This window comes from Gymnoscopelus braueri (genome assembly GCF_963280865.1).
Source record: "Gymnoscopelus braueri genome assembly, chromosome: 3".
NCBI classification, from domain to species: domain Eukaryota; kingdom Metazoa; phylum Chordata; class Actinopteri; order Myctophiformes; family Myctophidae; genus Gymnoscopelus; species Gymnoscopelus braueri.
This window is the reverse complement of record NC_137612.1, coordinates 57,479,873-57,624,051: the sequence shown is the minus strand read 5'-3', so window position 1 is coordinate 57,624,051 and position 144,179 is coordinate 57,479,873. Positions and strand designations below refer to the sequence as shown.

General features: G+C 42.0%; 2 protein-coding genes across 4 annotated transcripts in view; both read right to left on the bottom strand.

Moving 5' to 3' along the window:
* Window positions 1-16,872, bottom strand: part of LOC308082872 (fibulin-2-like) — a 110,600-nt gene extending 93,728 nt beyond the window's left edge. Inside the window, exons 1-6 of one of the 2 annotated variants that reach the window (XM_080424937.1) lie at window positions 16,644-16,872; window positions 15,063-15,264; window positions 13,962-14,084; window positions 11,759-12,243; window positions 10,984-11,296; window positions 9,073-10,234 (exon numbers count right to left, since the gene is read on the bottom strand). In XM_080424937.1, the coding sequence (XP_080281063.1) occupies window positions 9,073-10,234; window positions 10,984-11,296; window positions 11,759-12,243; window positions 13,962-14,084; window positions 15,063-15,264; window positions 16,644-16,684 (2,326 nt within the window). In that variant the 5' untranslated portion in view covers window positions 16,685-16,872. The remainder of the gene's footprint in view (window positions 1-9,072; window positions 10,235-10,983; window positions 11,297-11,758; window positions 12,244-13,961; window positions 14,085-15,062; window positions 15,265-16,643) is intronic. The other variant, XM_080424936.1, reaches the window with a different exon arrangement.
* Window positions 16,873-55,567: 38,695 nt separating this feature from the next.
* Window positions 55,568-97,617, bottom strand: hdac11 (histone deacetylase 11). Of its 2 annotated transcripts, none has more exons than XM_080424939.1 (11): window positions 97,423-97,617; window positions 94,209-94,293; window positions 91,617-91,756; window positions 89,638-89,738; window positions 80,214-80,330; window positions 73,849-73,891; window positions 72,434-72,510; window positions 71,562-71,624; window positions 61,509-61,605; window positions 57,782-57,960; window positions 55,568-56,762 (listed from the first exon to the last, which is right to left on the bottom strand). In XM_080424939.1, the coding sequence occupies exons 2-11, from the start codon at window positions 94,241-94,243 to the stop codon at window positions 56,520-56,522; spliced, it is 1,095 nt and encodes a 364-aa protein (XP_080281065.1). In that variant the 5' UTR covers window positions 94,244-94,293; window positions 97,423-97,617; the 3' UTR covers window positions 55,568-56,519. The 2 variants fall into 2 exon arrangements, with proteins under 2 accessions (XP_080281065.1, XP_080281066.1); XM_080424940.1 differs by having other exon boundaries at window positions 91,617-91,753.
* Between the last annotated feature and the right edge of the window lie 46,562 nt (window positions 97,618-144,179).

Sequence of the window (144,179 nt, the reverse complement as noted above, 5' to 3'; positions counted from 1 at the left end):
ATACTGTTCCTTTTTGATATATTTTTTGTTTTTTAGATTTGTGAAAATAGCCGATCTGCAAAAAAAATTATAACAATGATTACTAAGGTAATAAAATCAAGTGTAACGTCGAAATAGCGACATCTTCAAGGCCATTAATGAGAACAGCGGCGTTTGCATTACGTCCACATACTGGCTTCATGTTCACGATGGAAAGCTTGCCGCCCCATGGCCAAACAGCTGAAAGCAGAGACTCTGGTACCAGACGAGACTCTCAGCCTGCAGCTGTTCACCATGTCATCGTCATGTGTTCTTCATCATTGCCATCAGGACTGACTCACCTCTGTCTAAACGAAGGCACCATCACTGTTTTTAGGGCTGCGTTTCTGTTGATCACAGGGTAAAGTCCAGAGCAGTGATTTAACTACCCAGTGTAAGTTTAAAGACACATTTTACAGCATTTAGCAGACACTCTTAAACCAGAGCGGCTTACAATAAGCGAAAGCAATCAAAAGCAGAGAGACAAAGTAGTGCTTCGGTGAACTATAGGATCACAGGTAAACCAAGAACCTAGCATCAGTCTTAACAGTATAATATGCACAGAATAGTTGACGGGTAGCCGGTAATTATTGATAAATAAATCCCGACAAGTGATCCTAATCACCCTGAAGGGATTTATTTATCAATAATGATCGGCTACCCATCAATTATCCCGCTTATTACACAGCTACTTATTAAATTAATTATTAAATTGACCCAAAAGTAACAACAAAACAAAGTATTTCCTTGCTTACGGCAATGAAAGTATTCCATAAGTGGTGCGCTGGGCGGACACGGTCGCCTCGGAAAACAAGGAAGTGTTGATCAAATAGAATACATTTTTGGTTACCACATCGTCTATTTCTCGCTTCAAATGTTTTCAAAAACATTCTTGAGAGCAATGTTTAGTTGTAAATGACATGGTGTGTTTGTTTACATGGCTGTCATGTTGGATAAGGCACACAATCAAGCAGTATAGATTGATATGAACCAGGTGCTCTGAGTCTTTGATTAGACAGCAGTCTATTATAGAGCCCATCGGTCAGTATCAAGAAATAACACACAGCTCAATTCAGCGATTGACCAATCAGAATCAAGCATTCAGCCAAGCTGTGTAATAAAACATTTAATAAATAGATAATCTGTACATTGAAACTATAGGATGCCAGGTAAACAACTACCTGGCATCTGTCTAAATAACATTACAGTTTAAATGACGCATAGACCATGTCTTTTTCCAACAGCGGCTGAAACTAACAGCGTGCATCTGACAGCTGGTGTCTGGGGGAGGGGGTTTGATCTGGGGATAAGCGTCGCTTAAAAAAAAAAAAAAAGTGGGGGAGCCATGGCATCGATCGCTCCTTTGATCAGGCGCCAGTGGCCAAGGTTTGATAGTGTTTCCCAAACAGTGTTTTGAAGTACACTGGTGTGCTGCGACCAGTGGTGTAAAGTAAGTCCATTTACTCAAGTACTGTACTTAAGTACAATTCCGTGGTACTTTTACTTTATTGGAGTATTTCCAAATTTCTGTACTTTGACTTCTACTCCACTACATCTCAGAGGCAAATATTGTACTTTTTACTCCACTACAAGTATTTGAAAACTTTAGTTACTATTGTAGATTATTGCAAAACATACATTTACCCACTTCAACCCTATACATTTCGGCCATTTGAAAGTAGCCGATCTACAAGTTCACAATGCGTCGCATCGCGACGCATTGTGAGCTTGTAGATCTGCTATTTTCATACATTTTATACATTTGAAAACTTGTGAAATGGGGCATTCCGCATAATGAGTACTTTCTACTTTTGGTACTTTAAGTACATTTTGATATCAGTACTTTGTACTTTTACTCAAGTGAATTTTGAATTCCGGACTTTTACTTGTAACAGAGTATGTCTACATTGCAGTATTGATACTTTTACTTAAGTAAATAATGTGAGTACTTTTTTCCGCCACTGGCTGTGACATTTGCACTTTGCCCCGTTGGTTTTGATTGATTGCATACAGTACTTTATCAACATGCTTATTAACAGTACAGCTAAGGTGAGCCTCGGGCACAAAACGTTTAAAAAATCACTGGGGTCATGGCGCAGAGCACACGGGCGCAATGCCCTGATTCATTAACTCCCCGGTTCGATTCCCACGACCAGCCGGACGGACCTCCCAATTTCTTTTTCCACTATCACTGTCAAATAAAGGTTTAACCCATTAAGACCTGAGGCCAATTCTACCAATGCCTTCTAAATCAGTAGTTCTCACACTTTCAAGATTTAAAAAAGAAATGAGAGAAATAGCAGCGTGGCACGAAGTGAAGCGCTGTATATCTGCTATTTTTGAATAGCCAACGCAATCATCTAAAATGACACAGATGCTTTCCGGTTTTAATGGGTTAAGAAATAGATTCAATAGCAGCCACATATATTGCGCTGTTTGACTAACTATATTCACTCAAACGTCGTTTTAAAACGGAGCATGCTAATGATGCTAATGTGATCCGCTGCTTAAGTCCATTATGAGCTGAGTCATGATCAGTTTAATCCTTCATGTGGTGAAGGTCATTAGCTGGCAGCTGTGTTGTGAGGCACCTGTGTTTGATTGATCTCTCCTCTGTCCATGTCGCCATTGACTGAGGCAACAAGGAACAGTCTCTACTATGCAGGCAGGAGCAGTGGTGTAAAGTAACAAAGTACATTTACTCAAGTACTGTACTTAAGTACAATTTTTAGGTACTTTTACTTTACTGCATGGAGTATTTCCAATTGTCTATAATTTTACTTCTACTCCACTACATCTTGGAGGTAAATATTATTTGAAAACTTTAGTTACTAGTTACTTTGCAGATATAAATTGTGACATTATTAAACATTCATAAATTAACGCCCTACTTGATCATACTACAGCGTCACACAAAAACAACAAAAGTAGCAGATCTACAAGCTCAAAACGCAGAATGGCTTTGCACTGTGCAGTGGTGGAAAGTATGTAAGCGCATTTACTCACTGTACTGTACTTAAGTGCAACTTTTAAATACTGTTACCGTACTTGAGTACTTCCATTTTGTATAGGCCTACTTTATATTTATAATCCAGTACATCTCGCGCAAATATTATTAGTATTATATACTTTTTAATCCCCTACAATGAATTGACACAAGCTTACTGGTTACTCATTATTATTAACACAAGTCATTCACTAATTGATACATGATGATGTATTACACATTAGGCTAATCTACCCAGCAACATATAAAGTCATTAAAGTGCATCATTAAAGTGATGAACACATTAATGCATTACTGGGGCCATTCTACATTTCGTATTTCGATGCAAATACTTTTCTACTTTTACTCGAGCAAAGTTTTGAATGCAGGACACGTACTTGTATCAGAGTATTTCTTACATTTTCCTCAAGTACAGAATCTCAGTACTTCCTCCACCACAGGCCCTTTGTAAAGCCTGATTCATCATACTGCATGAAAATAGCCGACCAACAAGCTCACAACGCGTCACGATGCTGCGCGTAGTGACCTGGTAGATCTGCTATTTTCGACTCGCAGACACAGCATGCAACCAAGTATTAACCACTTAACCCTGTGTTGTGTCGCGTTGTGAGCTTGTCGATCTTTTTTTTTTGCGAAAGCTTTCCCCACAATATGGATGCTGGGGTTTAAGTGGTTAAATGAATGGTACTGTAACGTGTGCTAGTTATCTAGCAGCAGAGCTTCTTAGAGCAGACAGAGAGAAGAAGGTAGACCTTAGTCATATAGTCTTCTAGTGTGTGTCGTGTGTGTGTGTGTGTGTGTGTGTGTGTGTGTGTGTGTGTGTGTGTGTGTGTGTGTGTGTGTGTGTGTGTGTGTGTGTGTGTGTGTGTGTGTGTGTGTGTGTGTGTGTGTGTGTGTGTGTGGTGTGTAGTTTAAGGCCAGATGGAAGCTGTCCTCTCCACAGATAGCAGAGAGAACGGTGTTATCAACTCAGCAGAACGCCATGATGACGCGTAATGTTACAGTTCATGCATAGGAAACCAGTACATGTGGGAAAAGCGGAACAAGGAGCGCTCGTTCTTTTTCCTGGGAGACCGGGGCCGGGCCGTGGCCGGGTCTCTTTGAGACTAAATTGAGTCTATATACTGTAGGAAGTGACAGTTCATATGAATGGCTTCACCCCTGCTGGTGTCAGAAAGAATTTCTCTCCATTCAAGTGGGTGGGTTTTTGCCGAACTTCAGACTTTTTTCGATTTTATTACCTTAATAAACGTTGTCATAGTTACTATACTAATACTACGACTACTAAAGTCGTCAGCAAAAAAACAACAACAACAAATAGTCCAAAAATTTACTTAAGTACTACAGTACTCAAGCAAATGTACTTAGTGACTGTCCACCTCAGGTTACGTGTGGGAGTTCGCTATGATCCACAATGCAACACGTTTAAAATGTTGGACCACCTCCAAACAGAACCAGGTTTTCTCACGGTGCCTCAGACCCCCAGGTTGTGAAACACCGGCCTAAACCTGTCAACACCACCCGTCCCCCCCCGAGGCTTCGACGGTGCGCTGCGGCCTCTCGCTATAGCTGCAGGAAGACAGCGTCAGGCCAGGGGAGTCAGGGTGCGATCGTAAATTGTGCCTGACGTCCGGTTCCCTCAAGGTTGTTTTTGAGAGGTACAGTACGGGGTTTTCAGGGCAGTGGTTCCCAAACCTTTTAGCTCAAGACCCAAAAGAGAAATTAGACGTTTGTCCGGAAAATAGCAGATCACTTGTGAGCTTGTAGATCTGCTATTTGAACGTTGGAATTGTTTTTTAATTGATAAAATGAATGATTTGAATGTAGAAAAACAAAAATGGGGATTTTTTTTACTCTTGACCCATAAAGATTGGTCCGCAACCCAAAAATGGGTCGCAACCCAGTGTTTTAGGGAGAGAGGAGAAGGTCTGAGCGGTGGAATTTACGTGGGCTCTAGGCATGGGGAGAAACCTGAGTTATTGGATACGCCGCGGGTGCATGCGCATTCTCCCTTTGCAGCCAGCGTGCAGTCAGTCAGCCAGTCAGCCAGCCAGCCAGCCAGCCAGTCAGTCAGTCAGTCAGTCAGTCAGTCAGTCAGTCAGTCAGTCAATAAGCAGCTGCTAGACTTGTAGTGTCCACATCCAGATGTCTGTGCATGGGGGCGGAACAATTCACCAAGTTCATATGGTGCCTAGAGCTGGGGGAGACAACTTTTAGGTCAGAGGTCAAGGCCCCCCGAAATGACACATATTAGCCCACGGACCCCCATTTGAAAAGATATACCAGGGACCCCCATAAAAGAAGATCATTTACAGTTATAGCAGTGTCATTCTCAAACATTTTAATTCCAAGGACCCCCAGTTTGATACGCTTTAGGCTACGGATCCCCATTTGATACCATTTTGATCCCTGGGACCCCCAATCTACAGTGTAGTATCATCTGAGTTACTTTAACTCTGAGAGTGTACAAATGGAACCAAATGGACCCAACAGGTCCATTTGGTTCCAGTTGTACGCTTTCAGAGTTACAGACCCATAAGGGTCCATTTGGTTCCTAACTATCAATCATTTGGCTGGGGACCCCCTGGAACCCCTTCAAGGTTCCCTGGAAGGGGAGAGAGAGAGAGAGCACTTTGATCGCCCTCTGGTCCAGCGGTTCTCAACCTGTGGCCTGGCGAGGGTATTGCAAGATAATTGGCAAAACACTACGATTTGATTGAAAATATAACATTAATGTTACAAAGAATCATGTTTAAAAAACGACATGGTTCTTTAAAAAAATTTTCATCGATCCAAGCCGGGAAAACAGTCGATGATCGATTGATCATTAAAAATAAACCTGCTCTGAAAATCAGTGGTGTAAAGTAACTAAGTACATTTACTCAAGTACTGTCATTAAAGGGATACTTCACTTTAGGGCCGGGGACACATTTAAAAAAAATATTAAAAATAAATGAAAAAAGTTATGGAAAATTCATGGCCCCCTCACGCATTAGAGTGTCCTACTAATGCGTGAGGGGGCCATGAATTTTCCATAACTTTTTTCATTTATTTTTAATATTTTTTTTAAATGTGTCCCCGGCCCGAGAGTGAAGTATCCCTTTAACTCTTTGACTGCCAGAGTATTTTCATAAAGTACTCCCCCAGTGCCAGCAATTTTCGTGTTTTTTTATTTTTATATTTTGAATTTTTCTCATGAAAATAATTTAAGGACACATAATGTAAAGACCCAGCACAAATCCGCCACTAGAGCGCAGCACATGACAGCTTTGATCATGTCGTTGGGTCTCTCTCACCCTTCTTCATAGATTAGACAAGGAAAAACATGAAAACGGATGTGACGTCCCCCCCATTGTTTTGATCGGCGAAAATTACGTTGTGATATACGACGGCGATGACTGATCGTCACCCAGACCATAGATTATAGAAGAGAAACTGTCCGTTTGTCCGTCATACCGTGTGAAAGACCGTTTATTTACCTATTTTGGACGAAAATGACTGGGGAAAAGAATCAAAAACCGGAAACGGAATCCAGGTCATGAAACCGGATGCAGATGTCCGTGAAGTAAGTGGAACTCGAGAATAACATTGAATATTAAGCAGCATAGCGCAATCAGAGATTAAACAATGAACGCGCGTCCAGCGCGTCGAGCGCGTCGACGGCCAACTGGACAAAGTAGCACTTGACGCGTTATCGCGTCGTCCGCAGTCAAAGAGTTAAGTACAATTTTGAGGTACTTTTACTTTACTGGAGTATTTCCAATTGTCTATAGTTTTACTTCTACTCCACTCAGAGGCAAATATTGTACTTTTACTCCACTACAATTATTTGAAAACTTTAGTTACTAGTTACTTTGCAGAGATAAATTATTGCATTATAAAACATACATTAACCACTTTAGCCCTATTTAATACCTAGGCTATTTGAAAAAAGCCGATCTACAAGCTTGTAGATCTGCTATTTTCAAACACTTTTGGTACTTTAAGTACATTTGGATACCAATACTTTTGTACTTTCAAGTCAATTTTGAATTCCGGACTCATACTCGTAACAGACCTACTTCTACATTGCAGTATTGATACTTTTACTTAAGTAAAACATTTGTGTACTTTTTCCACCACTGCTGAAAATGCACGCAGGCCCACCCATCTGACCACTTAACACTTTTTTTTCTTCTGAAGTGGTCAGGTGGGTGGTGCCGCCAATGCTTTGGAGAGGGCCCTGATCCAGAAAAGGTTGACAACCCCCCCTGTGATCCATATTTATGCCCCAGCTCAGGTACACCGATCCGGGGGAACGGGCCGGGAGTCTGGGCTCCCCCCCCTCCTGGCGCGCTGCTCCAGTAAATTATGACCGCGGCCGGTTCCCTCTCCTGCTATTTATAACCCAGCCAGGGAAGTGGAACGTTGTCCTGTCAGAACAATGCTGTGGAGCGGAGGGCTGAGAGACACAGAGAGAGAGAGAGAGAGAGAGAGAGAGAGAGAGAGAGAGAGAGAGAGAGAGAGAGAGAGAGAGAGAGAGAGAGAGAGAGAACAGTGCCTTTTTTTTGTGATTTACAGGATTTTACAGAGCCGATGGAAGCTTCATGGAACACACACTGAGACTGGACCAGCTAGAGCAAAGGTTCCCAAACCTTTTAGCTGGAGACCCAAAAGAAAAAATGTGTTGTCTTGTGAGCTTGTAGATCTTGTAGATTTGCACTACTTATTATTTAATATTTATTTTTATGTAAGGAATTTCTTTGATTTTTTATTTATGTATGAAATTATTTTGAAAAATGTTATTAATTTAAAGAAAATGTTTTTTGGGGGGGATTTTTTTTAAATCTTTTGAAATAATAATAATAATAATAAAAAAAAAGAAATGTAGGAAACAAGCAATGAAGGGATAATTACTTGCGACTCATAGACTCATTGGTCCGTATTGGTCCGTGACGTCCTTAACAGTGGTGGAAGTTTCTTTACTTACGTTTAAGTAGCAAAGTAAAAGCACTGTATTCATTGGATTTGAGTAAAAGTACAAAAGTGTTGGTACCAAGTGAAAGTACCAAAAAAAAAGGTGAAAGTTACTTTACATCCCAGTGAATAAGAATGTTCTCTCGTAGCAGTGGAGGAGTCATCATGAGTGATGGCTTCACTCATGCTCCTCAGTAACATCTCCACTATATGCAGGGCAGTTACCTCATCCACTCGCTCACAGGAGAATTATGGGTGAATAAATCTTTAACAATGAACTGTGTAGGTGTTTGTGAAGAATGTTTTTTCTTTACATTTGAGATATCTCTTACATACTGTATGTAAGAGATATAGAGATGTACATTATATTACAATTTCACTGTATGTTGTGTAAGTAAAATCACAGTGCAAATGTAAACAATTTAAACATTGTACCCTCTCATATTTAAATGAACATACTGATGATTTCACAGTGTATGGTCTACAGCTGCTCCCCTGGCTCCCTGTCTTATCAAACACAGCCTCCACATATCCGGCGAGTAGCATTTGCTCAAAGGATGCTTCAAAAAGGTCAAAGATTCTCCCCATCTACTGTACGAATCCATGTAGATACTGTACCTACAACCCCATCTACAAATCCATATCTTCAACCCACCCATAAGACTCGACTTCCATAAGACTTGGAAGAACACCCCACCAGCTGACTTCACCATCCAGTCAGCTTGGGTAAAGGAGGTCCCAAACAAACGCCTTGTGTCAGACCCCACCCGACAGGTCCCTGGCACCCACCCCCCAAGGAGACAGTGGTCAACCCTCAACAGATTCAGGAGCGGACATGGCCTCTGCTTGGCCAGCCTTCACAAATGGGGCAGCAGCCCTATAGCCCACTGTGTGCTTGTGGAGAGCAGCGAACAACGGAGCACATCATTGAAGCTTGTCCTCTACAAAGACTGAAAGGAGGACTAGTCGCACTCCAACACAGCAGACCAGGAGGCAACTGCTTGGCTCAAGGACTTCGCATTCGCTATAAATGAAAATAAGTTGTATGGTAAAAATGGGGCGGTCGGTGTGGAGAACATGTTCTCACTCACCTCTGTCGGGCTTGAGCAGGAAGACGGAGCTGTCTCTCTTCTCCTCTTCCGCGGCCTTCTCAGAGATTCCGCCGTTTAGGTTGAGCTGTATCTGGGGCTTCTCTTCACCCTGGAGGTCTACCTTTACCCTGGGCGGCGGTCGGACGGTGCCGGTGGTGGTGGTCGGCTTGGCGGTCGTGGTGGTCGTCTTGGCGGTCGTGGTGGATTTGGTAGTGGTTGTCGGTTTTGCGGTTGTGGTCGGTTTGGTGGTTGTGGTCGGTTTGGTGGTTGTGGTCGGTTTGGTCGTCGTGGTCGGTTTGGTGGTTGTGGTAGGTTTGGTGGTCGTGGTCGGTTTGGTGGTTGTGGTAGGTTTGGTGGTTGTGGTTGGTTTGGTTGTTGTGGTAGGTTTGGTGGTTGTGGTCGGTTTGGTGGTCGTGGTCGGTTTGGTGGTTGTGGTCGGTTTGGTGGTTGTGGTCGGTTTGGTGGTTGTGTTTGGTTTGGTCGTGCTGGTGGGTTTGGCGGTGCTGGCGGGTTTGGCGGTGCTGGTCGGTACGACGTTGGCCGTGGTGGTGGGCATCATCTCCGTCCTCCCGGAGCTTTGCTCCAGCAGCACCGCGGCGGTTTCCCGGTGGTCACCCAAAGGGTCTATAACGTAGGGCACGTCCCTGCCTCCGGCCGTTTCTCCGTTTTTCAGCATGACCACGCTTTCTTCTTCCTCTTCTTCTTCTTCTTCCATCATGTCTTCCTCGCCCATGTCTTCCTCGCTGGTATACTGTACATCCAGCGCCTCATCCGTCCCGTGGGAGTACAGCGGACCAGCGGCCTGTGGGCGGGTCAAAAGGTAGAGTGGAGGTATCGCCCGGTCGCCGCCCCCTCTCGCCGGGTGCACACTGGCGTAGATGTTACTCTCTGCGGCGCTCGGTGGGTGTTTGGGGCGTATTATACCGTCCGATGCTTTCTGTGCGGGCGTTTTACTCACAGGGGGTCTTTGGGGAGGAGGCACTGCAGTCTCTGAACTTCTGTGCGGGGGGTGACTCGCCGTGCCTCGGTTTATGGGGAAACCCGCGCTGTGGCCCCCTCCTCTCTGACTAACCGTCTGTGGTTTGATTTCGCTCTCCGCCATTCGCAGAGGGTGCAGGGGGCGAGCAAGGCTCTCTGACGCTCTTGCGTTGTGCGGTAGGCTCTGCGTGTAGAGATAGGACAATTAAAATTAACACAATCAATTAATTGTAGGGGCTCTGCATAATCCAGACACAAAACATAATTCTCTACATAAGTGCCAAAATAAATGTAGAGCTGAAGATACTACTGTGTAATACAGTTGAAGAGCCTTGCGGTCAGAGATCCTGAAGCCTGTATAGATGTTTAAACATTAAACATGAATTTACTTCCAAAGTAGCCTGCACCAGCGCGTCTGATATCTGGTCTAGAGGGGCGGATTCAAAATCTCAGGAGAAAACATCCCATTGGTTCACCGATCAATGCGCCCGCCCCCGCCCCGCTCCGCGCCTCTCCCCCTCCCCCAATGTGCAGCATTGAGAGCCCTGACGTCACAACATTTGGAGCGACGCCCACTGCACTCTGGTTGGTTGGGGAAATGAAAGGTTGACTCCCACTTCCTATGCCAGAAATGTCAACAGCTTGGTCCAGGCTTTCTTTTTGAGCAAAACGAGAAGGAAAATAAAAGCCTGGATATCGAAGCTACTTCCAAAGAGATAATACTTTTTATTTATGTCAGTATTATTTGATACTATATTATATGGCTACTGTATTATTTGTGTTTTTTAAAAGGCAGCAACTGTGCCGACTTTATACATCCATTTTGCAGAATGAATTCACACACGATGACCGTGATAATGGTGAAACCGTGACTATTTCTCTCACTATAATTGTACCATCAAAGTCCATAATGGTCCCCCCCCCACCCCCTACCTGCGTGTTTCTCTGCCCAGTGACAGAGGTACCGACGCTGTTGTTCTGGCGCATGGAACTCCCTCCGGGCGCCTTTCTCTGGTGGTCCGGTGGCGAAGCGGGGCCGCCCGTCACCTCCTCCGCTCCGCCCGTGGACAACACGTGCTCGTGAAATCCATGTCGTTCTCGCAACTCCAGCTTGGCTCCTCCTCCGCCTCCTCCTCGGCCCAAGCCCTGGAAAAGACCGGTCATATCCTGGAATGGACCGGTTATGTCCTGGAGCGGAGCGCTCAGGTCCGTTCCCGTGGAGCCGTGACGTGTGGCGAAGACGACCCTATTGGCAGTGGCAGAAAGTAACTTAAGTGCATTTTACAAAAAACTGTACTTTTTGAGGTCTACATTACAGGAGTATTTCCAATGTTGTTATACTTCTACTCCACTACATCTCAAAGGCAAATATTGTGCTTTTTATTCAACTATGATTATTTGGGGAAAAAAATGTATGTCACGATTATTGCGGCCAAAATAATTTGTTATTATCAATATTATCACGATAATAAAAAAAAACGCTTATAACTCCGCGTTGCGATCCTTTGTAAGCTTGTAGATCTGCGTGGATGGGAGAGATTTGATGTAGATGGGAAAATAGCGGTCCAAGTGCAGAGCCAACTCACGTTCAGTGTATGTATGACGATGGACAATTTCTTGATAAATCAAAATCTCCACGATATGGTGAGCTTATTTTTTTTACCGCGATAAGCGATACTAACGATTATAGTCCGGTCCCGACTCTTACCTGTTGTCGGCGGAGGGCGACTGGCTGGGGTAGAAGAACGGCGGCTCGGGGTGGTACAGATCCGGAAGCTCCGTAATCGGACCGTAATCGTAGTCCTCCATCTCCTCGGTATCCATGGCGGACGCCGACTTGAAGAGCGGCAGGTTGCCGCCACTCGGAACCGGAACCGGAGCCGGTGCCGGTGGTGCCGCCGGTCGTAGCGGTTTGGAGTGGCCTCCTCGGTCGAAGCCGAACGGGGGGCCGGCGTGCGCGGTGGCCGCCGCGTTCCCCTCCGTGGTCGAGGCGGGCTTCGTGTGGACGCCGGGCTTGTGCTGCGACGGGTCGCAGTCGGGGACCGGGTAGCACATGAGCTTGCCGCCGTCGGTCGGGCAGTGGCACACCCGACACGGGTCCATGGTGAAGGAGTGGCCCGCCTCGTACTTCTGTCCGCCGTGCACGCAGCCGATGCGCTCGCACTGCATGCAGCCGTCTGCTGGCTCCAACACCTGGGAGGGAATATGTTTCATTCTAATATTATATCTCTGCTGTCCGGTAGGAATCAGCTAACTCCAAAACGCTAATTTTTCAGGAAATGAAAAAACAAAATATAAGTTTTTCAGGAAATGAAGAAAACCTTTTATTTTTAAAACAAAGCAATACTGCCTCATCAAAGTTGGTATAGTGACTTTATATATTGTCAGATACTTGCATGTATCATTATATTATCACCACTTTACCCAAATCCAGCTCAAGTGGAGTTAGGAGTTTTGTCCGAACACGAACAGCTGACAATAGCTCCAATCGCTGCGGAGGGAGAGGTTTCAAATGGGGGCTGGGGCTATGCTGACAATGGATCTCCAAACTCACAATGCATCACAACGTGTGAGTTAATACCCTGATGCTTCATGACACTTATTATATAGGCCTACAATAATAAACAGGACTTTAAATATTACAATAACTTCTGCAAAGAGGGTTTCACAGAGTTGGAGTTTCAGTAGAACAAGCGAGAGAAATGCTATGAACTCCTTTCTTGTCACATTGCTCTCCTCAGAAAACACTTCATAGATTTTAGAAATAGAATTACTTGTTTTCATAACATTAGCGTCAGTGATAAGCTTGATAAACAGGTAGGCTACACTGCATAGTTTTAACAGACTACGGGGGAAAAAACCCTGCCTCGTTAGAATTTGTTTATCTTCCGCACGTAGCAGAGCTCCTCACTGTGAGTGTCAGTGTGTGCACTCACTCTGGCACACAGCACGGCAGCAGTGGAGAGGGGGTGGGGAGTTGGTTGGTTTGACGGACAGTTTGAGGATCCAATGGAGTTGGCAGGTTTTGTCAGAAGCACTTTTTAATACTTTTCATTGGTTACATTTGATTTTACACAGAAGTAAAGGGTGTTCAATAGCGTTGATTTATGAAAAAATAGTTTGCTGTTTCCCGCCGGACAGCGACGATATATAAGACAATATATCTCTGCTGTCCGAAACCAGAAACCAGCTAACTCCAAAATGTTAATTTTTCAGGAAATGACAAAAACTAGACAAAAAGTGGAGTTAGGAGGTTTGATAAGAACAGCTGAATGGACCTCCAAGCTCACAATGAGGCTGGGGGTCAAAAGGGGGTGGAGCCTGGAGTCAGCAAAACCAGCTAACTCCACCCCCCTTTGGTGGATTTAGCTGGTTTAGCAGAAAGTTTGAGGATCCAATGGAGTTAGCTGGTTTTGTCAGAAGCACTTTTTAATACTTTTCATTGGTTCAATATTTTTTTAATCAACACACAGATGTAAACGGTGTTCAATAGCACTGATTTATGGGAAAAAAAGGCAAAAGCGAAAAAATGTAGTAAGCTGGTTTCTGCCGGACAGCAGAAACCTCTTATCTCCATATTTTAACTTTTTGTGTTTTTTTCCTAAATTAATGCCCTGCTTGATCATACTACAGCGTCACACAAAAGTACCAAAAGTAGCGGATCCACAATCTTGAAGCGCATCACAAAGCGACGTGTTTTGAGCTTGTCAATCTGCGATTTTTGCTATCTTTGAAAGTTTCCACCCGACGAAGACGATATTCTTTTTTTTAACTTTTCAAACTACTTCTCTGGAGTGAGTGATGCCCATAGGCATAACACCAGAGGGAGCTCACCTGACCTTGTTTTATACTATACTTATTATTTATATTAAATTTATATTTTCATAATAATAATAATAATAATAAAGCACCTCGATGCAGTTGGCTGGAATGTCGGGGCAGCTGATGAAGTGACAGCCGATCCGACCCCCGCCCTCTGGACAGGAGCACTCCGTGCTGCCGTAGTCTACGAAGTAGGAGTCTCCCTCCGGAACCTGAAGGGGTTAAAGGTTTTTATGGGAAAGGTTAGCGCACATATTGGCACATTCTTTTTTCAGCTTTAGTATATAAAAAACTGTTATTGCAAAACTGGAAAAATAAAGAAGCACCTTTTCCCTTCAAAATTGGAAATCACAAATGAAATGTTATTTGAGTATTGAGAGAACAATGGCGGAGGACAGTAATAAAGAGAAACAATTTAATGAAGTGTGGAGTTCGTGCGTGCGGTGCGTGCGTGCGTGCGTGCGAGCGTGCGGGTGCGTCTGCGTGTGTGTGAGTGAGGGAGAGTCTGTGCACCAATGCGTATTCATGTATGAGGATGGTGTTGTGACAAATGCACATTATTATATTATTCCACTTGACAGAGCCTTTCAGGGTGGAGCTCCCCGACTCTGGAACGCCCTTCTGCAGGTGCTGCAGCGTCTGTGGGCATTTTTAAGAACCACTTGAAAACACTTCTGTTTGGACAGGCATTCGCGGAATATCCTAGATTGTTTTTGTTCTATTGTACAGTCTGTGCTGCTGTTATTCTTTTTAATTGTTGTATTTTTATTGTATGTAAAGCACTTTGTGAGTTTTCTCTGTGAGAAGTGCTATATAAATAAAAATGTACTTACTTACTTACTTACTTGCTTGACCTATGCATGTTATTACATTGATAGAAGGTATTTATTGATTTAGAAGGCATTTGTCTTAAAGGAGTAGTTCACGCCCCAAAAATGCTTATTTTCTATCAATTACACACCCCATGAAGCCTTGAATTCATGAGGATTGTTTTTTTTTTTTTTTTTGTTTCTGTCGCATTCCTAAGCCAATGATTTGATGACCAGCGGAGTCTCCTATACTCCGCCAATTTCAAATGATTGGCTTGGGAATACCATTTTTGGGTGAACTACTCCTTTAATGGGTTAATAAAGTATGCAACCAATCAAAATCAATCAATCAATCAGTAAATCAATCAATCAATCAATCACCTTGCCGTTCTTGAAGCCGGCGTTGACACAGTCGTAGTACTGGTAGCCCTCACACGTGCACCCCGTGTGGACGCAGGAGGCGCAGCACTCTCCGCTCACCAGCACCTCCTCGATGCAGTTGTCCAACACGGGACAGTCTGCTCCGGTGCAGTCCCTCTGGCACACACACACACCCAGGCACAGCACCAGAGGCACACAGCACCTTTTGGGGGGGTTTGGACAGAAAATATTAGACACATACATATTACAAAATATCAGTAGTGGAAAAAAGTACTTGCATGTTTTACTCAAGTAAAAGTATCAATACTGCAATGTAGAAATACTCTGTGAAGTCCATAATTCCAAATTTACTTGAGTAAAAGTACAAAAGTATCAAAATGTACTTAAAGTACCAAAAGTAAAAGCACTCTTTATGCAGAATGTCCCGTTTCACAAGGTAATATGTATCAAATGTGTTCATTTTTGGGGATTAGCCGATCTACAAGCTCACAATGCGTCGCGATGCTACACATTGTGAGCTTGTAGATTGGCTATTTTCAAATAGCCAAAGTTCAAATAGGGCTGAAGTGGTTACTGTATGTTTTGTAATAATAATTCAGAACTACAAAGTAACTAGTATCTAAAGTTTTCAAATAATTGTAGTGGAGTAAAAGTACAATATTTGTCTCTGAGATGTAGTGGAGTAGGAGTAAATGTACTGAAAATTCGGAATTCCCATAGACGTGTTTAATATCGTGTCAAATAAGAACTGTGTTCCAAAAATAAACAAATGACCCCGGCGGTTTTACTCTTATGGATATGAACCATCAACTGACGGTGAGAAAACGCTAATGTTACTTCCGACGAATTAGTAAAATCTTCGCCAGAAACAGACTGTTTCAAATATGACTGACTGACTATCATAAACGATACAGAGCCTCCTCACTGACAATATCGCCGAGACCGTTTGTTTATTTTTGGACCACAATTCTTATATGAGACGATTCTATGATGACCCAATGTTATTCTCCATAGAGAAATTACTTTACGAACCAGGGGATGGACGAGTGACGTCAGGACTTCTGTACTCTATTATGTTTTAAGTTATTTGTCGTATCGGTCCTGTGCAGATTGTTGTGAAAGCCACGAAAAAGAAAAAAAATACACACACAATTACATTTTTAACCCATTAAGACCTTTGTCATTTTAAGATTTCTTTGGCTATTCAAAAAATTGCAGATCTCTGCCGCGCTATGAGCTTGTAGATCTGCTTTTTTTTTTCGCGAAAGTTAGACAAATCTTTGAGTTTGAATACGTTTTTTTTTAAAGCGAACATTTGTAAAATATGTTGTTCCAGGGACCTCCCAGAAGCAAAAATTTTAGTTAAAAATGTTCGCTTTATTCAAAGATTTGCAGAAATGTTCACGATTTTTCAAAAATAGCAGATCTACAAGCTCGTAGATCTGCTATTTTTGAATAGCCAAAGAAATCTAAAAATGACACAGATGCGTTCCCGGTCTTAACGGGTTACTCGCAAGTATTTGCATGACAATTAATCGCCGGGTAAAAATGTCATGATGACAACACAGCCCATATATATACCTCAAAAACCACGTCACTTCAGCTCTCAGGAGACGAGGCATGATGGCGCCCGCCCAGGGACGCGTGGAGCGAATCAGAGGAGAAGATCAGACGCCGTTCCGTTTGGCCAGGTTTTGTTTTTTTTGTCCTCAAGGATTTCCTCCAGTAGTCTCTGTCTTCATCAATCACCTCCCCACACACACACACACTCACACACACTCACACACACACACACACACACATACACACACACACACACACACACACAACCTGGAACATGGAGAGAGGGGATGTCAGGAGGGAGAAGGGGGAGACACAGAGAGAGAGAGAGAGAGAGAGAGAGAGAGAGAGAGAGAGAGAGAGAGAGAGAGAGAGAGAGAGAGAGAGAGAGAGAGGCCTACATATCGTTGCTGTGGGGTGGAAACCGTATATGTAAAAAAAAAAAAAACTTTTCAGGAATTGTGTGTGTGTGGGGGGACGGGGGGGCTTGCAGTGTTCCAATGGTTCTAGTGTAGTCACTATCAGTGGTGGAAAAAGTACTCAATACTGCAATGTAGAAAGGCTCTGTTACAAGTAAAAGTCCTGAATTCAACATTTTATTGAGCAAAAGTATTGGTATCAAAATGTACTTAAAGGCATACTAGGTAACGTTTTCAACAAAACTAAAGTTAAATTGTATATCTTTTGTGAGTGGCAAAAGTTTCACTACACCCACTCCATGAATTTCACCCCCGGAAGCCTTTTATTTATATATTTTCTATTGAACGTGGACTGGGGGGACTTTCCCGGGAAAATGACGTTCCTGGCCAACGTCATGACGTCGTGGCCGACGTCCTGGCCGACGTCATGACGTCGGCCAGGAAATACCGCAACGGTTTCCTGTTTGGCCAGGAACTACCGCGCTAATAACAAAAAGGAACCTCACGCTGATTTCAAGAGAATGTAGGATTGGAAGATCGAAAAAGAAAGCACAGCTCATGGTAACTAATGCTCCACTGGCTAAGAGAAACGATCCGTAGATAGTATAAAACAATTAAAAGATCGCTTTTTGAAACGCTTCCGGCTTCCGGTGAAAACGAATGGAATTCTGGGTAATCGAGGACTACGGAAATTGTATGCAGTGACGGTAGTGACCAGCAGAGGTTGCTAAAAATCGTTATTTGTGATTCTGCATTGTACAACTTTAAAGTGCCAAAAGTAGAAAGTACTCATTGTGCAGAATGTCCCATTTCAAGTTTTCAAATGGGTTAGGGCTAACCCGAAAATTGCAGATCTACAAGCTCACAATGAGTCGCATTGCGATGCGTTGTGAGCTTGTAGATCCAAAATGTATGGCCGAAATGTATACAGGGCTGAAGTGGGTGATGTATGTTTTGTAATAATAATAAAAATCTACAAAGTAGCTAGTAACTAAAACAAATGTAATAATTGTAGTAATAATTGAGTAAAAGTACAATGATTGGGATGTAGTTGAGTAGAAGTAAAAGTACTGAAAATTGGAAGTACTCCTGTAAACTAAAAGTACCTCAAAATTGTACTTAAGTACTTGAGTAAATGTACTTAGTTACTTTACACCACTGGTTACTATTTAGTCAAAAGCTCTTGTTTTTTTTTTTTTTTTTTTTTTTTTTTTTTTTATCCCGCGATTTTTGTAACCCATTTTTTTCACCCGGTGCCAATTTCCTAAGTGATCCTGGGCGCTACACCAGCCCTACACCAGTATTACACCTGTCCCCCACAGTAGGGAGGCCAGGGCCGAGCTCATGCTTCCTTCAGGCATGAGAGCCAACTGGCCTTCTTGTCACCTGACAGGGGGGAGTTTCCCTGGTTGGACGTAGCGCGTGGAAGGAACACGTTATTCCAACCAGTTCCCTTCCCCTCCATCAGGCGCCCCGGCTGTCATGGGGGAGGCGGTATAGTGACCAGGATTACTACATGTTTTTGTGAGGGTATTAACTACCCTAGGAGACACGGGGAGAACATGCAAACTCCACACAGAGTAGGCCCTTTCGCCAACCCCACCTAGGGTATGGGCGCTGATGACGCGGAGGAGAAGACACGCCCCCAGCACCCACAGCGTCCCCCGGCGGGAATCGAACCCAGGACCTTCTAGCTGTGAGGCGACAGCGCTACCGACTGCGCCACCGTGCCTCTAGTCAAAAGCTCTTGTTAATACTTGTCATTGGTTCAATGTTCATATAAACCCCCCCCCTTGGTTCAATGTTCATATAAACCCCCCCCCCCCACACACGCGCGCACGCACGCACGCACACGCACACACACACACACACACACACACACACACACACACACACACACACAAACACGTACTAAACTCTACTGGTACACAACTTTCTTCACTTCATTTATAGAAGAACAAATTGAAGGATGTTCTGATTGACCAGGTCACATACTGTGACATTCATTGTCACACATTGTCACACAAACCTTTTTGTTTGCTTGTATTTTTGCCTATTCCCTGTTTGCACTATGGATTTGACACCCTGTAAAATCAGATATGTCAACTATGTTGGCTAATTATTATCATCAGTAATCTTGTCATTGGTGATGAGGTATAAGCATGTATTTCAATTAAAGGAGTAGTTCACCCAAAAATATACTTATTTTCTATCAATTACAGACCCCATGAAGCATTGAATTCATGGAGAGGTTTTTGTTTTTGTTGCATTCCTGTGTCAAAAATGTGATGACCGATTGAAAGATGCTAATGTATCAGGAGGAGACACAAAGTTGACTCTTTGTGTCTCCTAACGGAAATACACCGGGTCATCAAATTATTGCCTTAGGAATGCGTAAAAAAAAAACAAAAAAAGGGTGAACTATTCCTTAAAGTTGTAATTTTTTATGTTTATACAATTATACTGCAATCATGTCATGTGTAATTCTATTTAATCATGCGTGCCAACATCGTTGGCTAATTTGTTGTTTGCAAATCATGTTCTATTAATGTTTTTTTATTGTGTTATACATGGTAGAGGCCTCGTATAAGCTCTCTGGGCTTCTTGCCGCCTCCTGGCATTTTTCCTTTTTATATGTTGTGTACTGTATTTTGTATTGTTTTTACAATATGTGCTAAATAAATCAATAAAATAAATCATTCAAACCACTTGAATTTTCACTTTCAAAACGTTTTCTTTTTTTTCAAAACTAGGTAAACAATAAGCCAACAACAAAGTATGTTGGTGTTCCAACAAACAATAATGTCAAACTGAAGAGGTCCTTTGTCCATCAGACGACATTGAGGCTTAATCAGGAGTTTTAGGCCATTGCTCTCATCTTTATGAATGTATTTTTGTTTTTTGTGTCATGTCAAATGTGTGTACTGTTTATGTGTCACATACATGGCTGCTGGGTCGCAAGACAAATTTCAGTGTGAACTGACAATAAAGTATTATCGTATCGTATAGTGTCGTAACACGCTCACAATGCGACGTGGCGCGTTTTGAGCGTGTTGATCGGCTATGTTAGCGTCTTTTAGCGCCACGCTCTTGTACGACGAATTAGGGTATTCATTTACAAAAAGACAAAGAAAAAATAAACCCATTCAATTCGGGAACGCATCTGTGTCATTTTACATTTCTTTGGGCTATTTTTGAAAAATCGTGAAAATGTGTGCAAATATTTTTTTAAGCGAACACTCGTAACTCAAATCTTTGCTTCTGTGGGTCCCTGGAACCAAATACTTTGAGGTGGGGGTCCACGGCCAAATACATATCATTTTGGTGGTCCTTGACATGAAAAAGATTTTTTTTTTTACTGCTAGGATTTAGAAGACAATTGTAGAATCCCCCAGAAGCAAAGATTTGAGTTACAAATCTGTTCTTTAAGAAATATATATATTCAAACATTTGCACACATTCCACGATTTTACAAAATAAATAGCAGATCTACAAGCCCACAGGCTTGTAGATCTGCTCATTTTAGCTCAAAGTTTAAAATAATGGCTAAAAATCTAAAATGACACAGTATGCGTTCCCGGGATTGAATGGGTTAAACGTTAAAAAAAGCTGAGATATGGACATACAAGGTTTCCCCCTGACAGCATGGAAGTGAGAGGCCTGTCATATCCTGAACACATAGCTGCTGCATGGGTCCCTGCTACACATCTGGTATCACAGTTGAGCTCAGACTCTCTCCTCCTGCGAGTCCTAGTTTTTCTTTTTAAACCGCCATGGGGAACCGTACAGAAATCTAACATCGTCCATCTCATTAACCCACTGAAACCGGGAACGCATCTGTGTAAGCACAAAAATAGCAGATCTACAAGCTCATAGCTATGAGCTTGTAGATCTGCTATTTTTGAAAGAATCGTGAAAATGTGTGCAAATCTTTGAATATATATATTTTTTTAAAGTGAACATTTTTAACTCCAATCTTTGCTTCTGGGGGGGGTCCTTGGAACAACATATTTTGAGATGGGGGTCTGCGGCCAAATACATATAATTTTGGGGGTCCTTGACATGAAACTGTTTGAGAACTGATTATAGCAACTTTCGTTTGAAAAAGAAATTATAGGATTTAGAAGACATTTGTAGAATCCCCCAGAAGCAAAGATTTGAGTTACAAATGTTCGCTTTGAAAAATAATAAATTCAAAGAGTTGCACAAAAATGTTCAAGATTTTTCAAAAATAGCAGATCTAAGAGTGCTTTGAGCTTGTAGATCTGCTTGATTTTTGAATAGCCAAAAGTAAAAGTGGTTAACGTCTAAAGTGACAGATGCTTTCCCGGTCTCAATGGGTTAAACATCAAACACCCAAATGCTTTTTTCTAAACTCCTTTCACGGCTCGTCGGTCCAAAAAAAAAAGTGTCCAGATGGAAAGCGTCCAAGACTTCAATTATATTCCTGCCATGTTCCATGATTGTCAGTAAGATCTAAAACAATATATATATAATAATTGTGCCACGATGACAATCTTACAGTTACGATCTGCCCTGAGCGGCGCTCATTAGAAGGGGCTTTGCTTTGCTGAAAATAATTGCGGCAGATTATTTATTTATTTTGGCACACGTGTGGGGCTGGTTGATTATGGAGATGACATAATCTGGTGGAGCGGACTGGAGATGTCTCAAAAATGCTTTTCAGCAAGATGTTTTAATAAAACATGCACTCAATAGTCAAAGAGACTGGAATTGCATGGCAACACTCCATTCTGTCATTTCCTTTTCACTTTCACCTTTTTTCAATGTTCATATAAACCCCCCCCCCTGGGGGGGGTTTATATGAGGGTTTATATATTTCTCTCTCTCTCTCTCTCTCTCTCTCTCTCTCTCTCTCTCTCTCTCTCTCTCTCTCTCTCTCGTTTCCGTGGGCCAGCTGACAATTTCTCACATCCTTATCTCTAAGACACTCCACCCCACATTTCTTCCAAATCTGCCTCATTTTGGCATCATAGCTGTTGAACCCATAGGTCATACAATAACAATTTATTTTCAACTGATTCCCTGATGCAATATCGGCCACACACATTTCCACTTGACTGGATTTCCGCCCCATTTTGGCATTGTCTTCGACGCAAAATGTCAATGGCATCACAGATGCTAAAACAATGTCACTGTTGCAGAAACATGATGTATTTTTACACCAAATTTGATACAATCTCAGGAGTCGAGTGTCAAACAGGTTTTTGATATTCCATCCTGTTTGGCCTAGTTCTTAAAGAATATGCCATAATTATATCATGACGGCACCAGCATCTGATCAATCACAAATTGCTCCATGGACCGCACCTCAAAACGTGCTTTCAACTGCAGGGGGCGCCACACATGCGAAAAGCCGAACCGGATGTCATAGAAACACTATTTCCTCCATCGCGTTGCATCTGGCTTTGTCGAGCGTCTATGAACACAATATTGACCCGTGTTCAGTATAGGCCCTGCGTCCTCCCAGTCGGGGCTCCTCACTGGCAGGTGAGCCAGTAGGATACAACAGCAGTGACAACACACAGAAATGTGTGTGGGGAGGAATGAACTTGAATAATGAGGGAGGAAATAAAATAGAAAGTCGATTTCCCACACAGCTTCCTCAGGTCCTGATGGCTGGCAACTTACACAGACCTGAGTAGGCAACCCAGCCTGGTGAAGATCTGTGCTCAGTGGAGCGCCCCTTTCTAGTGCTCATATAGATAAGGCTGAGAGTCACTGACAGTCTATATGGTTTATATCAGTGGGTCCCAACCTTTGTTCCTTGGAGACCGAACCCCCCCCCCCCTTCTTACATCTGAGACAAGCTGAGACCCATTTCACACACACACACACACACACACACACACACACACGCACGCACGCACGCACGCACGCACGCACACACGCACACACACACAAAATCAATCAATCAATCAACAGGCAAATTCTTAATCATTCCCGAAACAGTGTTTTGAAAACAGTCTACATTCCTCTACAGATGTGACAACTTCCTTCTTTTGAAGTGATCGCCAACAACCCAGCATCCTATTCTGGTTCTCAAAGTGGGGTCTGGGGACACCCAGGGGTCCTTGAGGGGATTCCAGGTGGTCCCAAGCTAAATTAGTTTATAGCATCAAAATCACTTTAACCCCTATATTGGCTATTTGAAAATCGACGATCTACAAGCTCACACCTCCTATTTTCAAAAATATTTTTTGAAACATTTTGACAACACAAATCTTCTATGGGGGTGTCTGCAGTGGTGGAAAAAGTACTCAAATGTTTTACTTGGTAAAAGTATCAATACTGCAATGTAGAAGTAGCCTACTCTGTTATAAGTAAAAGTCAGGAATTCAAAATTTACTTGAGTAAAAGTACAAAAGTATTGTATCAAAATGTACCTAAAGTACCAAAAGTAAAAGTACTAAAACGTTTGAAAATAGCAGATCTACAAGGCTCAGATCTACAAGCTGACAACACGTTGTGAGCTTGTAGAAAATAGGGCTAAATTTAAGTGGTTAATGTGTGTTTCATAATGTAATAATGTATATCTGCAAAGTAACTAATAACTAAAGTTTTCAAATAATTGTAGTGGAGTAAAAGTAGGCCTACAATATTTCCCTGAGATGGAGTAGAAGTAAAAGTATTGGAAACTAAAAACTCCAGTAAAGTAAAAAATACTACCTCATCATTGTACTTAAGTACAGTACTTGAGTAAACGTACTTAGTTACTTTACAACACTGTCAAAATATAAACAGTCGGCCTGCTGACAGCCATTATTACAACACGCAGTGAAAGTTAGTGCGCAGTTATTGCGAAATAGTTCACATGCTAAGCTTACGTGCGCTGTTACACTGGCATTGGTTAGCCTGTCGAAATTTGTGACTCCAGAGGTCGCTGTGGAATAAAAAGCGAGTTTTCTCTTTAGTTTGCATTCTGAGAGAAATAGCTGCATGACTCGGGCGCGTTCGAAAATGACGCACCGGAGCACACTCGCCTATTAGTTTGTATTGGCCAGTGCGCTCAGTGCTGTATTTTCGAACGCACCCTTAATCTGTGAGGAAAACTAATCCAGTCATACATGCCTGCTCAGGGACTACCAGTGGTGTAAAGTAACTAAGTACATTTACTCAAGTACTGTACATAAGTACAATTTTGAGGTATTTTTACTTTACTGGAGTATTTCCAATTTTCAGTACTTCTACTCGACTAACATCTCAGAGGTAAATATTGTACTTTTACTCCACTACAATTATTTGAAAACTTTAGTTACTAGTTACTTTGCAGATATAAATTATTATTATTATCGTTATAAAACATTACCCAATTTAGCCCTATTTTATACCTAGGCTATTTGAAAATATCAGATCTACAAGCTCACAACGCGTCGCGATGCGACACGTTGTGAGCTTGTAGATCGGATATTTTCAAACATTTTAGTACTTTTACTTTCGGTACTTTAAGTACATTTTGATACCAACACTTTTGTACTTTTACTCAAGTAAATTTTGAATTCTGGACTTTAACTTGTAACAGAGTATTTCTATATTGCAGTATTGATACTTTTACTTAAGTAAAATATCTGAGTACTTTTTCCACGACTGATATACACTGTCCCTGATAATTAAATGAATTAAATTGAATAGAATACAAATGTTTAAATCAATCTCAGGTAAACTGGCACAGCTATTATTATTATTATTATTATTATTATTATTATTGTTATTATTATTAGTTATTTTGTTAGTTTTTTATTCAAAAGACAAACAACACAGTCATACATAATACGTAACCTGACCTAACCGGAGATCATGCCACCATTTCCATAAATAAATTGCCGAAAATAGCAGATCTACAACAACAGCCTCCAGGTCAAGTTTTACTAAGTATTGAGTGTTTAATTGGTTAAATAGGCCTATCTGAAAATACACATTGATTACATATTTTTTTTAAAACATGAATTTACACAACACTGATGATAGTGCTGCTATGAAACCTATGAAAAAAAGTTAAATCTGCAACACAATTTTATACAATATGTAGTGGGGGTCCCTGCTTCATCTCTCTCTCAGCTAAGGGGTCCTTGGCCTGAAAAACGTTGAAGACTCCTGCGATAAACAAAACTCAAACAGGCAGAAATCAAAGTTGAATAGAGGCATATAATATAGGCAGTGGTGGAACACTTTACTTAAGTAAAAGTATCACTACCGGAATTCAAAATCGACTTGAGTAAAAGTACAAAAGTATTAAAATGCACCTAAAGTACCAAAAGTAAAAAGTACTCATTATGCAGAATGTTTTCAAATGTATAAAATGCATAACGATCTGTACCGAGCTGAAGTGGTTAATGTATGTTTTGTAATAATAATCCAAATCTAAAAGAAAAATGGTAACTGTCAAATAATTGCAGTGGAGTAAAAGTACAGAACATTGCCTCTCAGATGTAGTGGAGTAGAAGTAGAAGTGGATATACTCCAGTAAAGTAAAAGTACCTCAGAATTGTACTTAAGTAGTACTTGAGTAAGTGTACTTGCTTTACACCACTGAAAATAGGCATACATATAGACCCTCTGGAGTCACGGAATTCGACATGTCACCAGTTTCGTTGTAACCCCAGAATCCCTCCTCCATCCATTGATTGTCACTCATATAATAACAATATACTTGCTTTGTGTTTGTTTTCCTACAACAAACTTCCATATGACAGTTTAATGTCTTTGTGTCACTCCTGCATTAGGCTATTATCATGGTCTTTAGTTGTTTGAACCCAGAAACGACTTTTATAATCCAAAAAATATTAAACAAAAATACTCCTGTACCTAAATATACAGTGTTCACTATGATTAAAGTGGTGTTGCTACCACAAACCTATGTATTTACAACATTTATACTTTCTAATTGATATATTGAGGTTATAGCCGCAAAGACTTGCAGACTGATGCAAAAATAAATATTTGCTGCAAGTTTGAGGGATTTGTACTTTACTGGAGTTTTTCAATTTTCAGTACTTTTATTTCTACTCCACATCTGATCTCAGATGCAAATATTGTAATTGTACTCCACTACAATTATTTGAAAACTTTAGTTACTAGTTACTTTGCAGATATACATTTTATTATACAACCACTTCATCCCTATTTAAATGTTGGTTATTTGAAAATAGACAATCTAAGCTCACAATGCGTCGCATATACACACCATTGTGAGCTTGTAGATCTGCTATTTTCAAACATTGTAGTAGGCTACTTTTACTTTAGGTACTTTAAGTATATTTTGATGCCAATACTTTTGTACTTTTACTCAAATAACATTTTTAACACCGGACATTCACTTGTAACAAATACTCCGTTACAAGTTGTAACGGAGTATTTCTACATTATGGCATTGCTACTATAGCCTACATTGATCATATATAACATAACACAAGTTTAGTAGAAGTTAAAACTGGGCATAACAGCCTGACAACAGTAGCCTAATACATCGAGATTAAAAGTGGGCATAAAACGCACAAACAAACGGATACAGCAACTAAAGTGTGCAAAGAGTTGATCGATCATTGTCATTGATCAGGGAAACATCTGCCTGTAACAGCGTGTCCGGGGCAGATGTTTCACTGATCACAATGATCGATCAACTCGACAATCCCACAACAATGTCAGTTAACATGTGTGTGTCTGTTTGTTTGTTTGTTTGTTTGTTTTGCATGAGTTAGTTTTTTTACCTTGAGTTCCCACGGTGTTGCGGTGATACGGTGTGTTGGAGCAAAGATCAGCAGGTCCCAAGTGGAGATGTGTGAACTTTTTGCCCGGCCAGACAGACGCATCTAGTGGGACCTGCAGCAGCAGCAGCAGCAGCAGAGTGTAGGATTCTTCTTTTAGGGGGAGGAGGGGGAGGTAACAAAAGAGTCAGCGGTGGGAAAAAGTACTCAAAGGTTTTTACTTAAGTAAAAGTATAAATAGTACTGCAAAGTAGAAACACTCTGTTACAAGTTCATTCAAAAGTTACTTGAGTAAAATAAAAGCACAAAATGTATCAAAATGTACTTAAAAGTACCTAAAGTAAAAGTACTCATTATGCATTGTGTGTCCCGTTTCACAAGTTTTCAAATGTATAACATTTTAAGATATTTTGAAAATAGATCTACAAGCTCACAATGCTATACATCGGAAATGTTTATAGGGCTGAAGTGGGTAATGTATGTTTTGTAATAATAATTGATTCAAAATCTACAAAGTAACTAGTAACTAAAGTTTTCAAATAATTGTAGTGGAGTAAAAGTATAATATTTGCCCATGAGATGTAGTGGAGTAGAAGTAAAAGTACAGAACATTGGAAATACTTCAGTAAAGTGAAAAAAAAAAAACTCAAAATTGTACAGTACAGTACTTGAGTAAATGTACTTAGTTACTCTACACCACTGAGGAGGAGGTAACAAAGAGTTCCCCCTCTAGTCTGCTCTGCTCTGCTCAAGGCATGCATGCATGCAGGGATTATCCCATGATGGGCCGGGCCGTCCCATGGTGAGAGACATGGTGGTTTGTTTGGCCTAGCAACCATGAGGAAAGAACAAAGAAAAAGAAAAGAGAGAGTGACTTGTCACTCAACATTGTAGCTAATTAGGAGGATGGAGGTTTTTTTATGAACCACTTGAACCACTCAAACTGGGGTCTGGGGACCCTCAGGGGCCCTCGAGGGGATTCAATAGAATTCCTGTAGAATCAACTTGTCAGGCTTGTAAACGTGTGTCAGTGGTATGTTGTTAAGACTCATGTAAACGTGTGTCAGTGTGTCAGTGGTGTGTTGTTAAGACACTTGAAAACGTGTGTCAGTGTGTCAGTGGTGTGTTGTTAAGACTCATGTAAACGTGTGTCAGTGTGTCAGTGGTGTGTTGTTAAGACTCATGTAAACGTGTGTCAGTGTGTCAGTGGTGTGTTGTTAAGACTCTTGTAAACGTGTGTCAGTGTGTCAGTGGTGTGTTGTTAAGACTCTTGAAAATGTGTGTCAGTGGTGTGTTGTTAAGACTCATGTAAACGTGTGTCAGTGTGTCAGTGGTGTGTTGTTAAGACTCTTGTAAACGTGTGTCAGTGTGTCAGTGGTGTGTTGTCAAGGCTGTCGCATGCAGCTCATAAACGTTAAGGTCATGACATGGACAAACACAAGCCCTGGTGTGTGTCTAGAAGCATTACTCACCCTGCTGGCTGCCTACTTAAACACTTAAACCCTATGTATACACTTCACTGAGCGGAGTGACCACAGGGCTCTGTACCGGTGCTTCCCAAACTTTTCATCTCGAGACCCCAACACATTAATTTGGTGTCTCTCCCAGACTTACGGGATCACCACACTTACAAAAAAGTACATGAATGAACCACTTAAGCCATATTTAATAGTGAAAACAGCTACGATAGGCCTACATATAGTAACAGCTATGTACAGTATACAAGGATGTTGTGTGAGCTTGTAGATCAGTTGTTTTCAGGGAGGGGGGATGTAGACATCCAACCAACATAAAAAAACTTTATTGTCTATCACATTATGCTATAAATTTGTCTTAGGTTAGGGGCTCCCCAACAACATGCACACATGCACACACGCACGCACACACGCACAGCACAGCACACACACCTATGTGACCCGAACACAATGTACATTAAAACAAAACAATAAATGTAATCGGAGTGCGTGTGCAAAGCTGCATTGAAAAGCAAGTGAGTCTGCTTGGCTTGGTTCAAAATAATGAAAATAAGAGTGAATGAAATAATTACACGCGCACGCACGCACGTGTGCAAACGAGCGCACAAGTCAATCTTTACACTTTCCTTATGTCAGGGTGTCACTCAGTGTCCTGATCAACATTCTAATCAGATCACACGAGTTTGTGTGTGTGTGTGTGTGTGTGTGTGTGTGTGTGTGTGTGTGTGTGTGTGTGTGTGTGTGTGTGTGTGTGTGTGTGTGTGTGTGTGTGTGTGTGTGTGTGTGTGTGTGTGTGTGTGTGTGTGTGTGCGTGCGTGCGTGCGTGCGTGCGTGCATGTGTGTGTGTGTGTGTGTGATCATTATCATATAGATAAGACACCGGGCAGAGGAACAAAGGGAAGATTAGATCACTCTCATCTACTATTAGATAACAGCCTATATAAGATGCATCTGTACTCAATTTTCTTCATCTTTTGTTGCAGCATCTATTCTAGTTAAAACCAACCCTGTTATACTTGGGTCCCCCAGCGCTCAATGCTAGAGGTCTGCTCTACACTGCTCACGTTATTTCCCTCTACACCAAATCTCTTTGCCGAAAATAGCCAATCTACAATTTTTTTTTGCACTTTTACTTTGGTACTGTAAGTATATCGTCTCTGTCGGGTGGAAACCTCATTATGTCCAAAACTGTTACTTTTCAGGATTAAAATTCAACAATAGCAAAAGTAGCAGATCTGCAAGCTCGAAACACGTCGCTTCGCGCCGCGTTTTGAGCTTGTAGATCTGCTACTTTTGATGCCTTTGTGTGACGCTGTAGTATGATCAAGTAGGGCGTTAATTTATGAAAAAACACAAAAAGTTAGAATATGGAGATAAGAGGTTTCTGTCTGACAGAAACGATATATTTTTTGACACTAAACGCAGGACTTTAGTATTTCTGCATTGTAGTATTTCTACATTTACCAGATGGGTGCAGACATACAGTGGTATACAGTAACTAAGTACATGTACTCAAGTACTGTACTTGAGTACAATTTGCAGGTACCTTTACTTTACTGGAGTATTTCCAATTATCAATACTTTTACTTCTACTCCACTACATCTCAGATGCAAATATTGTACTTTTACTCCACTACAATTGTTAGAACATTTGTGTTACCAGTTACATTTCGGCTACATTTTACATCAGTTACATTTCGGCTACAAGCTCACAATGCGTCGCTTCGCGACACATTGTGAGCTTGTAGATCTGCTATTTTCAAAAGATTTGCATACATTTTAAAAGTTGCGAAATGGGACATTCTGCATAATGAGTACTTCCTACTTGTGGTACTTTAAGTACATTTTGATACCTATACTTTTGTACTTTTACTCAAGCACATTTTGAATTCCGGACTTTTACTTAACAGAGTATTTCTACATTGCAGTATTGATACGTTTACTCAAGTAAAACATTTGAGTACTTTTCCCACCACTGCATACGGTACATGTTGCGTCTGCTGCAAGCGACAGCGCGGGGCTTTCAGAGCAGCTATAAAAGCCTGTCCTCTCAACGCATGGGTGAGATTTATAGAGTCTCAGTGTGATGTGTGTGGGGGCAGGGGGGCCCACCAGGTACACACACACACACAGGCCTTTGAAACGGGCCCCCCGGGAGCCCCAGGGAGCACAGATACAGCTGTGGAGCAGGGTGGGGGCCCCACGGATGAGATAAGATAAGATATGACCCTTATTGATCCCGCTGGGGGGGTAATCAGGCGCCAAAGACAGTACAGCAGTTAAAAAAACGGCTACAGGGCAAGGAGAGAAAGGATGGAAAGACATCATCACAGTCAAGGCAACGCCATCAGTATGGTGGCAAGAAGAAAAGACAGAATATATACTGTATATAAATAAGATGTGCAACATATACAATATCCAACACTGTACCAGTGTTTCTCGAACTTTTTTTGTTCAGGGCACCCCTGTAAATAACTTTTTCATCCATGGCCTTGAATTACATTGTTACTTTATGGCACCTACATTTATGTCGGTATATGCATACTATTACAGTACGTAAATATGTAAATCGTTGCCCCCAAGATACAGTATGTCACGAGGAAAGATTGAGACATTAGGACAGATTGAAAATGACGTTATACATGACGTTTTACCACTTGAACTCCAGCGTCCCTATTCTGGGGGGGAACACTCACCAAATATAGCTCACAATAGCTTGTGAGCTCACAGAGCTTGTAGATCTGCTATTTTTGGTGTAGATGGAAAAAGAACGTATCAAGTACAGTGCAACTCAGGTCCATTTGACTAAGTATAGAGGGTCTACGTAGTTAAACTGAAGTGACAAATATCATCACATAAGTATTCTGCACCCCTGGACTTGCGTCCCGGCATAGCCTGGTTCCAGACCATAGACCCCGCCGGAAGCTCCATGCAGCTTCAGTATGATAATCAGGCTAGTCCCGGCACCCACTTTGATCTCTCTCTCTCTCTCGCTCTCTTCCCCCTTGCCCACTTTCTTCTTCTTCCCTTTCTCTTATGGAAATAACCAAAACGTGCATTTCACCCACTGTTTTACACCTGCATGTAGACCTGTGATGTGACCATAAAGTTGATTCTGATTCAGATTCTGAGCACAGATACAGCTGTGGAGCGGGGTGGGGACCCTCAGGGACCCTCGGGGACCCTGAGGGACCCTGAATGCTCTGCTTTACACCTGCCCTTGTAAAGAGTGTGCTGAGCTCAAACGTGCATAGTGGTACAGAGGGTTGGCAGCCAGCCAGCCAGACAGACAGACAGACAGACAGACAGACAGACAGACTGGGCCCTGTTGATTCATCAACTATTTGGACAGTCCTTATGTGTCTATCATGTCACATGACTCAGTGTGCCGCTGTGTGTGCGTGCGTGCGTGCATGTCAGCGGTGACAGACAATTCCCCTGAATGATGATTCTATCCTCTATGGACTCATATGAAATGAACAGCTTATTGTCCAGCAGATACCCAGATCCATAAATGAACGCTCCTAGAGCTATTTTCACTATTTTTAATAGATTTTAAAATAATAATAACAAAAACAATGGTTTCCACCCGACAGCAACTGTATGCTATAATACTGTGGTCTTCAACAGGGAGTCAGGGGGGACCCCTATAGGGGGTCCTCAGAGTTACTGCAGGGTGGACACCAAATCTTTCTGTAACCGTAAGGATAAGGATAATTCCTTTTAACAGGACGTTCATGAAAGTCCTTGCGGGCTTGTTTCCAATGAGGGCCTAAGAGTCTTGCTCAGGGACAAATTTCATTGCATCAACACATATGCTGGCGTGGCCTGGAATCGTACCTGGGGCAACCAGGGCCTCTGGCTCCCTATAGGCGGGCTCACTAACCACTCAGCTATGGCCGCCCCTATAACTTTTTTTACATGAACCACTTGAACCTTAGCATCCCTATTCACAAAATAGCTGATCTAGGCTATTTTCGGCAACGAAAAAGAGCAGACCAAGTGCAGAGCCAAAGGTCCACGTATTGAGGGTTTAAGAGGTTAAATGACTGGAAATATGAATCCAACATATTAATAGAATAGATGATGTGTAAACAAGCAAGCAAACAAGAAACATTGTTTTTCGCAACACTGATAATAGTGCTGTCAAACAATAGGCTCTATGCACAGCAGCCATGTTGTGAAGAAATGCACAGGTGTTGCCAATGATACAAATGAAGGCTCTGTTCCATTCTGGTCAAACAGAGTCAGGGTGCTGGTATTGTGCATATTGACTCACTGGAAACACTCTGCTACACCAGGAGTCTCAAAGTGTGGTCCAGGGACCCTCATGGTTCCTTGAGGGGGTTCCAAATGGACCCTTACGGGTGTGTAACTCTCAGAGTTATGGGGGTAGTGGAAATTAAAACGTCTGAGAACTACTGTGCTACACTAAATGGAACAGAGCCTTCATTAGTATCATTGGTAACACCTGTGAAGGAAGTGATAATATGGCTGCTGTGCATAGAGCCTATTATGGGGTCCCCTGCTTCATCTCTCTCTCAGCTAAGGGGTCCTTGGCCTGAAAAACATTGAAACATTGACTACCATTTCCATTATGGTCTTTTTTTTCTCCTTTCTTTCCTTTGTTAAATTAATGTCCTGCTTCAAGCTCACAAATGAAAAAATAAATAACACTTTTAAAAAGTGTTTGAAAATGCTATGTACAAACATTATGTGACGTGACATGTAATGTCAACCTGTCTGTCCACCAGAGGAGGCTGAAAACACCAATTCAAACTTGGGGCTGAAACATAGCAGAGTGGACGACAGGTCTTCAAGCTTCTTAGCTTGAATCGGCTAGCATGAATCGGCTAGTGTGACATACATTAGGCTTCCTATTATAATATATATGATAATATTGTACCTGCAGAATTGTCAAAATGCCTAGACTGTCAACATAATGTGACTGTAACTGGTTGGATTAATGAAACTGGTTGGATGTGGTTGGATTAATGATGGTGTGCGGCTTGCTATATATATATATATATAGGGAGAGAGAGAGAGAGAGAGAGAGAGAGAGAGAGAGAGAGAGAGATGGGGTCGGAGGCCAAATACAATATTAATATATTATATTATTTTCATATTAGAAAATAGTAGTTCAGAGTGCTTTGGACCATAAAAAAGTCAAACAAATGCATCACATTGCAACAATTCTATTTAACTACACAATAGTCTTTTGTTTGCAGCGTGGCCAAATGTGTAAGCCACTCATCTGTGCTGTGAACAAAAACATTCAGCTTCTTTCTTTTTTTCTCATCCTTTTTTTTCGAATATATTATATATATAAATATATCCGAATATATTTAGTCCAATACATTGTCTTTTGTTCAAATGGCAGTGTAGCCAAATGTAACTAGGTGTGGAAAGGGAGAGAGGTCTCTAAGAAATGTAAAAATACAAACAAAAAAAACAAACAAACGAAAATGGCATTGCTTTCAGCTCTTGAGAATGAGACAACACAAGGAACAAGCAGTTATGAATCCTTACATTTCTACTGAGAAACACCTGCTTAAATGACCCCAAACATTTGAAAGTGAAATATCCTTTGAACAAGGAAGTCTAGCTGCACATAAACAGCTCCAGATGCGATGCTCTGACTTTTACCTTGGGACTAAAAGGAAGATAAGTCTGGGAGAATATCAGTGCTGTTGGACAAGCTCTTTAAATGACAGTATTCTGGTCGCCTGGAGAATCCCTCCATCTGGCATTCAAACACCTACCGTTTTACTGTTTACTGGCTGTATTGTGTTGAAATAAACAAATAAGAACCATTTCATGAATCCACTAGCAAAAGTTTGTGTGAGACTGTTAGCATCATGTCTTTGTACTGTCAAAAGATAGACATAAAACCAAGTTAATTTTTCGGTCAAAAACCTTATCATTTTAGTTCTATCGTTTTGCTTTCCCTCATTTTCAAGTGAAAGCATACTTTTATTCGGTGAAAATGTCAGTCCACCTATATCTCAGAGGCAAATATTGCACTTTTACTCCACTACAATTATTTGAAAACTTTAGTTACTAGTTACTTTGCGGATAACATTTGAGTACTTTTTCCACCACTGGGAATGATAGATTCATCTTCACCAAGGGCCAAGGAGACAACCAAAAGACTGAGACAGTCCTTTGTGCCGATAGCTATGAAGATGTATAACGAGGCACACGATGGTCGCTCATCTCGCTCAGCGGACTAACTGCTCGGAAACAAAAATCTCAGTGCCGTACGCTTCTGTGTGTTGTCTTGTACCGTTACTTGTCTTGCACTAGCACTTATGAGGGTGTAATAGTGCAGGGTTTCTCAAAGTGGGTGCCGGGACGCAAGTCCAGGGGTGCAGAATGTCTAAGGCACTGGTTATGTTTGAGCTTTGCACCACTAGCATCGTATATTAAAATTGGGTAGCCTACCGGCCGGCTATTGCTGTTTTTTGAAGAATTGGAATCCTGAAAAATAACAGTTTTGGACATATGAGGTTTCCAGCCGACGGAGAAAATGTATGTAGTTTGGGTCCAAATATTCCATTTTTTGTTCAATCGCCCACGGCCCCCCTCACATTTGAAGCCCTATATGTGCCTCAGAGAACTAGCAGGTATTTATTTAGCATGTGAGTGCATGTCTCATCTTTCAGGAAATGTGCGCGCAGTTCAATTCAGTGGAGCGAGTCTGTCTGGACACTTAAGGGTCCAGCAGTCAGGTTCATTGAGGCTTTTCTTCCCTGGCTGAAAATGAGTGTTCATTTTGTCGACTAAAACTATGACGAAAAACTTGGGCGACTATAACTTTTTTCACTGACGAAAACTAAATAAAAACTTAAATAAAAAAGTTGACTTAAATATATTGTCAATTTCATCAACACATTAAAAACTAGAATAAAACGTTGGGGAGGGACTAGTGGAGGAGAGATCCAGTAGAACTAAAATAAGTCGTTCTTGTGGATGCGTGCGGGTGTCACGCTCCGGAAATAGCGGATCTACAAGGATGGAGATTTTCAGCACACAGCTAAGCATAAATCAGCCATTACGACATTTTTGTCGACTAAATCAACTGTAGATTTAGTTGACTAAATGATATTTTTTCATCTAGACTGATCTGACTAGTCTAGTTTTTTCAAACTAGACTAGTTTCAGTCTAGTTTTAGCGGTCACTAAAACTAGACTGAAACTAAAATCTTTCAGATCACTAAGCTCGACTAAAACTAAATTGAATTTGATTCAAAGACTGGCTAAAAGTAAATCAAAATTTGCTTTAAAAATTAACACTACTAAAAAAGGCATGGCGCTCAACTAAAATGCCATGGCCAGTGCAGACGTAATGCAAGGGCTTTAGGTGCTGCATTACTGGGCACCAACTTTGGGGCACCTTAATGGAAGGGCATGAGTGAAAGACTGTACTAGACCGGCAAGACCGGCAAAATATTGAAGCAATGGCTGCTGAAGGAATGCTAAAACGGTGAAACGCATCGACAGCACCCACTGGTGAAGCAAATATTCTCCGCAAAAGTCATAAGTATACAAAAAAGTACTTAAGTAAAGTACAGATACTGAAGTTTTTTTTTTTTTTTTTTTTACTTAAAGGACGACTTCACCCATTTTCAACCTATCTTCAAATAATTGGTTCTCACTATACGAACGCTCATTATAATATGGTACCATTTCTGTCTACCCGGTCTGTGTCTCAGAGGAGGGCTGTGGACCGTTCAGAAACCCACCTGTCTACCAGTGTCATCATCTATGGGAAATCAAAGCTAATTGAAACTGCAGGCTTTCTATTCCTGGAATGTTAGCTTGCTATAATGGAAGCCTTTGTTCTCGCGTTAATAACAATAAAAAACAGCAACATTGAAATCTTGTTTTGAGAAAAGAAAACGGCCTAATGATGATGTACTGGCAGACGGGTTTCTGAAGTGTCTACAGCCCTCCTATGAGACACAGACCGAGTAGATTTTTTTACCATTAAAAAATCACTAATGCTCATGATAAAATTTTTATCATGAGCATTAGTGAGGACCAATTATATTATATGAAGACAGGGTGAAGTCGTCTTTTAAGTACAGTACTCAAGTAAATATACTTGGTTACTGTCCACCACTGCAGACAGAACTCACATGCAAGCTCACAGTCTTGGCTGGGACTCCACAGGCACCAATAGGGTTTAACCAGTGAAAACATACACATCACTAATGTTGTCTTGTGTGAAGACTTGCCCGGTTGACATTCAATAAGGGAATTTTCCCATTTGAACCCGTAATCGGTTCAAATGGGTTCCAATCGGTTCAATGTGTTCACTCTCAGAGTTATACAGACCTATAAGGGTCCATTTGGTTTCATTTCAGAGAGAGAGAGAGACGTAGAGAGACGTGGAGACCTGTGTTACTGAACAAACACTCTATAGCAATGATTGATTACTATCACAATGTAGAGCTATTTAACACTGTCACTGAACAAACACTCTATTGCAATGATTACTATCACAATGTAGAGCTATTTAACACTGTTACTGAACACACACTCTATAGCAATGATTACTATCACAATATAGAGCTATTTAACACTGTTACTGAACAAACACTATTGTAATGATTACTGTCACACTATAGAGATATTTAACACTGTTACTGAGCAAACACTCTATAGCAATGATCACTATCACAATATAGAGCTTAACACTATTACTGAACAAACACTCTATAATAGCAGTGGTTCTCAAAGTGTTCTTTGAGGGGGTTCTAAATTGACCCCCTACAAGTCTGTAACTCAGACAATGTACAAATGGAACACTCATTGACTGCCAATGACGAGATTTCTCGTAATCTTTCTCCAAGGCTCAGACCACCAATGACGAGATTCTCGTCATGTGTGTATCCCTTGCATAAAATCAAATTTTCTCTGCTTTCTGTTGTTTTTCGCTGTGAAAAATAATATTCTATGATTTAGTTAAAAAAAAAGTTAGTAAAACGCTCAAAATCTCTGGCAAGGGCAGCTATAGAGCACCGAAGTCTGACATAATTTACACATCCTAGGTTTGTCTACCCGGTTCGCGGTTTTCCACCCCCATTCTGAATCGTATTTAATATCGCGTCAAATAAGAACTGTGTTCCAAAAATAAACAAATGACCCCGGCGGTTTTACTCTTATGGATATGAAGCATCAACTGACGGTGAGAAAACGCTAATGTTACTTCCGCCGAATTAGTAAAATTTTCGCCAGAAACAGACTGTATCAAATATAAGTGACTGACTATCATAAACGATACAGAACCTCCTCCCTGACAATATCACAGAGACAGTTTGTTTATTTTTGGACCACAATTCTTATATGAGACGATTCTATGATGACCCAATGTTATTCTCCATAGCGAAATTACTTTACGAACCTGGGGATGAACGAGTGATGTCAGGACTTCTGTACTATAGACGATGTTTTAACTCTGGCAATTAAAGAGTTAAGGGGAAACTTTAAACAGACAGAAAACTTTTTTATCAGAAAAATCACTTGGGGGTTCTCTCCTGATGTCTCACTCAAAGCGCTCTCCCAAGGTCATTCTACAGTGTATCCATTGTGGGCTGTTTGTGTGAAGCCTGGCTGTGGCAGCATGCAGTGGGGGAGGGGGAGGTGGGGGAGGTGGGGGGAGGTGGGCAGCATTGTGGATGTTACTGGAAGCAACCACAGGTGTCTCCTCACCTTCCTGCAGACTAACTGCAGCAACCATCTGTACAGTACAGCCAATTACTGTATGTTCTCACACACACACACTGTGTGCACTGACTGTGTCCCGAAAAGCTGGCTAGAAATGAAACTTTCTTATGCAAACCGTAGAAGAAGAAGGCTTCAGTAGTTATTATCCGGAACGGCCGAATGCGAGGGATGTTTTCGTTCCTGTGAGTCCGTCCGTCCGGCTGTGAACTGTGAGCTAATTTCAGGCACAGCTGGACCGATGGGTGTGATACTTTTTGCCCGCACACTCCCAGTAGGCAAAGGAAGAACGTCGGCCACATTTCCAAATAAGCCTCATGGTGGCGCTATAACAGGCCAATTCACATTTTGGCCTTTAACTCTTGAACCGAAGGACATACAGTCAAAATAATTCTCCTCCTGAATTATTTGTATCTGACTCTACTCCCCCAACCCGATCTCATACGACACGGTGAAATAGCACGGATTGAGATTCCGTACATAGACGACTAGAACACACGAAAAGCCGCGCATAGGAGCCGCAAATCCCCTCCACTTTGTTATGTTTTGGACCATGTCGGAGGCGCGCAGTCTCAAGAGAACTGGAGCCACGAGAGGGACCACCGAGCGAGCTAAAGCGAGCGAGTTGCCGTCCCGAATGTTGCGACGTTCGCTTGAGCCTACTCAGAATCGTAGGCACATAATCATAAATCATGTTGTGGGGACTGCTCTGCTTCCGGGTTGCAACCCATGTTATTTCACCGTGGGATTTGCGGCTCCTATGCACAGCTTTTCTGGTTTTCTAGTCGTCTACGGAATTGTCAATCCGTGCTATTTCACCGTATTCTGTGAGATCAGGCTGACTCCCCATAATTTCTGTTTTTGCCAAACAAACTTTTTGCTTTTTACTACTCATATTGCACAAACCCACGTAAATCGGTACACATCTCTGTGATCATGTGATCACAATGCCAGCTTTTCATAGGCGGCGGGTGAGCTTGACAATTGGGAAGGCTGGGGTTCGGCCGCGCGCTTCGCGGCGCCGAAATCCGTGCACGCGCGCTAAGAGCCATGTCGGAAGCGCGCGTGCGCAAAACAATTGTTTTGGTTACTTTATCTCGGGTTTAGGGTTAGGGTTAGGTTATTTAATTCTTATTTTTGCCTGATTTTTACTGATTTATTATAAAAAAGAATAACAAAATAATGCTGCGCACATATATTATATATAATTTGCACAATTCCTAGAATTTCCCAGCATAACATTTGGGAAGGCTTAGCCTACCCTAGCCTTCATTACCCGCCGCCTATGCAGCTTTTACAGATTCCCTTTTGATCGGCTATACGATTGGCTTTCAAAGTTTGCAGAAGCGGCCCGTTTTGCACAAAATGCCAACAAATCATGAACGCAGCGTCCGATTGCCATGCCACTTGGCGCACACAGACACACTGACAGAAGGCCAAGGAAGAACCTCCACCCCAAACGGCCTCATGGTGGCGCTATTAGAACACGTTTTTATCCTATTTTGGGCATGCCATTACAGACGAAAATGCGTTGCATTGCGTTGTGAGCTTGTAGATTGGCTATTTGTGCTAAATGGCTTCAGTGGTTAGTTAATGGATGCTGAATAGCATAAATTTATTGGGGGGGAGGGGACATGAATGAAATATGGAGATGGAGGGTTTTCATTTCCTCTGAATAAAGACTTTTGATCATGCTACAGGTGTTCAGACATCCCAGTTAACTTTGATAATTGTCGCACAAAAAACAAAAGAAACGCCTGAATGTCCCTTTATACCGTTGGCCATTAAAAATGAGATGTTTTCCCGTCCGAGACGGAACGGCAGGAGGCTCACAGAGGCGGCAGCTAAATCAGGAATTCTCCCATTGTGTGTGCGGGTGCGTGTGCGTGTGCGTGTGCGTGTGCGTGTGTGTGTGTGTGTGTGTGTGTGTGTGTGTGAGAGCGCGCGCGTCAGTGGTGGAAAGTAACTAAGTACATTTACTTAAGTACAATTTTGAGGTATTTGTACTTTACTTGAGTATTTCCAATTTCCAATACTTTTACTTCTACTCCACTACATCTCAGAGGCAAATGTTGTACTTTTACTCCACTACAATTATTTGAAAACTTTAGTTGCAGTAATAGTTACTTTTCAGATATACATTTTTATATTATAAAACACACATTAACCACTTTAGCCTTATTTAATACATAGGCTATTTGAAAATAGCCGATCTACAAGCTCACATCGTGACGCGTTGTGAGCTTGTAGATCTGCTATTTTCTAATATTTTAGTACTTTTACTTTTGGTACTCTAAGTACATTTTGATGCCAATACTTTTGCACTTTTACTCAAGTAAATTTTTAATTTCTGACTTTTACTAGTAGCAGAGTACTTCTACATTGCTGTATAGGTTATTTTACTTAAGTAAAGCAATTGAGTACTTTTTCTTTCTTTTTCCACCACTGGTGTGTGTGTGTGTGTGTGTGTGTGTGTGTGTGTGTGTGTGTGTGTGTGTGTGTGTGTGTGTGTGTGTGTGTGTGTGTGTTTGATCGTGGCTTCATCCTTGCGCTACAGGAGCTACAGAAAGGAAAAGATTTCTGAAAGACGACAGTGATCTGAAAGATATGTTTCAGTCGCTGAAGGATTTAGCAGCATATGTCGGATTGTCTCATCATCATTAATGAGCATGGTGAAAACCAGACATGACAGATTGAAATGCTAGCAAAGTACCTGCCACCTACGCACACCAAATGCCAGCGCAGTGCAGGAGTCCTGCTGAGCTGCCTGACGTGGCTTCTGTCGGTTCTGTTTTAAGTTATTTTCGGGTGTAAGCTGAAGGGAAACACTTTGTTTAAACTGCATCAAAAGCCATGCAGCCTGAAGGGAGATAATGATGAGCAAATAGAAGAACACTCAGTCACCCCGGGTCAAATCAGTATTCCTAAACGTAATTTCAGTAAAACTATGCCTAAACCTAACCTTATTCCTAAACGTAACCTCAGTATAACTATCCCTAAACCTAACCTTATTCCTAAACGTAACTTCAGTAAAACTATGCCTAAACCTAACCTTATTCCTAAACTTAACCTCTGTAAAACTATGCCTAAACCTAACCTTATTCCTAAACGTAACCTCAGTAAAACTATGTCTAAACCTAACCTTATTCCTAAACGTAACCTCAGAAAAACTATGCCTAAACCTAACCTTATTCCTAAACGTAACCTCAGTAAAACTATGCCTATACACCTAACCTTATTCCTAAACGTAACCTCAGTAAAACTATGCCTAAACCTAACCTTATTCCTAAACGTAACCTCAGTAAAACTATGCCTAAACCTAACCTTATTCCTAAACGTAACCTCAGTAAAACTATGTCTAAACCTAACCTTATTCCTAAACGTAACCTCAGTAAAACTATGCCTAAACCTAACCTTATTCCTAAACGTAACCTCAGTAAAACTATGCCTATACACCTAACCTTATTCCTAAACGTAACCTCAGTAAAACTATGCCTAAACCTAACCTTATTCTTAAACTTAACCTCAGTAGGCTATGCCTAAACCTAACCTTATTCCTAAACGTAACCTCAATAAAATTATGCCTAAACTAAACCTAACCGTATTCCTAACCTTAACCTCACTAAAATGAATACAAGCACATAAGAACCGCTGGGGGCGAGCGGTCTGCGGAGTGTGTTCTGGGCCGAGTGTTCCGGTTACAAATAGAAGCAGTGGCACTGGTTCTCAGGGGTCCTTGGGGGTGTTCCAGGGGGTCCCCAGCTAGAATTGTTGATAATTAGGAACCAAATGTACCCTTACAGATCTGTAACGGTCCTAATGCACACAAAACTGGGGGGTCCTTGAAATTGAAAAGTTTGAGAACCCCCTGGTCAAAGAGGTACGCATATTTTTTCTCGACACTAAATTCTCGACACTAAATTCTCAACGCATCGCAACGCGAATGCGTTGTGATCTTAGAGATCTGCTATTTTCTGCTAAAGGTTTTCCGCAGAATGCAGATGCTGGGGTGTAAGTGGTTAAGTTAAAGTAGCAATACCACAACTTAGAAATACTTGAGGCAACCAGGTGCTTATCGGAGATGTAATAGTCAAAAAAGTTAAAATAGTAAACGATGCTCCTGGATAAACATGGGAGATCCGGGCACTCAGAGTTAAAAGAGGGAACAGCCTTTATTTAATACAACACCAACATGTTTCGACCTGAAGCAGTCTTCATCAGGGCTATTAGAAATACTGTGTTACAAGTAAAAGTCCTGTTTAAAAGAGTTAAATTACAAAAATATTGGCTTCAAAATATATTTAAAAGTATCAAAAGTGAAATGTAGCCTACTCATTAAAGAGTGTCCCTGTGTCATTGCTGTTTTTCTTTTATTTAATTTATCTTTTTAGTTAAAAAAAACAACACATGGATTATCCAACCAGACTAGACCTCAGTCACCTTTGACCTTGCGAACCGTCTCTGATCTCTGACCTCTCCTCTGTCACATGAGGTGGCTGTAGAATCCAGTGTTTCCCTTTGTAGTGGAGTAATTTTTTACCTGGAGTATACACTGTATACTCTGACTTGAGTACTTTGTCCACCGCTGTTTTCCTACACACACACACACACACACACACACATGTAGAATCCAGTGTGCGTAAACATGCACACATGCACATCATGTGTCGTGTCGTGTTCAACAGTTCACACTGCTACACTAATATGCAGTGGTGGAAAAAGTACTCAAATGTTTTACTTAAATAAAAGTATCAATTATGCAGAATGTCGCAGTTTCACAAGTTTTCAAAATGCATTAAAATCTTTTGAAAATAGCCGATCTACAAGCAATGCGACGCGTTGTGAGCTTGTAGATCTGCTATTTTCAAATGGTCGAAGTATACAGTATACAATGTATGTTTTGTAATAATAATCCAAATCTATAATTAACTAGTAACCAAACATTTTCAAATAATTGTAGTGGAGAAAAACATATTTGCCTCTGAGATGTAATGGAGTAGAAGAAAAAGCAATGAAAATTGGAAATACTTCAGTAAAGTAAAAAATTGTACTTAAGTACAGTACTTGAGTACATGTACTTAGTTACTTTTTGCACCCCTGCATGGAGCTTGCTTGGCATACACAACTTTAAAAAAAAGATCTTCAAAGTTGCGGAAACTCAATCCCGGTAATAATTTGCTGGCTGCTGTTCTGAAGGCCCCGTTGTGTTGGGAAGGCTGCCAGGACTAATGGACTGTGGCACGCTGGCCGTGGATGCTGTCTGCTTCAGTTGTGTGTGTGTGGTGATTTCAGAGGAGTGGGTTCACCAGTGGTGGAAAAATGTACTCAAATGTTTTACTTAAGTAAAAGTATCAATCCTGCAATGTAGAAGTACTCTGTTACAAGTGAAAGTCCGGAATTCCAAATTTACTTGAGTAAAAGTACAAAGGTATTGGTATCAAAAGGTACTTAAAGTACCAAAAGTAAAAGTACTAAAATGTTTGAAAATAGCAGATCTACAAGCTCACAACGCGTTGTGAGCTTGTAGACCGGCTATTTTCAAATAGCCTAGGTATAAAATAGGGCTAAAGTGGTTAATGTATGCTTTATAATGTAATAATTTATATCTGCAAAGTAACTAGTAACTAAAGATTTCAAATAATCGTAGTGGAGTAAAAGTACAATAATTGCCTCTGAGATGTAATGGAGTATGTTAAAGGTAAAAGTACTGAAAATTGGAAATACTCCAGTTAAGTAAAAGCACCTCAAAATTGTCCTTAAGTACAGTACTTAAGTAAATGTACTCAGTTACTTTCCACCACTGGTGGGTTCACTGACGGTCTGGGTGCGGGACGGGTCAGTAGGAATGTCTGGCTCCCGTCCACACGGCCCAGAACAGCAGAACTCCATCAAACCGAGGCCAGAACATGACTGCTTTGTTGTCTACGCCAGTTGCCTCTCAAACTGATTCATGTCAAGGATCCCCAAAAAATATGTAATTGGCCGCAGACGCCCCATCTGAAAATATGCATTGTGCCAGGGACCCCCATACTAGCCTGGTAAACCCTCCCTCCGGAAATCTCATTTCCATTTGATTTCAGAAATCAAATGGAAATGAGATTTCCGGAGGGAGGGTTTACCAGGCTACCCCCAAGATGTGTTTAAGAAATATTCAAAATTTGTTTTTAAAGCAGGTCTAAAAACCTTCGACGTGCTAGTAGGTCAGCTATTTTCAAACAGCCGACGTGTAACGGCCACAGTGGCGTATGTCCCGGCATGCACAAGACAACATGGTTGAATGATTAGCGTGGGTTAGGGTCCAGGAGAGGGGGCACTGGCTATGATGTGGATGCTCCTGGGGGGAACGAGATTAAACGAACCCCCCCTGGTTGAGTGCCTGTGAACATCCCTCACTCTGGACAGGTAATTAAAGGGATATTTCACTTAAAACAATATGTTGGGTCATTTTTTATCGTCAGGCTCTCAGGCTTTTAGGATCACCCCAGACAGTTCTTAAGTTGCTTGATTCAGTATTTAGATATCGGATATTAATTGTATCAGACACGCCCCCTTCCTATACAAACCCATAACTTCAAACTCCATTTTTAACATGTTAGATTCATCAAAAACACCCGTCCTTGGTTCTGGTGACTTATCCTGCCCTCCTAATACCTGAAGGGGCCGTGTTTTTTTGATTAATTTTTTCATTTGTTTATTTTTTAATTTTATTGTATAACATTTTTTTCATTTAAATTTAAAAATAAACGAAAATAGTAATTGAAAAAACACGGTCTCCTCACATTTAGTCTGGTTCACTATGTAATTTTGTTGGATTTTTTTGAAGATTTGCAAAACTATAAATTTTTGGAAAGGTTATTGTCTAAGGAATCAGAAAATCAATGTTGCCATTTGCCCAGATGTGTATACGGCGACCATATTGGCAATTACAAAATGGCCACCCTAAAATGTACGTTTTTTAATATCTCGGCCTCTAAATAAGCTGGAACATTGATTTTAACTGCTAAACCTACATTTTCAGGGTCAAGGAATCCAATGGTGCAAGTTATTATTTCATTTTTTTTATCATCCCATTGACATAATCCACCATATGGGTAAAAAACAGCACAGCCCAGGCAGTCAGTCAGATACTAACTGTTCTTTTTATTTATTTTAACTGTGAACTTTGGATGTTTGTGTAACCATATTAAACATCATGACATGTGTAATCATAGACAGTCTCTATGCATCATCATAATCATCATCATCATCATCACTTTCGTGCATCACAGCTTGGGAATCGTCATCGTTCTGGCACTGGCTGCTGCACTGACACATTTCAGTACAGGCTAAGTCCTTAGCTTTGCAGGAACATCTGCCAGAAGAACAGTCAGATTTACACTTGCATTGAACCATCTCAAGGATGGCCTTTGGAGCTGGGAGGACCTCTGTGGTCGTTGGTTTCAGCATGCCATCCAAGTGTTTGAAGTACCCATTTTGCAGGGGATCCAGCTGTGGATCCTGCAGAGCAATGGCTGCTTGTGCCCATGCCCTTGTTTGGACATGGACTCTCAAGATGTGCTGCTTCAGAGCTCCAGGTGTTGGAGGGAGCTTGTCACTTTCTGCCCTGTGTTTGCAGAACAGATGCCATCGCAGTTCAGGGATTGTCTTGATGTTGATACCCTTGTGTTGACAGCTCCAGTGTTGACAGCATTCCTTCTGTCACTTCTGCTTCATCCAAAAGCACTCCAGACCCAACTTTTCCCAGCCCGGATATATGGAACAGGCGTGCGGACGCCGAGGACGGGCCGACGGCAGGCGAGAGAGAGGCCTCCGGTTGGACGCGGCCGGGCGGCCTGGCACCCTGGAGGTCCTCGGCGAGCCCAGGACGATCTGGGCTCGGCAGTGGCCCCCTCCTTTGAAATTCTCTCCCGGGACTATCGGCAACCTTTCCCAGCCCGGATATATGGACCAGCATGCGGACGCTGGGGACGAAACGCAGGCAGGCCGCCCCAGATTGCGGGCCTGCCGGCGGCCGCTAGTCGCTGCACTGTGACCCGGGAACCAGGCCGCCCGAAGGCCGTGGAACCCACTACGTTCTGACCGATTGGCACTCGTAGCCCGCCTCTTGCAAGGGCCCCGCCGGCACCTTGTGTGCTTCGGCGGACGCTGCTTGCAGCCTGCGGGCCCAACCAGGCACGGAGGGACCACGTGCGGAGAGGCCCCGGCCTGTCCTCCGCACTCCTCCGCGGCCGACACCGGCCTAACGAGACAGAGACGCCCCGTCTGCCCTAGTTGCCCTGCCACGGACCGTCCGAGGGCCCCCGCGGTCGGCCTCGCCTCGAGCCCCATCACGGGGCTCGGCAAGGAGATCCGTTTGCCACGGGGGCGCGCTCCGGAGACTCGTTTCTCAAACCCTGCGTGTGTCGCGTACTCCGGCGACCGACCAAACAGCTGCGAAACGGGCCATGGGCGCCGATCCCCCGTAACATCCTGTCGACCTGGGTAGAGGGCAAAGGAGGATGTGGCGACCGTCGCAGTGCGCGCCACCGGGAGCTCCCGCCGCCCCTCTCACGGGGGGCCTTGGCGGTCTCCGCGGACCGGCAACCCCACGGTGCGCGCCTCAGCTGGGCGCGCTCTCCGCGGCGGAACAGGAGGCCTACCTGGTTGATCCTGCCAGTAGCATATGCTTGTCTCAAAGATTAAGCCATGCATGTCTAAGTACAAACGGCTTGTACAGTGAAACTGCGAAAGGCTCATTAAATCAGTTATGGTTCCTTTGATCGCTCCTCAGTTACTTGGATAACTGTGGTAATTCTAGACCTAATACATGCAAACGGGCGCTGACCTTCGGGGATGCGTGCATTAATCAGATCCTAAACCCTCGCGGCGCGGCGCTCTCGGGCGCCGCGTCGTCCGCTTTGGTGACTCGGGCAAACTCGGGCGGCGATGTGTCATTCGAGTGTCTGCCCTATCAACTTTCGATGGTACGCTACGTGCTTACCATGGTGACCACGGATAACGGGGAATCAGGGTTCGATTCCGGAGAGGGAGCCTGAGAAACGGCTACCACATCCAAGGAAGGCAGCAGGCGCGCAAATTACCCACTCCCGGCACGGTGAGGTAGTGACGAAAAATAGCAATCCAGGACTCTTTGGAGGCCCTGTAATTGGAATGAGTGGACTTTAAATCCTTTGACGAGGAGCCATTGGAGGGCAAGTCTGGTGCCAGCAGCCGCGATAATTCCAGCTCCAATAGCTTTAATATCTTAAAGTTGCTGCAGTTAAAAAGCTCCTAGTTGGATCTCGGGATCGAGCTGACGGTCCGACGCCAGTCGAGTCACCGTCCGTCCCTGTCCCTGCCTTCCGGCGCCCCCCCCGATGCTCTGAGTGTCCTGCTTGGGGTCCGGAGCGTTTACTTTGAAAAAAATAGTGTTCTAAGCAGGCCCGAGTCGCCTGAATACCGCAGCTAGGAATAATGGAATAGGACCCTGGTTAATTTTTTTACTTCCTTGTTAACTTATAACTTAAAAATTCTGTATCTAGGCTCCTGAGTACTTTTTTTTTCTCAATGAAAAATCTGAAATAACTCTGGCATTCAATGTGTTAACTACTTTCGCGGCCCCGTGTGGTTGGCGACTAACTTCTTAGAGGGACAAGTGGCGTTCAGCCACACGAGAAGGAGCAATAACTGGTCTGTGATGCCCTTAGATGTCCGGGGCCGAAATGATTCCCCATGAACGAGGAATTCCCAGTAAGCGCAAGTCACCAGCTCGCGTTGATTAAGTCCCTGCCCTTTGTACACACCGCCCGTCGCTACTACCGATCGGATGGCTTAGTGAGGTCCTCGGACGGGCCCCGCCGGAGTCGGTCACGGCCCCGGCGGAGCGCTCGGAAGACGCCCGAACATGACTATCTAGAGGAAGTAAAAGTCGTAACAAGGTTTCCGTAGGTGAACCTGCGGAAGGATCATTACCGTTCTGTCCAGCACCCTCGCGCGGGGGTCTGGAATGCCTGAACATGCCACGACATAAAATAATTAACAAATACAGTCTGAGGGCAATGATTACTGGCCTTTTGTACAGTCACTGCAAATAAAATGCTTGCAACGGGAACTACTTGGTGTGTGGATCTACTCTCAAGTATAGTGTAAGCTACACTTTTTGATTCAGCACCCATCCTAGTAGTATTGGGATGTGCATGTCTTTGTAATAATTTCCGCAATTAATATCAGCCACAGTTTGATCATTTTGGACACACTTATGGAAGCTTAGAGTAGCAATAATACAAAAACAAAAATGTCTTTAAAAGTATCAGTGGTAAGTTAACATTTTATTTAATTTGAATGAGCAAGTGAAACATGTTTTTAGGAACAGCTGGAATATGAATTGATAAATGATTTTCTTATTTCAAAGATATTGCAAGAAAACAACCATATCTGGTCATTTTGGAGTCAGTCATGCATCTAAGGGTTAATGTTGTAAAGTTTTGTAGCTTTATAATTACCACCATTGGATTCCTCGACACTGAAAATGTAGGTTTAGGAGTTAAAATCAATGTTCCAGCTTATTTAGAGGCCGAGATATTAAAAAACATACATTTTATGGTGGCCATTTTGTAATTGCCAATATGGCCGCCATATACACATCTGGCCAAATGGCAACATTGATTTTCTGATTCCTTAGACAATAACCTTTCCAAAAATGTATAGTTTTGCAAATCTTCAAAAAAATCCAACAACATTTTAAATCAAAGCATAAGGAACCAGACTAATTAGAAAGAAATGTCAGTCAACCGAACCAAGGTTGGGTGTTTCTGAATCTAACATGGTTAAAAAGAGTGTGGTTAAAGTTTGAAGTTACAATGGGTTTGTATAGGAAGGGGGCGTGTCTGATAAAATGAATATCAAATATCTAAATACTGAATCAAGCAACTTATAAACTGTCCGGGGTGCTCCCAAAAGCCTGAGTAGACAATAAAATGACCCACTTTTTTTTTGTTTTTTTGTGTGAAATATCCCTTAAAGCAGGTATTTGGGAACGGGACCATTTAGGATCCTGAAGACCAAACACAGTGAGAGATGAGATACTCTCTCCTCCACTCTTAGCCATCCCAGGCTACTGAACTGGGCGGGAGGTTAGATGAGACCTAGGGTTCATTTCTAGCTTATTTTGTCTTCAGTGACTTGGAGGTGCCATTTTACTATGCATAGTTAAAGTGACACTGAATAGAGCACCGAAGTCTGACGTAATGCTACGCATCCTACCTGGGTAACTTTTTTTCCCGCCATTCTGAATTCCCATAGACGTGTTTAATATCGCGTCAAATAAGAACTGTTCCAAAAATAAACAAATGATCCTGGCGGTTTGACTCTTATGGATATGAAGCATCAACTGACGGTGAGAAACGCTAATGTTACTTCCGCCGAATTAGTTACATTTTCACCAGAAACAGACTGTATCAAATAGGAGTGACTGACTATCATAAACGATACAGAGCCACCTCCCTGACAACATTGCAGACAGTTTGTTTATTTTTGGACCACAATTCTTATATGAGACGATTCTAAGATGACCCAAATGTTATTCTCCATAGCGAAATTACTTCCGTGACCCAGGGGATGAACGAGTGACGTCAGGACTTCTGTACTCTATGAGAGCACCGGCTAAGGTCCTCATTGCACTACTGTTGACATACGGAGATATCGTGCCCAAGAATCTTGTTCAAAGCCATTTCTTCACCTGTGAGTTTGTTACCCAACATACAACCTAAATAACTGACCTCCTCCTTACTTGTGACTACATCGTCATCGACTATAACCGTGAAGCCCGGGGACTTACTGAGGTTGATACTTGACCCAAACAGAATGGATATGTTGTGCCACACATTCCTGGTCCCTCCCCTGCACGACATATAGACCCCTTAACAGACGACGTCACACTGGTTGCAAGCGTCATACTGCACAAGCGTCAAACCCATTCTGTCAGGTCTCGCTAGGGCGCGCAGCACTAGCCAACACAAGAGGGGTTTGGGGTGTGCTGAAACCAGCGCACCCCAAAACAACAGGTTGAGAATTGATTGTATGAAACAATCACCTGTGCATCCAGTCTCAATGTTGGTAAACAAATAATTGATCTATAAGGGCAAGGGCCGGGTGTCTCCCTCAGCCAGCAGCCAGCTCAGGTGTGGCTGGTCCCAATCAGCCCAGCTGCGCTCCACATCACCATCAACGGGAGCTGGCCAATATAAGCTGCTGAGAATCAAAGCCCGACGCTGGAATATTAAATACTGTGGTCAGTGTTGCCGGCTGTTAGAAGTCTGTTTACAATGTTCCGGAGTGTTCTCTTAAGCTACTTTATGTTTGATGCTAACCCTGTTCTCTGTTTTGTTCCAGGCTCCCTCCTCCTCAAACCCAGTGTCTCCCAGCTCCACTCACACCCCTCAGCCCTCTCCACCAGCGCTCAACTTCCTCACTCCCTGGATTCCAAAACCCTCTTACCTCCCCAGGACTTTCTCTCCCACCGTAACGTTATTATTGAAACAATTCCTTTTACCCCCTATTCCTGTCTCAGTGTCTTTGCTTTTGGGGTCCCTGGCACATTTGGACAATTTGTTATCTGAAAGCCAAAGACAAAATGTTGCTGAGCTCTTTGCTAAGTACACTTTCAAAACAAGAACAAATTGCCTTTACATGCTGAGTTCATGTCCTTAACGTAAATCAAAAACAGTAGAGGCCCCATAATGCTCCCTTGGGGGACCCCACACTCCACTGGGAGGGAAGAGGACAGGGTGCCATTCACCTCAACCACCTGTTCCCTCCCCTCGAGGTATGATCTCACCCAGTTCACAGACGAGCTGTCGAAAACCGATTGCCCTCAGGTTGTTCAACAGGATGGAATGATTCACAATGTCGAACGCTTTCTGAAGGTCCAACCCTTGCAAGCTTAAATTCTTGCGGGACATATCACAGACTGATGGACAGATTGGTTGCAACAACAGGGCCAATAGTAACGGCTGCATCTCTGAGGAACCTAGTGGGAATGCCATTGTGGCCTGTGGCCTTAGTTGGCTGCAGGGCTCTGAGTTTTAACAGCACATCTTCAGTTGTTACTGTAGAGAATTTAAACCATACAAGAGTGTCACACAAAAGTAGTGAAAATAGCAGATCAATGTGTTGCATCGCGATGCGTTGTGAGCTTGTAGATCTGCTATTTTCACAATTTCATGTTTATTTATTATTTAAATAGAAAAAAAAGGAAGGGTTTTGGGCGTACAAGGTTTCCACCCGACAGCGACAATATGCACTTTGCCTCACATATCAGCTCGTACAACAAGAAAAATAAGGGTGGAGCCTGGAATGCAGGACTTAGACATGAGAGATTAAATATTAATAACAATGATAATAATAGCGTGCCAAATAGATCTGCCAGCTTCCAATACAAACTGGAAACAGAGAGTGAGATGTTAGAATACAGATTGTTTTGTAGCTGTGCTGCACTGCATGTATTATGTGTTTCATTTGCAGCCTTGGAAAGCACTCCTCTTGCTGCTCAGCGGTGCCAATGATCACAATGAAAGATATGGTTCGATGTCTGGACAGGACTCAATGTCATCACATGACAACTAACGCACGCACGCACACACGCACAAAGAGAGAACAATGCAGCTCTGTCTGTCTGTCTGTCTCCCAGACTGTGGTTGTACTATAGTGGTCAGCTCCCAGTGCAACGGTATTAGACTGTGGTTGCACTGGTCGGTATTAGACTTTGGTTGACTGGTCAACTCCCAGTACAACAGTATCAGACTGTGGTTGTACTGGTCAGCTCCCAGTACAACAGTATCAGACTGTGGTTGTACTGGTCAGCTCCCAGTACAACAGTATCAGACTGTGGTTGTACTGGTCAGCTCCCAGTACAACAGCATCAGACTGTGGTTGTACTGGTCAGCTCCCAGTACAACAGTATCAGACAGTGCTCCCAGTACAACAGTATCAGACTGTGGTTGTACCGGTCAGCTCCCAGTACAACAGTATCAGACTGTGGTAGTATCAATACTACATTGCAGTATTGATACTTTTACTTAAGTAAAACATTTGAGTACTTTTTCCACCACTGGAAGTGGTTGGTTTTTAATGACCTTGGTCATATAAGGCTTCCTCTAGGCTATGGTCAAAGGTGCAGGCTATCTCTAATACAGACACTTCTCTGGACTCTTCATCAACCACAACAACATCTGGTGTATTAGTCAAACATGTAAAGCTGTCTGAGTTATGGATAGAGAGATAGTTCATCCCTCCAGAGGTGACTGCAGTCATCTCTCCATCCTCCAGACTATAGCATTGCCACTTCTTTACTCCCCTCTGGTGACTTTTCAGAAATGATTTGACTGATTACATTATATAATATACATTATTATTAATTATGATTCAATTTCAAAATAAGATGCATACACATTACAACACACACACACACACACACACACACACACACACACACACACACACACACACACACACACAGGGGAGCCTGCCTGACAGTGTTGCCAGATTCTGCATGAGAAACAAGCAACTATGAAGACAAGCCCAAAAGAAGCGACTAGGCCAAATGAGCACTTTAAACCTATATAGATCAGCTATTTGAAAATAGCCGATCTACAAGCTCACAACACGATGTGACGCATCGTGAGATAGTAGATCTGCTATTGTCAAAACAAATCTTGAAACATTTTAAAAACACAAACCTGGCACAAACTATGTTTTGATGGGGGGGTCCGCCTAAGCCCAAATAAGCAACTACACTTGACATGTGATAAACAACATGATAAAATGCTCTTGATGGTGCCCTTCCAGTGGAGAAACATCATTAAGTGTAGACTGCCCTACATGCTTGAAAATGAGTTGGCCTCTACATTCTTCTACATTACTGCCCTCTCCTGGTTCAAATCATACCTGAACAGACATCATTTCATCTCCATTAACAACTGCCAATCATTCACATCTCCTGTCACCCACGGCATCCACCAAGGCTCAATACTTGGCCCTCTCATCCTGGACATATATGCTTCCCCTTGGAGAGATACTTCGCAGACACGGCACGGCCTCCGATTCCACGGTTATGCCGATGATACACAATACCTCCCCTCCACAACCATCACTGCAGTCACGTCACCCCCTTCACCCTCACCTCCTGCCTGACTGACATCAAAACATGGATCAATCAAACTTCCTAAAACTCAACAGCGATAAATCCCTCACCCGCTCCACTCCACTCAACATCGATGGCTCCATATCCATGAGCTGAAAAGCGGGGTGGGCTTGGAGAGAGGATTCTCTGAGAACTCTCTGCCCTGGGGTAGGCATCCACCAGATGCCTACCCCAGATCCACCAGACTCTGCAGCAGGTGATGCCTGGACGCTCTTACATAGTATAGATTTAGAATGTATTCTAAGTATGGATATTGCCACACCTGTTTTCATTGAGACTACCATAGGTTCCTCTGCACAGTGCACACTAGAGAAAAAAGATCTTTATCTGTCCGAGCCATACAACATTGTGTGTGGCAGTGGTTCTTAACCTTTTCAGGCCGCGACCCCCCAAAATAATACATTGAACTGGGGACCCCCCACCCTGACAAGCACTTGGAATTGTAAGAGTTGAGGCATTAGATTTAGTTTGGTTCCACAGATAAATATTGTGAAAATGGCAGCTATTTTCACAATTTGTGCCTCTTTCTTATATTATTATCTTAATTATCTGTCTTGTGTTGTCCCATTTTATCATGAATGCATATGTGCACCAGTCGATAAAACAAATACAAATAAAACCAGTGGCGTGTTTCAATCCCTTTCACTCCTGGTAGTAAAGTGGTCTGCCTTTGAGAAGCACTTCTGAGTCAAATGCTCTGAAACTCGGTAGGGATCTACAAGCAATTTCATTAGCATGGTTGCGGTTTCATTATTGGGACACTACCGTTCAGATATCTAATTGAGAGCAAAGAGTTATAGCTTTATTTATTTATAATCCGCTCACCGGCAACCACCCACACACACACACACACACACACAATACTTGTGAGAACATCAATATTTCAGAATGGCATTGAAAATAGCCAAAAAATTGCAGAGCTACAGGACGAGTTGTGAGCTTGTATATCTGCAATTTTTCTGTGTGACATCGCCACGCAGCACACACAACAAAATCTGTTTTTAAACATAACAACAATTCTCCTTGAGAGGACCAGGAAAATGGTCCTCACAATGTCTACCAAATTCTACTATACTTGTGGGGACATTTAACCCTCACAAGTATAGTAATACATGCACACGCACAAACACACGCAGAGCACATCAAAGGGCTGTGCCTAAATAGACCGAATATCGTTAATTGGCGGATCACTGTGAATGAGTCCAAACAAACAACTTTCCTGGATCAGAAAAGGAAGTGTGTCTTTGATGTTGTTCAAACATGTATCCTTCATCCCAGCCTGTGTTGCCAGATTTTGCCAGAGAAACAAGCAACCAGGTCTATGAAAGCGAGCCCAAAAGAAGCGACTATAGGGTTCTCAAAAGTTTTCATGTCAAGGACCCCCCATATGTATTCAGCTACGGATCCCTGTCTGAAAATATGTTGTGCGTTTTTTTTCTACCTACGCCAAATTTCTTTGCCAAAAATATCCGATCCACAAGCTCACAAGTTTGTAGATCTGATACGTTTTCCTAATGTTCCACCCAGAATAGGGATGCTGGGGTTCAAGTGGTTAGACGTATTATGTTCAATCTGTCTTAATGGAATCTGATATTCTCTTAACCCATTAAGACCGGGAACGTATCGGTGTCATTTTCAGATTCCTTTGGCCATTCAAAAAATAGCAGATATACAAGCTCATGAGCTATTTTTTGAAAAATCGTTAAAATGTGTGCAAATCTTTGAATATATGTTTTTTTAAAGCGAACATTAGTAACTCAAATCTTTGCTTCTGGGGATTCTACATGTCTTCTAAATCCTAGCAGTTTTTTTTTTTAAAACATATGTTGCTATAATATCAGTGGTTCTCAAACATTTTCATGCCAAGGACCACCCACAATGATAATTATGTATTTGGCCGCGGACCCCCCCATCTTTGAGTTAAAATAAATTAAATAATACATTTTCACGATTTATTCCCAAAAATAGCAGATACTGTATACAAGCTCATAGTGCGGCTATGAGCTTGTATATCTGCTATTTTTGAACAGCCAAAGCAATCTAAAATGACACAGATGCGTTCCTGGATTGAATGGATTAAGTTCTCCTTGTGACAAACACACTGTATCTTAAGGGGAAAGACGTACATACACACCAATATGACATAATAGTAAGGTGCTATCATAAACGATGTAATTCAGGGGTGCCTGGGATAGAAAAGTTATTTACAGGGATGACCCTGAGCCAAAAGAGTTTGGAACCACTGATTTAGACCAGCTGTTCTCCACCTGTGGGCCGCGAAGGGTATTACAAGTGGGCCCCCAAATAATTGACAAAACGCTAGGATTTATTTATATTTTTAATGATTTAATGGACCACAAGGGGACTTTGTGTGTCATCCTTTTTAGCATAGCTTTTGACTATTACATGCACTGTTAACAAACTAGTTGATAAGGTATTCAATCAATCAATCAATCAATCAACCAACCAATAAATGACAATATAACCTTAATATAAAAAAAATCATTGTGTTAAACATATTGAAACGTGAGTTTTGATACCGATAAATAGAAACTAAAAGTTATGCTAGGTTAGTTGATAAAAACCGGAACACGAATCGATTGACTGATCATTAAAATAAACATGCTCTGAAGATGCACGCCCACCCGTCTGACCACTTAACAAACGTTTGAACATTTGTACACTCTCTCTGAGTTATGGGGGGCCGTGGTCCTTAATGCATACAATATAATAAATGTACAGTGCCTTTCCTCATGTCAAATTGTGACATTTCCTGAGATAGAAGCGTCCCTCATTAAAATGTAGCCCATGTAACATCACATTTTAAATAATAATTCATTAGACATTTTAAGGCTTCATTTTCTCATGGCTATTTTCCCCACTACAAAGGGTTAAAAAGACTCACCTCTTCAAGTGTAATTGTGTCAAGTGTAAAAGTGTAATGCCATTTAGATAGCATGTTATGCAGTCCAGGGGTCTTCAACATTTTTCAGGCCAAGGACCCCCTAGCTGAGAGAGAGATGAAGCAGAGACCCCCTCTATATTGTATAAAAATTGTGTTTCAGATTAAATCGTGACAGCAGTGACAACACACAAATATGTGTATGGGGAGGAATTAATTGGCTTAACGACTACATTGGGGAGAAAAAGGGGGGTAAAGCTGGTCGTCGGGTCCTCACAGGTCCATACCGGTCCGTCCACTTCAGATGCCGGGAACGGGACCCGCGGCAATTGAAACCGATCTGACCCGTGCCCGAGGGACAAGTCAATATTTTGGACCCCGACCAACTCGGTTTTCGGTTTGGGCCTCGGGTTTCCGGTTCCGGGCAGATCCAAGCTCCCCTCTACCACAGTCCCCGGACCCCTCGTCATCACAAAGCGGTGTGTGAGGAGCCCGCCGACACCGGACCCCTCATCATGCTGCTAACGAGTGTGGATGACCCCTCCCCCTCCAGGGCCTGTGGTCCAATCAGACCCTGCTGATGCAGGTTGAGGATGGAGTCGGCGATGATGCGGGCGGTCTTCTTCTGGTAGCCCCCCGACGTCACCATGAGGATGGGGATACCCCGACTCCTGGCAGCACGGAACACCAGCTCATCTCTCTTCACTATACCCTGTTAGGAGAGGAGAGGGGAGGAGAGGAGAGGGGAGGGGAGAGGAGAGGGGAGGGGAGGGGAGAGGAGATGGAGGAGAGGAGAGGTGAAGGAGACGGGAGATAGGGGAGGAGATGAGGGAAGGGAAGGGGTGGGGAGAGGAGAAGTGGAGAGGAGTGGAGAGGGGAGGAGAGAATTTCAGAAATGAAAAACTAAGAAATCCATAGATTAAAAGAAAAACGTTTCAGAAATAGTGAGGATAGCTAAAGTTCACAACACATTGCGATGTGGTGCGTTGTGAGCTTCGGTGGACAGTCCTCTCAGCCGGTCTCCGTCCGGAATGTCCTACCTGTGGTGAGATGGACAGACAGGATGTCCTACCTTTCTTTTTACATACAATGAAAAACAATAACAAACAGTTGAATCACATTACAATGTCACAGATGTAAATAAACATAGTGTTACATGAAATAGGTGCAGTCACTATGTAGTGTGTCCTCGAGAAGCACCCTAAATGTCTCTATTGAGACCAATCACACCAGTTTCGAGAGTCCTGAAGTTTGTTCCATTTGGGTGGAGCATAATAAATGAAAGCAGCCTTTCCTTGTTCACTGCTCTTACGTGGACTGGTATATCTGATGTGTGTTTGTGAACGTGTTGAATGTCCAGTCCAGAAACCTTTGGTTTCAAAAGCGAGGATAGGTATAAAGGAGGTTTACCACACAAGGCCTCATAAATAAATAAAATACAATGTTGCTCTCTACAAACTGTGAGAGATGGCCAACCCACTTTATCATATAAAATACAGTGATGGGTGAGAAAATCATCGCCAGTAATAAACCGCAGGGCACTGTGGTAGACTGCTTCAAGAGGCTTCAGTGTGGAGAGTGAAGCATGCATACAGTATATCCCCATAGTCAAAAACAGACATTATTACAGATTGCATTATAGTTTCTTTCTGCTGGAAAAAGAAAAACAGGACCTGTTTCTACCTGAGGTGAGATGGAAAGGATGTCCTACCTACAGACAGGATGTCCTACCTGAGGTGAGATGGACAGTCCTCCCAGAGGGTCTCCATCCAGGATGTCTGTCCCGGCGTTGTAGACGATGACGTCGGGTCGCATCTCGTTCAGCACGCCCTCTGTGTGGAGCGCCACCTTTTGGAGATACTCTGCGTCTTCAGTGCCCCAGTCCAGCTCCACTTTCCTCCTGATGGCCCCTAGTGGACACACCACAGTTACTGAGTGCATTTACTTGAGCAAATGGCTATCCGACAAACCGGACGTAGGAATGAAAACCCAGAAGTGGTCATTTCTGATGGGAGCCCGTACTATGTTGGGAACTGTAGTTATGGCTGTTTAGAGCCCAGCCAATAGGAACACAGAGAGGTGGGGCTTAAAACAATTACAGCCTGTCCCTATTGGCCGTCTAAGAGCACCTACCGAGTTCGGGGCCTTTGGCATGCTGGGAACTGGACTCATAAACCGGACGTTTTTAAAACGTCCGGTTTATGAGCTGCTGCTGGGGGTGATAAGACCTTAAATAAACAAGATCCTAAATGGATGAAAGTGAGTGCTGGTATTCCTTTCTAAGAAACTGTTTCTGCCTGAACCGTGCACCCGTCCCCGATACACATGTACCTCGAACTACTCGTCTGATGAGTGCTTGCTTCTTTCTCTTTCATGTTTAAAGTCCAGCCAATAAGAACACAGTGGGGGGGCGGAGCAATGATGCGCCTGTGGCAACCATTGCACCACACGTGGTCCCTGGTTTGGTGCGGATCTGAGCAGCGGTGCACACCCACCGTCGACCAAAGTGCTTTACAAGCTCACAACATGCGTTGTGAGCTTGTAGATCTGCTATTTTCAATATTAAAAATAAATAAATAATAAATAAAGGAATGTTTTTGGACATACAAGGTTTCCACGCGACAGTACATTTAGCGTAACTTAGCAGCAGAGTGGAGGAGCAGGTTAAAGTGTGGGATACAGTGTGTTCGTTGTTCTTACTGACAAGCACAAGTTTTTCAAGGGCTCTGTGACTTTGTGACATTTTCCGGTTGGATTTCTGGGTTGGAACATTTTGTCCCACCTGTCAGCTCCACCTGAGTGCAATGACACATTCATTGTGTAAAACAGAAATCTTGTATCTCTATGTTTCAACTTTTCATGTTTTTTCCGTATACTAATACCCTACTTTGTCGCGTAACAGTGTCGCTCAAAAGTAGCCAATCTACAATGCTCATGCGACACGTCGTGAACTTGTAGATACATTTTTTTCGCTATTTTAGTTTTTTTAATTTAAATAGACAGTGGCTAAAGCTGCAGTATGTAACTTTCCTCTTCTACCCCGGATTTGAACCCGCGCAAGTGCTGCATTTTTTTGTTAATACCATGTTACTATTTTACCATTGAGCTAATAGAGCCTGCCTGCTTGCTTGGGGGATACATTGAATCTTGACCATCAGGTCAGAATGTGTGTCAGATCCTGTGTCTAGGTGAGACATGACCTTTGTCACGAGTGCCGCACTATGAGCTTGTATATCTGCTATTTTTAAGAAATCTTAAAATTACACAGATGCATTCCCGGTCTTAACGGATTAATATAGGATGAAAAGTATTGACAAGAGTTTGACTAAATAATAAAATTTGTAACTCAAATCTTTGCTTCTAGGGGGGTCCGTGGAACAAAACATTTTGAGATAGCCAAATGCATATCTAATTTTTTTTTCTAAATCCTAACAGTATGTTGCTATATCAGGGGTGCTCTAACTTTTCCATGTCAAGGACCACCCAAAAAGGATATGAATTTGGCCGCGGACCCCCATCTCAAAATATGTTGTTCCAGGGACCCCCAGAAGTACAGATCAGAGTTAAAAATGTTCGCTTTAAAACTTATATTCATTTTTTTTTGCACAAAAAACAAGATTTTTAAAAAAATAGCAGATCTACAAGTTCATAGTGCGGCACTCGGTTGCCGCGCTATGAGCTTGTATATCTGCGATTTTTCAATAGCCAAAGAAATCTTAAAATGACACAGATGCGATCCCTGTCTTAATGTATTAATATAGGATGAAAAGTATTAAGAGTTTGTGACTAAATAATAACTACATCCATTGGAACACAGGTTATTTTTTTGACATTCAATAACTGCTTTGGAAATCGGTTTCCACCAACGAAAAGCTGGAAAAAAAACACAAAAACTAGCTCTCTAGATTTGCTGCAGTGTGCGGCGAGAGAGTGAACTCTCTGTTGAAGTTGGAGGAAGTCAACATGATTAAAATTCTACTCAGACAAATAGAAGTGGAATACAGCTGCAATTGAAGGAGATAAGATGGCATCTCAAGCCTGCAGAATAGGCTACCGCAAACAAAGACAACGATAATTGCTTGGGCGTGGAATCCGTGGATTCCTGAACTGTTTTACAGGGGATGCAACAGTTAATCAAAAATAATCGATAATAAACAATGTAAAAAGATAATCTATTAAAGGACCACTTCACCCATCCTCATATAATTGGTCCTAAATAATGCTCGTTATATGTCACCATTTCTGTCTACTCACTCTGTGTCTAAGAGGAGGGATGTGGACAGTTCAGAAACCCACCTACCAGTGACATCATCGATAGGCAGGATTGGTCATTTCAAACATTACTAGTTGTTGTTGTTGTTATTATTATTTCATGCAAGAACTTTTTTTTTATTTTTATTTAGCGTAGCCAATTATTTTGCACCCCCTTTTTCTCCCCAATTTAGTCCTTATGCCAATTAATTAATTCCTCCACACACACATTTCTGTGTTGTCACTGCTGTTGTATCCTTCTGACTCACCTGCCAGTGAGGAGCGGACACCGGGAGGACGTAGAGCCCTCATCCTACTCCTCCCGCCCAACACTCCCCGCTGACAGGCTCCGCCCCCAGCCCGTAGGAGTACGTCCAATGACAAATGATCACCTTCCCCGCCCGGCTTCCCTCCCCCCATCACGGGCCACTTGTGTTTGTGTAGACGCCTGACAAAGCCGGTTGCACCACGGTGGACTCGAACCCACAACCCACAAGCCTGCAGTTTCCACCAAACATGCCCTGTATTCTGTAACTTTTACTGCTGTGCTGTCTCTGTCATCCATCAATTGAGCCGAGCAGTTTAACCCATTAAGACCGGGAACACATCTGTCATTTTAGATTTTAACCGCTTTAACCATTCTTTTATACTTTGGGCTATTCAAAAATACCGCACCGAGTGATAGCGCACCGAGTGCCGTGCTACGAGCTTGTAAATCTGCATTATTTTTGAAAAATCTTTGATTATATATATTTTAAAGTGAACATTTGTAACTCAAATCTTTGCTTCTGGGGATTCTACAAATGTCTTCTAAATCCTAACAGTTTTTAAAAAAATACTTATGTTGCTATAATCAGTGGTTCTCAAACTCTTTCATGTCAAAGACCCCCAAAATGATATGTACTGTATTTGGCCGTGGACCCCCATCTCAAAATATGTTGTTCCAGGGACCCCCAGAAGCAGATTTGAGTAAAACATTTCTTAAAAAATATATATATATTCAAAGATTTGCACACATTTTTACGATTATTCAAAAATAGCAGATCTACAAGCTCATAGCGCGGCACCGAGTGCCGCGCTATGAGCTTGTAGATCTGCTATTTTTGAATAGCCCAAAGTATAAAATAATGGTTAAAGTGGTTACACAGACGCATTCCCAATCTTAATGGATTAATGAAGCAATGCAATAAATGCTATAAGAACTCACGTTTGGCGTGCGCGTCTCCCGGGTAGATGTGGCGGTTGTACACGTCCATGATGAAAACCCGATTATCGACCAGGAAGTCTCTCTCATGTCCGTTTCCCTGTGGCACAGCGGGAGCAAGATGTCTATCACTAAATGCAACATTTATATGGTGGTGTACTGTTCAGTGGTGGAAAAAGTACTCACATTTTTTACTTAAAGTTGTACAATGCAAATTCACAACTAACGATTTTTAGCAACCTCTGCTGGTCACTACCGTCACTGCATACAATTTCCTTAGTCCTCGATTACCCAGAATTCCATTCGTTTTCACCGGAAGCCGGAAGCGTTTCAAAAAGCGATCTTTTAATTGTTTTATACTATCTACGGATCGTTTCTCTTAGCCAGTGGAGCATTAGTTACCATGAGCTGTGCTTTCTTTTTCTGTTCTTTTTCGATCTTCTAATCCTACATTCTCTTAAAATCAGCGTGAGGTTCCTTTTTGTTATTAGCGCGGAGTTCCTGGCCAAACAGGAAACCGTTGCGGTAGTTCCTGGCCAAACAGGAAACCAGTGCATTTCCACCTCCGTTTTCCGGCCAGATGACGTCATTTCCCCGGGAAAGTCCCCCCAGTCCACGTTCAATAGAAAATATATAAATAAAAGGCTTCCGGGGGTGAAATTCATGGAGTGGGTGTTGTGAAACTTTTGCCACTCACAAAAGATATACAATTTAACTTTAGTTTTGTTGAAAACGTTACCTAGTATGCCTTTAAGTAAAAGTGTCAATACTGCAATGTAGAAATACTCTGTTACAGGTTAAAGTCCGGAATTCAGAATTGACTTGTCCCATTTCACAGCGTTTCAAATGTGGAGACTTAAATTCATGGATATTCTTGTTTCTGTCGCATTCCTAAGCCAATAATTTGATGACCAGCGGACCGGTAGGCAGCGGTTCCGGTAGGAGACACAAAGGACACTCTTTGTGTCTCCTACCGGAACCGCTGCTGGTCATCAAATTATTGGCTCAGGAATGCGACAAAAACAAAAAAATATCCATGAATTTAAGTCTCCATGGGGTGACTAATCGATAGGAAAAAAAGTCATTTTGGGGGTGAACTATCCCTTTAATGGCTTAACAAAAGCTTGTGACTAAAACCATTGGAATCCACAGGTTCTTTGTTTCCCCATTTCCTGAAAAGTTACGGTTTTGGACATACAAGCTTTCCACCTGACAGAGACAATGTGCTTCAATGTTTTGTTTGGGTGAAACAGCCTTCATGAATTATTGAAATGGCATCTCTATTGATCGGCTGCCTCCATCGATAAGTACAGGGCTTACATGAGCATCGCACAAAAGGTGTATGTGTGGAATATCGGCCCCGGAGGGCCCCTGACACATCATCAATGTTAACAAAGTTCCCTGCATGGGTTTAATTGGTGTCGGATATGAGTCATTGCGTTACACAACACAGAGCAAGAGCAAAAACATGATCGCTGGGCTGGAAAATACACTATGTTGTCCAGTGGTGGAAAAACGTAGTATATATATATATATAAGTATCAATACTGTAGAAATACTATGTTACAAGTAAAAGTCAGAAATTCAGAATTGACTCGAGTAAAAATACAAACGTAATGGTATCAAAATGTACTTAAAATGACCAAAGTAGAAAGTACTCATTGTGTAGAATGCCCCATTTCGCAAGTTTACAAATGTATAATGTCATGAAAATAGCAGATCTAGAAGCTCACAATGCATCACATCGCAACGTATTGTGAGCTTGTAGATCGGCTATTTTCAAGTGGCCGGAATGTATATAGGTAACTAAAGTTTTCAAATAACTGTAGTGGAGTAAAAGTATAATATTTGCCTCTCAGATGTAGTGGAGTAGAAGTAAAAGTACAGCAAAGTAAAAATACCTCAAAATTGTATAAGTACAGTACTGGAGTAAATGTACTTAGTTACTTTTTTACACCACTGATGTCCCATGTTCAATGGTGGAAGATGCACTCAGACAGAGTGAGAGAGAGAGTAATTGATTTGTGGATATTGAATGAGATCGGGCCAACGGTGCCAGAGATTAGATTTAGATTTTAGACTTAGATTGTTTATTTCGATCCTCATCAACAGTATCACAAAACATCACACACTGTAATCCAACATTTCTTTCTGGTTGATCGAAAAGGCATAGGCAAAAGCTCAAAGCTTATTTATGCCCATCCTTTATACATGACGGTTTAACATACAGCAATTACAATTACGTAATGATCGAACACTCAAAAATATTCTGCATGTACATCCAAGACTTGCATACATATACACACAAGCACACACAAACCTAGATTATATGCAGTATACCCATATACACATATTCAAATCAAGGAGCCAGCTTGAGAGTTGTAAATTGAGTCTATATAGGAAGTGAGTTCAAGTGACAGTTCATATGAATGGCCTGTAGTTTCGCTGTTTTACCCCTGCTGGTGTCAGAAATAATTTCTCTCAATGCAAGTGGGTGGATTTTTGACGAACTTTAGACTTGATCTTTTTATCTTAATAAACATTGTCACAAATACTATTAGTTTAAAGTCTCTTTTCAATCATCATGATATGCGTTTTGGTAAATTATGGTCCCATTTATTAAAAAAATTACGATAAAGTAGGGTATGCTCTAGGAGGTGCGGGATGATTTGATTGACAAGCTACACAACCAATAACATTCATTTCCCGCCCCCGCTCTTGATTGACAAGCTACCCAACCAATATGGGTCTGATTGCATTGTGCAGGATATGACGCGATATGACACGATATAGAAAGATTCCAATTGTTCAGGAATTCCTGAAATTCCTGAACAATTGGCTTCATTTACGGCCTGTAAAAACCAATGGTGTGGCTTTGTCCATTCTTTTTTACTGTCTATGATTCAAATACATAGAGTAATAAACTCATTTATACAGCAATTCCACTCACCATACCCCTACCTGTCACAAACTTTGCGAGGCATAGTTAGTTAGACTCTCTGTAGCATTGGAATAGTGTTAGAGATGTCTGGGTTGAGAGACTACTACATTTTATTTGATCAATGCTTGTGTCATGAATGTAAAATTAATGGACTTATGTTCCTGACCTTCAAAAAAAAAAGAGTATTTTCTGGGAAAATATGAAAACAGGACTGTACTAGTTCCATGACAAAAGATGGAAACATCCAGTCACAATGGCTTGTCATTAGATGGCCACCCTTGAAAGGTTGAGTCAATACAATGGCGACCTTGTGTTCTTCCCCAGTGCAGTGCTTGTTTTCCTCCACTATGGGGACAACAGGGACACAAAAGGGACAAGGCTGCCAGGTTCAATGGTGCAACAGGAGTTGGGCTCAATCCCAGTGGTGTAAAGTAAGTAAGTACATTTACTCAAGTACTGTACTTAAGTACACTTTTGAGGAATTTTTACTTTACTGGAGTATTTCCAATTTTCAGTACTTTTACTTCTACTCCACTACATCTCAGAGGCAAATATTGTACTTTTACTCCACTACATTTATTTGAAAACTTTAGTTACTACAGTAGTTACTTTTTGATTATTATTACAAAACATACATGACCCACTTCAGCCCTATATACATTTCTCCATTTGAAAATAGCTGCTCTACAAGCTCACAATGTGTCGCGATGTCGCATTTTACACATTTGAAAACTTGTGAAATGGGACATTCTTTATAATGAGTACTTTCTACTCTTGGTACTTTAAGTACATTTTGATACCAATACTTTTGTACTTTTACTCAAGTACATTTTGATTGCTGGACTTTTAATTGTAAGAGCACGGTCACACCACACTTTTATTTTACCTATGGGGCGGAATCTGCCAATGCTTTGTCAATGCAAATGCGTGGATTCAGTCTTGCACATCTTTCACTCGAATCCACGCATTTGCATTGCCAAAGCATTGGCAGATTCCGCCCATAGGTAAAATAAAGGTGTGGCGTGACCGTGCCCTAACAGAGTATGTCTACATTGCAGTATTGATACTTTTACTCAAGTAATAAAAAAATTATACTTTTTCCACCACTGGCTAGGATCAATGTTGCAACAGGCCTTCCAGCCCCTCACAGATTGAACTGACGTCACCTGCTAACGCAAGTGCCCGAGTGTGAGAGGCTGAAGGGACTCTACATGGTATAAATAGGAATGGGACGACACTGTGGAGGTGACTCCATCTTTCATGACCCTTTACAGTACACAACTTTTAACCCATTAAGACCGGGAACGCATCTGTGTCATTTTAAGATTTCTTCGGGTATTCAAAAATAGCAGATCTACAAGCTAAGAGCTTGTAGATCTGCTATTTTTGGGGGATCATTTTTTTGAAAATGTGTGCAAATATTTGAATATATATATTATTTTTTAAAGCGAACATTTTTAACTCAAATCTTTGCTTCTGGGGGGTCCCTGGAACAATATGGGGGGGGGGGGTCTGCAGCCAAATACATATCATTTTGGGGGTCCTTGACATGAAAAAAGTTTGAGAACCACTGATATAATAGCAACATAAGTTTTTTTTTTAAATTGTTAGGATTTAGGAGACATTTGTAGTCTTGTAGAATCCCCCAGAAGCAAAGATTTGAGTTAAAAATGAGTTCAAAAGATTTGCACCAATTTTCCGCGATTAAAAAAAAAATAATCAGATCTACCAGCTCATAGCGTGGCACTGAGTGCCTCGCTATGAGCTTGTAGATCTGCTATTTTTTGAATAGCCAAGAGAAATCTATAAAATGACACAGATGTGTCCCCGGTCTTAATGGGTTAAATGACAAAAGTGCCACTTGGCTGAAACACATCAAGTTGTTTCAGAGTGGACTCTGAAACAACTTTCAGAGTGGACTCTGAAACAACTCCAGAATTAACTACAGACCAGCTCAAAGCAGAAGCAGAAACACATCTCACGACTGAACATTTTCAAATTCCAAGTTCGAATATGTTGGGGGCGAGGGGTGGGGGGGGGGGGGGGGTCACAGCCTAAAAAGTTTGAGAACAACTGGCTTAGAAAACTTTGATATCAAAAGTTCAGTTTTGATGTAGGCCTATGTTCTTTAAAAAAATAATTAATTTAGCACTTTACAGATCACAGGTTAAAGGACCACCATTTTCAACCTTATCTTCATATAATTGGTCCTCACTAATGCTCATTATAAGATGGTCCAATTATTTTCTACTCCGTCTGTGTCTCAGAGGAAGGGCTGTGGACAGTTCAGAAACCCACCTACCAGTGACATCATCAATGGGGAATCCAATGGAATAGAAACTGCAGGCTTTCTATTCCTGGAAAGTTAGCATGCTATAATAGAAGCCATTGTTCTCCCATTAATTCAAATATGAAATAAAACATGTGAAATCTTGTTTGAAATGACCAAACCTGCCTACCGATGAGGTCACTGGTAGGCAGGTTTCTGAACTGTCCACAGCCTTCCTCTGAGACACAGGCAGAGTAGACAGAAATGGTACCATATTATAATGTGCATTAGTGAGGACCAATTATATGAAGATATAGGGTGAAAATGGGTGAAGTGCTCCTTTAATGTTTCATCATTAACTATGACAGTACATACATTTGTCCATTTGTAGGAGGATGGGCAGGCGGACGAACCACATCGTCAAGCTCATGTCACTATGATCAGCCATAACCATATAAGGACTTCCCAATGCTACCACTGCCAAATATGGACTGTGTTGTCTAACCTCAATGTGTCATCATGGCATCAGGCCCTAACAAATCATTCAGCCATATATTTATGGCCATAAACGGGACAAGGACTGACAGATAGAGATCTCCATAAATGGTCATATCAGTTGGATCTCGGCCCGAACCTCTAGTTATCTTAAATTGAAATCGGCTCAAGGGAGGACCGGCCGGCGGGCAGACGGACGGACGGACAACGTCGTCACACTCATGTCACTGACTCAGCCATAACCATTTAAGGAGTTCCGAGTGTAGCTACTCCCAAATATGGAGTGTGTTGTCTAACTGTAGTGTGAGGTCGTCATGGCATCTGGCGCAAACAAATCAGTCAGCTCCATATATGGGCACAAAAGGGGCATGCCCATATATGGATGACCTCAGGGGATCTCCATATTTGGGCATAAAATGGACAAGGACTGACAGATACAGAGATCTCCATATGTGGGCATAAAGGGACATGGAGTGGCAGGTACAGAGATGTTTATATGAAGAAAAAAAAATTGAAAGCATAAAATAGTGACTAAGTGGTTAACGTAGGGAGCCCTCGTTGAGAAACACAGCTCTAGTCTACAGTATAAATAAAGGTTCTTCAAATGTATCTCCTGTTCTATGACTATTCACCCTCCTGGCTCCCAAACTGTGGACTTAACTCCCCATTGCAGTTATAACTGCAGATTCACTCCCAATTTTCAGCCATAATCTGAAGACTCACCTATTCAGATTCCACCTCAGTCCTTAGCACTTGAACTACTTTTTTTCTTATTTTTCCCCCCTAAATTGTATGTATTCACAGTGCAAACATTATGACAGCTTCAGTGTTGTACATTCAGTTCCCAATGCACTCTTTTCCCACACAAAACACAAAACTAAATATACAAAGCAGTGGGCTGAGGTTGAGGACAAGGCCACAATTAGCATAGACTAGGAATATCATCATAAATAATAATAAAAAAATATAATATAGCTGCAAGCAGCGATAATACGGGGCCAGTGATTGCAGAGAGAAGAAAGAAAGAAGCAATGATAAGTAATATGCACAATAAGCCATAGAAACATAGAGAGAAGAAGACCAAGCAATTAACATGATCATTTTAAACCATCACTAACCCTAACCTCAGTAAAACAACGCCTAAGCCTATCCTCAAGAAACACTATGTGTTATCCGAATAATGCCAAATCATGATCACCTCAATACATTGTCGCGGACAGGGATCGAACCAGCGACCTACGGACTCCAAGGCTGCCTCTCTTCTCATTGAGCTAGATATATGGCCTCCCTGATAGTGTCTGTTGATATAAGTATTTCCATTATGAACCAGGCCTCTGTGTCCCGAACTACTCTAGATCACTTGCCTGATTATCAGCCTGAAGCTGCGTGGAGCTTCAGTCTGAAATTGGCTGCAATGTCCGCGATTACCAGGGGGAGGGGATTGAAATTGCCCTAAACCAATCACAAGAGATCGACGGATCCGCCTACATCTGACATCATCGCACAGCTTGTTTTAGCAGATATTCGCTGATTGGCTTGTCGTTAGACCACCCCCACCTACGACTCTGATTTGACAGATTTTTCTTCGATCGTGAAAAGCCACAGGCTGACATTATGACACCAGACCAAGAGGAGCTCACTCAGAGAGTGGGCGGGGTCTATGGTCTGGAACCAGGCTACTAGATCACTGGTTCACAAACCATTTACCAATAAAGGCATTTTTGTGTCTCCTCGGAAGGAAAACTAGTGAAAGTAGCCGATCTACAAGCTCACAAAACGTTGCTATCTGAAAAGTTGTGAGATTGTAGATCGGCTATTTTCACGATGAAGTTTGTCATACATGGCAAAAACATACTCTCTCAAAGAAGCATTTCATGTTACCTTTAACAGTTGCACATGCATTAATTGATACAGTCATGTTTTGTGCTATACAATTGAAAAGTAGCCAGCATGAGGTGAGGCTTGAACCGGCAACCCTGCGATCCAGAGGCTGATGCTGAAGCGAGAAGCCATTGGACCAACAGACCAGAACCAGTGAAAAAGGAATTCAGACAGATGATACAGTTTCACGCAAATGGCTGAAAAATCCTGGGTTTAAGTGTTTTACAAACTGCTCAAAATTGCGGACAATCTAAGGGCGGAGCTTACTGGTCAACGTGATACATGTGTTCCTCATGAGTCAAGGCACATGTGTAAGCAGGTTTAATGGCTGTCGGTGTCGGCCAAACGAGGCATTACTTTTGCCTGTTTAAAGTTTGCATTTAAAAAAAATTGCTATAGCGCCCCCGTAAGATTGGTTTCAGTGATATTTGGAATGACCCTCTACATTACTGCAAATTTTCAAAGAAATGTGAGTCTGCATGTATGTGTTAGGGGCAGATGAATAATTGTCAAAAAACTGCAATATTCATTGGCTCATTAAAGCTTCATTTTTTCAGTTAGAAAACATTTTGTCGGCATAGGTCCAACGTTCATGTGTAAAACGTTTCGTGCAGATTACTCAAAAATCCCAGGAGGAGATAGGTTTTAACTGTTTTTCATATAATTCAAAATGGTGGGAGATCTAAAGGTCAGAGGTCAAAAGTCAGAGGGTGAAAGTTGTTCAGCATGAGGAGACGCCTATGTGTATCAAAGTTTCATGGCTGTAGGTCAAACAGGGCATGAGTTGTACCTGTTCAAAGTTGGCATTTTCAATGAGTGCTATAGCACCACCTTTTGACGAAAGATTGTGAGATAAATCAGAATCAGTTTTATTGTCACATCACAGGTTTACAAGGTAAAAAAGTGGGTGAAATTCTTTTTTGTACATCGTTCCCATCGCAACGTTAGTTTCCATAGAAAGAAGAGGGGGGGGGGGGGAAGAAGAAGAGGGTGGGGGGCAAGTGGGAAGGAGATCAAAACAAGAGAGCAACAGAAGGCCAGACAAGTTATCTACATATTTACAAATTACCTGAGATAATAAAAAACAAAAAAAAACTAAACTAAGGTGCCTGAGCATAGCAGCAATGTATTGTATACTGTGCATGTTATACCTATACTGTGCATGATAGACAATGGACGTTAAGGTGCTTAGAGGAAAAGGAGCACAATAAAAAAAAGACCAAAAAAAGTCAGTGCGTTATACAAGGGATTAAGGTGCAAAAGGTCAGTGCGTGTCCACCTAGAGTGGACTGACCCTAGTATAATCCGCAAGTAGCTCCATGAGGGAGTGCGACAAAAAAGTCATTTTGTACCTGGTGTAGTCCACAGGTGTGTCCGAGGGGGGCTAAAGTCCAAGTCATTGTCCCTGGTATAATCCACAGGTGTGTTCAGGAAGAGCCAGAAAAGTCTGCGCCGCCTGTTGTCAGGCTGCTGAACAAGGCCTATGCCTCATTCAGGCTTATGCCCCATTCAGCATTCTGACAGCAGCCGGACATTTCTTGATAGTTTTCCATGACCATCTACTATATGGCCGAGTTTCGTAAAAAGCATATGCACGGTTAAGCCAGAACTGCGAAAAGTGGCAGAAGAAGAAGAAAAATACTGTCAACATCAAAACGGAGCCATGCTGGCAGCCTGGCCCCGTAATTATATAATAATATTGCAGTGACAGTATATCAGGGATGGAAAGTGACTTTGTACTTGGTACCTGCAACACTTTCAACACACACACGCATGCGCGCACACGCGTCCCGTCGCCACGGCTCGGAGCCACAGAGAACACACAAACAGCCACAAATAAACAGTTCCAACATACACACACACACACACACGCACGCGCGCGACCCATCACACACACACACACGGCCGGCGTGCGCGTGTGACCCACCCGTCGCGAACACACACACACACACACACACACACACACACTTTTTTCAGTCATTTTACTTCTACCCCACTCCATCTCAGAGGAAAATATTGTACTTTTACTCGACTAGAATTATATGAAAACTTAAGTTACTAGTTACTTTGTAGATTTTGATTATAACACACTGACCACTTCAACCCTATATATATTTCGGCCATTTGAAAATAGCAGATCTACAAGCTCTACAATGCGTCACGATGCGACACATTGTGAGCTTGTGGATCAGCAATTTTCAAATAGTTTTTTATACATCTTTAACTTGTGAAAAATAGTATTATTTTGATGCCGATACCTTTGCACTTTTAATGAAGTCCATTTTGAATACGGGACTTCTACTATCTAGGGTATCTACATTGCACTATTGATACTTTTACTAAAACATGTGAGCACTTGTTCCATCTCTGAGCCCTATTGATGACTGACGCGGTAAAAGATGGATGCCGTCGTGTCGTCGGTGTCAGCTCCTCACATTGAACGGCGGGAACAGAATGTGCCGTGACTCACCTGATGAGCGTCCAGGTCGATGATGGTCGCCCTGGAGACCCCTTCCACCCGCTCAAACAGAAACTGAGAGAGGAGAGAGGAGAGAGAGAGAGAAATCATTCGCTCAATCATCCGGTTGACACCCTCGCCATCCTCTATTCTCAGTAAAAAACGGACCTGCACCGCGGAGTCTGGGGGTTCAAATCCATGGCTTTGTCGAGCGTCTATCTACGAACAGAATTGGCCCGTGTTCGGGGGAGGGAAGCCGGGCGGGGGAGGGTGATATTTGTCACTGTACTTACTCCTACGGGTTGGGGGCGGAGCCTGTCAGCAGGGAGTGTTGGGCGGGAGGAGTAGGACAGAGGCTCTACGTCCTCCCAGTGAGGGCTCCTCACTGGCGGGTGAGCAACAGTAGTGACAACACACAGAAATGTGTGTGGGGAGGAATTAATTGGCATATCGACACTACACTGAGGAGAAAAAGGGGTTAAAAGCGTGCACGCACACACACACACACACACACACACACACCTTTTTCCGTACAGACCAAATCTTGTGGGCCAAAAATAGCAGATCTACAAACTCACAACGCGATGTGTTGTTCAAAACGTATAAAAAAAAGAGGCAAAAATAGCAGATCTATAAACTCACAACTTATTGTGACGCCATGCGCTGTGAGCTTGAGTACATCGGAAGTGTTGCGTGACACCGTCAAACAATGAACAAATTATGGAGATATAAGGTTTCCGCCTGACAATATGCTTTCAAGGACAATTCATTTTTTAACGATACAGCACGCTCTGCGAGTCCGTGGAAATGGAAGGACACAGGGCATAATTGGCATAATATGTTCTCATTTCAGACACTGATACCGCGGACGGGCTCGGTCTTACCTTGATGGCCAGAGTAATGTCGGCGTAGGCACAGAAGCCGCCTCCCTTGTCACCGGAGCAGTGATGGAATCCTCCCCCTGAGAGGCACGGAGAGAAGTCGATCATGGCTCAGTGTCACAGCTATTAGACATGCACGCGGCGCGCTCGCTGTCCGACAGGTCTATTACTCAAAAATGACCATAATTGGCCCCTTTAAGTAGGGCCATTATCGAGTGTATTGTTAGTTAGAGGAATGGCCACCATTCCCCCCAGGCCTGCAGCGGCAACAATGTGATCATCGATACAGGAATGAGGGTCGTTCAATGTGGCATTGGAAGACCTATATCGAACTGCCGTGTGTTCGTGTGGTATTAAACGGCAAGACTGCGATAATAGGCTCCGTGCAGCCATATTGGCATGATTGGATTGTATGTTACTTCCTTCACAGCTGTTACCGATGATACTAATTAAGGGTCTCTTAGTGTAACAAAACATGCACAATAAGCCAAAGACGCTTAACCGACATGCATATCCGATTGACAGCCTAAATGAGTGGTTCTCAAAGCGGGGCCCGGGGACCCCCAGGGGTCCTCGGGTGGGTTTCCAGGGAGTCTCCAGCAAAATGAGTTAATACAGCATCACAATCACTTTAATCACTTCATCCATTTATACGTTGGCTATTCATCCATTTATACGTTGGCTATTCAAAAATAGCATATCTACAAGCACACACAGTGCAGCACGAAGTGACGCGCTGTGACGACGCGCTGTTCACTTGACGTGAAAAAGTTTGAGAAATATCTTACAATATTGGTTCTAATTTCAAAATGTGTGCAAAGCTTGATTGGGGAAACTGTAACAAACTGCCATTGATGACTGAAATTCTCCATTGAAATAAAGGTCTATCTATAGGCTGTAAGCATCGAAGCCCTCCATTTGTGACATATTCTTGCCTACAATGGTTCTGATTAAAACTGGTGGAAACACAGGCCGGTTAGCGGATGGTTGGCTAGAAAGCACAGAGGTTCCAAGAATCCAGAACGAACCGGTGAACCCCTCAGTGTAGATCCACATGGGCATGCATGCGACTTGAGGACGCACGCAGGTTGTGACTCGCTATTATTTAGGCGGCGGATGAAATTCCAGTCGGCTTATCTTTTTGCCTAAAACGGTCTAATGCTATGGTGCCTAATTGTATTTGTGTTTTAAATTTCATATTTAAATTAAAATAATTCAGGATCGGCTTGGCTCATTTTGGCGCCCCCTGGGCACCTGGTGCCCTACACACAGTGTGTGCCGTGTGTGTTCCTAGCGGCGGTACTGAGAGCATCACACACATTGAATGCCATGGTCCAACTGACGCATTAAGGTGGCAATCTATCGGGTTCAAGGTTCCTCTCACATTCATTGCTGGTCCGTCTTGGAACTGAACTCACCTACATTGATCGCCCATCCTCGCTCAATGGCCAGTTTTCCTGCCTGAGGAGGAAAGACACAACAACAGATCCCTTCAATACATCAGCAGATTTTGTCAAAATATCACACAAATCTTTTGTTTTATTATATATTTTTTATCCCACAATTTTTGTAACCCATTTTTTCACCCAGTGCCAATTGCCTAAACTGTAATCCTGGGCCCTACTCTCCCTCTGCCAGCCTGGGGAGATCCCCAAACTAAGCTCATGCTTCCTTCAATGCATGAGGAGTGAGCAGGCCATTTCTTATCACCTGACAGGGGGTTTCCCTGGTAGGACATAGCGCGTGGAAGGAACACGTTATTCCAACCAGTTCCTTTCCCCTCCATCAGGCGCCCCGGCTGACCAGGGGGAGGCAGTATAGAGATTACTGCATGTATTTTGTGAGGGTACCTACCCTTGGAGACACGGGAGAAAAACTCCGGACAGAGAGGCCCTTTCGCCAACCCCACCTTGGGTATGGGTCAGTGGCGTGGGCCTAGGGAGTCGCGGGTGGGCGCACATGCTGTGCCCGGACCGTGCGCACGTGGTTACTTATATACACTGTTATCAAAATGGCTGAATATGACAATTATTATTATTTTTTTTTTTTTGGGCGGGCAGAAAAAACAAAATGGGTGGGCCCAGGCCTACCTATGCCCACCCGTGGCTACGCCCCTGGTATGGGTACTGATGACAGGGAGGAGAGAACGCGCCCCCAGCGCCCACAGCGTCCCTGGTGGATATCGAACGCAGGACCTTAGAAGCTGTGAGGCGACAGCGCTACAGACTGCGCCACTGTGCAACATCACACAAATCTGTACACAGTATCTCTATAGTCATGTGATCGAGACTGATATGTCTGATTTTTCATATTCCATCCTGATTGGCTAAGATTGGCATCTAAAGTTTGTAGGAGTGGCTTGTTTTGAACAAAATGCAAATCGGTACCCATTATCTCTATAGTCAAGTGATAAAGACGGATTGTTCCGATTTTTCTTATTCCATCCTGATTGGCGAATTCCGAACATTGCTTGCCAACAATAACCTACCTGACCTGGTGGAGACCTGTGCTCTGAGGAGCACTTTTTCTAGTTATTTATTATTTTTCATTATATTATATATTTGTATAGAATACATTTTGCCACTACCTTCAATGCAGAATGCAAGGCAAACTGTTTTTTTTCCCACTGTCAGTAGAGACAAACCACCATGTCTTCCCAAGAATGAACACACAATGCACTTATTTCTCACTACGTAAATCAATAAATCAATGGCAAACACACCCTAGTAGGCATTATGCAATATGACCTGGGAAAAATTGCTTGTTTTAGTCTCATAAATATGTTACTTATAAAATATCAAAAATATTGAAACATGCTAAAATAGGTGGTGTCACAATTTCTTATTGACGCCCATGTAAGAAAAACAAACAAGATTTAAGCATTTCTTGCCTGATATCCACAGAAAAGGTTCAATCAAATTGCTGTAAAATGTGTGTGAAACACATTTCTGACAATGATGATGCCTGCAAGACCTTTCTGACTGAGATCAAGTACTGTAGCACAGTCCTCCCCCAGGGTCAAAATCAGGCGGCAAGCGGACATTATGAAAACGCTGCAGTTCTCATTAATGGGCTATAGAAGGTGTCGCCTCCTGCTGGTTGCAGAAGACGTTTCATGCCATTAATCTCAATGGGTATTTGACCAGACTTTACAATTGATTTCATTACCTTAGTAAACATTGTCATAAATACAGTATGTTAGTAGCAGTGGTGGAAAAAGTACTCAAATGTTTTACTTAAAAGTATCAATACTGAAATGTAGAAGTAGGCTACTCTGTTACAAGTAAAAGTCCCGAATTCAATTTACTTGTAAACGTAAAAAAGTATTGGTAATTTGGTATCAAAATGTACTTAAAGTACCAAAAGTAAAAGTACTAAAGTGTTTGAAAATAGCAGATCTACAAGCTCACAAAGCGTCGCGATGCGACGCGTTGTGAGCTTGTCGATCGGCTATTTTCAAATAGCCTAGGTATAGAATAGGGCTAAAGTGGTTAATGTATGTTTTATAACATGATAATTTATATCTGCAAAGCAACTAAAGTTTTCAAATAATTGTAGTGGAGTAAAAGTACAATATTTGCCTCTGAGATGTATAGTGGAGTAGAAGTAAAAGTATAGACAATTGGAAATACCGGAAGTTCCAAGATGGTGGATTTGAATTCGCTGTAGTGGCTTCAAAACGGGTTTGTAGAAACCAATGGGTGATGTCACAGTGCCCTTAGTCCATATGTTTTAGTCTATGATCAAAATCAGTTGAACTACTTTAACCCTAGACATTAGCGAAAAATTTGAAAATAGCTGATCTACAAGCTCACAACGCGTCACAATGCAATGTGGTGTGAGCTTGTAGACCTGCTAAAGAAACCATTCAAAACTATCGTTTGTTCATAAGCTGGTCCAGCTGGCTCTCTTTGACTTCAATGCATTCAGATAATGTGAAAATGAAAACGGAAAATGCTTTCGGAAATACGGAAATAGCCGATCTAGAAGCTCACAGTGCGTTGTGAGCTTGTAGATCGGCTATTTTCAGTGTGCGACACCGCACTCAACTAAGTATATCTCTTTACTGGAGATGCAGCGTACTGCATGGATTTACACACAGAGGGGAATTCTTTCAACATAAAATGCTGCATTCAAGATCATGAGATTGTAATGAGATTAAATTCATAAGAGTTCGGTAAAGGCAATTATTTTGAATGCTGCGTTCGGGTACGGCATGGAAAGGAGGCATTGGCATTTATTTCATCGTAAAAGCTGCATCCATGGTCTGGAGAGAGGGCACTCTTTACAGACGGGTAAAAGGGCAGGGGCTCAAGCCCCCCTTTGATGTATGTTGACAGTCTCAACCATGACAGAGAAGGGGGAAAAGGGGGGAAAAAAAGAAAAGAAAAAGATTATTTAAAAAAATAATTTTCCTTTCCCACTCCCACTTAATCTCCTTCACAACCATCTCTTTCCTGAAGCTCTCTTCCATAACTGTCTGTTCCTTTGTCCAAAGCATCTCTTGGTTTCTGCATTCATTCCTGATGGAGATCAACTGGGCTTAGAAGTTTCCATGCAAGAGTGCGGTCTAGCCAACACCAACTCAGGACTCCTGAATTGCTGCCCTCCACATGCACCCTCCTGTCTAGCATCAGGGTCTTGAGTTCTGGGTTGGCCCCCACAGTGTCAGTTTGCTTGCCACTAGTTCCGGATAGCCTCATCCTTCTCTCTCTCTGCCAAGTCTGTGACCCGTGGGAGGCCACTGTAGAGGTGGTCCGTCCATGTGACATCAAGTCACATGGACGGACACAAGAGTGACTAAACAAGAGTGTTCTTGTGTAGACTCCATCCAGGGCCTTTCCCTGTTGTGTTGTGCTGTACCGCAGTACTGACTCCACTGTGGCTACGAACAGCCGCCTCTTGAAGTCTTCTTCCATGTTCATTTTCAACACTCTCCTTAGGGGTGTCACTGATTATGTCTGTTCAGTTGGTAGTAGAGTTCTCTATTCTCCTGTAGGATGTCGTTTAGTTCCTGGAGGGAATCATGTGCACATCATCGTGCTCTGCTTAGTTTCCCCTGTGATCTCCTCATCTTTCCTTTGTCTTCTGTCCCATTGCCTGGAACTTGTTCTCTGCCATTGCTTTCTTCTTTTGTGACCTCGCTGAAAGCAAAAACACTGACGTAATTATTTTCAGTTACTGGCAGCCATGACTACTGGCTGCCAGTTCCCACCTGATGTCATGCGGGAGTCCTGACCGCTCCAGACCGTACTGAATAACCACTAGCTTGCATAGTGTCTTCAGACTAGGACTTAAGTCTAAGATGTACATGTCACTAGATTCAAAGCCGTAGCCTCCAAAGAGGATGATACGATCGCCCACCATGCAACAGCACATCCTATACTTCTGGGACATCGGCTGGTTCCCCTTGGGCTCAACCTTCTTCCAGGAGTAGGTCTCCAGATTGAATTTACACAGATCATTGAACATTCGGTTAAGATCAAAGTTGTAACCGCCAAATATGTACAGCTCCCCGTTGTAGGCAAAGGCTGAATGACACCAGCGTCGTCCGGGAAGAAGCTGTGCAGGTACGCTCAGCCAGCTGTTGGTCTCTGTGTCAAACACTTTGACGCTTTGGTAGTCCTGGCCCCGGACACCTTGGCCTCCAAATACAAACATCTTTGTCCCGATGATGGTGGCAGAGTGACACGACGAAACGGGCGGCGTAGCGCCTCTGGTGCTAATTAAAGACCAGACCATTGTGGCGGTGTCCAACTTGTAGAGGTCATTGGTGCATCCGGCCAGCTGGGTGTAACCTCCATAGATATACATGACCTTCTCCAAGACACAGGCCGAGTGGCCCCACCTCACCGCGGGAACGGTCCCGGAAACCTCAGGGCTGAACCATATGTGGGCGTTGACGTCAAACGCATAAAGAATGTTGTGTTCCTGATAATACACCCCCCAGATGTAGATCTGCGGGGTGTAGGTATCGTCTATCAGCACAGCTGTGTTCAAGTAGCACATGGAGGGAACCTCTAGGGGACATTCTCCTCCTCCAGTTGCCACCGGGGGCAACTTCATCCAGAGCAAAGACACGGTGTTGAAGATGTACACATCGATCTGAACAGTGTTGTTGGCGCTGCCGTTCCCTCTGAAGAGGTACACCTTTTGGGCCACGGACACGGCAGCATGGCGGCTTTTATCTTGTTCTCCCTTCAGATGTACCGTCCAGTGCAACATTTAACACACCCCAGTAACCGTACAGTATATGACAACAAATACATGAACCCCTACCGCTTCAAAATGATTAAGTCCTGTGGCACACGCTACAACTTATATTGGTACAACGGTACAAATATCATGCTAAGTTTGGCCAATCCACGAGGACGATGGGCGGCTTTGTCCAATCAGGGAAGCCGATACCCATTTATCTATCTATAAGTCACCAAATATTCCACCAAAAAGTCACCAAATATCGGTGTGTCAGTCGGTCCGGGGCCTAACTCAGAGGGCGATATACAACACATGAAATACATACTGTACATGCATGCATGCATGAAAAAAGCATGTATGCGGAGTGGCCTGAACTTGGGTCTGACAGAGAGACAGACCCGACAGAGATTCTGGGCTTCCTGAAGGCCTAACTGACCTTAGCTTGACTGATCGGCAGGGCTTCCTGATAGGCCAAACAAACCCTATAAGGGGATTCGCATGACATTTGTGCCGAGCTTCGCATAATGTTTCGCATGACGTTTGTGTAAAGCTTCGTGAGACATCTGTGCCGAGTCCTACTTTCCCTAATATGGCAAATTGATGACCCAGCTTGTGCAGACTCTTTAAATGGGTAATAATTAGGTTTAGAATCATTATCAGTTGTATTGTCATCAGTCACTGCTCCTTTGGCCTGGCATGCAGGGCCTGTGTTTGTGTGTCTGTGTATTGTGTACTCCCCTTGTCTTGTGTTCTTCCCACAGGTCCTTTAGGCTGGGCTAAGGGTTCCAATTAGGTGCATTGGGAGCACCTGGCCAGTGCTCCCAGGGTCCCTATAAGAGTGGGTGCCGGCCTTTTAACCCTTTCTCTCTCCCAGATGAACAGTACCTTTTGTTTGTTTCTCTTCAGTTTCCTTAGGTTGAGTTTACACCTGCTACAACACTTTTAAACAACCGTGTGTCTTCCTTGCTTTGTTTATCAGGGCCCCACGAGCGGGTTGTGATGCATCTGATCATCATGTATAGTAGAGTTGTATTATTATTTATGACATCCTACCAGTGTTAATTTTGACGGCAAATTTGTATTTAGTTTTAGTCGTAGTCTTTTGAATCAAATTCAAGTTCATTTAGTTAATAGTCGTACTTTAGTTATCTGAAATGCTTTAGTTCTAGTTTTAGTTGACTAAATCTACAGTTGATTTATTAGACTAAAATGTATTTTGCCGGTCCTTGATGGCGTCGTAATGGCTGATTTATACTTCGCTGCGTGCCGGAAATAGTAGATCTCCAAGCTCACAACGCGTCGCTCTGTGGCGCGTTGTGAGCTTGTATATCGGCTATTTCCAGAGCACGACCCCCGAGACCAGCCAAGCATAAAATGACTTGTCTTACTTCTACTGGATCTCTTCCCCACTAGTCCCTCCCTAACATTTTAGTCTAGTTTTTATTTGTTGACAAAATTGTCACAGTTTTAGTCATCATAGCTTAGTTTTAAGTCAGTTTTCATGTAGTTTGTCAGTGAAAAAAGGTATTCGACCAACATTTTTCATCATCATTTTAGGTGATGAAATGAATGAACTGCACCCTACCATGATGGTCCCTCCTGTCTGAGTCCTCAGCGGCTTTAGGACCTTCCTCTGGACCAGGAAGTTGGGCAGGAACATGACTGGAGGGATTTCTGTGATGGTCGCCACCACCAGTGACCACTGTGGACAAACACAATGTAGGCATTTAGCAGACGCTCTTAATCCAGAGTGAATTACAGTAAGCAAGGTAAACAAGAGGTTACATCAAATGCATAGAAATGGTCATCTAGGATCATAGGTAAACCAAGCACCTATCATCAGTCTAAACAGTATGATATAGAAAAATAAATGTACATCGAAACTATACACACTATAGGATGCAAGGTCTACAAATGAATCTGGCATCTGTCTACATAACATGCTTCTAAATAACATCTAAATCAAATTTTAGCCTGCAAGGTCGTCAAGGCTAGGACAAGTGCTACGGGCTAAGGTGGAGTCTGAAGAGGTGAGTCTTCAGATTACAGCGGAAGATTGGGAGTGAGTCTGCAGTTGTAACTGCGAGTTTGTTCCACAACACACACCCACACACACACCCACCCACCCACACTTATTGACTTTACTTTTACTTCATGTGTTTATTTAGACGGGACAATGCACATGAATGAACATTCAATACATGAACGTCGTGAATTCAATCAAATGAACATGAACACAATGGTGGATTTAGCTAGAAGCCGCAGTCCCCACATATAAAAACACTACAATACCAACGTAACAAATACAGAAGATAACATACAACTGCCTAAAAATATATATATTCTAAGAATACCATACCTAGTTTAAGCCTAACTTAAATGCCTAATTTGAAATATCTAAGAATTAAAATGTATTGATGTTCACATGTTTGGGACAATTTTAACCATTGTTTTAGTTGTGTTTTAAAAGGTACACAAGGTGGGGCTTTCCTTTAGACTGACTGGGAGGCAATTCCATCGTTAGCTTCTCTTGACATGTGTGTGTATGTTGATGTTTTTTGTAGCACAGGTCATCAATGTGTCAAAGGACAAGACTTAAATAAAATAACTAGACCCATTTGCTCCCAGTTGATTGCTGCTCACAGAGGAGCTCAGGGGTCAGCAGTTAGGGGTTGAGTGTCTTGCTCAGGGGCTAGAGTTGTTCCGATACCAATACCAGTATCGGAAAAGCTGCACTGCCCAAAATACTGGTATCGGTGAGTATGTCAGTATAATGCCATTCCTATACCATGTCATTTATCACATGATGAATATGTCATTCACAGTCATCAATTAGTTTGTATTTTGGACACTTCAGTTGAGTAGTACTGTTGTTTTATACTCTTAAAATACTATTTACATTATTATTTTACTTGTTTGCCAGCCATCTTATAAATAACTTGTAGCTGCACAATTATTAATGGAATTTGTATTTATTTCTAGATCAGTGGTTCTCAAACTTTGCGAGAAGGTCCGTGTTTTTTCGGCAACTTTTTTCATTTATTTTTAATATTTTTTGGGGAAAATGAAAAAATGTAAATAAAATAAAAAAAATCACACCCTGTGTGAAGTGGGCGGTGTCTTGCTAGCTAATCACAATACTGAATGGAGTCAACCAATCATGTACAAAAGATAAATACATTTATTGAAACACTCTTTATGATGGACGAAACCATAACTTGAAAAAAACAAATTTTTGGTTTTTTTCAAGTTATGGTTTCTTATATAGGGCTATGCACATGTGTCATGTGACACTGGCCAATCACAGTCCTGAATAGACTGTGATTGGCCAATCACAGCGCAGGATAATTGTACAAATTTCCTGGGCCCAGATCACAGCGCAGGAAAATGTACATTTTTCCAAATCTCACTTATAGGGGCGGTTTCACCGCCCAAAAAATATGAAAAAAGTAATCGAAAAAACACGCCCCCCTCGCGTATTAGGGGGGCAGGGTGAGTCACCAGAACTAAGGACGGGTGTTTTTGATGAATCTAACATGGAAAAATTGAGTTTGAAATTATAATGGGTTTGTATAGGAAGGGGGCGTGTCTGATAAAATGAATATCAAATATCTAAATACTGAATAAAGCAACTTAAAAACGGTCTGGGGGGCTCACAGAAGCATGAGTAGACGATAAAATGACCAAAAGTTTTTTTGAAAGTGAAATATTCTCTTCTATTCTCTTCTAAAACAAGCAACTAAGAGTATACCTAGCGCTAAGGTAAAAGTGCAATATATCAGCTACCTACTTTCATTAACAGATGAGACTAAATAGGAAAATCAAATGAGAAAGAGCTAAAACAAATAAGTGTATTGAATAAACAAGATCCAATAAGACAAGAGCTCGTACAACTAATTGACAACAAGTAGGCCAGGCAAAGAGGAAGGGTAGTGTTTCCTGAAGAGGTGGGTTTTCAGCCTGCGGCGAAAGATGGGCAGTGACTCTGCTGTCATGACATCAGGGGAGAATATCAGCTCGGTCTTGTCCAGGTTGAGCTTGTACACTCTCGGTTACAGACCTGTAAGGGTCCATTTAGAACCCCCTCAAAGAATCCAGAGGATCCCTGGACCCCACTTTGAGAGCCACTTGATCCTAGATTATTTTAAAATTATACACTGGTATCGGATCGGTACATCTTTAACAGGGACACCTCAACACATTGCCAGGGCTGGGAATCGAACTGGCTGCCCCTTAATGTCTGAGATTGATACCTGTGTACGGCCAGTATAGAATGGCTGCATAACTTGCCAGTCTGCAGGTTTTCTTCAGAAAATGCAATAATTAAAGGTTTCATGACATAAAATGTGTGTGGGGGTTTTTCTGACCTCAATTACACCCAAAAATACGGAACTTTTAACATTCACTGGATCTTCTGTGGTCTGGGGTTTTCTGAATAATTAGGCTCAGAAAAGTGCTGTGATTGGCCCATGGACTTTGAGGTCGCAGTCCACTAATCCCGCCCCCTCTCCTCCCCGTCCCTCCCATTCCCTATCCTTCTCCTTTGGGGGGGCGGAGCAGAGGCGATGATTGACAAGCAAAATCCTTCAACAGCGACACCCGCAGGCAAATAGTTTTTTTTTTCCATTGCAGCTGAAAAGGCCTCAAAACAGAGAAAAAAACCTGCCATGGCTCACTGGAGTGGATTTTTGACTCTGTTCTACAGATAAATATTGCGAGGCGTTGTGATGGAGTGTACAAATGGAACCAAATGGACCCGTAAGGGTCCATTTGGTTCCATTTGTACACTCTCAGAGTGACATTAACAGGGATAACACAGAAGGGAAAACTGAGCAGAGAATGCTGACACTGGCTTGTGTGCATCCGTCTAGCGCAGAGCCTCCGATATGAAAATAGAGATACAGTATAGAGAGAAGAATGCTAATTCACATGAGATTACAGAGATAACGTCTCTGCATGGAGCCCCTCTGAGATTATGCTTCTATATTCAGCAGAGGAGAGCAGAAAGAAAGAAATCCTCCATGAGACAGCTACTGATAGCTTTGTTCCCTTTGCTGTAATTTGAGATTTACAGTCACGGTGACCTTTGATATAGAACCTTGGTACAGCTACAGTACATGATAGAAGTCCCGGGGGAAAAAAAGCTTTCTAAAAATGTCACTGTCTGCACTGCAGTGATGGAAGAAGTAGGCTACTTGGATTATTATTATTTTTTCACTTAAGGGATATTTCACTTTCAAACATGTTTTAGTCATGGAATATTATCTGAATAATGTCAAAACCTGGAATAAATTCCTTACCAAGAAATGTCTTCACCAATGTGTTTGTAAAGGTGTCTTAGTAACACATCTCATAAATATTGAAATTCAATTTTCCTAAGGGAATTTTTGACAGCTGCTGAAAGTTAGGGTACCCTTAACCTTATGCAGGAAATAAATAAATAATTGAATTCTGCTTTAAGTAGCATTTGAGGGGTAAAACTAGGTATTTTTTTATGATTCTGAATCCATTGCAAGCATTTGTTTTGCACCAAAACCACTCCTTGGCAGAAAATTGTCAAGCCCACCTTTACAGCTCATTGCATAGGCTTAGGCTTTTTAGTTTTTTCTTTCAAAAAATCCAATATGTCAAATCAACAAGTCATATCTATATGCTTGCACATTTTGGGAAACATTTCACCATTATAGCTACTGTACCTTGTTGTAGCCTACTGTAGGTCTCCCTTCTAGAGAGATTATTAATCTCAATGGCCCTGGGCAAGACCATGAGTTTGAGGGGGTTTAACTGTTCTATATATATATATATATATATATATATATATATATATATATATATATATATATATATATATATATATATATATATATATATATATATATATATATATATATATATATATATATTATGAGTAACACGGCTTGAGCCCTGTGTTAAATGCTAAGAGCTGGTGCTAGGTGTGAAGACAGAGAAAATGATCAAATGGTGGCAGATAAAGAATAAACAATGCTGTGTGGAGCTCAGGGAGGAAATAAGAAAGGCAGCCAGAGTGATGAAGAAAGGCGGCAGGTGTACAAGGAAATGAAAGATGCGGCGAAGAGAAAGGTGGTGTGGGCTAGGTAAAAAGGATGAGAGATTGGACACCAAGAAGGGAGAAGGTGATCTGCACCAATTGACTAGACAGAGTTAAGGGGATGGAAGGATGTGCAACAAATTAAGTTGATAAAGTATAAAGATGTAAATGTTGTAGAAAGCAGATAGTGTTTTGAGAAGATGGAAGGCATATATACTCGAGCAAACGGATGGAGGAAAGTGTCAGGAGCTATTTGTGACAGAAGTACACCAGTGAGAGGGAAGATAGACGGTAGTGCCCATGCTGTACGGCTTGGAAACGGTGGCACTGAGGAAAAGACGGGTGGCACAGCTGGGGGTGGCAGAATTGAGGATGCTATGATTCTCATTAGAAGTGAAAAGGAAGGACATCAGAAATTACTAAATTAGAGGATCAGCCTCGGTTAGAAGGTTTGGGGATAAAGCAAGAGATGTGAGGTTAAGATGGTTTCGACATGTGAAAAGGAGAGATGATGGGTACATTGGGAGAAGGATAATGAAGATGTAGCTGCCAGGTAGGAGAGATGAGGGGTACATTGGGAGAAGGATAATGAAGATGTAGCTGCCAGGTAGGAGAGATGAGGGGTACATTGGGAGAAGGATAATGAAGATGTAGCTGCCAGGTAGGAGAGATGAGGGGTACATTGGGAGAAGGATAATGAAGATGTAGCTGCCAGGTAGGAGAGATGAGGGGTACATTGGGAGAAGGATAATGAAGATGTAGCTGCCAGGTAGGAGAGATGAGGGGTACATTGGGAGAAGGATAATGAAGATGTAGCTGCCAGGTAGGAGAGATGAGGGGTACATTGGGAGAAGGATAATGAAGATGTAGCTGCCAGGTAGGAGAGATGAGGGGTACATTGGGAGAAGGATAATGAAGATGTAGCTGCCAGGTAAGAGGCGAAGAGAAAAGCCAAAGAGGAGGTTTAAGGATGCGGTGAGAAAGGACATACAGGAGTCACAGAGGAAGACACAGAAACAGAACCTTTAATCCCCGAGTTTGCTTGTGAACACAGTTGTATGGCGTTTTTTTTATGTTTCAATTTGATGGTTATAAATGGTAACTCCTGTTTGAAAAAAATATATATACAATGGTAGTGCTATTAGGTGATTTGGTGATTGACCTCACAAAAGTATAGGCAAAGATATGTTGAAATGCTAATTCAGTCTAATTATGCCAGCCATCTTATAAATAAATGGCCGCCATCTTTGATTTACGAGTGGCCCGGTTTCTTAAATCGTAGAGTGACCTCCAAAAATTATTTGTAGCAAATTTCACACTTGTGTTACGATTCTTGTCTTTTTACACAAAAAATTATCCTGGAAAAGGTTGGCTATGGACATTTTTAGCCCAAGGAGTGATTTCGGTGCAAAACGAATGCTTGCAATGGATTCAGAATCATTAAAAAAAAATGTAGTTTGGTCCCTCACATGCTACTTAAAGCAAAATGCTATTATTTATTTATTTCCCACATAAGGTTCAGGGTACCCCAACTTTCCACTAGGGAAATTGAGTTTCAATCTTTATGAGATGTGTTACTAGACACCTTTACAAACACATTGGTGAAGACATTTCTTGGTAAGGAATTTATTCCAGGATTTATTTATATCACCTGACTATTGGGGTCATTTTAATGTTTACTTTGGCTTTTTTGAGGACCCCAGACAGTTTTTTAAGTTGCTTGATTCAGCCCCCTCTAATGCGTGAGGGGCTGTTTTTCACAAAATATATGAAAACAGTGCCATCAGTGATATCAGTCACCAGAAGCAGGGATGTGTGTTTTAAATGAATCTAACATGGTTAAAATGGAGTTACAATGGGTTTATATAGGAAGGGGGCGTGTCTGATGAAATGATCAAATATCTAAATATTGAATCAAGCAACTTAAAAACAATGTATGTAATTGTACATACGTTTTGTTATCAATAAAGATGTCAAAGTCAAAGATTATTGTAGGAGTAAAAAAGTGTAGTGGTGAGTATTGAAAGATGCAAACACCCAAGTAAAGTAGAAAGTACATAGTTTTCACAAAAAAAGTGTACATTTCTGAAAATTTCTAACATTTTCTTAACCCATTTAGACCGATTCTAAAAACGCCATCTAAATCCTGACCTATGTTTTCTGAAAAACTTCAGATTTTAATTCAAAGATTTAAAAAATTTATATAAAAATAAAAAACAAAGGGCTTCCCGGATTGAAAGGTATAACAAAGTATAGGTGTTCCAGGTCTAAATGAGTGTTCTAAATTCCAGCACAGCAAAGCACTGATATTAAAAAAGAAAATGTACTTCACAATTTGTACTTTTGAACACTTGCGTATATCGTCTCAGTAGCAGATCTACAAGCTCGAAACGCGAGCTTGCAGATCTTCTACTTTTGATGCTTTTGTGTGACGCTGTAGTATGATCAAGTAGGGCGTTAATTTACAAAAAAATACACAAAAAGAATATGGAGATGAGGTTTCTGCCCAACAGCGATAGTCAAGAATGTCGATGCACATACTGTAGACACAAATGCATCCATCTTAGTCTTCTTCTAATTCAGAGTGCTCGTACACACAGAACATTCCATCATTGTGAAAAACATTCACAACACGTCAACATGTCAGAGCTATAGGAATCCATCCTCAGAATTGGAACCACCAGACAAACCATCCTTCCACACGTATTAAATTAAATCTAATCTCGCATGCAGTTTATCATTTTCTTTAACCAATTAAGACCGGGAACGCATCTGTGTCATTCCACGATTTCTTTGGCTATTCAATTCTTTTTTTTAAACATCTTGAACATTTGCGCATATATATATATATATATATATATATATATATATATATATATATATATATATATATATATATATATATATATATATATATATATATTATTATTATTTTTTTTTAAGGGAACATTTGTAACTCAAATCTTTGCTTCATTGTAACTTCAAATCTTTTGCTTCCCTGGAACAAAATATTTTGAGGTGGGGGTCCGCGGCCAAATATATATCATTTTGGGGGTCCTTGACATGAAAAAGGTTGAGAACCACTATTATTATAGCAACATAAGTTTAAACAAAAAGAAAAAAAAAAGGTTAGGATTTAGAAGACATTTGTAGAATCCCCAGATGCAAAGATTTGAGTTACAAATGTTCGCTATATATATATTCAAGGATTTGAACACATTTTCACGAGTTTTCAAACAAAGTGCAGATCTACAAGCTCATAGCACGGCACTCGGTGCCGCACTATGAGCTTGTATATCTGCTATTTTTGAATAGCCAAATAAATCTAATATGACACAGGATTGAATGGGTTAAATGTTTGAACAATCATACCACAATCTGTGTGTGTCTGGGGTGAGATTAGCCTCGGTCTGAACCGGATCCGTCACTCCTTTGTGTGAGAGGAACGTCATTTATATCACATCACAATTCTCTTCACTACAATTCTTCTTCCATTGTTTCTCTCTCCCTCTCCCTCTCCCCCTCCCTCCCTCCCCCTCCCCCCCCCTCGGCTAATAAGCCAAATATGCCTTAATACATTATAATTGCACTTTATAACTAAAATGAAAAAACACCTTAAATATTGTATTTAAGGTGGTTAAAATCAATGCTGTAAAGAAAACGTTTGAGAACCACTGCTCTGAGGGACTTTAGGGTCTTTTACATGATTAAAAACAGTAGTATGACATATTTAATTCTGGACTTTTACTTGTAACAGAGTATTTCTATATTGCAGTATTGGTACTTTTAGTTAAGTAAAGAATGTGAGTACTTTTCCCACCACTGTTAGTACATGCACATAGGTTGATATTAGCTCTACCGACAGTAGCATTAGTACATGAAGGGATGCGGATTGCTTCATTATCTCACTGCCTGAAGAGCGTCTGGCTTTCAGTCCACTCCATTTACTCATGTTGCTTTTGTTTTGGTACTTACCTTTAATTGTGCGTTACGTAACGCCACTGCAGAGCAGCAGCAACTCGTCAGCGTGTGTGTGTGTGTGTGTGTGTGTGTGTGTGTGTGTGTGTGTGTGTGTGTGTGTGTGTGTGAGAGATAAATCACAGGAGGATGACTCATGCTCATTGTAAGCACTAGCAGATGAGCCATCATCACAACCTGATTGATTTGGACAGGGTTCCATTTCAAGTAAAAGCAGCAACATCACAATGTAATGAATACTCTGTTACAAATAAAACGCCTGTGTTCACAATTTTAGCTCCTCAAACTTAACTTATTTTTTTTTTAATTTTATGTATTATGTATTATCTCCAACGCCATAATTTCATCAACCCACCTTAAAAACTTTCCATTAGATCTGTATGCGACTGCACAGAACTAAACTAAAATAAGTCGCGAGAGGCGATGAGATGGGCCAGGTCTATTGTGTGACGCGCTACAAACAAAAGGAGATTCACTGGATCCAAACGATGCGTTTTAAGGGGTTTATTAAAGCAACAAAAAAGAACGTAATTAAAGGTGCTTAAACTCATAGCAAGGCGATCACAGTAATCAAAACAATAAAGCAAAATAACATATAAAGCGGTCAACAAAAAGTAGGCTCCCAAACACCCCCTCTCTCTCTCTGTCTGTTCTCAGCAGGTAGTCAGGTGGTGCTTTTGAGGTAACCAGGTATCCTCCCCATGCCCGTCACTCAATCATCCACTCATACACACCAGTGACAGGGCATTGACCAAATATATAAATAACAATAACCAAACATAATCATAATAACAATAAACCAATTCATGGCTCCTACAAGATCTTTTGTTTTAGATTTAGATTTGTAGTCTTGAATGGCATAAAGCTTCAGTGATGAATGCATCTCCAAGCACTTCATTTTGTATTTTATTTCAGCCATACAGACAGACAGACAGAGCAGACAGACAGAGCAGACAGGTACCTTCAGACTACGTAGGTATCGTTTAGTATGGACCACCAGTAGGTCGTCCTCCGTAGCTTCTCGGGCCTCCACGATGTTCTCATCAGTGATCAGCTGCTCCTCTGACAGAGAAAGACAAACACACCATCATGGCCGCATCTGAAACCACTCCCTACTCTACTCGCTGCTATATAGTGCACTTAGGGGTTTATTGGTGTAGAAAATTGGTTCTCAAAGTGGGGTCCGGACGGTCCGGAGACCCCCAGGGGTCCTTGGGGGGGTACCAGGGGTCCCCAGCTAAATTAGTTAATATAGCATCACAATCATTTTAACCACTTTAACCATATTTTATACTTTTGCAATTCAAAAATAGCAGATCTACAAGCTCATAGCACGGCGAGTGCCGCGCTATGAGCTTGTAGATCTGCCATTTCTTTTTAAATCCCTGGCACAAAATATTTTTGAGATGGGGGGTTCGCAGCCAAATACATAATTTTTTTGGGGGGCCCTTGACATGAAAAGGTTTGAGAACCACTGGTGTAGAATACCGAACCAAACCGGTATACCGAACCGAACTAAATTACTATATTTACTATGCTATATTTGAAAAAATATTGGAAAAAATATATATATATATATAAATCTCTTCTGGAGGTCCCTGGCACAAAACCTTTTTCAGATGGGGGTCCTTGGCCAAATGCATATCAATTTGGGGGTCCTTGACATGGACACGTCTGAGAACCACTGTTTTAAGGGACCAGCATAATTGAAATATAACTGTCCATGCAGGGCTTTAAAAGTAATCATTAAAGTCTTACATTGGCTCCATGGAGCTCACAGGCAACCAGTGGAGAGCTGCTAATATGGCGGTGTGTGTGTGTATGTCGGAAGCATTTGAACACTGTGTGAGTCAACATTCTGTCTCGAGAGAATACTACACCACCAACCCCGGGGGGAGCCAGGGATCGAACCGGGAGCCCTCCGAGGAGCTCTACCTGCTGAGCTACTGAGCCCCCCCCTTTTATTATCCTTATATGGCTGAATAAATAAATGTCTGGTGACCCTGGCATTAGATTGTACCTCAGGTGTAGAATAATGTTTGACCTGCACGCACTCCTACAGGGAATTCTCTCTAATTAGCTCTGCGGTGCCTGTACCACCACACGCACACGCACACGCACACGCACACGCACACGCACACGCACACGCACACGACTGTTCTGTGACTCAGGTGTCCTATAATTTATCGTTGCTGTCAGCAAAAACCGTGTATCTCCATGTTTCAACTTTATTCATTTATTATTATTTTTTTCATAAATGAATGTCTTACATAATAATGACGTGCCCAAACTAGGGAGGCCAGGTTGAAAGCTGTTAAGTCTGTGGGTTTCATAAATATTTCGAACCAATGAAACGTGTAAACAAGAAGAAGATTGTGACTAAATAATAACTACACACAGTAACAGTTTAGGACATTCAAGGTTTCCACCCTCTGGCAGTGGTCAAGTACTCAAATTCTTTACTTGTAAAAGTATCAATACTGCAATGTAGAAATACAAGTAAAAGTCAGAAATTCAGAATTTACTTGAGTAAAAGTACAAAAGTATTGGTATCAAAATGTACTTAAAGTACCAAAGTAGAAAGTACTCATGTAGAATGTCCCATTTCACAACTTTTAAATGTATAAAAATCTTGAAAATAGCAGATCTCACAATGCGTCGCATCGCAACGCATTGTGAGCTTTTAGATCAGCTATTTTCAAATGGCCGAATGTATCTACAAAGTAACTAAAGTTTTCAAATAATTGTAGTGGAGTAAAAGTATAATATTTGCCTCTGAGATGTAGTGGCGTAGAAGTAAACGTATTGGAGATTGGAAATACTCAAGTAAAGTGCAAATACCTCAAAATTGTACTTAAGTACAGTACTTGAGTACATGTACTTAGTTACTTTACACCACTGCCCTCTGGTGCTGCGGTGTCATTGTTTCTTGTCATGTACCTTTTAGAAAGCGAATCACTTTGCCCCACTTGCCGGCGTCGAAGGCATGCAGCTTCTCCAGACCCATGAAGGTGATGTTGTAGTCAGGATGGTAGACTATAGGCAGACATGTAGGGGGAACGCTGTCGTATAGACCACTGCTGACAGACAGAAATACATATTTTACTAAGTCAAATTCAAAGCACATAAATCACTTTCAATCTAGCGCATGTGTCTGCCAGTGATGGAAGAAGTGCCAGTGATGGAAGAAGTACTCTACGTTCTAAGTAAAAGTACCAATACTGCAATGTAGATATACTCTGTTACAAGTAGAAGTGCCGTATTCAAAATGTACTTGAGTAAAAGTACATGAGATGTAGTAGAGTAGAAGTAAATGTATTGAAAATTGGAAATACTCCAGTGAAGTAAAAGTACCTCAAAATTGTACTTAAGTACAGTACTTGAGTAAATACACTTAGTTACTTTACACCACTGGTGTCTTCAACAGGGGGTCCTTAGAGTTACTACAGGGGGGGGGGGGGGGTCGCCAAATCTTTGTGCGATAGGAACCTTTTATTTTATTTACTTTAACCACTTGAACCCTAGCATCCCTTTATTCTTAGGGGAACATAGGGGAACGCTGCGACGTGTTGTGAGCTTGTAGATCGGCTATTTTCCGCAAAGAGGTTTGGTGTAGAGGGAAAAAGAGCAGAGCAAGTACAGTGCCTAAGGTCAAGTTTACTTAAGACTGAGTTTTAATGTCTGAAAATACACTGACGATAATGCTGTCAAACAAGTCTATGAAGCCATCTATGAAATCTATGAAAAAGTTTAATCTGCAACATAATTGTATACATGTAGTGGGGGGTCCCTGCTTCATCTCTTTCTCAGCTAAGGGGTCCTTGGCCTGAAAAACTATGAAGTCCCCTGGACAAGTGAACATATTTTGGACATGTCAAGGGCAAAACAAATGACATGACTAGAAATGTCTACAAAAATTGCAAACATTTAAGAAAAGAAAAAAAACATTTGAAAATTCAAAACAATTCAAACAAATCCAAAATAGAGAAGTGCAGATCTACAAGCTCACAAAGTATAGCATTGTTGTGAGCTTGTAGATGTTCTATTTTCGCCATTCATCAAGTAATTATGAACCCCACAGAACATGCATTACAGGTATGTTATAACATTGAGTTTTATGAGTTTTTAGTGTGTGAGTAGAACGAGTGTGAAAAAACATAAACTAAAAACACATGTAGCGAGTGCTGCCACTAGGATTAACATACCAAGGATTAGTCCGTGACGTCACTGTTAAGATACCAAGGACGCGTCAGTGACGTCACTGTCATACGATAAATGCAGACGACGTTACATTGCGATGTTTCAAAGACCGTCAGCGCACACTGCTTTGGTTGTGTACTGTTGTTCTGTTAATATTATAACTCAAGACAACGTCAGGAACACAGTCAAACTTTATTATTCACTCTACACTCTGACAAGCGACTCTTCTTCTGTGACATGACTTCTTCTATCTCCCAAAGGCCCATAGTCCACAGCGCCCCCCTGAGGCACATAAGTATCATTACTGTTGAATGAAGTGTACTCGGGTACGGAAGAATCTTTGCCAATGTGAATGCTGGCCAGCGGGGAGAGGGCAATCGTACTCGGGAACAGTTCGAATCAATCGGACCCAGTCTGAATCTGCCCATAAGGACTTGCAGGCTTTGCACAGAGGACCCTTTTCCACCCGGGTTGAACCGGTTCCGTATTTTCACGCCTAAAGTTGAACCATTTCAGAGTGTTTCCACTGAAAATGAATTGGTTCAGAACCGTAATAGTTGGTTCAGAACTGGAACAATTTTTGTTTTCTTCTTGGGAACCAAACTGGGTGTGTCACTGTTCTACAGGTTGGAAGATGCAGATGCGATATAAACAATGGCAAAAACAAGCGAAAAATCATCATTAAAAAAAAGAAAAGAAAGGGAAACGGTCATTGACAATTGAATTTCTCCCGTGAAATGGACACTTCAACCAGTCATTTTCGGCAGATTGCTGGCCAGGCCTGGAATCGAACCTGGGGCAACTGGGGACACCTGCTCCCCAAGCTCTCTAACCATTCAGCTATGCCGGCCCCAATTATGGTTCTGCTTAAAACTGGTGGAAACACAAGCCGGTTTGAGGCCCGGTTCCGTGAAAGCACCACGGTTCCAAGAATCTAGAACGGAACCAGTTCTCGAACCAAAGTTATTTTGGTGGAAAAGGGGCCTCACAGACCCCACTTTGAGAACCACTGTGCTAGGCTAGGGCACCCTCAATGGCCCTTCATTTGAAGGACTTGCAGCCTCTGCACACAGCTGTAGGACTTTCGTAAGTCACTTTCCTACTAGTTCATTGAGGTACATTGAAGTGCAAACCAGCTGGCTTTGGGAAATACCTAGTCATAGCTGGCTTAACAGCAGGCCTTAGTGAGTACTACTGTCAGCCTGTTTCTGTTTTGCTGTTGCGTTGAACAGTATGTGCTGTTGTTTATTTTTTAGTAGTCTGATAACTGGACTAGTAGTCCTTGTGGGACAATAAAGTGTAAAGTCTATAATTCATTGTTTGTGCTCTTACCTTTTTTTCTGTTGAATATCTTCTTTGTGAGACATTTTCCCCAGCAGGCATTTCGTGTTCTCATCTACTGTCAAATGCTATACATCTGCACAAGAAAAATATAAAACGATCACAGACTATATACATCCGCACATGAAAAATCTACAACTATCAAATACCATACATCTGCTACATAGCCTACTATAAGGGTATACAAGTGATGTTTTCGTTAAAACGAAAACAAAAATGTTAAAGTTCTATATTCACATAGTCATTGCTATCGTTGTTTGTTCAGTAACAGATCTCCCCGTCTCTCCAGCTCTTTAATGAACAGAAAATGCATTTTCAGCTGGGTTGCCATTTCCAGCCAATCAGGAGAGAGTGCCCATGTATCAGCTTCAATGTGATGGTGTTCCAGTTCAAATTGTCTTCTCATTTATTTGTGTGTCATCACTATCAATTTAACTTGTTTATCCTGTATGAGTGGAGTTCCATCTCCTGATTGGATCAAATTAGTATCCCAACCTGAAAATGCGTTTTCTGTTTATTAAAGAGCTGGAGAGAAGGGAGACCCCCAACGTCTGTTAGTGGAAAAACATTATAGCAAGGAGTACAACCAGAATATAGAGCTATTTAAAACGTATTTTAACCAAAATAAATATCACTTCCTACATTTAAATACTATGCATGTTTGACATTGGATGGTGTCTACAGGTTTCAATTAGACCTATATGAAACATTCCTTAAAAACATTCCGCAATGCTGTTAATAATTACTTATTATTATATAAAAGTAATTAGACCATGTGTTGTCAGTGGAATTGTGTTGCTGTATAGCCGTTGAAATGACGTCTATAATATAGACGCTTAAAAAACAGCTAATCAACGTCTAGGCTAAGCCTAGACGTCTAAAAAACTTTCACTGTTAGACCAATTATAACCCCGTTTTAGATGGAGGTCTAATAGCCGACTATGGCTCACTGGGGGGGGTTCTCGCTAGCTCTTTAATAAAAAGAAAATGCATCTTCAGGTGGGTTGCAAATTTTCAACCAATCAGGAGAGAGTACCCATTTATCAGCAGTTTTTTTTGTGTGTGTGTGTGTATAATATATAATATATATATATATATATATATATATATATATATATATATATATATATATATATATATATATATATATTATTATTTTATTTTTATTTTAACTATTATTATTATTTATAATTTTTTTAACTGGGGACCCCCCTAATCATATTTGAATGAGGCATTATATTTAGTTTGACTCGGTTCCACGGATAAATATTGTGAAAATAGACAATCTTACTATTGCGGCTGATAATAGTCCCAATGACTAATCAGCCGGCAGGCTAAGCCTGGGAGATTTAAAAACTGTATGACGCACATTGAAAATGTAAAATACTCAGTTCCAAACAAATGCTCAAGTTTAAAAGTGTTTACTGTCACCAAATTATTACAATTTACAATAAATAAATCTGTAATAAATATGTGCACCAAATAACTTAAACAGTGAGCAATTAACAACTAGAAAAAGTGCTCCTCGGAGCACAGGTCTCCGCCAGGTCAGGTAAGTTATTGTGGCCTCCTGGTGGCGCTATAATAGGCCAATGTGAAAAGGGTGGCATTTCTTCCTCGGCCTAGTGGGAATGTGCGTGCAAATTTTCAAGGAAATCGCACGCCACGTTCATGATTTCAGCCATTTTGTTCAAAACGGACCAATCCTGCAAACTTTGGAAGTCAACCTTAGCCAATCAGGATGGAATATGAAATATCGGACAGATGCGTCTTGATCACATGACTATAGAGATACTGTGTACCGATGTGCGTGATGTTTGGATAAAATCTGAAGGATTAATATCCAAAAATGTATTTGACATAAGTCGGCCTCCTGGTGGCGCTGTAAAAAGCAGATGTGAAAAATGCAGTGCAGATGTTTTTCCTTGGCCTCTAGGGAGTAGGCGTGCAAAGTTTCACGCAGATCGGTGCAGTTATAGTTAAAAATGCAAATCGGCCTGTTATAGCGCCACCATGAGGCTGATGTGAAAAGTTTTAAGTGCCATTTCTTCCTCGGCCTAGTGGGAATGTGCGTGTGCAATTTTATGGAAATGGCAAGCTGCGTTCATGGTTTGAGGCAGTTTGTTCAAAACGGACCAATCCTGCAAACTTTGGATGGTAACCTTAGCCAATGAGGATGGAATATGGGAAATCGGACAGATCAGGGTTGATCACATGACTATAGAGATACTGTGTACCGATTTGCATGAGGTTTGGTTAAAAACTGTAGGAGTAATGGGGAAAAATGGGTTTTGCACAAATCGGCCTCCTGGTGGCGCTATGACAGGCCTATGTGAAAAATTTGAGGCAAAGGTTCTGAATTGGCATCCAGGGAGTGGGTGTGCGGGTTTCGCAGCGACCGGGCCAACGGTGCCTGAGATTTGGTGCTAACACACAGACAGGACACACGGACACACGGACGGACGGACACACGGACGGACGGACGGACAGGGGCGAAAACATACTCTCTCGCCATGCCTTTCGGCCTGGCGGAGACAATAATACAAAAATGTGTCAACAAAAATATAGCTCTCCCAGCTCACCCTACCTCCAAGAGCAAACAAACCAATAAAGATGAGCAGGTGAGAGCCACATTTGTAGTCACCGGAGGCCACCCACAAAGGCACACCCACCACCAACAAGGTGCCAATGAGGTGCCTCCAGCAATCACATACAATAATCCCATCCAGTGCACAAATACAAATATGATCCTTCATTTGGCTCCTACACTTACTTTTGATGCAGTAATGGTCTTTTTTTCATTTCAGTTATTTTCTTTAGTTTCTTTTTAGGTATTTAAATTATATATTTATTTATTTAGTCATTAAGTCATTAAATTGTAAATTTACTGTCATGTGGGGAACCCCAAAAATAATGTGGGGACCCCCCTGGGGGTCCTGACCCACAGGTTGAGAACCACTGGACTATGATAGTCCTGGCAGTGCCAGTGACGCATGCGCACTGTGGCGCAGCAGCACAAACAGAGCCAAAGACTTGACAAGGAAGAACATTATTATTCCTCTAACACACACATCTTCATTCTACTAAGATTACGTTCATTTTACACTCATTTAAACATCATTTACGTTGCATCCCTTCCTCATATTGACGTGATTTACAACAAACAGCTTTATAATATTCACTTGGTCTAACACACCGGACTCACCTGCTTAGAAATAACCAGTACAACGCGCACACACACATAGATAGAGACAGACACGCACAGAACGCACGGATCGCAACAGACGCTGGTCTTGGGGGGGGTTCAGTGTAGGATCATGTTCTCCGTCCAAACGGGATTATTTCTGTGTAAAACAACGACAACGAACCCAACGCAGCAACATTTCCACTGACAACTCTGTGTATGTGTTTGTGCGTTTCTGTGGCTGTGCTGCGCAACGTGCGTAAGCTACGTAGAGGACGTAGCAGCAGCAGACCGACTGTCACTGGTGGTTCCGTCGCTTACGTTACGCTGGCTGCGCACTTGGCACAGAACAGCACAGTGACAGCACAGTCAGACTGGCATTGTGCACTAGAATAAAGCTCAGTGGAAACAGTGGTGGAAAAAGTACTAAATATTTTTTACTTAAGTAAAAGTATCTATAATGCGATGGAGAAATACTCTGTTACAAAAATTCCGGTATTAAAAAAGTACTTGAGTAAAAGTGCAAAAGTATTGGCATCAAAATATACGTAAAGTACCAAAAGTTAAAGTACTCATTATGCAGAATGTCCTGTTTCACAAGTTATCATATGTCTAAAATGTATTAAAAAATTTGTTTTGACAATAACAGATCTACAAGCTCACAACACTCGCATTGCGACGTGTTGTGAGCTTGTAGATCTGCTATTTTCAAATAGCCAAAGTTGAAATAGGGCTTAAGTGGTTATGTTATGTTTTGTAATATTAATAATATATATTAGTTATAAGTTTTCAAATAATTGTAGTGGAGTAAAAGTAACATTTTTGCCTCTGAGGTGTAGTGGAGTAGAAGTAAAAGTACTGAAAATGGAATGGAAATACTCGAGTAAAGTAAAGATATCTCAAAGTTGTGCTTAAGTAGGCCTAAAATACTTCAGTACATGTACTTAGTTACTTTCTACCACTGCATGTTAACATGATATGATTTCATTTTATGTTAGATTTTATTTTGATTTGGTTGTTGTTGATTTTTCAACCTTTATAATTTCAAAGACGTCATTTGATAACATATTTTAATTTTGACAGAACATCTTGATTTAGTCACATTGTTGTCAGTTTTAGTTGACAAAAAAAATATCTGATATTTGCGCAGAAACCATGTACTTAAGGTACTCATATTGTTGCTTTCGGCCGGAAACCTCTTATGCAAATTTCGTAATATTACTCCCCTCAACAATAGCAGATTTACAAGCTCAAATTGCAAAGCAACGTTTTTCAAGCTTGTATATATCTGCTATTTTTGCTATTTTAGAATTTTAATCCTGAAAAGTAACAGTTTTGACATATGAGATTTCCACCCGACACAGACGATATTACAATAATAAAACGGCTATTTAAAATGATGTCAAACATGAAGGAAAATAAATCAGCACAAAGGCTATTTATAGCTGTCTGTGTTATGACCATCATTATGTAATATGTTTTATCACTGCCATGATGTCATGCGTGTTCTCAATGCTCATTGGCTGGGGATGATAACAGAGCGGAAGTGAGCACTGTCACCTAGAATACACTTTCTCAAACATATGGGTCACGGACCCGTTTTGGGTCACTGACCCATTTTTTATGGGTTAAAGTAAATAATATTTTTAAAAAAATCTTTCCCTTTCCTATATTTCGCCCACAGTTCTTTACCAAACATTTTTGGACATTGTTTCAAAGGATTTTCAGAGAGAAAACATAACAATAAATTAATTAATCCGAAAAAAAGACAGCTTAGTAGATTTTCGAATACCTGAAAAACAATAAACAATGCCGTAAACCTGCAACATGTGTATTCAGGGGCAAACTTTCGCATAAAATAACAGATCTATAAAATAATAGATCTGCTATTTTTGGCAAAGACATTTAGTGTAGACTAAAGTCCGGGGTGGGGGGGGGGGGGGGGGGGCTCCCTGTGTTTTCTATATTGCTCATGGTAGCTAACCATTGACCAATGATATAAAATAAACCTTCATAAACATATTACCCCCCCCCCCAACACATTTCCTTAGGGGCAAATAACAACACAATAACAACACAAACCAATAAAAGCATCCCAGGCAGCAGCCGGGGGGGACGCTACAATATCAGAACAATTATGATATCGTTGCTTTCGGGTGGAAACCTTGTATGTATACCTCGCATGTCCAATACCGTTCCTTTATATTATTGTTAAAAAATGAAAGGAAAATAGAGAAAATAGCCGATCTACAAGCTCACAACTTGTCGCGTTGTGAGCTTGTAAATCGGCTATTTTCACTACTTTTGTGCGACACTCTTGCATGACGAAGTATAGGGCGTTCATTTTTATCGCTATTCATTTTTATTGCTATATACGCAGGCTATATAGCAATATTATTAGCCTATTACTTTACCTATTATATTTAATAATATTGCTATATACGTATACGTACCCAGATTGAAAGGTATGAAGACGTATTATGTTAAACAGGTCTATTAAAATTTTTGAACAAAAAGCCTGTATGTTAAGTCCAACTCCTCATACAGATTGTTTGTTCTTTTGCGATGCGTTGGGTGCAACCCACACACTCGGCTGTGCTGCTCTTCCCACAAATCCATGTTCCCCATAAGTGGGGCACCATTTAAAAGTAAAATAAACACATTTTTAACCCTTTTTCACCCGGTGCCAATTGTCTAAGTGATCCTGGGTGCTACACTTCCCCCACCAACCTGCCCAGGGCAAAGCTCATGCCTCCTTCAATGCATGAGAGCCAACTGACCTTCTTATCACCTGACAGGGGGGAGTTTCCCTGGTTGGACGTAGCGCGTGGCAGGAACACGTTATTCCAACCAGTTCCTTTCCCCTCCATCAGGCGCCCCGGCTGTCATGGTGGAGGCAGTATAGAGACCAGGATTACTGCATGTTTTTGTGAGGGTATTAACTATAGGAGACACAGGGAGAACATGCAAACTCCACACAGAGTAGGCCCTTTCGCCAACCCCACCTAGGGTATGGACGCTGATGATGCGGAAGACACGCCCCCAGCGCCCACAGCGTCCCCGGCGGGAATCGAACCCAGGACCCTCTAGCTGTGAGGCGACAGCGCTACCGACTGTGCCACCATGCCTAAACAGGCTTTTCAACGATATAAAAAGTTATTGCCATAAGAAGCATTGTACATTTGTTACAACAGCGAAATAATCTACCAAACCAGAAGTTTTGTTGTTGTATTTTGTGTCAAATGATTGATTTCTTCAAAATATTTGCAAGAAAATGTAAATATTGTAACATGAAATGCAATATGAGTTAATTGCAATAAAAGCATATTTAAAAAAAGATTGATTTCCTCATTATGTAGCGGTGTAGTAAGTACTGAACAGAGAGCCGGACATAATTGAGAAATGAACCCCTTTCACGACCTTGACAATGAGCCTGTCAGATTAAAGTGCAACACTCACGCTCACACTCTAAAGCGTAATGCATGTGACTGTATGCAGTGTAGCACACATAGCATGCATGCACCCAGAGATAACAGTGTGTCGCATTGTATAGTTCATCAGTCACAACATAAACACCGTCCATCACTGCACTGTTCCCATGGTCACCGCCGCTACAGGACTGCATGCTTATTGGTTTAACCCTTTAAGACCAGGAACACTTCTGCGTCACCACTTTGACCATTATTTTATACTTTGGGCTATTCAAAAATAGCAGATGAACAAGCTCGTAGCGCGGCACCGATTGCCGCGCTACGAGCTTGTAGATCTGCTATTTTTGAAACATTGTGATTTTTTTTGCAAATGTTTGAATTTAGTTTTTTTAAAACAAAGATTTTAACTCAAATCTTTGCTTTTGGGTGATAGAGCTAAACTATGTATTTTGTCGACAATATTGATATATATGCCATCATATCCTATTTTAGTGTGCCATCTTGGCCTAACTCAAGTTTGCCTACCAATCTTATGATTTTATTAAGTTCGAGGTTGGACAAAACTAATCCTAGTATCAGGTCTCTCCTTTCCTCTAGAGACTGCATGTGTTTTGAGCTGTACAGAGCGCAGGCCCTCCAAGGTCATTGATAATCTCTGGAGGAATACAATAACAGCTCATTGGAGTTAACTTGACCATCTATGACAAAGCAACAACACCTCCAGCGACGCCGGTCAGAGTTGAGGTCAACGTGTTGTTTGAGACATTTGGACGCTGTTTGTCCAAGATAAACTGTCACACCATCCGCTTGCCATCTTCTCTCTCAACCTACGAGCAAGGCTCCTCATGGCCCGATGTCATCGTCAGAGCTGATAACAACTTCATTTGTGTCTAACTGTTGTGATCATTGACTGTTTAGTCAGAGAGATATTTTTGCTGTACGGTGCCTCGTGGATGGATTCTTTCTCTTAATACAATGTCAACCTTTTAATTTGAGAACCGGCCTGTGTCTGCCTTTGATTTCGTCTCATCCTTTTTACACTGGGTTTTCAGCTGTTTAACTACAAATAGTTTTAATTAACATAGAGCAGGATTTACGACCCTTTATCAACTCTATTAATGGGGATTCTACAAATGACTTTTAAATCCTTACAGTTTAAAAAAAAAACGTATGTTGCTAGTGGTTCTCAAACCTTTTTCATGTTAAGGACCCCCAAAATTAAATGTATTTGGCCGTGGACCCCCATCCCAAAATAAGCTGTTCCAGGGACCCCCCTGAAGATTTGAGTACATTTTTTTGCTTAAAAATAATATACTGTATGAGCTTGCTATTTTTTTTTTATCATGAAAATGAAAATCAAAGATTTGCACAGATTTTCACGATTTTTTTTTTTTGCAGATCTACAAACTCATGCCGCGCTATGAGCTTGTAGATCTGCTATTTTTGAATAGCCAAAGAAATCTAAAAATGACACAGATGCGTTCCCGGATTGAATGGGTTAAACAAACGTGACCACGGTGTTGATGATGATTATTGTTTGTGGGATTATTCATTTTCTGTGTTAAATGATCTCTGCAGGGTTTATGTCATACAAATGTTCAGCTGCATTCAAAGTCTGCTGCTTTGTCAAAGCTTGGATTATGGAATTAAACCTCTCTGTGTCACGTGAAAAGTTTATTTACTCTAAGTACTGTACTTGTGTACAATTGTGAGTTACGAATATTTCAGTTTTTTCCCCTTATTATTATATACTCCAAATACAGTAGGCCTACATCTCAAATATTGTACTTTTTACTCCACCACAATTAAAAGACAGGTTTAGTTTGCAGATGTTAGTTTACTAGATTTGAAGGCCTGCAATTGAAAGTTCCAGAGATAACAATGGCATCAAACGGGGGTCTCTGGTCTAATGCATATCAAACTGGGGGTCCTTGAAATGAAAAGGGCTGTGAATCATTGAGATACTGCATCATTTTATATAGTAGTATGTAACAGATTCTGGGTGACAGGGACATGCAGAGGAGGGTACGGACCAGTGTTGATTTTGTCAACTAAAACTATGACGAAAAATGTTCGTCGACTACCTTTGTTCACTGACGAAAATGAAATAAAAACCAATTAAAACTAAGCTACGATGACTAAAACTAAATATATTGACAATTTCGTCAACAAATAAAAACTAGACTAAAATGTTAGGGAGGGACTAGTGGAAAAGAGGTCCAGTAGAACTCAGACAAGTCATTTTATCTTTGGTTGGGCTCGGGTGTTGCGCTCTGAAAATAGCAGATCTACAAGCTCACAACGCGCCGCGCTGCGACGTGTTGTGAGATTGTAGATCTGCTATTTTCAGCATGCAACCAAGTGTAAAATCAGGCATTACGACACCATCAAGGCACCGCCAAAATACATTTTAGTCGACTAAATCAACTGTAGATTTAGTCGACTATAAACTTATGATATTAGTCGACTAAAACTAGACAAAAACAAAAATGATTTAGATGACTAAAATATGACCAAAACTAAATGGAATTTTATTCAAAAGACTATGACTAAAACTCAATCAAAATATGCTGTCAAAATCAACACTGGTACGGACTGGACCCATACTACGAGGGGTTAGGAGGGGACAGTTGGGGACAGAGAGGGGACAGGGACAAATGCCAGCGTTGGGTGACAACAGCGCCTGGCTCTGATCATCACTGCAACTTCAACAGAGTCTCTGTCTGTCTGTCTGTCTGTCTGTCTGTCTGTCTGTCTGTCTGTCTGTCTGTCTGTCTGTCTGTCTGTCTGACTGTCTCTTGAATCGTTTTAAAAATAAAGAACTTAAAAAAAAATATATATATATATATATATATATACAGTATATATATGTATATATATATAGTGAAAACATGTTTGTGCACCATCATACGTTGAAGTAAAAAAATATATATAGGGCTTGAGTGGTTCAGTCATTGATTTCAATATATTCATTTATGGAACACTGTGGTTAGAACAGTATGTAACACACAATGTGTATCTTTCCACAAAGTGAACAAAACCATTTTCCAACAGCACTGCTGTTACAGGAATGTCACATAATATTTACACTTTATTTATACCATTAAGATGACATATTTTCAACAGTTTGCAGTTGAAAATAACAAGGTTGTTCAATGGAGTATACAAAGCCTTTACAAGCACAACCATCTTTTTTTCTTCTCATTTTCTGATGTATGATACGGCCATAACACCTAATCTTCTTTGTCATTTAATTGCTTCACTTCAACAAACATGATGCTGGAAGGCAAAACCCAACACCTATTGCACAAATTGCATTTTGTTTTTGCCAGAATAGTGAGTTCTTCATCACCATGGACCCATCTGAAAATATGTTGTGCAGGGAAAACTTTAGACACTAGTTACTTTGTAGATTTTGATTATCATTACAAAACATACACTAACCACTTCAGCCCTATACACATTTCGGCCATTTGAAAATAGCCGATCTACAAGCTTAAGTAAAAAATGTGAGTGCTTTTTCCACCACTGGTGCCATATTATAATGACTATTAGTGTGGATCAATTATTATAAGATAACATTACAAACGGCTGAAGTAAATATATTTTGATTCATTCATTCATTTGTTTATTTGGACAGGACAATGCATATTAATGAACGTCAAGACGTAAATACACCGGAATTAGCAAAGATGCTAGTTTTCATCCGCAGTCCTCACAAAGAAACATAAACAAAAATACTTTTGTAGTTTTACTCAAGTATTTTTAATACAGGACTTTTACTTGTATGTATTTCTACAATGTGGTATTGCTATACTTTTACATAACCACTTGAACCCCAACATCCATATTCTGGCGGGAACATTAGCCAACATTAGTGGTTAGCTATAAAGACAATCGGAGTGCTTCTTCCACCATTAAACAGGGCCGACCTATTGGTGATGCAGCCTGTGTCTTTCTCTCTCTCTCTCTGTGTGTGTGTGTGTGTGTGTGTGTGTGTGTGTGTGTGTGTGTGTGTGTGTGTGTGTGTGTGTGTGTGTGTGTGTGTGTGTGTGTGCGCCTGGTAATGAATGACACAACAACCAAGTGTCATTGCCGTTCCCAGCAGGAAGCTCAGTGTGTGCTTGCTACTGCCATTGGATTATCACACACTCTAATAATGTGATCTTAATGACTTCTCTCCACATAGTAATTACCCTTCTACCAGCAGAGCTCTGTCTTTACACTAGTGGTGGAAAAAGTCAGACTTCGGTGCTCTATACGAAGACAATTGACCGTGTTCGGGGGAGGGAAGCCGGGTGGGGAGGGTGGTATTAATGCACGTATAGTCCTACGGACTGGGGGCGACGCCTGCAGCCTGTCAGCAGGGAGTGTTGGGCGGGAGGAGTAGGACGAAGGCTCTGCGTCCTCCCGGTGGGGGCTCCTCACTAGCAGCAGTGACAACACACAAATATGTGTGGGGAGGAATTCATTGGCAAAACGACTAAATTGGGGAGAAAAAAGGGTTAAAAAAAAGGGCAGAGAGGGAAATGGCGATGGTGATAGTCTGGACTAGAGCAAAAGCCCAGAAAGGAGTGTGGGTAACTTGTGAACTGGAGCAGTAGGTTCTCAACCCTTTTCATTTCAAGGACCCCCATGTGACATATTAGTTCTGTTGCTTAATTTATGATGGATGATCTCCATCATCATCTCAAAATCATTAAAAATAAATATGCTTGGAGCCCATTAATTGCAGCTTGCGTTATTTATTTATTTATTTACTTATTGATTTATTATAAATATACTCAGTTTGAAAACAAATCTCTGCCGGGAAGTGGCAATGGGGAAGATTATGAGTTCACCTCATCTGTGCGTTTGTGCTTTTTTTGTTCTTTATTTACCCAGGTGCTCATTTTCAGCAACACCTTGCACGTGGACACACACAGACACACACATTAAATCGGACCAATCGGCACCAAATGTCTTGTAGGCCACAGACGTACCTCCACACATGTTTCTACACATACATATCGCTGCTGTCGGGCAGAAACCTATTATCTCCATATTTTAACTTTTTGTGTTTTTTTCCATAAATTAATGCCCAACGTGATCATACTAGAGTGTCACACAAAAGCATCAAAAGTAGTAGATCTACACGTGTCACGTTTCCAGCTTGTAGATCTGCTACTTTAGCAATTTTTTAATATTCTACTCAAATACATATAGGTACAGTATGTTCATACAGTCTACTGTATATTAAAGATCAGTGGTTCTCAACCTTTTCTTGATCAGGGCCCACGTGAAAATCTTTGAAAGTGGGCGCACTTTTTAATACTTTTCATTGGTTCAAATGTTTTTTTATCAACACACAGACGTAAAGGGTGTTCAATAGCACTGATTTATGGGGAAAAAAATGCAAAAGCAGAACATTTTAGTTTGCTGGTTCCTGCCGGACAGCAACGATTATTATATTATATATATATAAAAAATATAAAAGAATATAAAAAAATATATAAAAAACAAAAATATCTCAAAATATGTTGTTCTAGAGATCCCCAGAAGCAAAGATTTGAGTTACAAATGTTCATCGTTCATCGGGGTACTGGAGAGGAGTACCCCGGATTAGGAGTAAGAAGTACAAACGGATTTTGACCTGAACATCAAAATAAAACGTCTCCCCAGATTAGCTCAGTGGTATCAATTAAAGCGCTTGTGCACAAGAGAGCCGGGTTCAAGTCTGGGGCAGAACAGGAAAGTGACATAGTGACAGATTTAAGTGGATATGACAAAAAATAATCCATATAACCTTCATCCACCCGGGACAAAAAAGTTGTACGTTCTTTCATCCAAACGTTTTTAGTTTGTAGAAACTCTGAATTACACGCACACGCACACGCACACGCACACGCACACGCACACGCACACGCACACACACACACACACACACACACACACACACACAAAAGCAATTTTCCGATAAGAGGGGAAGTGAAGTGTCATGTTAGGGTCACCGGGATTGGGAGTCGAACCCGCGACACGCTGTAAGACTGGTTTACCAATCTATGTGGTTTGCGCCTAAAAAAATACCTAAAAGTACAGTACTTGAGTAAATGTACTTAGTTACTTTACACCACTGCTTGCGTGCGGTGTTATGGATTACAACCATTATCTTCCAAGACATGCTGCTGTCTTCATTATTGTGGTTTGAACTACTGTACTATGAACACACTACCTACGACCACATGTAGTCAGTGGTGTAACGTAACTAATTACATTTACTCAAGTAATGTGCTTAAGTACAATTTTGAGGTATTTTTTACTTTACTGGAGTACTTCCAATTGTCAGTACTTTTACTTCTACTCCACTACGTTTCAGAGGAAAATATTATACTTTTACTCCCCTACAATTATTTAAAAACTTAAGTCACTAGTTACTTTTTAGGTTTTGATTATTATTTCAAAACATACTTCAGCCCTATATACATTTTAGACCATTTGAAAATAGCAGACCTACAAGTTCACAATGCGTCGAGATGCGACGCATTGTGAGCTTATGTAGAAAACTTGTGAAATTAGACATTCTGCATAATGAGTACTTTATACTTATGGTACTTTAAGTACATTTTGATACCAATACTTTTGTACTTTTACTCAAGAAAAAAAATCATTCTGGACTGTTACTTGTAACAGAGTAGCCTATTTCTATACTTTTTGATACTTTTACTTGTGAGTAGGCCTACCACTGCATGTAATATCATTGCACCCACGCTTTTCTCATATTTCACCGTTCCACGGAGAACCGTAGTGTGACATCACTGCCACTCGAGGCCGCTATCCTCCTGGGTCACACGTCACAGAGCAATTTTTTCCATGGATTTCAATGATTTTCATGTTATCGTATTTGGTAATCATTTTAGAAAGGCAATTAACCACACGAGGCCATGGTTTACTGTGATTCACTGTGTCTCTATGTTAAAGGATCTACACCATGAATTAAAAAAAAAAAAAAAAAATTAATATCATATTGTTTATGTCCCTCAAACGTTTTTCAAAAGGTTTAAGCCTAAATCAAGCCTCAGATATACTCATTCCAACTAACTTCTCTCTGGCTTATAAAGCACTTTTACCTGCAATACCACATTGTCCTGTTTGGCACGGGGCGCTATTGAGCCAGTTTGTATGCATGTTATCTCCTGGTTCTGTGTGGAAAAAAAGTAAAAAAAAGAAAAATAAGAAAAAGAAATACTACTATCAACATAATAATCAGTACATTGAAACTATAGGATACCGGATAAACAGTGGATCTACCATCTGCCTAAACAATTAATATACTATAAAAAACATAATCTGTATTTAAACTATAGCCTAATAGGATACCAGGTAAACAATGAACCTAGCATGCTATCTAAAATTACTTCTTTTTTTTAAACATCGTGGTCAATGTGGTCATGCATCCTCAGACACTGACTGAGCCAAATGGCTTTTTGTTCCATACAAAACAAACGCTAATGGCTGCATGCCTGCCACTAATCTGCATAGTGATGCATGCATTCCCCAGGGGAAGAGGCATTAACATAAGGTGACGCTACAGCTCTCTGCATGCAGTGACCTGCGCGTGTAATTCAGTCACATACGACTAGGAAAGAAACATAATTAATCTCACGTAGAATATACTGTCATTGCTGTCGGGCGGAAACCTCGTATCTTCGCATTTAAACATTTTTATGTTTTTCTCATAAATGAATGCCCTACTTCGTCATACAAGAGTGTCGCACAAAAGTAGGAAAACTGCCGATCTACAATCTCACACGACTGACAAAGCGAGGCGTTGTGAGCTTGTAGATCTGCTATTTTTACAATTTTACATGCAAGGTTTCTGCTGAATAGCGAAACTATTGGAGTGAAGGGAAAAGGCAATGGTTTCATTAGGTTGCCAGAGGAGGTGGACTCCATCAATACACCTTTACATACAGACTACACAGAAGAGGTGGACTACTACATCAATCCAATTTCACATATAGACTACACAGAAGAGATTGACCAAATCAGTACAACTTTATAGAGACTACACAGAGGATGTGGACTACATTAATACAACTTTGCGTACAGAACACACAGAAGAGGTTGACTCCATCAATGCAACTTTACATACACTACAGACTACATCCAAGCAAAGAGGGATTTCTCAGTGAATCTAATTATCTGTATATCCACACCGGATGTTCCGTTCTTTAAAGTTGTACAATGCAAATTCACAACTAACGATTTTTAGCAACCTCTGCTGGTCACTACCGTCACTGCATACAATTTCCTTAGTCCTCGATTACCCAGAATTCCATTCGTTTTCACCGGAAGCCGGAAGCGTTTCAAAAAGCGATCTTTTAATTGTTTTATACTATCTACGGATCGTTTCTCTTAGCCAGTGGAGCATTAGTTACCATGAGCTGTGCTTTCTTTTTCTGTTCTTTTTCGATCCTACATTCTCTTAAAATCAGCGTGAGGTTCCTTTTTGTTATTAGCGCGGAGTTCCTGGCCAAACAGGAAACCGTTGCGGTAATTCCTGGCCAAACAGGAAACCTGTGCATTTCCACCTCCGTTTTCCGGCCAGATGACGTCATTTCCCCGGGAAAGTCCCCCCAGTCCACGTTCAATAGAAAATATATAAATAAAAGGCTTCCGGGGGTGAAATTCATGGAGTGGGTGTTGTGAAACTTTTGCCACTCACAAAAGATATACAATTTAACTTACCTAGTATGCCTTTAACAATGAACTCCTGTTAACCAGTGGTTCTTAAACTCCTTATACTCAGTACTGCCTATTATCTCCTGATTTCAGAAAACTGCAAGACAAAACCATAGCTAGCATATGATGCTACAAATGAATGATAACCCACCTTTAAAAAAATAATATTACAAATAGAAATGGAGTGAAAGAATGTGTCTTTCTTGAGCAGATTGATTTTAAACTGAGGTCATAACATATCAGTAAGTCCAATGTTGATACCTTCAAAATATATAAGCAACTATTGTTTTCTGTTCAATAACGGTTCTGCTAGTGAAGTATTTTTTTCTCTGTAACACTTTACAGATCAGCAGGTTATGACGCAAATGTTGTCAATAATGTATTTATTTAACATAATTTTCCATTTTCAACTTTCTCTCATGTACCCCCCTGTGGTACCTCCACGTACCTCAAGGAGTACACGTACCCTATTTTGTGAAACACTGCATTACCTCAAATCTCTGCTGAAAACATATTTTTTAAATAGCCAAAGAAAAAAATCTATGAGCTCACAACAGACCTACAAACTTGTAGATCTGGCATTAACACATTCACTGCCAGGGGCTTTCTAATGCTGGCTGCCAGCATTTTTAAGCATTCTGACACATTTTTCAAGAACCACAGAATAATTATCTCCAGTATGATCGATCGATCCCCTGATGGTTGCTAATCACGGAGGAAATCACTGTGGTTCCGTGAAAAGAAAAATAATCATTGTGACATCGTTCTCTTGTTGTACCCAGTTGAAAATAGCATGTTTCGCCAAAAATACATAGTAAAACACAGGAGCCGAGATACAGGATTTTAAAGTAATAAGTTAACCAGGAAGTGAATGGAGCAGTAAATCTTCGGATCACGTTATCTTGGGTTCTGGATTTTTGTTTTTTTTAATGACGGAGATATCCGTCAATGGCGGTGAACGGGTGGATTTTAAATGATGGAGATGTCCGTCAATGGCAGTGAATGTGTTGTTAATATCAGTATTCAATCTGTGTATCTGTCCGTGTCTCAATATGCCCAAATATGGAGATAACCGACAATCAAAGCTAAATGAACAAATTTATAATTATACAGTAGCTGTCGCCCACGTCACTGTTTATTCTACATAGTGATATCATAATGCAATGACATCACACGCCTGTGTAACTGTCATTTAAAATGAATGTCAACTATAACGTCATGTATCAACTTTTATTGTGTGAAATTGCGTTCTATCAACTAATATTGGATACTTAGTTGGCAACACTATTTGACATTGGTTCTGACGTGAGAAATGTTTAACTGGACGGTACATCTGAGAGGAGAACCAAAGGCAGGAATTCATGCTGCTGTTGCAGTAGGAACCAAGGTATACTGCTTTGGAGGGAATGACAGTGATCCGATGAAAGTGCACATATTCAACACGGTGTATTTAGGCTGGGTGAGGTTGCTCTCAGAGACAACTGGAAGAGGAGAACATATCTTGGAGGTGCCCTCCATAAGCCAGGGCGACGCAGCTGTACTGATAGAACATCATCTACATCTGGGGAGGGTATCCATACCGCAATTCCCTTTATGCTTTTGATGTCGACACCCACATATGGTTCAGACCCAGGGTTTCTGGGACTGTTCCAGAGGCGAGGAAATACCATTCAGCCTGTCTCTTGGGGAAGGTCATTTATATCTACGGAGGTGTCCTGCTGACTGGACGCACTAATGACATCTACAAGCTGGACACCACCCCAATGGTCTGGTCTTTAATTAACACCAGAGGCACTCCACCAGAAGCTTCATCATGTCACTCTGCCACCATCATCGGGACAAAGATGTTTGTATTTGGGGGGGTCTTGGGGAGCTTGATCTACTACGAATACAACGACATCGTCGGAGTGTTTGACACAGAGACCAATTTCTGGCTGAGTACGCCTTCTGCACAGCTTCTACCATATTATTATGGACGTTCATTTAATTACATTCATCCTTCAGCTTTTGTCTACAATGGAGAGCTGTACACATGTGGTGGAAAATACTATGATCTGACCTTTGGTCTGTGGAAATTCAATCCTGAGAAATTCTCCTGGAAGAAGACACACGTCCAATGGCAGGGTTTATATGCTGTTGCATGGTGGGAGATCGTGTTATCCTCTTCAGACAATACACACCTATTGACGTGTACATCTTAGACTTAAGTCCTAGTCTGAAGACACTGTGCAAGCTAGCAGTTATACAGCACGGTCTGGAGCAGTCAGAACTCCCACACAACATCAGATGGGAACTGGGAGTCATGACTAAAAACCACAAGAAAGGTTTTCCATCAAGAAGTGTGGCCGGTCTATGATGTCAGTCATCTATGACACTGGTTCTCAACCTGTGAGTCGGGAACCCCAGGGGGGTCTCCACATGTTTTTTTTGGGGGGTCCCCAGATGACAGTGAAGTGAAAATGTAAGGACTTTTAAGACCTCATTAATACCAAAAAATTGAAGAAAATGTTGTGGTTATTAGTAGTTTCTGATTTTTCGCGGGTTTGTGACGGATTTCGGGTACATAAACAACGGTTTTGTAACAATGTTAAGGGGCACACCCAGGTTTATTTTTTGTATCCATTTTAAAAATATATATATATAATAAAATTTAAAAAAATGGGGTGGGGAGGTGCCCCTAACGTCATGGGCCCCAACGCAACCGCGTTGTCTGTGTGACGGTAGTGACGCCCCTGAAGCCATATAAGCATCCCATCTGATCACATATTCACCTTGAGGGGGTAATAACCAGGGGTGCACATAACTTTTTTGGTATAGTACTCAGAAGAGCACCTGGAGATATTACTTGGTGCGCACCGAATAAATGGTCCGGTGCCCCCGGCGCCGTTTTGTCAACGGGGGGGGGGGGGGGGGGGGTGGGGGGGTGGAGGGGTGCTGCGCGGTGGTGCTGCGCGAGAAAAAAAGGACGCTTCACCGGTGCCCTGCTTCTAAATTCCGCCTTTTTCAGCCGTTTTTTTTTTCTTCACGCCGTGTGGTGACCCCCCCAAGGTTGGTGCCCTGTGCTGCGCTGATTTTATCCGCCAGATTGGGACGCTCACGGCATATTTTTCACCATCACTGTGCGTTCATCATCGGTGACGAGTGCCTGTAACACAGCCAGCAGCGTGCTGCGTGCGAGTCGCGCGACTGTCTGTGTCACACTCACACATACAATCACGTGCAGCATGCGTCCCCTACCCCTCCGCCTAATGGTTGTGCATAGGGCCGACTCGTACTTTAGCGTGATTGTGTGAGTGTGGCTTCATGAAGTAAATTCCTGTCCCAGCGGTCCCAGCTGTTGGTGTGCGAAAGCGCTTCCCTTCGTCTGATGTGCCGCGCATCATGCATTTTGACGACGCATGCGCACCTGCGCACCAGTTATGTGCACCCCTGGTAATAACACCACTGAGAGGCTGATATCAATCTCAGCCACTGACAAGTGATGATGGTGATAATCTATATTCAACGCTTTGCATCGTGATGCAATGCGAGCTTGTAGATTGACTATTTAGGGTATTCATTTTATTTATTTTGACTTTACATTTTTGCCTATAATGCCCAAAATAAGGATGCCAGGTTGAAAGTGTGTCTGTGGTTTTTATAAATATTGAACCAATGAAATGTATTAACAAGAGACAAAATTATAACTATATTGGATCCATTGGAACACAGGTTATTTTTTCAATTTCCTGAAAAGTAACGCTTTTGGACATACAAGATTTCCACCCGACAGAGACCAGTATGATCATTTAGTCTATAGGTTTCCCCATCTCCTCCATGTTACCATCAGTGATGGAAGAAGTACTCACATGTTTTACTTGACCAATTGAGTGGGTGGGTTATTTAAGCTCAAGTCTGTGTTCCTTCTGCGTATGTGTCCCTGGTCTGTTGCTATGCGCTGCTTGCTTCCACCGCCACGGCGCCAGCCCAGCACCACCAGTGGGCTCTGCTATTAGTTCTGTTCCCCCATGGGGGGTTATTGTATATCTACCTCGGAAACGCATTTTGGAATGCTCTCGCTCATGCATCAAAAGATCTGCAAGGATTTTTCCACATTTTCTCCTCTTCGTTCTGTGGATTACGGATTCGTACCTTAATTCACCACGGAATTTACACCAGATGGAGATGGAGAAAAAAATATGTGAAAAGAAGGAATCCCAGAACGATTTCTAGCTGCACAACGGTACAGAGTGTAAACATCTTGGCTTTGGGACTAAGGCCATTTACTCTACGTTGACCTCAAACCCGGATTGTAAGATAAACTCCCGAATGATCGGCTGGGTCGGAGGTCTATGATCTTCCTATATCTACTACTTTCGGGAAATGTTCAGCTCAACCCAGGTCCAGTTATTACAAGGCAAATGACCGCATATTTAGCAAGGGATCAGCTGTTATTATCCCATGCAATGGTTACAAACGAAGCTAACACACCAACAAAGAGCTTCCAGGTTAATACAGAGTCTACTAGAACTAGCCTAGCAACAGGGTCAGACCGTGAGAGCTATGCTAACATCAATATCTTTCCACCAACCCAGCCAACTAGCGTACCCACAGAGATAAACGCAGTCGACCACGTTGAAACCACCGCAGACCCAGTCAACAACGGGACGCAGCGGAAAGAGCCACCGAGTTCGACCAAGGGACGCAGCGCAGCTGAAGACGGTGAACCACGGAGACCTCACGCAGCTTTCACCGAGGCCACCATTTCCAACACCGAGAACCGGGGACAGATCGCAGACTTCACCAAGGCCCGTGGTCAGATTGTGGCCTACCCTGAGCCCCTGAAACCCAGCAGCACTTATCTGTGATTGGAACACGGACATGCTCTGAAAAGAAGCACCCGTTTTCAAATCCTTCAGGAGGTTTTGTGATCTACATGGCCTCAGTCAGCTACTCAAACCATCATATAGATCTTATTCTAACAACGGACCGGTCCAGAATCACCATGAGTGGGGTTATTGTATGCGGGTTAAGTGATCATTATATCATCTTCTGTACCTGTAAAAAACTAAAACCCAAGGCCGGCTGTCACAAAACAGTCTTTTCTAGATCCCTAAAAATCTACTCTAGTGAGGCCTTTAATCACGAACTGGTGAAGCTGGACTGGTCCACTGAACTCAGGAGTACACGAAGAGTCAAAAAACCAAATTCCTAGCAATTTTAAAGGGACTACACCATGAATTTAAAAAATAATAATAATATTTAATATCATATTGTTTATGTCCCTCAAACGTTTTTCAAAAGGTTTGAGCCTAAATCAAGCCTCAGATATACTCATTCCAACTAACTTCTCTCTGGCTTATAAAGCACTTTCAACTGCAATACCACATTGTCCTGTTTGGCACGGGGCGCTATTGAGCCAGTTTGTATGCATGTTACATCCTGGTTCTGTAGTTTTTTTTTGTTTTTTTGTTTTGGTTGGAACTGAAAAACGGGAGGAATTGTTCCCTGACGTGACGTAGGCAGGGGGACCAAATCAGTTTGGCCTGTTTTTAGACCAATTTACAGAAAACCCCAGATTTGCTGTGAAAGCCTGAGTGTTCAAACTGGGGTATTTTTGAGGATAGAAGAGAGGTAGGGGAGACCAAAAACACACAAAAAAGAAGAAAAAGTTAAAATTCATGGTGTAGTCCCTTTAACACTACCACCGCCAGGCCCATAGCCTACGGGCCGATAAATCCAACCGTATAGCGCCGATCCCGTAGCCTACGGGCTGTGGTGCTTTTTCCTTTTAAAAAAAAAAAAAAACTTTTTTTAATTTTCTATACGGCACATTTCATTGTAACACCACCAGAAACGGAATTATTCGGGATCACGTTTTGCCGATCCCGTCGGCCTCCATTCTAAAGCGCACACTATAACGCCATTTTCTCGTTTGTTTTCTCCTCGCTGATCACTGTTTAACATAAACCGTTCTAACTACAACATGGCGGCTCCGTTTGACACGTGGTTTTCACTGGTAGACGCAGGGAGATCTCTGCGATGTATACAAACAGTGCACAGCTCAATCTTAAGGATTTTAACGAGGTCTATGGTGACGTGAAAAACAACAATAAAACGTTGGCACTGGTGAGTACATTATGAGATTAACCTCTGGCGGTCAATGTGTTAAACAGCATGGCTCCCATGAGAACCATTTGGATTAAAGCCCGCTCGGAGCCATGAATGAATTCAGACATACTGACTGCTATGAAAGTCAAAAGACAGAAAATACTCAAGAATGTAAGTCTAAGCTCGCCAAATGCTTCAACAATGATCTCAAAACCCACCATGTGAAACTCCAAAAACAGAGCAATAAGCCAAAAAATAAGGTAACTGCCATGACCAGATCTGCCCAAAAAAAAACTACCTTGATGATATAGTTGACGAAAACATAAACAAACCACGTGATCTTTGGAAGTTACTTAACAACCAACTAGGCTGTAGTCAGAAACTGAAAACCAGGTTTACAAACATTATTTCGGACGACACTCCCATTGCAGACAAGCTGGATGTGGTTAATCGCTTAAACATCTTCTTTACAACCATAGCCACAACACTGGTTAACAAACTGCCCTCTCACTCTGGGCTTTATGGTGTAAAGCACATCCAAGCATTCTACCAACATCTAGGTGTACGCAAAGATGATTTTAAACTCACCATGGTGACAACTGATGATGTGTTTAAAAAATTGAGTGCCCAACAACAAAACAAGGCCACTGGCCATGACAATATCCCCTCCAAATGAGACTCAGCCGCCTCCATTCCTCCAATCATTGGCCACATAATAAACCTCTCCATTAAACAGGGACGCGTCCGTCCCCCAAGATTTCAAACTAGCGTAACCCCTCAGAACAAAAAAGGATGCAAATTAGACCCTGGCAACTACCGCCCTATTTCTATTCTTTCAAGATACACTACACCACGAGGACACCCTTGTACCTGTCAAAATATTTCAAAATCGTCAATTACATCCACAATCACAACACCAGAGGGAGGTCCACAAATCACGTTCAACCCAGATTTGGCTCTAACAAGGGATAACATTTGTTCTACTGCTATGCCACAAACATGTGGAATGCCCTACCAACTGTGATAAAAAAAACATGTGAATCCTTGCTCTCCTCCGCTCTAAAAGACCACTTACAGGTGGCTGCAATTCGGAACTGGCCCCTGTAAAAAGTCAAAGCCTACCTACCCCCCATTCTACTCGTTTATATGATTATATTATATTGCATAGTAGTGTATATTTGTCTGCCATAATGTTTCATTGAATGAGTACAAAAGGACCCCTATGCAAGCAAGTCATAGTGCATTCTTGGGTTTAAAATCCTCTTAATAGACCTTGTATTGAACTGTACTTCCCTGTGCTTGTCTTTGCAAACTGTTAATAAAGTATTCCAACAATCAATCAATCTCCCTGCTCTTGGTTAATGATGGTTGTCAAATTGTGCTGAGCAGGGAGAAAAAAATTGCAGATCCTGAACGCCAAGATAAAATATTATATCCACACTTGTATTCACCTTCAAGGTCACCGGTGAAACTGCCGGCCCGACCGGCGTACCCAGTGGGAGGGCGTCCACAGGGGGCAGCAGCGGTCGCCTCCGTCCGTGTCTCAACGGACGCGAAGAACTCACCGCTTCGGAGGACGAGCCCGTTTCCATGGGAACCGGAGGCGTCGACACTCCTCTCGACGAGACAGCGGAACCCTTACTCGGTCGAGTTTCTACCCGGAACGAAACTCCCGTCCCTCTCGGGGAGAGTTGAAGGGGTAACACCAGGGTCCGTTGGTCCGTCAACTTCCGCCTCTTGACGACCGCCATCTTAGGGAGGTCAACTGGGGCGGGCCTCTTGTGCGGAGACGTTGCTACACGGAACAAAACTTTCGTCCCACCAGGGGAGTTTTGACGGTGCAACACCGGGGCTGTCTGGAAAACGCATTTCCGCCTTCCCTCGTCCGCCATTTTAGGGCAGTTGAGGGAGGCCGCCATTTTGGCTCTCGACCGTCCCACAGATGAACTTTGCAGCCATCTGCCGGACGGAAGAGGGAACTGCAATATCGCAGATGGAAATGTTTTTTATCACAGAAGGCCCCTGTTTCACATTGTGAAAACAACACTCAATAGACATTTGATTTATAGCAGAAAAAGGTACTACCTGCGATTGATTCATCATGTTCATGGCACGCACAGGAGTTGTCCCTGCAGTGTTCGGAATGCCGTCCATGGTGCAAACCGAACACTGAGGGCTCATAGCATAGCTTCAAGGACAGGGCACCCCACCGGGTTGCGATCCGCCTCTAACATTAGTATGAGAAGAAATGGGCATTTGTGTTTTCGGCAACAGGTTTATTCCACACACACAAATCACATTACACACATTCGACTTAAAGGACAGCATGGCAATTAAATTGTCTTTTTTAGCGTCTCTTATAGTCTCTGTGTTCCCGCGGAGCCGCCCGTGGCCCTGTCCGTCGGGGCAAGAAGAGCGCCAGTTCTGGTCCCCAATTGGGGAGCTGACCCCGCATAATACCGGCCAAGTGGCCGTGACGGGATCAGCCATAGACCGTCACTTACCCCTCCCTTTGCGACCTGCCCCGGGGTCCTTTCGGGGGGGTTTGATCGGAGGGGGGGTTTCGGAGTCTTTGCGCTTCCTCACGTCCCCCATGCCGAGGGAGCCGCAGGGACGTTCCCAGGAGTTGGTTCTGGCGGAGGACGACCTGGACGCTCCTCGTCTGCGTCCAGCGACAGCGGTGGCGAGGAGGCCAGTGGTCGCCCCTCGCCTCTGCTGCTCCTCCGCCTGTGTCCTCCCGATCAGGTCCGTGCTGCTATCGAAGAGGTTGTGGGCCTGGAGGGGAAGGGCGAGAAGTCCTGTAGACACATCCGCCCCGGCAGTTGTGGCCAGGTCCAACCACTGGGCCCTCTCCAAGTCCGCGGTGAGGGCCATGGCCCGACATGTCCACATCAGGCTCTGGCAGGTGCAGAGGATGGCTAGCTGCGTTAGCCTGTCCAGCTCCGTCGCATCCTCCACCCACTCTCTGTGGACCGCAGCCGCAGGCATCCCGTCCACCAGGGGTTTGGCCACTAGCTCTTTAAGTCTGACGGCAGCCGACCCCTGCAGCAACGATACTACGTTGAGCGCCTCCGCAGCCGAGCCAGAGGCCTTGTAGAGGGCGTTGAGGGCAGCGGTGCGATCCTGTCTGGCATGCTCGGCGAAGATGGGCCGATGTCCCGGTCCAGGGCCGTACGGACTCCCACCGCCTCGGGCAGGAGTTTCGAGGGGACCTGCCGGGGAGCGAGGGGTGCCAGGCCCTGGAATCCTGGGATGGGGGCCCCGACTGCCTCCATTGGCTGTTCCAAGCCGCACCTGGAGATAGCCCTTCTCAGCACTGCCGACACGGGCTCGGGAGGCTCCCTCACCACGCTAGGATCCATCACCCACGGTGCTGCTGGTGCGGGAGCCTCCATCCATGCTGTAGGCGCGAGGATCTCTCCTCGCGCTGATGTAGGTACAAGAGGCCCCGGATTGGACCTCAGGGCCTCTCGTGCCCGACGGGGGGAGTGTCCGGCCTCCTTTGGTATGACCCGGCTGGGGATCGAACCCTGACCTCCCAGTCTCAGGGCGGACACTCTAACCACAAGGCCACTGAGCTGGTATTAAGAAGTTGTAGCAGCTCAGTATTCAGGGTCATGGCATCCCTGGGGACGTAATACTATGTGTGGAGCATGCTCTGTTAGGCACCAATTGTAAATCTGCTACTATATATTATGTATATTGTCAGGCAGAAACCGCCTATCTCCATATTGATTGATTGATTGATTGAATATTTTATTAGGCAAAAAATGTAAAACAGCACAGTTACATTTAAAATACTTTGTCTAACAGGTCCGTTCATAAAAGTCCTTGCGGACTTGTTTCCAATGAGGGCCTTGGTATTTAATTCATAGGCATATATAGTGGCACCACAGTTCAAATATCATTACAAAATAAACAGCCAAAAACAATATATAACACTATGTACAACAAAAAAAAATAAAAAAGAGGGGGAAAAAAATATGTACAAGAACAGGGGGGGGGGGTCTGCTGTCTAACGGGAAAATGGTACTACCTCCACCTTTGGCCTCCTGAAAGGTGATTTTTTTAAGGCTCTTTTAAATGAGCCCAGCGAACTGCATTTTTTGAGGGATGGAGTTAGACTATTCCAATCCTGGGTGGCAGTGCTGTAGAAGGAGAATTTGCCCATGTTTGATTTATGGGTGGGTGGTACCAAATTGTTGTTAACGCTCCCTCTGGTATTGTGACTGTGGGTGTCGCTAACCTTTTGGAGGTATTTACTCAGATATGCGGGAATTGGGGGCATATCGGGCAAATTTGCATTTACAATTTTGAAGGCCAGTCCCATTTTTTGTTGTTTAACCCTGTCTTCCACCCTGAGCCAGCCTAGGCTGGCAAAATGGGTGGGAGAAAGGTGGGTCATGGGCCCCAATCCGAGGAGTAGCCGAATCAGTTTGTATTAAAACCTTTTGTGTTTTTTTTTCGTAAATTAACTTGATCACACTACAGCGTCACACAAAAGCATCAATAGTAGCAGGTCTGCAAGCTCGAAACTTGTAGATCTGCTACTTTTACTATTTTTTTATTTGAATCCTGAAAAGTAACAGTTTTGGACATATGAGGTTTCCACCCGACATGTCACAAATCATATCAGGAACAGCATACACATATTGTATATATACACAGGCTTCCCAACATGTACAGAGATGAATGCCATGTATACAAACAGAAGAAGAAAAACAAAATCACAGCACTAAAAACACATCAGACAACAAACAAATATCACACGGGGAGAAGAGTAAGGTATGCCATTCAGCACACATAAATCAATCGACACCAGTACAGGTCATCACTGGCCACTCACTAGCCAAAATATATTCTGAGGGGAGCCCATTATTTTATGAATTCATCTAAGGACCCTTGTATTACATTGGATAATCTTCAGCGTTGGGGGTAACTCGTTACAGTCGTTACTGTAATATATTATCAAATTGCGGTAACGGGTAATGTAACGCGTTACCGAAACGCCAATCAGTAATAAATTCGAAATACAGCTGCAAGCAGCGATAAACAGGGCCCAGGAATGAAGGCAAAAAGCAATGTGCAACAATAGCACAATAAGACACAGAATAGATTGAATTTGCACACGCATTAATTGATACAATCATGTTGTGTACAATGCATTTTAAAGTCTGTATGACGTGCCAACGACCAACAGAACTGAACTTGTGAAAAAGGAGTTCAACACAGATGACACAGTTTCACGCAAATTGCTCAGAAATCCTGGGTTCAAGTATTTTTCAAAGTGCTCAATATGGCGGAAAATCTAAGGGCGGAGCTTACTGGTCAAAGTGATAGATGTGTTCCTCATGAGTCAGTGTAAGCAAGTTTCATGGCTATCGGCCAAACGAGGCATGACTTATGCCTGTTTAAAGTTTGCATTTGAAAAAAATGCTATAGCGCCCCCCCTTGGCCAATTGGACCAAGATTGGTTTCAGTGATTTGGAATGACCCTCTACATTACTGCAAAGTTTCAAAAACATGTGAATCTGCATGTATGTGTTAGGGGCAGACGAATCATTTTCATAAAACTGCAATAATCATTGGCTCATAAAAGCTTAATGTTTTCACTTAAAGAATAATAACGGCCCATTTTTGTCGGCATAGGTCCAAAGTACATGTGTAGAAAGTTTTGTGCACAATAATCAAAAATCCCAGGAGGAGTTGATTTTAACTGCTTTTCATATAATTCAAAATGGTGGGAGATCTAAAGGTCATAAGTCAGAACGTGAAAGTTGTTTGGCATGAAGAGACAAATATGTGTATTGAAGTTTCATGGCTGTAGGTTAAGCAGGGCATGAGTTGTACCTGTTCAAAGGTAGCATTTTTCAATTGATTGCTATAGCGCCACCCTTTGGCCAATGGTTGTGAGTTTCGTGTCTTCACCGTTTTCCATGACCCTCTACCATATTGCTGAGTTTCGTAAAAAGTGAATGCATGGTTAGGCCAGAACTGCGAAAAACAGAGGACACAGAATAATAATAATAGTGAAAGTGTACAGATGCAAAGAGGGTCTACGGCCCTAAGGCCTTGGTCCCCCAATTACTATTATAATTATAGCCAAGTTACTTGCCGCGTTACCGACCAGGGTCCCATCATCCCGTTTTGAATCAATATGGGACTTAATTTGTTCCGTATTTTCATAAACATCCCCCCTGTCCATCAACACTGAATTTAACAGTAATGAACAAAATAAAACACAAGGAGGAGGCCAGTAAGTTTGTCGTAGGACCCAGGTTGGACCTCCTGTGCCATTATGTTCAGTCTGCGCTCTGTGCTGCTGCCCGCACTGTCGGGTGGAAACGGTAAATGGAAGACTCGCCCCAAAACGCGTCACCCCCATTTCTTTCGCAGGCGAGCGGTTCTTCTATTCTTGTATTTGTTTTACTGAGGATAAGGTTAGAAATATAGTTTTACTGCGGTTAAGTTAAGGTTAAGTTTTGGCACCGTTTTACTGAGGTAACGTTTAGGAATAAGGTTAGGTTTAGTTTAGGCATACTGAGGTTACGTTTAGGAATACCAGGTGAATACCGCCGGATTTGCGCCGGGGTGACTGTGTTTTGGGGCGAGCATTTTGGTATTCGTGGAAACCACTGCCTGCCTGTTTGGAACGATGATAGCTTAGTAAGCCTAACTCCACCACACCTCCACAACTGAAGAGAAAACGCCTGTCTGTCTGATCAAACAGCATGCCCAAAACAAGAACAAACAGTCCCGTAACGTCACGTCAGAAAAACAGAACATCCCAGCAGCAGTGTCACACAGGTGGCTACCCCAAGCATCTCCCGATCGGAACATCTTGTTCTAAATCTGATAGATCTGATCATTTTCGTTGCGTATTTAATAGCAAATAGATGTCAATGCTTACTAGGAATACAGGATGGGTGGGCACAACAGGGACATCTGGGCACCTCGATGTAAAATGTATACTATTTTGTCCAAAATTTAAAAAAATAATGATGGGATTTGTTTACTCTTTTACTCTTCATTTGTTTAATCAATTGGCCTATATACAGTAGTGCCCATATGAAGAACAACTATGAGCATTCAATATAATGATTTATTGATATTTGTTTTAAAAAAAAGATGTGGGCATTTTGGTAAAAGGTAACTTAAAAGTAATTTTAATATATTACTCTTGCTCAGACAGTAATATGTAACAAAATATATGACTTTAAAATGAAGGTAATAAGTAATATGTAATCTATTAAAAAAATAAAGTAACTTGCCCAACACTATCGAAATAATCTTTCATATGGCATTATTGTTAGTACTGTATATCATTAACGCATTAACTGGCTCCTGCTCAGGCCGGGTCGAACTGTCCTTCCCTCTGCCTCCTCTCTCCACTGCCGATTGGTTGGATGATTCCTCCACTGGGCTGTCAGCTGCAGGACATGGCTGATTTACTGCAGTACGTGTGTGTGTGTGTGTGTGTGTGTGTGTGTGTGTGTGTGTGTGTGTGTGTGTGTGTGTGTGTGTGTGTGTGTGTGTGTGTGTGTGTGTGTGTGTGTGTGTGTGTGTGTGTGTGTGTGTGTGTGTGTGTGTGTGTGTGTGTGTGTGTGTGTGTGTGTACTGCAGGGGGGGGGGGCTATGAGAGATAGCCACCATATCAAAGGAAACGTTTCACTGATGCAGAGAGGGTTGCCTTTATAGTGTGTATATGTATGTGTGCATGCGTGCGTGTGTGCGTGCGTGTGTGTGTGTGTGTGTGTGTGTGTGTGGGCGGGCGTGTGCGTACTTGTATTGCTTTACTGATAGCCAAATGTCACCATAGTAGTATAGAATGTGTGAAGAAAATAAATTGTCCTGGTCCTCAGAAAATATATATATATTTTGAGTTAGGTTTATGATTAGGGATGGATTCAGGTTGGAGTTAGGATTAGGATTAGGATTAGGATTTCACATTTAGAGGTTAGGTTTAGGGGTCGGCTTAGTTGTAGCCTAGTAAACCATCCCGGTCGCGTGAATTCACATTATTATGTGTCTTCTGTATACCGGTCCCAAGCGCTGGGTGGGTGTTTTTCAGAAACCACAACGTGGAAGAAGGGGGCACGGGCGCAGTCGGTAGCGCTGTCGCCTCACAGCTAGAAGGTCCTGGGTTCGATTCCCGCCGGGGATGCTGTGGGTGCTGGGGGTGTGTCTTCTCCTCTGTGTCATCAGCGCCCATACCCTAGGTGGGGTTGGCGAAAGGGCCTACTCTGTGTGGAGTTTGCATGTTCTCCCCGTGTCTCCTAGGGTAGTTAATACCCCCACAAAAACATGTAGTAATCCTGGTCACTATACCGCCTCCCCCATGACAGCCGGGGCGCCTGATGGAGAGGAAGGGAACTGGTTGGAATAACGTGTTCCTTCCACGCACTACGTCCTAACGGGGAAACCCCCCCCTGTCAGGTGATAAGAAGGTCAGTTGGCTCTCATGCATTGAAGGAGGCATGAGCTCGGCCCTGGGCTCGCTAAGCTGGTGGGGGGAGTGTAGCGCCCATGATCACTTAGAAAATTGGCACCGGGTGAAAAAGGGTTACAAAATCTTGGGATAGAATTTTTGGAGAAAAAAAACTAAACGTGGAAGAGCCAATCAGCGTCTGTCAATCACACGCAGGGCCCTGGAGCGCAGACGCTGATTGGCTCTCCCAATTTTTGGTTTCTGCTTTGGACCAGTGCGGTCTGCAGAAGACACAGGGTGTAAAGAAGGGATTAACCCATTAAAACCAGGAAAGCATCTGTCATTTTAAATTTGAGCTAAATATGATTATATATTGTTTTCAGAAAACTCTTAGGATTTAGAACATTGGTTTAGAACAGTGGTTCTATAGAAGAAAAAAAAGATTTACAAGCTCACAGTGCTTCACTTTGTGCCATGCTGCGAGCTCGTACTTCTGCTATTGCGCTTGAAAAATAATTTACACAAATTCTTCTCTTCTGGGGGGGGGGGGGGGGGTCCCTGGCACAACACATTTTGGGGGTCCTTGGCACAAAAAAGTTTGAGAACTACTGATTTAGAAGCCATTTGTAGAATTGGCCTCAGGTCTTAATGGGTTAAAGAAGTGATTAAAAACAACAGTATCTTATTTAGCCCACACAAAGCATATCCATCCGGTACAATATGTACATAGGGTCAGACATAAGGTGCATGAGCATAGCAGCAGGAGTCATAGCATGTTTTAATCTTTCTGAAAATTGTGTTGGGGGCCGCAACTTTGACACCCCTGCCCTATGTAGTTGAAAAGAGACACAATAGGAGCCAACAACATTTTAACCGATTCAATCCGGGGATGCATCTGTGGCATTTTTAGATTTCTTTGGCCATTCAAAAATAGCAGATCTACAAGCTCATAGCGCTATTTTTGAGAAATCGGGAAAATATGTGCAAATCTTTGAATATGTATTTTTTTAAAGGGAACATCTTTGACTCAAATATTTGCTTCTGGGGGGTCCCTATTACAAAATATTTTGAGATGGTGGTCCACGGCAAAATACATAACATTTTGGGGGTCCTTGACATGAAAAAGTTTGAGAACCACTGATTTTTTTTTTTTTTAATGTAGGATTTAGAAGACATTTGTACAATCCCCCAGAAGCAAAGATTTGAGTAAAAAACAAATCGCTTAAAAAGATTACATTCAAAAGATTTGCACAAACGTTCAAGTTTTTTTCAAAAAATAGCAGATCTACAAGCTCGTAGCGCGACATTCGGTGCCGCGCTATGAGCTTGTATAGTATCTGCTATTTTTTGAATAGCCCAAAGAAATGTAAAAATGACACCGATTCTTTCCCGGACTAAATGGGTTAAGCCCAACAGTACAACCGGTGTGACACAGAGAATGGAGTCACAGCGAGTGACAAGTGTCTCTGCGTGTCAATAACACCGAGACAGAGGGGCAGAGAGTAGATCCTCTAGCCTCGCGTGGCCAGACAATATCACACGACACACTGCGTGGATATTAGTCTGGTCCCTATCAACGATAAAAAAAATTCCAAGGGGCGGTTACAAAAAGATCCAAACGGACTCCATTGGTTAGACCTAAACCAATCAGAGCAGTGCTTCCTTGTTCACGAACTAATCAGAGCAGTGCTTCCTTGTACGTCATTGCTCCAAATAAGGTGATAAGCCCGCCCACATTTGGATACTGGGCCCTGGTTGGCTCCACACCACTGCGGAGGGAGAGAAATTGAATCTCTATGGAGGGGGGCCAGACCTAATCTGCCGAGGGCTAAAGTGCGATGCGATTTTGCAAAGGCAGATTCGGCTGGAACCAGGCTATAGATCCTCATGAAGTGATGTGACCGATATTCTCCTGACAGCTTCCTAATGTCTGTGTGGTCTCACAGTCACACTCTATTAAGCGGGGGGCGGCTCATTCACAGAAATAATCCATTACTCTGAACAACACCCGCCCTGCCTTGTGCCTAGTGCGCCTCTGTTTCTACTGGGCCAGAGTGCCATGCAGCTATTCCTGTTTCTCAGCAATCGGCCGCTGCGTTCATGATTTGTGGCATTTTGTGCAAAACGAGGCTCTCCTGCAAACTTTGGAAGGCAATCATAGCAAATTGGAATGGAAAATGAAAAATCAGACACATAGGCCTACTGATCACATGACTACCAATTTGGGTGAGATTTGGACAGAATCGGTAGGAGTAGTAGCAAAAGCTGTGTTGTGCAAAAAAACTCATCATGGCAGAAAACTTGTCAGATGGAAATGGGCGTGGCCTATCTGGGTAGTTGCATAGACATATAAAGGTGGACGCCTCCTTCGGCTCTGAAGCGTTCGTATCTCGGGCGCGCTTCCTTGTTCCGCAGGGCTCATACCTCATTGGCAGGGCTAGCCTTCCACTTCCTTCTGCTTCAGCAGGGCAAGCTGGAAACTTCCGTGTGCGTCACAGAAGGGGGCTTTCGGTAAGCCAATCAGAGGCAGGTGGGGCGGGTCTTTTCTTAAAAGGCAGCCGCGCAGCAACTAGTCAGTTAGACGCGCTGTGATTGGCCAGTAGTCAATGCGATGTGATTGGTCAGTAGTCAAACAGCCCTGCGGAAGAGCCTTGTATTGAGATACCAGTCGCTACAATGAACTGCAGAGGCCAATGAGGTATCTAGGTTTCTATATCTATGGGTAGTTGCATAATGATCCAAGGAACCCAAGGGGAAATCATTTTTGATTGTATGACCTACGGTTCAAGAGTTGTAGGGCAAAACGTGAATCTGCCTGTTATAGCTCCGCCATGAGGCCGATTTGAAAAATGTAGGGTGGAATTTCTTCCTCTGCCTAGTGGGAATGTGCATATATATATATATATATATATATATATATATATACACACACACACACACACACACACACACACACACACACACACACACACACACACACACACACTTTTTTATTATTGGCATAGTCCTTGGGGTGGGATATGAAGAAAGAGAAAAAAGAGAGAAAATAGGGAAAACAATATATTGTCCTTGACTTGGATAATATTAACTACCTACTTTTCTCAAATAAAAGAAAAAGAAAAAATGAAAAAAATGAAAAAGAAAAAATAATAAAATAAAGTAAATCTCAGAGAGTGCAAACGGAACCAAATGGACCCGTTCCATTGTGCACCCTCAGGGATTTAAAGGAACCCAGGGCTTTATCGGTGCTGAGACATGGCCTCCGCATCTAAATCCAATATATTCGATGCATTGTGTCAGGGACACAGAGCTTTACCCAGAATGCTTTGTCAGCCGCACAAAGACGCACACGGTTGCATTTTTCTGCCCCTTATTAAAGGCCATCAATATGCATTGTAACATCCCCAGGCTCTGATCCATTGTGGAGAGAGCTGCCCATGTGTCAATATGGATCCAGCAAACAATATTCTGAGCTGCTTCAGACCACCCTGAAGAAATGAAGATAGATAGGTTTAACCCATTAAGACTGGGAACGCATCTGCGTCACTTTAGATTTCTTAGGCTATTCAAAAATTGCAGATATACAAGCTCATAGCGCGGCACAGAGTGCCGCGCTATGAGCTTGTAGATCTTCTATTTTTGAAAAATCTTCAACATTTGTGCAAATCTTTGACTATATATATTATTTTTTCAAAGCGAACATTTGTCACTTAAATATTTGCTCCTGGGGGTCCCTGGAACAAAACATTTTGAGATGGGGTCCGCGGCCAAATACATCTAAAAATGTTTTCTAAATCCTAACAGTATGTTGCTATATCAGTGGCGCTCCACCTTTTCTCCATGTCAAGGACCCCCAAAATTAGTATGTATATTTGGCCGCGGACCCCCATCTCAAAATATGTTGTTCCAGGGACCCCCAAATGCACAGATTGGAGTTAAACATTTTCAAAGATTTGCACAAATTTTCCACGATTTAAAAAAAATAGCAGATCTACAAGCTCATAGCGTGGCACTCGGTGCCGCCCGCGCAATGAGCTTGTAGATCTGCTTTTTTATTAATAGCCAAAGAAGTCTTAAAATGACACAGATGCGTTCCCGGTCTTAATGTGTTAAGTGCACTGTATATATGTATATGCACATTACCTACACAGTTAGTTATGTATATGTACATCACCTGCACACTTCTGGGACTGCTGCATATTGATAAGCTAATGTGCGTGGGATTGGGAACGTGGATTTGTGGGAAGATCGGTGCAGCTGACTATGTGGGTTGAGCCAATGAAAATTGTGACAAATCTCCATTGCCAAAAAGCTTATTCTGCTGTGGCTGTTGACTCTTGTTTTGAGCTTCTTACCCCAGGTGCCAAGAACCTAGCATCAGTCTAAACAATATCATACAAACATATATAATAATCTGTACATTGAAACTATATAAACTATATGCCAGGTAAACGAATGAATGTAGCATCTGTCTAAATAACAGTGTTTTGTACTGCAGTAACAGTGAGTAATGCTGAGTGTGGTAGAGGAGAGTGCTGCAGGCACGGTGGATCGGATGGAGGAAAGTGTCAGAAGTTGATCTGTGACAGAAGGGTACCAGCAAGAGTGAGAGGGAAGATTTCCAGAGTATTTCCAATTTTCAGTACTTTTACTTCTACTCCACTACATCTCAGAGACAAATGTTATACTTTTAGTCCACACTACAATTATTTGAAAACTTTAGTTACTAGTTACTTTGTAGATTTTGATTATTATTACAAAACCTACATTACCCGCCACTTCAACCCTATATACATTTCGTCCATTTGAAAATAGCCGATCTACAAGCTCACAATGCGTCGCGATGCGACGCATTGTGAGCTTGTAGGTCTGCTATGTTCAAAAGATTTGTATACATTTTGAACTTGGGAAAATGGGACATTCTGCATAATGAGTACTGTCTACTTTTGGTACTTTAAGTAGCCTACATGTTGATACCAATACTTTTGTACTTTTACTCAAGTACATTTTTAATGGACTTTAACTTGTAACAGAGTATTTCTACATTGCAATATTGATACTTCTACTTAAGTAAAAAGAAATTGTGTACCTTTTCCACCACTGGACGGTAGTGAGACCAGCCATGCTGTACGGCTTGGAAACAGGTGGCACTGACTAAAACACAGGAGGTAGAGCTGGAGGTGGCAGAATTGAGGATGCTACGATTGTCATTAGGAGTGACCAGAGCCCATATAAGAGAGTTCTGACACTAGCGTTGACTCCCATTGTAAGAATGGAATGCGGAAGTGCTCTGTCTATCTCAATAAGATAGTGCCAATGTTTGGAACCATAGCCCATAGCAGCCGAGATCAAAGTGTGACGTTACTCTCTCTTCTACACTCTGGGAATGACAAGGAAGGGCATGATCAGAGGATCAGCCCTGGTTAGACGGTCTGGGGATAAAGCGAGAGAGGAGAGGTGAGATGGTTTGGACATGTGAAAAGGAGGGATGAGGGGTACATTGGGAGAAGGATGCTGAAGATGGAACTGCCAGGAAAGAGGAGAAGAGGAGGATATGCAGGTGGCTGGAGAGTGGAGAGACACCAAACCAGTGTGTGTGTGTGTGTGTGTGCGTGTGCGTGTGCGTGTGCGTGTGCGTGTGCGTGTGCGCGTGTGCGTGTGCGTGTGCGTGTGTGTGTGTGTGTGTGTGTGTGTGTGTGCGTGTGTGTACACCGTCATTTCATCGTGCGACCGTGTCACATTCCAAAAAACATCCGACGTACAAGCTCACAACATATCGCATACGAGTCACGCTGTGAGCTTGTAGGTTGGCAATTTTCGGCCAAATTACCATTTAATTCTCCCACCACAGTAGCACCGAGGACATGTTTTCACAGGCAGCACACGGGGAAATGCATGCACTCCGTTATTAGACTGTGTGTTGTCTTGTTTAAGCAATAAGGCACCATAAGGTTATGAAATTGGCCCGTGGCATTGTTGCAACCAGCATAATAGGAATGATGAAAATATTCTGGTTGCATAGAAGGTAAAGGCTCCGGTAAACAAATCCCCTGCTCCAAGCTAGATATGCCTCTTCTAACTCCCCCACCCACACCCAGTGGTGGAAATTAACTAAGTACATTTACTCAAGTGCTGTACTTATTTTGATGTATTTGTACTTTACTGGAGGGAGTATTTCCAGTTTTTAATCATTTTACTTCTACTCCACTACATCTCAGAGGAAAATATTGTACTTTTACTCCACTACAATTATTTGAAAACTTTTAGTTACTAGTTACTTTGTAGATTTTGATTGTTATCACAAAACATACATTAACCACTTCAGCCTTATTTAAACTTTGGCTTTTTGAAAATAGCAGATCTACAAGCTCATACAAGCTTGTAGATCTGCTATTTTCTAAAGATTTTTATACATTTTATACATTTGAAAACTGAAATGGGACCTACTTTTACTTTTGGTACTTTAAGTACGTTTTGATGCCAATACGTTTCAAGTGAATTCTGAATACCGAACTTGTACTTGTAACAGACAATTTCTACAATAGAGCCTAGATACTTTTTACTTAAGTAAAGAATGTGCGTACTTCTTCCACCACTGATAGAAGCTGAAGGCTCCGATAAACAAATCCCCTCCTCCAAGCTGAAAATGCCTCTGCTAACTCCCCACCCACACCCCTCCAGTATGTGGCCTAATCATAGGAGACAATATTTCCTCTCCTGCCCGCAAGGACAGAGCAGCAGAGCTGGGTGGGTGGCCTCTTGGGATTCAATGGTTGCCAACTGTCCTGTGAAATACAGAATCATCCCTTATTTGGAAACTAAAAGACGTTTCCCTCATTTTATTGGACTGATAAGGGACCACTGGTGGAAAAAGTACTCAAATGTTTTACTTTAAGTAAAAGTATCAATAGTGCAATGTAGAAGTATAGGTTCTACTCTGTTACAAGTGAATGTCCGGAATTCTAAATTTACTTGTGTAAAAATACAAAAGTATTGGTATCAAAATGTACTTAAAGTACCAAAAGTGATCAAATGTTTGAAAATAGCAGCTCTACAAGCTCACAACGCATCGCAGCTTGTAGATCGGCTAATTTCAAATGTCTATGTATAAAATAGGGCTGAAGTGGTTAATGTATGTTTTATAATGTAACAATTTATATCTACAAAGTAACTAGTAACTAAAGTTTGTAGACATTCCCCATCGATGATGTCACTGGTAGGCAGGTTTCTGAACTGTCCACAGCCCTCCTCAGAGACACAGACGGGGTAGACGAAATGGTACCGTATTATAATGAGCATTTAGTGAGGACCAATTATATGAAAAATGGGTGAAGTGCTCCTTAAATGCTCATTTGTTACAGCCCATGAACGTTTTTTACAGTGTGTTATGAGGTAAACACCATGATGGTCCTTCAAGTCTTCCTTTCATCTCAGCTGTAGATGATGGGATGATGCTTTCGCTGTTGCCATAACAACCTTTGATCTGTCTGGAACAAAGTCCCAAGTAGCAGGTCTGCTACGACTCTTACATCACAGCTGAGAACTTCTCTCTTTTGTGCGTGTTTAGATTTTTTTTTTTTTATTGCTCTGTGTGTTAATATCTTAACAACTTGAACCCCAGCATCCATACTATGGGGGGACATTAGCCAAAAATAAGACACTTTGAGCTTGATAGATCTGCAATTTTTAGCGCAGAGGTTTGGTCGGCGACAGTCGTTTTTAAATGTGCTATATAAATAAAGTTTGATTTGATTTGATTTGATAGATGAGAAAAAGACATACAGTGTATTTGCATATATTTGTCCTACTGTAAATCCATTTATTCGAAGCATACTTATATAGCTTGCTGCTGATCAGAAATGGGAATTAAAAAATGTTTTAAAGATATTTTAAAATATATTTTCACGAACGGAAATGACAAACAGATGACAGCTTCCTATCTCAGCTTTCAGGAGGTGTAGTTCCAGACTCTATGTTGCATTCAGGGATTGTGGAATTTGTGTAGTCTGGCTACGCGAGACTACACTAAATGTGTGAAAATAGCCGATCTACAGCTTATAGATTGTCTATTTCAAACCGTCGATATTATAAACCATCCAGATCTCTCAGGTCATTGCGAATAGTCTGCTTTCTGTCCCTAAAACAAAAAATAAACATGGGGAAGGGAAGCAGCATTTAGTTTTTATGCACCACATATCTGGAACCAACTCCCAAAAAACTGCAGGTCTGCTGCCACTCTTATTTCTTTTAAATGGCAACTAAAGACCTTTCTGTTTGCTGCTGCCTTTGGTTGAGTTATTTTTCTTTTTCTTCTTTACTGTAATTGTATTTGTTATTTTTTTTTACTTATTTAGTTTTATAGAATTCTAATGTCATTTTATAATTGCGTTTCCTTTGCTAGATTGTTTGTGTAAATCACTTTAGAATTGCTTTGTTGTTGAAATGTGCTATACAAATAAAATGGCCTTGCCGTGCCTCTTTTCCCGATTCTTTTCATGTTTTTAAAATAATAATTAAAAAAGGAATGGTTTTGGACAATCAAGGTTTCCACATGACAGCAACGATATGGTTCCTTATGCTACACATAGTGGACTATATAATACAGTCAAAAGGGGGACTGTGTGTGTGTGTGTGTGTGTGTGTGTGTGTGTGTGTGTGTGTGTGTGTGTGTGTGTGTGTGTGTGTGTGTGTGTGTGTGTGTGTGTGTGCGCGTGCGTGTGCGTGTGAATTAATGCAGTGCACATCTTGGCACTTTGTTGCTTGATCCCCATTACTGTCCATCTGCTGAAATGGAAAAGGGAGAAAAAAACAAAACAAAGATTTGAATCTAAGCCAACAGCTGCCACAGCTGATTGTGTTCTCAACACACAGCCCACCACTAGAGGTCAGCGATGTTTACCACCATAATGACATGGTTTTGGCCTATGCTGTACACCGTTAAAATCCTGTGTTTATTTATTCATTTGTAACTCTGAGAGTGTACAAATGGAACCAAATGGACCCGTACGGGTCCATTTGGTTCCATTAGTACACTCTCAGAGTTAACATCATGTGTGAACTTGACAGGTATGCCCAAAAGTAAACTAGAGCAGTGTTTCTTCAAATGGGGGTATGTGTGCCCCTAGGGGTACGCAGTGGTACTACAGGGGTTACACCTGAGAGAAAGTGGAAAATGGAAACAAATACATACATTTTACTGTTGTGTTTAACGATTAAAAAACATTAACAAACTTTGTCTAACAAACAAAAAACCTGACTCCCCCCCAGTATGGAGGCCACCGCTTAAGAGGCCACCATTTGATACAATGTTAATCTCTGGGACCTCAAGTGTACACATGGAACCAAGTCCATTTGGTCCACAAATCTGCATATAGTGAACTATAATAGCGCATATTATAATTTAAAAAAAGGTCACAAGAAGGGATGCAAGGAGAGGTGAGTGCTAGGGGGTGAGATGGAGTCTGAAGAAGTGAGTGTGCTAGGGTGGTGAAGTGGAGTCTGAAGAGGTGAGTGCTAGGGTGGTGCAGAAGCATAGCCAGCGCTGGGCAACTCGGGCTGTTGCCCCGCCAATTGAGCTCTTGCCCCACCTATAGCTGCTGAAAGACTCTTCGTTTTTTGTAAATCTGCTCCTCCGACAATAGATACATTGGCTGCCCCTCTATTGGCTGCCCATCAGACGGACAGCCAATCACCACCGTGTCCATACTGTGGGAACGGCACGCGGTGCAAGCAAATTTCTGTTGTAGCCAACCACAGCAATTCACCTTTGTTTTCAAATGGGGGGCGAGCACGTCTGCAAAACCTGTTTCACCTGCCAGGTTCAATATAAAGAGGGCACAGAGTCAACAGACTCTTTCATTATTGTACCACTACAGGATGAAGCCGAAGCAACCACAAACGAAGAAGAGATTTGTCCAGAGCAGCAAGGTATAGCACTATACGAGGACACAGAGACACAGAGACTGATGATGATGATGCAAAGAACACGGGCAATGTTAAGGAGCTGTTTGCACTATATCCAGGAATCCAAGCAAGCCTAGACAAGCTCCCTAAATGTGCTACAATGGTCAGTTCTGATATTCAAAATGATCTGATTGCTGCATATCCATTGTTTCTACGTCAGATACAGAAAGAGTTACATGATTTGGATTCAACATGTTACGCAATAATAGCCGATGAGAGCAAGGACATTTCTAAAAACGAATTGGTTGCTGTCTGCTTATGCTATGTGTACAAGGGAACATCAAGGAGAGAGTCATAGGATTTGTTGACACAAGGGCATGACGGCAAAAGTAATGCTGTAGACTAGACTGCTATTATGTTTGCACTGTATTTGATGGGGAGAAGAGTCTGGGACGTGTGGAGCGTTGTCCAGGGTGTTTTAAGGAAGGGACAAGAGTCTGGGATGTGTGGAGCGTTAACTTGTCCAGGGTGTTTTAAGGAAGGGAGAAGAGTCTGGGATGTGTGAAGCGTTGTCCAGTGTGTTTTAGGGAAGGGAGAAGAGTCTGGGACGTGTGGAGCGTTGTCCAGGGTGTTTTAGGGTAGGGAGAAGAGTCTGGGATGTGTGAAGCGTTGTCCAGTGTGTTTTAGGGAAGGGAGAAGAGTCTGGGATGTGTGAAGCGTTGTCCAGGGTGTTTTAGGGAAGGGAGAAGAGTCTGGGACGTGTGAAGCGTTGTCCAGGGTGTTTTAGGGTAGGGAGAAGAGTCTGGGACGTGTGGAGCGTTGTCCAGGGTGTTTTAGGGTAGGGAGAAGAGTCTGGGATGTGTGGAGCGTTGTCCAGGGTGTTTTAGGGAAGGGAGAAGAGTCTACGACGTGTGGAGCGTTGTCCAGGGTGTTTTAGGGAAGGGAGAAGAGTCTGGGACGTGTGGAGCGTTGTCCAGGGTGTTTTAGGGTAGGGAGAAGAGTCTGGGACGTGTGGAGCGTTGTCCAGGGTGTTTTAGGGAAGGGAGAAGAGTCTGGGACGTGTGGAGCGTTGTCCAGGGTGTTTTAGGGAAGGGAGAAGAGTCTGGGACGTGTGGAGTGTTGTCCAGGGTTTTTTAGGGAAGGGAGAAGAGTCTGGGACGTGTGGAGCGTTGTCCAGGGTTTTTTAGGGAAGGGAGAAGAGTCTGGGACGTGTGGAGCGTTGTCCAGGGTGTTTTAGGGAAGGGAGAAGAGTCTGGGACGCGTGGAGTGTTGTCCAGGGTGTTTTAGGGATGGGAGAGAGTCTGTTTCTCCATATTTCATAGTGTTATGTTTTTCCAGTGCTGTGTTATACTTTGTAGTAAACATAGTGAAAATAGACAATCTACAAGCTCACAACGCTTAGCAATGCGTAGCAGGCTTTAATGCACCCACTGTGATTAAATGTACATGCACAGATGGTGTGCATGGCCTTTGTGGAACATATTACATTACTGTATTATATAATAGTGGGTAAAGTAACTAAGTACATTTACGTAAGTACTGCACTTAACCCATTTTCAACTATAACTTCATATAATTGGTTCTCACTAATGCTCGTTATAATATGGTACCATATTATAAAGACGCCTACCAGTGACAACATTGATAGGTAATCCAAGCTAATAGAAATTGCTTGCTGTCTATTCCTGGAAAGTTTGCATCATATAATAGAAGCCATTGTTTTCGCATTAATACAAAAAGATATAGATATAGTAATAATAATAAACTTGTTTGAAATAATCAAACCCTCTGAACTGTTCAGAGACCTCGTCTGAAACACAGAGTGAGTTGACAGAACCATAATATGGTACCATATTATAATGAGCATTAGTGAGGACCACTATAGGCCTACTGTAGGTTGTAAATGTATGAAGTGTATGAAGGGGCGGCCATAGCTGAGTGGTTAGTGAGCCCGCCTAGGGAGCCAGAGGCCCTGGTTGCCCCAGGTTCAATTCCAGGCCACGCCAGCATATGTGTCGATGAAATGAAATTTGTCCCTGAGCAAGACTCTTAACCCCTAATTGCTCACAGGTTCTCATTGGAAACAAGACCGCAAGGACTTTCATGAACGACCTGTTAAAAGGAATTATCCTTAAGTGGTCCTTTAAGTACTGTACTTAAAGAGGTGGTGCCATGATTTTGCACTTTTTTTGTTTTTTCTATATGAGGTTGATAGAAATTCATTAAGCCCCCTGGTGGTGTTTTTATGGTGTTTTATGTCTTCTCTGACTATTTTGAGTTTCTACCTGGAGGCTGAAACCTTAAGGGTCAAACGTGCCAATAGAGAAACAGCGCTTTAGTGACATAGTAGTAAAAACCCTCCCTCTCATTATCATAACAAAACAGGTGTGGGCATGAGGAGGAGGAGGGACTAGGACAGGTGGGTGGTGCTAAGGTGAGAACCAGGTATACTTAAAGGGATACTTCACTCTCCCGACGGGGACACATTTAAAAAAATTATTAAAAATAAATGAAAAAAGTTATGGAAAATTCATGGCCCCCTCACGCATTAGTAGGACACTCTAATGCGTGAGGGGGCCATGAATTTTCCATAACTTTTTTCATTTATTTTTAATATTTTTTTTAAATGTGTCCCCGGCCCAAGAGTGAAGTATCCCTTTAATGAACTGGAGGTGTGTCCACATAAAAACATAATTTTAACAATTTCTGTACACTCTTTTGAAAAAAATCTTCCTCCTAGTATAACCATAATACCTGATGATTATGTTTTAGGGGGGGGGGGGATCACTGAAAATCACGGCACCCCGTCTTTAAGTACACATTTGAAGTACTTTTATTTTACTTGAATATTTATTGATATTTTACAGGGGCAAACATTGTACTTTTTAGTCCACAACAATTATTTGACAGCTTACTTTGTAGATTTAGATTATTAATTAAAAGAAAAAATGCATTGCAACATTATTATTATTATTTATGTCATAATAAATAATACATAATTGTGTTTTGTCAATTATTTGGGGGCTCCGCCTCCACCTGCAATACCCTCATGGCCAGGCCCACATCAGGTTGAGATTGACATTTTCTGACATGCATGGCCATGATGGCCGCAGGTGCAAGTAATCAGCACTAACCAAACAAACTACCTGTTGAGTGGACCTCCCATGTTATGTGGTTTTGGAAAGCAGTTAAGGACCTGAATGAACCCAAACTGACCAAGTGTGCATTTCATTGAAACCCGCTGAGATTCCCAGTGAACGACACGCGTATCCTAGGGGGTAGTCCGGAAGACTCGCCCCAAAACACGCTCACCCCCATCGCGGACCGCTCCCATCGGTTCTTGTATTATTGTATTTTTTTTTTTTTTTACAGAGGATAAGGTTAGAAAGACGTTCAGGGTTTTATAGGCATAGTTTTACTGAGGTTACGTTTAGGAATAAGGTTAGGTTTAGGCACAGTTTTACTGAGGTTACGTTTAGGAATAAGGTTAGGTTTAGGCATACTGTTCAGTGGTGTAAAGTAACTAAGTACATTTACTCAAGTACTCAGTACTGTATTACAATTTTGAGATATTTTTTACTTTAGTGGAGTATTTCCAATTTTCTATACTTGTAACCTTAGTTACTACTTAGCCTACTTTTTAGATGTAGATTTCTATTACTAAACATACATTTACTCTCTAAGATCTATATATATTTTGGCTATTTGAAAATAGCAGATCTACAAGTTCACAGCGCCTCGCGATGTGACACGTTGTGAGCTTGCAAATCTGCTATTTCCAAAATATTTTTATACATTTTGAAAACTTGAAATGGGACATTCTGCATATTGAGTAGCCTACTTTTACTTTTGGTAGGCTACTGTAAATAGTGCATTTTGAATTCCAGACTTTTTATACTTATAACAGAGACAGAGTAGGCTATGTATTGATTTTACTTAAGTAAAAACGTGTAGTACTTTTTCCACCACTGGTTACGTTTAGGAATAAGGTTATGTTTTGGCACCGTTTTACTGAGGTTACAGAAATACCAGGCGGCGACCGTTCCGAGGTCGCTGGGTTTGCCGCGGGGCGACTGTGTTTTGGGGCGAGCGTTTTAGTATTCTGTTGGGGTCCAGATAAAAAAAAGAAAGAAAGTAAGGAAATCAAATCAAATGGGGGTCCGTCCGGTCCGTGTGCTAATGCATATCAGTGTAGGGGTCCCCCTTAATGAAACACGTGAGAAGAACCACCGTTCCTTCTTTAAGAGTGTATTATACCAACAAACGGTCGCATTTCAGTGCGCTCTGCGTCCCGGGGGGAGTTAAAGGAACACTCCGGAGTTGAGAGTGTGTGCTGCCTGTCGGCTTGGCGGCGCAGCGCACATCTGAAGACCCGGAGCTGGACGTCGACAGCAGCGGGTAGAGAAAGAGAAAGCATCCGATCCTAGGCAAGCCTCCTCCAGTCCCTGTCTGTCTGTCACACACCGACCCGACCACCAGCCATGGAGGAGGAGGAGGAGGGACGCCGAGGAGGACAAGGACCGACGCTGGAATATTAAACCTTAAAAACCATCACCGAATGGACGCGCACCACCACAGCCAGGGCTATAATAACCGTTCTTCCTCCGCCGTTATGATGGATCGCCAGGACGGGGTTAGTAGTGCGGACCACCAGAACCCCAGCAGGGCAGGGGAGTACCTCCAGGAGCTCAACCACATCATCGACACCCAGCAGCGGCTGCTGGAGCAGCAGAAGACCCGCATCCAGGCGCTGGAGCTCCAGGTGGCGGAGCTGCGCGAGGAGAACGGCCGCCTGGCGGAGCTCCATCGGCGGCATGTGGCGGCGGGATGCTGCGGTGGTGTGGATGTTGGTGGTGTTGGTCACGGTCACCCCATCACCATCAACACCACCAACACCACCGCACTGGGAGCGATCACAGAGAAGGTCTGCCACGAAAAGTAAGTTGTTGTTTTTTTATCGTTTTTTTTTATCGTTTTTTGATTGATTGATTGACTTAATTAACAGTTTGTAAAAAAAAAAAAGAGGAGAAAAAAAAAAAAACACAGGTAGCCTACAGTTCTGTATGAAAGGATGCTAAAAGGATTACCCAAATCACCGTGGCTTGTTTCCATTTGGGTCCTGTTAATATTGTTATTAAATGGACAATGTTTTTTATTGTTGTTATTATTTATGCAGTGGTGGAAAAAGTACTCAAATGTTGCAAATTTATTTGAGTAAAAGTACAAAAGTATTGGTATCAAAATGTACTTAAAGGGGAAATCCACCCATTTTCAATATTTAACTATGTCATTAATATAGCATAAAGGAGTTGTGTGGAAATAAGAAAAAATTTAAAAAAAAAATAACATTGCAAAAAAAATTAACATTGCAAAAAAATTAACATTGCAAATTACACCATGATGAGTCATCACAGTGTAATTTGCAATGTTAATTTTTTTGCAATGTTAAATTTTTTTGCAATGTTAATTTTTTTTTTTTTTTTTCTTATTTCCACACAACTCCTTTATGCTATATTAATGACATAGTTAAATATTGAAAATGGGTGGATTTCCCCTTTAAAGTAGGCTACCAAACGTAAAAGTACTTATGCAGAATGTCCCGTTTCCCAAGGTAGGACCTATCATAATATAAAATGTATTCAAATATTTTGAAAATAGCAGATCTACAAGCTCACTGCAACTACATCTGCTATTTTCAAATAGCCAAAGTAGGCTATATAGGGCTGAAGTGGTTAATGCTTGTTTTGTAATAATAATCAAAATCTACAAAGTAACTAGTAACTTAAGTTTTCACATAATTGTAGTGGAGTATAAGTACAATATTTGCCCCTAGGTAGTGGAGTAGAAGTTGAAATACTCCAGTGAAGTAAAAATACCTAAAAAATTTACTTAAGTACAGTACTTGAGTAAATGTACTTATTTACTTTACACCATTGTATTTATGGACAATACAAGAGAAGTTATATGAGTGGCATTTGGTGATGAATGGATTTTCAAGTTAATTGAATTCAGAAGAGTACAAACAATTGGAACCAAATGGACCCTTAAGGGAACATTTTTGTACTCTCTCCTGAATGACTTTAAAGGGATTTTAGGGCTTATGATTATTGTTTATTCCATAATGGGTGGTTCATCAGGTCTCTCTCTCTCTTCCTGTCTGTCCACTGTAACACACTTGGACCTGTGCGTGTGTGCGTGTGCGTGTGACTGTGCGTGTGTGTGTGTGTGTGTGTGTGTGTGTGTGTGTGTGTGTGTGTGTGTGTGTGTGTGTGTGTGTGTGTGTGTGTGTGTGTGTGTGTGTGTGTGTGTGTGTGTGTGTGTGTGTGTGTGTGTGTGTGTGTGTGTGTGTGTGTGTGTGTGCGTGTGTGTTGGGGTCTCCAGACTCCAGCTATTTTAATGTCATCTACAGTACATATAGCTAGCTGATAGAAACCTCGTATCCAGTTCAACGTTTTTATTTTGTATCTGTGCCTAAATAATACCCTGCTTCATCATGTGGTCGTATAAATGGTGCATTTATATAGTGGTGCTTTTATCCAAAGCGCTTTACATAGATTGCTCATTACATTCACCCATTCACACACACATTCATACACCGATGGCGGAGGAAACCATGCAAGGCACCGGGAGCAATTAGGGGTACAGCGTCTTGCTCAAGGACACTTCGACACTAACTCTGGGGGAGCCTGGGATCGAACTGGGAACCATGCGGTTCCCATCCGGCCGCTCTACCCCTGAGCCACTGCCACTACCGTATAAGTATAGCCATACCCCTTCATGACTGTCATCGTGGGGCGTTGTGAGCTATTTTCACTATTTTTCAAATGTATTAAATCATTTGAAAAAGGAATGTTTTTGGACCTACACAGTTTTCACCCGACATACAGTAGCCCTTTAGGTAAATGCATCCTCGACCTATTGACAGACCAATATCGGATTACATCAGGTCTTCTCTGACAATAAAACATAATAATAATAACAGTTAAAAAAAGCTTCCAGAGATGAACCACACATGATGTGTTTTTTGACGGCGGGTCCTTGACAAGAGAGAAAAGGTTTAGAATGGCTGAGTCTGTGTGTGCGTGTCTGTGGCAGAGTGGCAGAGGGATTAATGCTCTCACACACACTCTGTTGCGTAATAATAGAGCCTGGTTATACTGTAAAGTGAAAGGATTCCTGTGCAGACATACTGTACAGTATGATAGATGCTAAAGGCATGCAGAAACACTGGCATTATTGTGTGTGTGTGTGTCTGTCTGTCTGTCTGTCTGTCTGTCTGTCTGTCTGTCTGTCTGTCTGTGGTAGTGTCTCTCTCTGTGTGTGTGTGTGTGTGTGTGTGTGTGTGTGTGTGTGTGTGTGTGTGTGTGTGTGTGTGTGTGTGTGTGTGTGTGTGTGTGTGTGTGTGTGTGTGTGTGTGTGTGTGTGTGTGTGTGTGTGTGTGTGTGTGTGTGTGTGTGCGTCTGTCTGTTTGTCTGTCTGTATGTGGTAGTGTTTCTCTGTGTGTGTGTGTGTGTGTTTGTGTCCCTCTCTCTCTCTCTCTGTGTGTGTGTGTGTGTGTGTGTGTCTGTGGCAGTGTCTCGGCGTGTGTGCGTGCGTGCGTGTGTGCGTGCGTGTGTCTGTCCGTCCGTGGCAGTGTCTCTGTGTGTGCGTGAGTGTGTGCGTGCGTGCGTGTCTGTGGCAGTCTCTCTCTCCCTCTCTCTCTCTCCCTCTCTCGCTCTCTCTCTCTCTCTCTCTCTCTCTCTCTCTGTGCGTGCGTGCGTGTGCTGTCACTGGAACAGAGAGGTGTGTCATATTGATCTGTAGTGGGTGTATTCTACCTGTATGTGTATCCACACTCATTATGTGCGTAAAAGCAGTTTTTTCCCCATGTTGACGATTGATAGATGATGTTGGTATTGATATTGAAATGAATATAAAGCCATTGGTTGGTTTTATTGAAGCAGAGTCGCTCAGAGGTGCCTGGTTGGTTTTGTGATGAATTGCTCCGTTGACACAAAGCACTGCGTTGCTTAAACATAGAACATGGAAACCTTGTATGTCCAAAATAAACTTTATTATTATTACAATTATTAGAAGTAGTAGTAGTAGTACAATGTTGAGGTACTTTTACTTTCTTCAGTATTTTCAATTGTCAATACTTTTAATTCTACTCCATCTCAGAGGAAAATATTGTAGAATACTTTTACTCCTCTACAATTACATGAAAACTTTAGTTACTAGTTACGTTGCAGATTTTGATTATTATTACAAATCATACATTAATCACTTCAGCCCTATATACATTTCGGCCATTTGAAAATAGCCGATCTACAAGCTATCTTGTAGATCGGCTATTTTCAAAAGATATCTATACATTTAGAAAACTTGTGAAATGGGACATTCTGCGCAATGAGTACTTTTACTTTTGGTACTTTAAGTATATTTTGATACCAATACTTTTGTACTTTTAATCAAGTACATTTTGAATACGGGACTTCCACATGTAACAGATTATATCTACATTTCAGTATAATTTTACTTAAGTAAAATATGTGAGTGCTTCTTCCATCACTGATTATTATTATTATGATTATTATGATTATGATCATTATTATTATTATTATTATTATTATTATTATTATTTCAAACACATGTTTTACATGAGTGGAAATAGCTGATACAAGAGTGCAACACACTTGTCTTGTTTGATGAAGTAGGTATTAGGCACATTTATGGAAGGGGGGTGAAATATGGAGATAAGAGGTTTGGTCATTTCTGAATGGGAATGTACAGGAAGGATATCCTCCCAGGTTGTGGCTGTATTACAGTAAACTCTCATTCTCATTCATGTTCAGTTTTTGAATGGAAGACCTAGAGTATAGCCTTTATTGCCTTGCACACTGGCTTTGATCCATGAGTTTCATTCACTGTGAATCTAACTGGAACCTAGAGCTATGAATATGAAAGTGATATGAATGAATATAGAAATAAATGAATGAATGAATATGAGAATGAATAAATGCATGAATATGCGTAATATTACACCACTGCGAATATGAGAATGAATGAATATGACAATGAATGAATACATATGAGAATGAATGAATGAATGAATGCGATGCGAGAGTGTGGTCTAGCCCAGAGCTATAAGAGAGAGTCGCGTCACACTTTGATCTCGGCTGCTATGGGCTGTAGTTCCAAACATTGGAACTTCCTCATTGAGATAGACGGAGCATTTCCATATTCCATTCTTACAATGGGAGTCTATGCTAGTGTTGTCAGTCTCATACTAGATCACGCTGGTCTAACACCAACATGACTGAATGAACGGATATGACAATGAATGAATGAATGAATGTGAAAGCACGCATGCCACACACACACACACACACACACACACACACACACACACACACACACACACACACACACACACACACACACACACACACACACACACACACACACACACACACACACACACACGTGTGTGTGTAATCTCACAAACCGCTGGACCGATTAACGCATATAATTTCTACCGTTACATGTTTGATACAAATACAGGTCCAACTGGGACCATTCCTCCATTCCTCCCACCAGGGTTGGGGAGACAATATGAGAGTGGAAGGGGCTGACTTTCAAAGGGGCACTTTTTTTGCGAAAATAGTGAAAATAGACGATCTACTAGCTCACAAACGCATCCCGCTGCGACGCGTCGTGAGCATTTAGATCGTCTATTCTCGGTGTGTGGCACCGCGCTCAGTCTAATCAGGCCTTTACTGGAGATGCACACATTTCTACACAGAGGGCAAGTATTTCAACATAAAAAATAATGCATTCAAGTTCATGAGAGTTGTGAACATGCAATTCTCTTGAATGCTGGGTTCGGGTACGGCATGGGGGAGGCATTCGCATTTCTTTCACCATAGTAGAAGCAGTGGTGTAAAGTAACTAAGCACATTTACTCAAGTAATGTACTTAAGTACAATTTTGAGGTATTTTTTACTTTACTGTAGTATTTCCAATTTTCTGTACTTTCACTTACTACTCCACTACATCTCAGAGGCAAATATTGTACTTGTACTCCACTACAATTATTTGAAAACTTTAGTTACTTTGATTTTTTTAATTATTATTACAAAACATACATTACCCATTTCAGCCCTATACACCTTTTGGCCATTTGAAAATAGCAGATCTACAAGCTCACAATACGTCGCATCGCG

What these genes read in the sequence shown, in the direction of transcription:
- hdac11 (XM_080424939.1), bottom strand. Translation starts at nt 94,243, where the DNA reads ATGTCTCACAAAGAAGATATTCAACAGAAAAAAAG. An exon ending in GATATTCAACAGAAAAAAAG is followed by an intron (nt 91,757 to 94,208) that starts GTAAGAGCACAA and finishes TCTGTCTGTCAG; the next exon opens with CAGTGGTCTATACGACAGCG. An exon ending in GACTGTCCATCTCACCTCAG is followed by an intron (nt 56,763 to 57,781) that starts GTAGGACATCCT and finishes CTCTCCTAACAG; the next exon opens with GGTATAGTGAAGAGAGATGA.